We start from the raw sequence: 125,280 nt of genomic DNA on the forward strand, positions 1-125,280 counted from the left end.
CTCAGGTTACAGTAATTAGGTGTATTTAATTAGCCTGAACACCCTTTGGAACCACGGTTTAAACGCATCTTTAAAAAAAGGTTTGATCTGACTACGGCTTCATTCAGACTCACCTCCTGAAGGACGGCTTGTCATGGCGCAGGGAGGGGCCTCAGCCGCACAATTTAGTTTTTCTGACGACTGGAAAACAGTTCATGTTATGCAAAGGTGAGTAATGTTGAGTTCGTGGTTGAAAAAAGTGTGTAAGGGTGTATGTGGGGAATGCTGGGAATGAAATCTGGCACAGATGGAAACAGGAGGAGGAAGAGGGGACATGGATTATGGGGGGGTCTCTGCACAGGCCCAACACTGCAGGTATGGTGCACACTGCCAAAGCACGGCAAAGTCACATTCATACCACCCTGACATGCACACACAAACTTCCAGTGGAAAGGTGGGGAATGTTGCAAGAAGAGATTTCACACACACACATACACATTGAAAATATCATGAACTGCAATTTAAAGTTGAAAAAACATTGGAATTAAATAATGTTTGTATGTATACACACACACACACACACACACTACAATTAAATATCGTTTGAAGTTGAAGATTTTTTTACCTAAATGAAAACAGGGTAGACTAGGTCTAAATATATAAAATATGACCTTTAATATTGCTTGCTTATAAAGCCACAGTTTCCCAGTGTGAGCTCGGCCCAGAATACACTTTTCTGTGTATTCTGGTGGAACATTTTCAGCTTCTCATGTCTCCAAATGCCTGAGAGCAAACAATTGTTTTTGTAATATGACTCTTAAATACACAAAATGCCATGAAATTAGAACATTATATTTTGATTTGGTCTTCTGAAAGGTCACCAAAAATAAAAAGGCTTGTAAACCCAGACATCCAATTCTAAAATATGAAAATATCTCTGTGTACTTATTTACTGTTTCATAATTAGATCAACAAAAACCACATTGGTTATGGGATGTGTTGACCTGCTTTTATTTCATAATGCTACACATAAACAAATATGTGCACACATGCACACGCACATTTGCACACACACACACAGTGCAGTTGGTATGCACTTTCTCTGATTAAAAAGCCTAAAGGATATACTGGTGTTTTATGTGGGTGTTTTTTTTAATTAACTGAAAATTATCGTACTGATATGTTTAATAGAACAGAACAAAAGATTTCCCTCTGATGTCATAGAAAAAGGTAGAATAAATACATTTTCAGAAATGCTCCAATCACGAAAATGTCAATATGTGTCAATAAAGGCAATAAAATAAATATATGGATAACAATAAAGGCACTTCTTATACGTTTAAAAACAAAATTGATGGAATCAACATGGCAGAAATGACTTGATGAATATGAAACGTTAATGTTGTACCACTGTACACATTCTGTTCTGTATTTTTCATGATGATCGTCAAACATTTCACTACAGAGCGACTCTTGAGTAATCAATACTGCAATATTGATAGAATCAGACCCGTGTCCTGCACATCATTTGAGACCTTGGAGCACTGCAGTGATGATCAATATGACTCTCATAAACAAGATTATTGCCAGTGGCAGGAGTATTAGTGTTATATATTTTCACACTCATTTAACTCCGCCTTCTGCTTGGCCACCATGTAACATTAATAAATATTAACTTCTTCATGATCTCCTTATTCAATTATGCTCAAATTCAGAGTCATCCTATGACTAAATTGTGGTTATTAATATAAATGGTAGTGCTACATTAGTAAATGAATCAGGCAAGGTCAGCAATGTAAAGTCTCACCCAGACATGCCAGTCAACCCAACAGAGTAAGTGAGTGAGGACTGGTGCCGGAATAAGGTGCCCTTGAGATCCACATTTCCCCTTCCATGTAAACATTATTCCCTGCCTGAAGTTCCCTCTTTCTGCGGTATAATGTGCCCTGCCAACCCTGAAACATTGATTAACACAATGTGCTGGAAATGTCTGATCCATGGAGGCATCGCCTCACAACATAAATACAGCACTGGCATCAAAAAAACTTTTCAAAAACCCAACAAATGATCAATACAGGTACAAACTTTGTTGAGCAAATAATCTGTTACCTGTTAGTATTTGCAATCCAATTTGATCTGTGACAGACGTGTTTCGGAAATACAGACAAACCAATTCAGCAGCATGTGAGGAGACGTTCTAACAATATGATTGTTCATACGATTTGGTTTGGGGCTTTTTCGGTGCTTTTCCACATACTCTGCTGCCACCATGTGGCCATTCGTGAGAACAGCAGATTGCCCTTCAGCACAAGTTTAATGATTGAACTATCAATGGCGCAATTTTAGCAATATTACAATATACAACAGTATGTTTAGTATATGCTGTCATCCACCGCAGCTTCCAGTTGTTTTCTGGTCATTAAATCATTTAAATGATGTGCAGGAATGGGCACCGTGGTGGTGTGACAAACGGGGGCGATTTCCCAGGATCCAACTGGCACTCGAAGCCTTAAACGAATCTTGGATTGAAGGGAATTGGGTTCACAGAGGCTGCTTATGCACAGGGCTCAGAGTTTTTCTGCTACACCCCTGACTGCATGTGCATGTCTGAGCTTGAGGTGGACTGGGTGCACTATCGCGCCTTCCATCACACTTTCCGTCCACTGTGACCTGTGAGCCATGACTCCATGGTTATGATGAGAAGCTGGAGCTGGCGGATGATGAAGGCAGTGAGTGAGAAACCCAGAGTGTGTGAAGTAATGCTGATATATAAAAAAAAATCACCTTTTAGGGACGTTATGTTGCAAATTCACTCTCTATAGTAATTTTTTTTACCATTTCCACTCTTCATTTGGAACATTTTCATTACGTACAGTATATATTTATGTTCTACTCGTCACACCTTTAACAGATATCATCAAAATAAAAAGAGCACACAGCATTCTCTGCATTGTAGAATAAAGTTCCATGTGGGTTTTCCAAGTCAAAAAGGGGGTTCTCCCATCACAGCAATGTGTTGGGTTTTTATGGTGAGTGTGTGCTTTAGCCAGTACTGAAACATTAAATGCTAAATGAATAGATCAAAGTTAAAAAAAACAAAAGTGTTCGGCCTCATTTAAATACCATTGAAAGTGAAAAGCATTTCGGAAGCCAGATGCTTTGCCAAATTGAACTCCTAGGGCGCTCAGTTTATCTAATTAGCATGACATTTAATCATACTTTGATCCTTTTAAACGATCTGATTCTCCGTTAAGTCAGAGGGTGGTCAGATTTTGTCTATATTTAAAACATTTTCCACGCCATAAACCCAGAAGGCATGTGATAATGTTTCTAAATAATATATATTAATTAGATTTAGTACTTAAAATACTAAGGTTCAATGTTTAGTGTACAATGAACAGTCGCCATTTAAACAATAAACCTGACAATATATTAATAGTGTATATGCTGTATACTGTACTGTACTGTATAATATACTGTAAATATTGTATGTGCAAGGTGTAATAAAAGAAAGTATGTGTCCATAATGTTATTACTGCAGTTTGCATTGAGAGTAACAGTCTTATTGCAGGAGGGCAGAATTTGTCTTTGAATCTTTCAGGTTCTAGCAGGCAGGAAATGTAATTGCCTGGTGGCTGGAGTCCTTCATTATGTGCTTTGTCTTTCTGGGTTATGTAGGGTTCATAATTCAGAAACCATTGGTTTAACTGTATTAGCTCGGTGGATTGTCTCTTAAATGATCTAAAAAACACATTTGTGCTCATTTTTACATCCAATCAGTGAGCAACTGCAAGCAAGGTAACCTTTTCCCTTATGACATTAGGGGACAAATTCCAGATCCGACCGTCTGAGCTGCCGCTCGGTGAAGCAGAATAACCAAAGATATCAAAATTTCTAGCCACTAGAGGACAATAGACAGGCTAGAGGAACTCATATTAATATTAATAATCTCACAGTGACATTTTAATAATTTGGAACCTTTAAATTCACTCTTAAAAAACAGTACATTAGTAATAACACCGATGTAGCATATGTCATATCTAAACTCTGGGGGGTGTATGTGAGCTGGAATTCTCAAATGCACATCTACACGACTCTAGCACCATCTTGCCTAACCTGCTGGTCTGTGGAAAGAAACCGGAGGGAAAAATATGAAGTGAAATTGATTGTCATTATGAAACACAGCACAGCACACTGTGACACAATGAAATGTGTCTTCTGCTTTCAACCCTTGGTGATCAGTGGGCAGGCATGACAGGCGCACGGGGAGCAGTGTGTGGGGACGGTGCTTTGCTCAGTGGCACCTCAGTGCCATCTTGGTTGATCGGGATTCGAACCGGCAACCTTCTGATCACAGGGCCACTTCCATCACCGCTAGGACACCACTGCCCCAAGTTGACCTTGTAAGGAAAATCCTTCATTTATGGGATTCATTAAATATACTGATGACTTCAAACACACATTGTTACAACCAACAACAAGTGGCAAATATATATTTGTCTGTAATAGGTAGGTTCAGCATGCACTATTGCATTGCAAATAATATTAATAGTAGATAATCACGTAGCATTCGTTTTCACTCGTATATTATAATTCTCTGTGGGGCAGTAGGAAGAAAAATGCACGTCTTCACTGCCACATCCGAAACACGAGAAGATCGCGACATCCCAGCTGGTAGGTGGACGCAGGACGTTCCGTCCGCTCGCCAGGCGCTGGCAGGAAACTGCGCGCCGCAGCGCCCTCCGTCGGATCCAACATGGCCGGCGTGCGCGTCGCCCGGCGGGAGGCGCGTCGCTACCTGTAGTGGGATCGAGTGCGCAGCGCCCCGCGGGGCTTTTCCACGGCGAGGTACGGGAGCGCTCGCCGACTTCCTGGTACGGCCCAATGGGAACGCTGCGCTGTGCTCGGGCCGGGAGAGGAGGCTCGGCGGCGTGAGCGGCTCGGGCGCGTCTCGGATCAGGACGAGGTAAAGGTGCGTCCGCTGTTTGTTACGTGGGATGGGGGGGGGGATCACCGTGGAAGTTTGTTTGCTAGCGAAAGGTGTCCGGGGCTCCGAGCCCGATCGTAAGCGGACACCGCCCACCGGCCGCTGATACGGGGCTTGTAAAGAGCCGGGGGAGCCCGCGCAACATTTTGTGCAGAAAACTTTGTCTTGGACAATGTTCCACTAGGCCTACAAAGCTAAACCCACGGACGGCCTCCTGCAGCAGAGTCGATAGAGGCTGCTTGCGCTAGAGCGCTAATCGCGCCTTTCGATTGGTCCGCGACGCGGTGCGCTCATTGGCTGCCGCGCCTGTCAGTCACATGACGTGGGCCGGAGCGGCCAACAATTCCCATGTAATTGATTTAAAGGGGATCAGTTGTAGAATTAAACGCTCTACGGTTGAAAGTTTTGTTTTGCTCGTCGATTCACGACATGCGCGATCTTTTTTTTAGATATAAAGCTGTTCCAGCTTAAATGTTATTTTAGTTCTTGTTCGTGTCCCCGGTGCAGCGCCGGAATGGTAGGTGGCCGTGTGGAGGAATAATGTTACCGATGCAGCCTGTCGGTGCGGGCTAGTGTGTCCCGTCTTCGGTTACACCGTCACCGATCTGCTGCGGATGGTCGAATGCGGCGTCTGGTGTCATAAACTGCGGTAAGAGCTCGGCCTTCTGGTGTAGCTCGACGGAGCTGCGCCGTCCGTCAGCTTCAGTGTGGCTGCGGTGACATTTCTGAGGCGTGGCAGCGCGCCACCCGTCACTGCCGATGGCCCTGCTGCCGCCCGGTCTGTCCTGACAGCTGGGATCTGCTCACACTTTTCATATGGCCGAAGTAATCCAAGCTTTAAAAGGTCCCCCACATTCCCAACCATAATAAATACAGTCTTTCAGCCCAAATATAGCATGTGACTTTCAGCAGGCACTTATTCCTGTTTCTGTGTGTGTGTGTGTGTGTGTGTGTGAGTGTGTGTGTGTGTGTTTTACTGTATTGACCCCGGCATCTATGCAGATTTCACCAAAGTCGTCCTTTTTGAAGCCCAGCTGTCCGGTTGTTGCTTAAACCCGCCCTGCATTTTACTCAAGTGGAGCCCGGTACACTGACATCTGAATCAAGTTGCCCGTACCCAGTTTATACCGCGGCTGTGAGTGTAGCACGGCGTGTCGGTTTTGAAGGATACGTTATGGTTTGCAATTGCTGGACACATAGCAGGTCTGCAACAAGCAACTATTTAAATCCAAAAATTGGTCTGGTTTTGAACCAAATAACAATTTACATTTACATGTTTACAACATTTATTATCCAGAATGACTTACAATCAGTAGTGACAGGGACAGTCCCCCCCTGGAGACACTCAGGGTTTAAGTGTCTTGTTCAGGGACACAATGGTTTTGGCATGTGTTAACCAACTGGAGTTTTCTGTTTTGTATTGATTAGTTGTGTATTATGACACAAGGCCCCCATTACACGTTAAAATGCGGATGTTCATATTTAATCTGCTTTTGCATGCATAAATGTGGATGAAGATGCCAGTCAGTAATAAAATAATATTTATATACTTTTTTTTACATTAATAGTAAATATTTTTTTTTTAGATTATCACTGATAGAGTAAAAATAATTATGGTAAAAAAAATACTCCATTTACATTCATGGCATTTATCAGATGCCCTTATCCAGAGCGACTTACAATCAGTAGTTACAGGGACAGTCCCCCCATGGAGACACTCAGGGTTAAGTGTCTATCTCAGGGACACAATGGTAGTAAGTGGGATTTGAACCTGGGTCTTCTGGTTCATAGGCGAGTGTGTTACCCACTAGGCTACTACCACCCAGTTCCTTTTGTGTGTGCGTATTGTGAGATTCGATGGCATCATTCCTCCCCCACCCCTGCCAGGGTACATCTGCAACATCATCAAATTACCCGTCATTACAATCCTGCCCTGCACGGCATTTCATTCCCGAACAGTCGTGATTACGGTTATTTAGCTGCACCGTCCGGCTCTGGCTGAGGAAGAATACGGCTCCCTGCAGAGACAGAGCACAAATGTTGTGTTGTTGCTTTGTTATGCTCGTCTCAGGCCTTGCAGGGACGCATCGGCCATGACTTCCTCTTGGGGGGGGGGTTGTGCTCAGGGGTGGACAGTTTCTATGGAATAAGCGACCCAAGTAAAAGGCACGGTGCCTATTGTGCGCTTTTGTGTTTGTGTAACGCAATTAAACAACTTTTAAGCGTAAGGAAGGTTTACACCAGTCAGTCTGATTTCAGTGTTCCCACATCATGTGTCATATGGAGTTCTTGATACCTATTCAGGCAAGAGAGCCACCTTAGATGCATGATGTGGATGCGATCATGACACAGTTTCCAAGATTGTGTTTCCAACACGTCACCCTTTCATTCGTACAAGTGCCAAGTACCAGCCTGGTGTCATGTAGGCCACAGTAATGCGAAACTTTCATGCTGAATTTATTTGGGTTCATATTATTTTTTATCGTAATGTTGTCTTCATCCTTTTACCTTATTGCATTGTGTAGGTTTGTAGACAGAGGCGGGACTCGTAGAAAATCCCCTGACATGATATATTGCCTATAATAATGAGATCAATTCTTGATTCTGTTAAACTCCACACTCAGGACAGGTCTCTACAATATGCTCATTATATCTGTATAATAGAAGTCCCTCAAAAGGTGACTTTAAATCGAAAACCACAATCGCACCTTAAGTGTCACAATTTTTGAAGCAATAGAGGAAAAAGTACAAAATCTGTGGTTTAATATCAATTCCTCCCCTTTTTCTACTGTAAAAATAAACTGATGTGTAAAACGAAAATCTGCTGGATTTGGAGTTGATCTATGTATCTCTGATTTCACTCATTTTTGGTTAAAGTTGACTCATCAGCGTTTGCTAAATGAATTATTTGTGACCTCATTCATGTAATACATTCCCTCCCTGTACAGGTCATGAGTACCTCTAGGCGAGCGCCTGTGGAGAACAGCCTCACCTGTCCGTCAGTTCGCCCGGACACCGTCCCGCCCCACACCCTCAGCCTGCCACCATGAGTGAGTACCTTTCTCAAGAACATCCCCCTGCCATTGTATCAAGACCTCTGTGTGTGTGTGTGTGTGTGTGAGAGAGAGAGAGAGAGAGAGAGAGAGACTCTCTGACTGACTGCTAATTCAAATATTTTATAGACTGACCTCTGTTGTCCATCTATGTGCTGTTTTTGTACATGAAATGAAGGAGGGATTTTGGGCGTGTCCCCTGGCCTATCTGGATAGTACGTATCTGATCCCAGAACCCCCCCACTGAACTGAAACACATTCAGAGTGAAGTTTATCAGCTTTTTGCTATCTTTTGGTACATTGAGTACTCTCCATGTGGTTCCTGTTTTCGTATCAGCGCGTCAGATATAGAGAGTGGTGAGAAAACAGTCATGTGTGTATTTATTCTCTCTGGTGTATATACTGTACACTACAGACCAGATGTTTGTTGGTTTAATAAATAAAATAAAAGCATTCACTGAATATAATGTAACAACAGGTTATTTAAGTACTGTAAGTGCAATTTAACCATTCAGGTAACCATTCTTTGCCGTTATCATTGCCAAAGATTCATTTCATCCTTTTAAACAAGTTTGGGAAATTAGTTGAGAATATCTTCAGTACACAATTAGTGTGTAATATCTTCAGTATGTCTCATTGACTGTTTTAGCCAATTCAACGGTCTGCAAACTACAAACCTTTTGTGCAGCAATCAAGTTCCGTTTGAGAAAAATCATCTTAGAAAAATAAGTGGTAGAAGTGGTAGGTAGGGTGGTAGTAGCCTAGTGGGTAACACACTCACCTGTGAACCAGAAGACCCAGGTTCAAATCCCACTTACTACCATTGTGTCCCTGAGCAAGACACTTAACCCTAAGTTGCTCCAGGGGGGGACTGTGCCTGTAACTACTGATAAGGGCGTCTGATAAATGCTGTAACTGTAAATTAGTCGACTCTGAAAGTTGGATGGACTCCTTTAACCCTGACTTCACAATCCACGATGACTGCCCCTCTTCTCTACTACTTATACACCATTCTTTTTTATATACTTCAAATCGAATCAAAATGTATTTATAGAGCACCATTTCAAACAGTTGAAAGCAATGAGAAAAATGTGTCTAGATATGAAGGTTTGAATTGACGGTGCTGACCTAATTTGTAACAGTAAAGTCATCCAAATTTTTTTGAGATAAAATTGCAAAAGCGCAATTTCCTGTTTGAACCAACAATTTCGATTCAGAGTAGCGAAGTAAGAGTGAAGCTTGGAGCCGCACCATTTAAGGATTTAAAAAGCAAGATTACATTTTTACATTTTATTCTGTACACTACTGGAAGCCAATGGAGCGAGGCCAATACTGGGCTGATGGACTCAAATACTCAAATGAGTACCAGAAATTCCCACCTGTAAGTTCTCTGAACATACCTCTACTGTGTTCTTTTTTCTTTTTTTTTTTTAAACAAAATTATGGTATACTTTGTCATGTCTAACGTTAAAACGAACAGGGAATGATTGCTAACGTGGCTCTTTGACTGAAGCAAATGAAAAGCACTGTTAGCAATCGGGGGTTGGCAGGTTAGCTACCTAGTTTGCTAGCTAGTTGTTTTGATCTTTGAGTTTGATTATTATAACCTCCATGTGTTTAACAATAAAAAAATAGCAATAATATTGGCATCAAAATTTTTTGGAAGTGAGTCCGTCCGAGGAGAGTCGGGTGAGTCGTTTGGTTAATTAGCGCCCGTTTGTTAGCAGAAACCCATCACGCCTCTTCCCAGACTACATAGCGGAGTGTAATAAGGGTAATTAACCCCAGATATCAACACACACACACACACACACACACACACACACACACACACACCGTTACCACCTGTATCATAGAGTATTTTTTTTTTGTTGTTGTTTTTTTAGCCATGTGGTAATAAATTCCTGAGCTGGAGCTTCGGCTACTCCTCATTCGCGGCATTGCGCGAGTGGTTGCTGTGGTAACTAGGTGTTTACGCCGCAGTTGCCATGGCTCCTGGGCCCGTGTGAAGCGTTTACTGCGGCTCTGTTGGATTGAGCAGCTGCTGCGGGGCCGGGCTGAGTGATTTAACCAGATTACCTCTCCTAGAGCCCATAAACAAGGGCCCCCGTGGGTCTTGATGTCTGTCTGTATGTATTTTGTTTTTCCGGTTAGTCATGGAAGGCAGACGGGGGCGTCCTCTGCTGCAGTGCCCGTCTCTCCCCGGTTTGAGGTCGGGGTCAGTACAGCGACCAGACGAGACCTTCGATGCTCGACGTCGGTCGCCGTTGCAATAGCAGCAGTACTGGCCCTCCCGGCATTGAGCTGAAAAACAACTACTAACTACTGCAGTAACAGTATCTGTGTCCTGGGGGAAGGGATTCAGGCCCGCTGGGTGTGTGTGTGTGTGTGTGTGCGTGTCTGTGTGCATGTGTGGCAACAGAATACAGTGGAATGTTTTTCCTTAGATGTTGTACATTGTGCCCTCTCGGTCCTCTGTAAAGCATGTGAAGAAATGGGCTTCTGCGACTTTGTGTTAGTTTGTTTGGTGTGTGTGTGTGTTTGTGCATATTGATCTAAGTGTGTTGATATCTGGGGTTAATTACCCTTATTACACTCCGCTCGGTAGTCTGGGAAGAGGCGTTGATGGGTTTCTGCTAATTAACCAAATGACTCACCCGACTCTCCTCGGACGGACTCACTTCCCAAAAATGTTGCGTGTGAGGCGAGGGGGACGGGCAAGACGATAACTTTGATAAATGCAGCTCGCATTTGTCGCCCAGTTGTGATAAGGCCCTGGTCGGTATGAAGTAGAGTAGAACGTTTTTTTTTTCTAAGGGAGGGAGCACAGGCATGGCTAAGTAAGAGATCGTTTATAACAAGGTGTGCAATGAATGATTATTTCTTCATTTTACTTTTACTAAGGTCTCGGTGACTGAATAAATGAGTGGTTTTGATTGTCAGATTTAGGCACTGTTCCGAGTGAATGCGCTGTTAACACCAAATGGGAGATTCACATGCACGACTGGAAATGTACACACATTGTATTATGGGAAAATACTAGTCAGACACATTAGGCTTTGCTTTCCCACTCCGTGCTGAGTTATTCTAAAATACCAGACACGTACACGTCACATACTCTGTCACCTTTACTTATCTCTGGTCTGTGTGAGAGAGAACTGCATGTCCTGTCGCTTTGCTACAGGACATCTGGCTTCCTTGGTCAAAGAATCCAGTCTACGGAGGATTTGTAGTACCAGGCCATTGGACAGAAACACCCATGTTGTGCTTGAAAAGTGACTTGTGATGTAATCGAAATGCTGGCTGTTATATGTAAACAAGAATCACTGTCACTCAGACCGGAGGTCATTATATAAAGTGTCTTCTGGTGGGTGGGGACAAGGGACCATTTCTGTCCATCCGAAGGGAGGGCGGAAGTTATAAGGTCTGGTGTGGGGTCTGTGAAAGTACTAATAGCACTTAGACTATAAGCATGAATCATGAATTTACTTTTGCATTTACGGCATTTACCAGACACATCCAGAGCGACTTCCAATCAGTAGTTACAGGGACAGTCCCCCCCGGAGACACTCAGGGTTAAATGTCTTGCTCAGGGACACAATGGAAGTAAGTGGGGTTTCTGGTTCATAGGCGAGTGTGTTACCAACTTGGCTACTCCCACCCAGGGCAGTGGTGGCCTAGCGGTTAAGGAAGCGGCCCTGTAATCAGAAAGTTGCTGGTTCGAATCCCGAGCCACCATGGTGCCACCGAGGTGCCATTGAGCAGAGCACCGTCCCCATACACTGCTCCCTGGGCATCTGTCACGGCTGCCCACTGCTCACCAAGGGTGATGGTTAAAAGCAGAGGACTCATTTCGTGGTGTCACTGTGTGCTGTGCTGCAGTGTTTCACAATGACAATCACTTCACTTTCACCTTTTTTAAGGACATTTAAAGGACATGGGATTTTTTTTTTTTATCAATTTTGAGCCCTCATACAATTTTGAGCCCAAACCACACACCTCATTGTCCCTTGTGGGGTGTCCACATGGTGACCAGCGAATGGAATGAAATGTCAGCGATATCGAGTGACTTAACAACCTCCCAGTATTCTTACAGAGCAGACGAGCAGGTAGCTGAACCTGAACCCCCACGCGCACGGGAGGAGTGGAATTTGTCTGCATGTTGAAATGATAAGCAGTTGGTCATACATTCAGTATCAGGTTCCTCATTCACGTGTCTGACATTCTAAAAGTGGAAGTGTAGGTGTGTGTGTGTGTGTGTGTGTGTGTGTGTGTAGGTGTTTGAGTGTTAAGACGCTCATTTTTTGAAGGCAGATTAAAGTGAAATATTCAAAACCGGATTATCACACACGACAAAACAGAGAAGCTGACTGGGACGCACACAAGAGTGACAGTCACTGAAAAGTCACTGAACACTGACCTTGCGCTAGCGCTACAGGTTTAACAGGTCAGATTTTATTCTTCCTGTTTTCAGTGTCTCTTTCATTCATTGTTTGGGTTTTAATTTATTGCAGCATTGTCTTCTGACATGATTCGTCCCGGTTAAGCAGCACCAGATAGTTGAGGTTCTGCCTCCCCCAAGTGACTTCATCAAGTCCAGAGAAGTCCATGAAGTCCTCACAAACAGACCATTAAATTGTGCCGTTGTGGCATTTGCTGCAATTTCTGCTGCATTACCACGACTCCACTCTGCAGATATGCGCTTCTGTGCCTGCAGCTTTCTGAATTTTAAAAAAGATGTAATTAGATTTATTTTATTTTGGACATTGTTAAAATGTTAATTAATTTCATTGAATAGTCCTGTCATCGTCATACTGTTTTTTTTTTTTTTTCCCCCAACGTCTGCTGTTATTCATATTAACAGTCCAACAGGAGTAAAGTTAAATGGGTTCCACTTGTCCTGCTCGCACATGTCTTCTGTAGATGCCAGAATTAATTTGGGGAATCTGAAGAAGCTCCGTAAGGGAGGGCACTTGAAAAGCCCACGGGAAATGACGTAATCCCTCAGTGTTATGGCATGTGACACCGCTTGGGTACTTTACTACCCTGTGGGGAGGGGTTATGAGAGGGATGCCTTTGCGCTGATGGCAGTCCAGAGCGTGGTTCATGGGCCGCTTTTTCACGCGTGTCCCGTGATGAGCGCTGCTCAGGCTGTCGGTTGGGTGAGGAATGTGCTGTACGCGCCTGCAGTGGCGCTGCTGCTGTAACCTGTCCCCCAGTGGGATTTTTGTCCTCAGCAAGCATGAGGACAAATGCTTGCTGACCCCCGGCCTCCTTTTCCTTCGTCTGTCTATCCGTCTGTCCGTATGTCCACTCTTCCGCCAGATTGCACAAAGCCACTTTCTTGTCGCCATGGATGCAACACAAGTGTCCTTTGGCACCATGTCACTATGGCAACTAACCTTAGTGTCCCTGGGCTACCACAAGGTCGAGCGAATAACAATATGCTTGTAATACTACAAAATCTGTGAGAACAATTTCATTTTAAAGGGATTTACAAGATTTTTATTTTTAAATTACACAGATGCCATTTTACAGTGTTTTTTATTTACTATTCTTTGACAAAAACATATTGGGATTTTATTCAATAGCAATATTCAACAGTAAAACAACAATAATATTTGCTAGATTGGTCTAGCACCGTATATGGAGTAAGTGAAGTGTTGTAAAATTATGCCAAGACCAATATTTGTGTTTAGAGTAATGCAATCATAACCCTAACGCAGAATTAGTTTCTTGTAGTTGCAGACACCCTCCGGGAGTCTCGGTGACGTCACCATGTCACGGTGTTAACTGGCCTGAGCCCCTTTTGATGTGCAGGAGAGCCTGATCTGGGATCGGAAGTTGTGTAGAGACCTGCTGGGTGGACTCCTGGCATGTCATTCTTGTGTCAGCAGGTCGAATGATGGAAACAGGATGTGCCAGAGGCCAACAGGAAGTGACAGTGCTATGATGTCTGACATTTTTTTTTCCCTTTTGCTCCATTCCATTCTTCCTAGCTGACAATTTGCCAAAGGAGGCGGTTGTGTGGGTGTGTGATGGACTAGTACATGAAATGAAACACTGGAATGTTCTGCATAATCTGTGCCTGTCACCTTAACCTTACATCAATCAAGCGTCCATCAAGTTCAAATTTTTGACTTTGGTTACTGTGGTAGGTTAGTCTTACAATAAGAACAGTCTTATTAAATCATGAAAACTGAAAACATGAAAATTGTCTCTGCATTTATGTCCTCGTTTTTTTTTTCTATGGTGCCCTTCTCACCAAGTGTGTGTGTGTGTGTGTGTGTGTGTGTGTGTGTGTGTGTGTGTGTGTGTCTGCAAGAGTCCTTCATGTGAGACATGGCAATCAAAAGCCCCTATTCATCCTCGTCTGCAGCTAAAATTAGATGCGGCTTCCATTGATTGACAATGAACTGAATTCTGCACCGCTGGGATCAAGAAGTGTAGACGTGTTCTGTCTCTCGTCTCCTCTGTCTTTCTCTCATATCTGTCCATCCCCTCTCCAGCGTTCTCCTCTATGAACTTGTAAAAAAGCTGCTTGAGAAGTCACCGTTTATTAAGGCGTAAAGCTGGGGCCTTGGGGTGGAGGTGAGGAGTGATCTCACTGCTTAGTCCCGAAAAAAGTCAGTAGACACACACACACACACACAAACACAAACACACAAACATTTACAGTTTTGTTTGTCTGTCCATGCGTCTGTCCCCTTCTTTTCCTCAAGATCACATTGACAGAATTTCTTCAAATTTGTCTCAGTTGTTTACTTGGGTTGTGAGACTCTGGTGGTCAAACTCATCAGCCTGATCAGTCAATACGTGGACTCCACTAGATCTCTGAAGGTCTGCTGTGGGGTCTGGTGGCATGCAGTCAGTAGCATTAGCTGGAACTTGCTTCTCCAGCACATCCCACTGATGCTTGATGGGAAAATATTAGAAATAACATGTACACACTTTTCTTTTGGTAAATGCACACGCGAGCACACACACACACACACACACACACACACACACACACACACACACAACTTATGCTCATATGAGATGGAATTCCCTGGGGTCTGTGGGTGTGTGTGTGTGTGTGTGTTTGCATAATCATCAAGGCCACAATTAACTAAACCAGATATACTGAACCCCCAGCGCTACACACACACACTTTCAATAAAGAACACCGCATGGACTGGAGCGTCGGTTAAGAAATACGCTACTGCAGTCTCTCTCCGACGCACACACTCACACGCTCAACACATTCTGCTGGTGCTGCATGGCAGTTAGGGGCTCTGTGGGAAACATCATTAAAATAAAGAATGGGTCTGACTACCGCATGGCCTCTGTCATTACAACGCGCCACTCGCCATCTGTGTGTGTGTGAGAGAGAGAGAGAGAGAGAGAGAGGTTATAACACTGTCTCTGCAAAGTGTTTACCCATTCTGCTCATGTTCCACCACTGAGACCCCTGGAAATTAGAGAGAGAGAGAGAGAGAGAGAGAGAGGGGAAGGGAGGAAAATAGGAGGCGGTGCCAGAGCAGCTAATTTCAAGTTGGAAGATGAAGAAGGAAGTGACCGGATGAAAGAGAGGGACGAGCGAGGGAGCGAAAGGCAGGGAGGAAGAGTCCGGAGTACAGTCGTAATTCTCTGTTATTGATCTAAACTCTGAGGGACAGCACGCGAGAGAGAGAGAGAGAGACCCTGAGAGGAAGACCCGTGGACGGGAAGCTGTCTGCTCCTCGAGATCACACACACACAATGTGTGTGTGTGTGTGTGTGTGTGACGGTAACAGTGCACTTACCCGCTCGGCTGCCAGGATGGATGGATAGAGACCTTGGAAGAGAAGCGTCCTCGCCACGCGGATCGGGAGAAGGATTTTGGCGCAGCCTCCCGGCTGGAAGCCGCCTCACCTGAACTGACAGCTGCCTGAGCACGGCGACAGTTCGAGAGTCCGCTGCGGAATGTTGAGAAGATAAGGTGATAAGAGAGGGGAGCAGAACCTTCGGCGAAGGGGCGAGTGAAAGTGGAGAGGAATGAAGAAGGGGACAAGCCATGACTTGACCTCTGGCCTCTGAAGGCGTGATGCTGGAGCAGGAGGTCAGCAGGATTGAGATGAGGCTGTCACTGGCTGCGAGAGACGAGACCATCCCGCCCACTGCCACGCCCCCTGCCACGCCCCCACCTGAGCATGCAGGTGCTTCAGATAGTCAAGGAACTGGTGTCTCCATCCAGACGTAGAGCAGCCAGTAGATTTGGAGGTGTGTGTGTGTGTGTGCATTTCTTTCCATAACCTTCATTTGACTGGTTTAGGTCATTCGTTCGATGCTGAAATATGTATTCAGTGTAGTTCGTTTGTGAGAGAGAGAGAGCGAGAGAGAGGGACGTGTTCATTTTCAGCTCGTTGTCTTTTTAATGTGCCTTCCTCTGCAAAATCTCCTCAGTCCTATTATGGCAATTTTACACCCATCAGATTGAATGCTGGTTGAGCCGCTCCGTCGCTTGATGTGTGTTTTAAAGGGCTCTGTTGTTGAAATGTATTTTCAGTGTCACTGTCTCAGCCGATAGCTGCTACTGCCCTAACTCTGACCATGTGAGAGCTTTTCTTAAAATGAGAGAAATGAGTTGGTTTTGTTCAGAGCATGTAAAATTATTCAACCTAATGGACTTTATTGAGAACTACAGTGATTTTTTTTTAATTCCAATTAGAAATTTTATGTGTGTGTGTGTGTGTGTGTGTGTGTGTGTGTGTGAGAGAGAGAATATGTTGTAAATGTTAATTGACGATCTTTTCATCCCTTCATGTCTCATTCTCTCTGCCTTTTTTCCCTGTGATTCCTCAGTGTGGTGCATTGGTGTAATTAGCCTCAATATTTGTTTAGTAGGTGTGTGTGTGTGTGTGTGTGTGTGTGTGTGTGTGTGTGTGTGTGTAGGTTAATGAGACATTGCTCGGATGCCTAAAAGCTAATAAATACACCAGACTTAGTTCAGGTCTGCGGCTGTTGCCCGCAGTGTTGTGCTAATTCCACCCTGTACAGTTTTCGACTGGCCAGGTCATTTGGCTACCTGCCTATTCTCTAGTAAATGGAAATAAAACAAGATATCAACCGAACAGAGGAAAGTTTGTGTGAGCTTCTTTGCATTTTCTGGTGTGTTAAGAAAATTATTAATGTTATATAAAAGTTGTTCTGTAGTTTTTCTGTAACAGAATGGCCATTCCAGGAACTGTTAATTGCGAGCCATATTACTGTAGTTCTTTTCCGTGCACCTCTCCCTGAAACAGGAACTCTGGTCAGGTGACACAGCTGCCATTTTCACAGCTGTGGTGTACGTGCCGTGCCTAGAACTACGTCAGATAGACTCGGCTGTGATTTTTACATCCTCGTCGCCCTAAAACAGGACGTCTCTGGTCTTCAATCTCAGACAAATATCAGTCATATTTGTGTGTGTGTGTGTGATTGCTGTCGCATGCAAAAATACTTCTGCAACGCACTGCACCAAGATTTAAAACTGCTGGGATGCACATTATGATAACCATTATTGTGTGTGTGTGTGTGTGTGTGTGTGTGAGTGTGTGTGAGAGAGAGAGAGAGAGAGAGAGCAAGGGATTTTGAAATATTTATGGCTGGGGGTTTGTTCTCTTTTGTGATTCAGTGATATGCTGAATTTTTACAGGAAGGTCGTCTGGCTTTGCCTTTGCAATGGACACATGGTATCCTTTCAAAACCAGTTAGATGCATCAAGATCTTATATCTGTTTAAGCATCACCCTGCATGCTGAGATGTCATTTTTTTAGCCACAGGATTCGTTCTGACCCTTTAAAGCCTTTGAACTGCTGAGATTTGGTATTTGAAGTCCTGCAAAAGTTCTGTCAATTACTTTTATAAAACCAGAAATTCTGACCTTTTTTTGCAAGATTGCTGGTGAGGATCTATCTGTGATTGGTTGACTGTTTGATTGGTTTAATTCATGCAACTCAAAGCACTTAAAAAACATGGTTATCATGGAGAGGATGCACCGATGGTCCAATGCTGAAGTCCAAGCAATTCTAAGGTTGCTGTGGTGGACATTTAACCCAGTTTGTATGATTGTATAGAATAATTTTTTACTTCCTGTGTAGCACTGGACTTCCACTCCAAACGATGCCATTACAAAAGAAATGATGAAGCAAGTTTTCATAAATAGTGTTGTTGGGTCTGACATTCAGTTAATTCGTTGTTCATGGGGAAAGCTAATTATGAGCTTTATGGGTGGTCTTTGCCAGACGACCATCAGAGGTTTTATCACGGCACTTATCACATCAATCACTGGCAGTGCGGTCTAATGGTTCAATAGACGCCTGACAAGGACATTTTCTGAGTCATAGTGAACCAGATGTGCACTGTACATCATGATGTAGCTGGAATGGATGATGCAGTGGGTTTGTCCATTCTGTCTTATGTGGTCCAGATCAGTAGGTGAGTTCGTAACACTAACATTTTTCTATTGGATCGATTTCCTTTCACACAGGGAAACATCCAGGCGAAGCAAAAAGAACTTTCTCTCTGCTGATTGGCCAGATGTATCGCCATGGGAACAACAAAAGTAAATTGATGACATAGACGGCATTGAAAATGACCCATAATTCACTGTTTGGTCCTGATTTAGTTCGGTACATGTTCTCACCAGGCAGACTGCACCAGAGTTTGCGATTTGATTCGAATCGAGACCACCTCCTTTCTGGGTCTCGGTGTGGTTGTTTTTTAATACGCACCGGCGTTTACTGAGTTGACACCGGACGAATCGAACTGCACCACGGGCGGAAACAACGTTGAGTTCGATTCAAGCGCACTTTAGCCTGTAGGTGTGAAAGCATGAAAGTGTTCTTGATTCAACTTCCACAGAAATACCCAGAAATACCAATCTTCACGCCCTGCTAAAACGAGACCACAGTAAATCATTTAAAGTCCCCGGCCTTTAATGTGACCTACAACATAACAAACAATACAATAGAAAAAGTTATACTGAGCTGGCTGCATAAAAAGTTAACACCCTTAAACTAATCCTTTCTAGAAGTGCATTTTGATTGAATTACAGCATTCGTTCTTCTGGTGAGCACCAGTGTGCCTCTGATCTGCAAATGTGGCTGTTTTAGATTTTCTTCTGCTCTGGTTTTATATTAATGTCATTTAATCTTGGTTTGTGCAAATTGCTATTCTGAGCAACCAGAAGATGACCCAAAGCTGAAAATTATAGGGTATGACACAGAAGTCTTAAAAAAAACTCTTGATTCTTATATTGGTTATTTATTTGTTTATTTATTGGAGCATGTGGATGGAGTGGGACTTTTAGAGCTCACCTCTGTCAGGGATTATTCATTTTCAAATGCTTTTCAAATCTAGAGCAGAAATGAAAAGTAAAAAATGAGTGCATACTGTTAAGAACACATTCTTGTGGAGATCCTCGTGGAGAAGAAAGGATTTCAAAGCCCCCAAAATTAATCTACAGAGTGGAGTTATAAATATACAAATAGCTGAAGTCGCACCTCTCATCTTTGCACGTGCACACACACACACACACACACACGCACACATATATACACTGTCTGTGTGATGAGCCTCTTATTCTCAGCATTGGCTCTGTTAAAATGCATGGTGATGTAATTCTGTGTGGAAGCACCACCCCCCCCCCCCCCCCCCCCCCCCCCCCTTATTTAGTTCATACTTGTGCTTTACCACAGCAGTTGAGGGGTTGTTCTTTCCAGACTCTCGACTTTGTATATGTGTGTGGTCACCATTCTGTAAACCATTGTGTGTACTGTGTGTGTGTGTGTGTGTGTGTGTGTGTGTGTGTGTGTGTGTGTGTGTGTATATGTGTGTGTGAATAGACTCTGTTGTTTTGTGTGTTTGCGAGGTTGGTATGTGGTGTGTGTGGGTCTGAAGCTGACGTGTGTGAGATAAACAAACAGACCTATTGTCGGAAGGCTCCTCTACATGTCTGCTTTTATCGGAGGTCCCCCCTCTCTGTCTCGCTTGCTCGCCGTCTGCCCGGTTTGGGTTCTCGGTAAATGATTGGCGCTGGGATGATTCTAACGAAGTTGAGTGATCAGAGCCGGTTGAAAGTTGTCTGAGTGTGTGTGTGTGTGTGTGTGTGTGTGTGTGTGTTTGTTACTCATGCGGACTAGAGTTCAGAGCTGCGCGGGAGGTGGCCGGGGCAGCTGGAAGAGAGGTAGGAACCGAATCCCATCTTCGCAGAACAGGCATTTTAACGGCTTTGTAGAGTTGAACACGTTTTGTTACGCCACTTGCTTCAGGCCCGGCCGTGTTTGCAGCGTCTGTAAGTGTCTGGCTGATGACCCGTGAGGTAATGCTGATGTCAGCCTACCATCATCGTGTTTACGTGTGTACGTGTACGTGTGTGAGGACAAGGTGTGGCTGTAGGGTTGATGTCATGATGCATGTTGAGTCAATACCAGTCAAACGCACCTACTCTGTGGCGGTTATGGAGACTAAGATGGAGCCATTTTGAAGAATCCAATGAAAGAAACATTTTGTATTTGTTGTATCCGCAGAGAGTGAAGTGTGTTTGTATCAGTCACCTCTTTTTAACTTCATGACTGATTTGTTCACTATTGCCGTTATCAAAAACCGCTTCATGACATGCTCATCATTATGAGCAGAGCTCTAGACGGACTTTTTGCACCGGTGCGACTAACTGTTATCTTTTAAAATTTTCAACAGATTTGTATTTAATGACGCAGTTTTACAGGTTCACTTTTTTTCTCCTTTTTAAATCGCTGTGCATATAGGCAATATTGAACAGTCTGTAACATAAAGTTCATTATTTCAATTCTTGAAAATGTGTTGGTGCTTAAAATGCTTCACTGAGCTGACATTTAAACAAGATAAATTAAAGTTGAAATAAATAAACTAATTTAAAAGTGAGAGTGTTTTAAGGGCTTGATCTCAGCCTGATGATCTGTTTGCTGCTGTCCATTGTTGAAAGGCAGCGGGGAGAGGGGACACTTTATTCGCGTTCGCGGGGGGTGATCAGTCAAGTGATGCGTTTCATTTGCCGTTAAAATAGAAGCTCGGTGGAAGATCGGTGGAACAGAGGCTAGCTTCTGGTAATTACGAAAGCAAGGTCTGAGGTGTGGAAAAAAACTTTGACCCCCCAAAAAAATACAAAAGACTCGTAACGAAGTTCATAAAGGTATAATGGCCCACATATATTGGCCACGATAATTTCAGGTCCAGGCTTTTAAAAAGCTGCGCTTGTTGGGCTCGGGTAAAATGTTTTATGGCCCGATAAAGCTCTAATCCGTGGCTACAATGACACTTGTCTGACTGGTCCAGCCTACTCACCTCTCTGTCTGATTGCAGAGTTTCAAACGTACAGGGATATCTGGACCACAGCCAATCAGAGGCAGGCCCCGCCCTTCATGACCTCTGATTGGTTTAGAAAACAACATGTTTCTAATATGGAGTTTTTTTTTTTCTCCCTGAATGGCTGGTCGGCGCGACTGCTCATTTTTTCACACTATTAAGAAATTAGGTTGCATTCTAAAGCCTTGATGAGTGAACGATAAGAATGCGTTCAGCACAAAACCTCTGGACTGTTGGAAAGCGTCCCCATTGTCCAACTTAATGTGGAGGAGAGAAGCCAAGAGTGTGAAATGCTGCCATCACAGCAAAAGCTCCCTGCTTTGGAGACACTCAAATGTTCAACTTTTCCTTGGGTTCCCATTTTATGTTTATTACGTAACCTCAGGTGTGTTATTTCATAGTCCTGCGTCTTCAGTTTTGTTCTATAATGTCAAAATAACGCATGCCCCGTAAATGAGTAGGTGCGTCCAAAATTTCGATTACCGTTGATGCATACGCTACCACAGATCACCTAATGCTTCTTCTCTTTCTTCGCCCTCTCTTCTGGTGGTGAAAAATAAAGGAAATTGTGAGGGGAGAATAAAAGGCAGGCAGGAAATGAATGTCTTCAATCAGGCGTTGCATAAAAGCCATTCTGTCTCTATTAGCAGTGAAGGGCGCAGAGGGGGAGCGACTGAGACGGAAGAAAGAAAGAAAGAAAGAAAGAAAGAAAGAGGGGAGTGAGGCATGGAGGCAGTCGTTCTCGGAGAATGAGAAAAGAACTTGGTCCCCCTTTTAGAGATGAACGTGTGTGTGTCTGTAGTACATCTGTGTAGGAGGTGTAATGATTGTGTTTCATCTGTTAATAGTTTAGATTGAGATTGTCTGCGTATAATGACTTTGAGCCAACAGCCTGCTAATGAGAGCGAGCGAGAGAGACATAGAGACATATATTATGAGTGCTCATAATGTTCATATATAAATGTGAGTTTTAAAAAAGCCTTGACATTTTTGGAATAAACCTGAGTAAAAGGTGTTTATTTCCACTCCCTTCAGGTTTTCTCTGGCTTTTTAGAGATTGTTGTCGCCTAAGGTGCCTGGTCTTGCGGAAAGTTTCCTTTAAAAAATTGCAAGACATGTTGTCATTTTTAGCCGTTGTGTGCTGTGAAATTTTAAAAGATCTTTATCTTTTAAATGTCCACTGTCAAAGTTGAATTAAAAAGTTGAACCTCTGTTGTTACATATTGACACGGTGACCAATAGAAACAAGGCAAGTTGAATGTAGCAATTTAATTCAGCCATATCGTTTACATTTACAGCATTTATCAGACGCCCTTATCCAGAGCGACTTACAATCAGTAGTTACAGGAGACAGGATTAAGTGTCTTGCTCAGGGACACAATGGTAGTAAGTGAACCTGGGTCTTCTGGTTCATAGGCGAGTGTGTTACCCGCTAGGCCACTACCACCCTATCATCTCATCACTAGGAAATGATAGGGTGGTATCTTCTTCAAGAAAACGACATGCTGTCTGTTTAACCATAACATTATTGGACATCACTACACTACTCACAATAGGTTAGGGATATTGTGAGAGACTTAGTGGATTTCATACACACAGTGTTTCACTTTAGACATTTTTAGGATAGGGAGGCAAGTGTATTGGGGCGAGATCATCTAATGATCTCATTGTGTACAGGTGTACCTTATATTGGGGCCAATACCGAGAGACAACCTTTCTTAATGTGGCATCAATTTCAAGATTCTGTGGGTATAAAAAAGCTGGTATTGTCAGTAAGTCATTCGAAGTACATCAATCAAACATGACGTCACTTAACGGACAAGCAGCGTCACCTGGCCATGGCACGCCTTCGGGTCGGTGGCAGGCAGTCAGATGTTGCTCGTGAACTTGGTGTGTCTCATCAGCAGACATGCATAAAGACACAGAACTACTGGCAGAGTTCATGACAGGACTGGAGCCCCACGAGTGACAGACCGCAATGATGACCAGGACCTAAGGACCTATGCACTCAGACATTGTTATGCAACACAGCTACAGGCCTGTTTACGAGATGCGGGGGTACTAGGGTTTCCAGACAAACCATTCTCAACCGACTCCAGCACTTTGGCGCTGAATGCCAGACGACCGTTGCAGGTGACTCCACTGACACCAAAACACTGACGTGAAGGTTTGCAGTGGGCACAAGACAATGAGACCTGGACAATGCAGCAGTGGTCATGCAGAGTGTTGGGTCACCTTGCACAGAAACGATGGTTGTCAGTGTTTCTGGAGAAGGCGAGGTGAGCGATACGCTGAGGTCAACATGGTCCCTAGGGTTTGCTTTGGTGGAGGAGTCAGTGCAATACAGATTTGGTTATTGTGCATAGTTCAGTCACTACACCTTCTTACCTCAGAGACATCATAGAACCCATCATCATCCCCCAATTCTGCCAGCACACCCCAACTTTCTGTTTATGGATGATAATGCTCCACCACATCAGGGCAGAATGGTCACAGTTCAACTTCAGGAAGTTAGAGTGCCTCATATGGTATGGCCAACCTCTAGTTAACTTGTGGAAGAGTGGAACGCATTGCTTCAGAACAACATCATGAGGCTAGTGAGGCGCATGTGACGTCGCTGCCAAGCTGTCATTGCGGCAAATGGTGGCAATAAATATTAAACTAAGGGAAATTGTGTTTTTCATACATTATTAGTAATATCAAAGGGAACATTTACTTATTTCATTAATATACAGAGCAAGTAGGAAAAGCACTCATGTAAATAACAATATCCCTAACTTATTGTGAGTAGTGTGAGAAAGGACGTGAGGTTATTGGCTATGACATGGCAGGCCAGGAGGCCGTCATTTTGATCAAATGCCGCATTTTTTGGTATATGTTCTGAAGCAGAATGGAAATAGAAAACGTGTTGAGAAGTACAAATCAAAAATCCAACGCTCAACTCCATTTTGTGTGTGCGTGAAATTAATCACTGAATTGATTTTATTTGAAATAGATGAATTTGTGAAAGAGGGTAACAGTGAGGAAAACTAGTAAGCAAGGAGGAAAGGTCATACAGAGAGAGAATGCAGAAGCAGCGAGGGAGGGAGGGAGACATCAGAGGGACGGAAAGGGAGATGAAGTGCTGGGATGAGGCGTGAAAGAGGGAGAGAGATGGATTGTGAAGGGTGAATGATTGGAGAGAGGGTGATGGAGTGAGGGATGAGCAGGAGACATGGCTGCAGTTGTAAACTCTGTCGGACGTTTTCTACAGCAATCCACGTTTATGAAAAAAAGAAAATTGCTTTGACTTTTTGAAGCGAAAGTGACTCGTGTGTGTGTGTGTTTGTGTGGGGTCCGCAGTCCTCTGTTCGGGCGTGGCTGCGGTTAACTAACTGATGTTTACAGACTCTGCTGTCAGGGACAGATCACACGCAGGCACGCTCTCAGAAATCTTTTCATGACAGCACCCCCGCAGCTCCCAGGCACAATAGCTTCATTGTGCACTCTTTTACTTTGATAACAGTCAGACACGCAGAAACCAAGACATAAGACCTTCTTCGCCACACACACACACACACACACACACACACACGCACACCTACCCGCAACACAATATGCCTACTTTCCTCCTGAACCCTGATCTGTTCCCCCGTTCTCTCCCTCTCTCAGCTTCTGACACAGAGCAGGATGCAGCAGTGAAGTTGGAACAGGAACGGGCCGAGATCGTGTCCAAATATGACAAGGTGAGCTGACCTGGAATCAGTGTCCCTCCGGACACTTCTGCCGTGTGCGCAGGATGACGTCATTGTCAAATGGTCTCAGTAAGGTCTCTCTGTCTGAAATGCAAGCTGTGCGTGTGTGCGTGCGTGCATGCGTGTCATTCACCCAACCTTATTTGTGAATGAGAGTGTCTTGTGGAAATTTCTAGAAAATTGGCACATGAACTCAAGATTGAGTTGATTTGGGTTAAGGTCACTGATGGACTCTTATAGTGTGGGTGAATAGTTCAATTGGACTTCATTGCAGAGGTATAGAACCGTAAGGAGATCATTCTAGTTTCCTCAATAGCTAAAAGAGAGGAGATTGTCCCTTTAAAATAGTCACCACTTAAGAATCAGGGGTGGTTTATGACACACGTTTATGATACTAGATCCTCATAAACCTACAATCTAAAGTGTTTAAATTAAGCTGTCGCAATTATGTCTAATCAGGATTTGTAATTATGGAGACGCTCTCTGTGACATTTTGGTTAATTGTCTTATGATCTCTGCCCAACAGTGCACACACACAAACATACGCATAAACACTTTAAGTGAAAGTGAAGTGATTGACATTGTGAAACACTGCAGCACAGCACATGCCATTAAGGCCACATTAACAGATCATGTCCAATCGCTCCACTATCTGTCATTAGTGTTTTTTTAACCCTGCCTATAAACATACTGCATATTTTTTTGGCAGAAATAACCTAAAAATCCTTCATGTTAAGTCATAATTGTTGTACAACACCTGCTAGTGGCAGTATGGCATCCCTGCATGACTGCACTGTTGTCACCTTTGCACCATTTTAATCAATATTGGCCAGAAGGAAGAAGACAGATGTCCTTTTTACTTGTATTGTCCTTGTCATTGGCATCCCACGGGAAAACACACCACAAAACCACAAAAAAATTGCTGTTCGGTCATCCACTGTTTTGTGGTTTTATGGGTAACACAACATATGTACTACGTGTGAGTGTTTCTCTCATGATCACAAGGGACGTGAGGTCACCACAGACAGGAAGCACAGCCCAGCACCCCCCGGCAGCGCCTTCATCACTGCACATCAAAGAATTACCACCACACCTTCTGACCCCCCGCTCTCTCATTCTCAGTGGCTGGTGGAGCCCGTGGCTCGGGAACGTTCGGGAACGGGAACTCGGCAGGGATGAAAGGTGTTGGGAGGGGAGAACTGGGTGTGGGGCAGATTCTGACCTTTCCAGCAGTAGGGCGAGGTGCGGCTGTCCAAATATCCTACATCATGTACATTTCCTCGTGAAGCTCACTGGAATGTAGATCAAGGATAATAAATAGAATATCTGTGCTTCGAATTATGAATATCACAATAATTTTCTTTAATAAGTCAATTGACATTCGCATTTGGTTTCCCCATATTCCCCATAGTTCCCCATAACTTTTGCCTAATAATTAAAACAATCTTGTTTATGATGACAAATCTCATCATAGATTGGATCTGGTGGTTAATTTCTTATGAATCAGCATACATACATACATACATTCATACACACATTTTTTGGAATGAATTTGGTGTGTATTTATTGACATACAATGTGGCAGGGCTACAGGTTAATGTATCACTAATTTAAACTGTTAATCATATTTGGCTTTTTGGTATTGGAAAAAACTATTACTGCCCACTGCATTTTAATGGTTTGTGATATTCATAGTAGTGTGAGCTCTTCCAGTGGTAAAATTGGGCCATTTGAAATACCCGTCCCCCCGCCCAGTAATGAGAGCTTATTAAACTCCCTCATTATTAATAGATCAGCTCTGAGTGGTTCAGACAGGGGCAGGGGAGACCTGTGTTGATGTGTCTGTGTGTGTGTGTGTGTGTGTGTGTGTGTGTCTGGTGTGTGTGTTTGCTGGGAAATCCTTCCATCTATAAAAAAAAAAGACTAAATTCCCATTTTAAAAATTAGAACCTTTTAAAATGATTAACTTTGTCCTGTTATTAATTGCCGCCCCCATCCGATGAAAGCTGATTCACAGTTTACATTCAGCACTGTATCCACTGAAAATATGTGTCCTTCTGACCTTTGAACTCATGACAAGTGTGACCGAACAGGTTCCCACCTCAGTGGGACGTTGATGGCAGAACACACACACTAGCATGCACAACTGTTAATACATAACAGTTTATGAAGAATCAGTTTATTTGGTCTGCAACTATTTGTATTGCTAGTGGACTAGTTTCACTATGGTGTGTGTGGCTGTATGTCTTTATTGGTCCCAGATGTGGGCTACTGGTGTATTTCTGTACACTAGTGGCTAGGCTCAGATGAAGTGTGTGGTTTTGTCCAGCGTCTCCAGCTGCAGCTCCAACACTCTGTGCTGCTTGTTTCCTTTATGACTAGGGCTGCACGATTTGGGGAAAAAGACATATTGCGATTATTGAGATCAATATTGCGATTGCGATGTGATAAAGGACACTTGCTTGTATATCAATTAAAAGTCGCATACTAATAGTGAAATGTTTAATTTCAAAGTGAAACATACAAACTACTTATAACAACCTGAAATGCCCAGTGCTTTCAAAATACAATATTCTGCAAAATTAAATAATCACAAAAAATCTTTTACATTACTGTCGAACGACAAACCCTGGTAAGGCTAAACAACTGTTTTGATTATATTTGGCCATTATAAAATCCCGTATTATAGTTCTTACGTTTAACCAAAACGTTGTTTGGAGGCTGACTTGAACACAGGAATGCATAGCTTTGCTAGCTTAGCTAAGGTTAAGATTGGTAAACTGAGGTGAATTTCTTTAGGAAACCTTCAAAGTTTGAGAAAACCGCTAAGGTGCCACTGAGCTGATACTGATCAAGGTCCCGTCCCCACCCACTGCTCCCCGGGTGCCTTTTGTGGCTGCCCACTGCTCACCAAGGTTGATGGGTTATTGTGTCACCGTGTGCTCTGCTGCAGTGTTTCACAATGACAATCACTTCACTTTCACTTTCATGTGCAAAAATGCAGCCACGAACTTCACCATGCTTCACCGTTGCCTGCAGATACTCATTATCGTACCGCTCTACAGGCCTTTGGTTAATAAACTTCCTTGTGCCACAAATATTTCAATTTTTGACTCTTTAGTTCCATGAAGAGCACTGCTAAAAAAAAACGTCTCAGGATAGTTGATGGGTGAAGCTGGGTCCCACTGGTCTCTGCCACTTTTGAGCTGATGGTTCTGCTGGCCATCTTCTGGTTTTGAAGGGAAATACATTTGATGTGTTTCTTGACCGACCAGTGCATCTACTATTCTCAACATTGCCCATTTCTTTTGTGCTTTTTCATAAGCATCTTAAAACCCCAGTCTGTGAAAGACCTTGCTGATGCAGTGTATTGTTGTGTATTATACACCATGTGTGTTGTTGCTGGGCTCCGACTTGTGCAATAAAACCTTGGTAGCAGAGTTTGGCTGCTCCCCACCGAGCTGTTACTGTTTCAGTAAGTGACTGAGTCTCAATTAATACAGTGCGTCCAGAAAGTATTCACAGCATATCAGTATATATCACAGTATATCACAGTGGTATATATACTGATTCAATACATTCAAAATGGATTCAATACATTTTTCCTCAGAATTCTACACACAACTCCCCATAGTGGCAATGTGGGGGAAAAAGTTTTCCTGGTTTTAACACTCCTTGTAGCCATTATAAATTAAAAGTAGATCGCCGTGGGGTAGAGTATAAAGTTAATGTAAATTAAAGATTTAATTTAACATTTAAAGACGAGTAGGGGAGTAAGGAAACCAAAAAATTGTCGGAGCACCTAACTCACACGTCTACTCCATGTGGCTGCTAACCGGAAGTCCGTGGGGGAAAAAGTTTACTTGCAGTTTTGGCAAATTTTAAATAATTGGCAAGGATCTCATGATATGATACGTATCACGATACATGGGTCACCATATGTGACCCAATATCACCAGATTGTGGTATTGTATACTTCGCTGAAAATGTAAAAACAGCTGAAAATCAAGATGGCGTGTAAATGTTTGCAAACTTTACATGTATTTGTTATTTATTTATTTGTTTGTTTGTTTGTTTGTTTGTTTGTTTGTTTGTTTGTTTGTTTGTTCGTTCATTCATTTTTAGGGCAAAGAAGGAGCCACAGTGGAACCATGGGAGGACGCGAACTTTCACCTGTACAAAGTCACTGACCGTTTCGGCTTCCTGCAGTAAGAGCCTACACAGTTCCTCTAGCCCACCCTCAGGGATCTGCAGCACAGACCCCACGACATCTTCATTCCCACTCTCTTTATGGTTTTGAATCTGTGCTATTTTATGATCAAAATTCCACCAAAATATTGTCATCCAAAAATTGAAATAATAGATATTTGAAATAATGTTAACCATTAATCATGTTTTTATTTTTATTTTTTATATATATATAAAAACAGGATGGAATACGAGTTTTAAGTCCACACCAAAATATATCAGGAAATATATGGATGCCAGACACAGGCTGGTGCTGTATGTTACTGGGTTTTCCACAGTCAGCAGCTCCGGAGGAGATTGAGGGTTCGGAGGGCACCATCCCACATGGGGTGAATGGGAGAGTGGGCGGAGCAAGAGGGGGTGTCTGCTACTGTGGAGGAACTGGGCTACAGCTCCGAGAGCAAAAGAGAGAGAGGGAGGAAAAATAGAGAGCTCTTTGACAGGAAACTCGTCCAGCTTCCTGCAGAGGTCAAGAGTCAAGGCTGTCACTCGAGTGAACGATTAGCCCTCACCAGAAGCAAGAGAGGGGAGAGAAAGAGAGAGATGAGGATCTGCACAGAGCAGGGTCATCACTCAAGAGACGCAGGAAGCAGATTTGCAGCGGGGGTCATTAAACAGGACAGGAGGCAGGAAGTGAGATAATCAAACACTCCGTTTTCGTGTGTGTGTGTGTGGGGGGGGGTTCTGGAACAACACTGGTGTAAGTTGTATATCTGGGTCATACAAAGATCTTCAATATAAAAAAAATGCAAATGTTTGTATCATTTCTATATACAGATATCTGAATATAGATCAAATTTAGTTTTATTTGTCCTTTGGATTGAAAGGAGTACATGCTGGTCTGAAGCTTTCTTGATATAAAAATAAATGGATAACTGAACTCTGTATGATGCTCTGTGCAATGGTCTGCTGAGAAACCTTTTGTTATACATTTACATTTACAGCATTTATCAGACGCCCTTATCCAGAGTGACTTACAACTAGTAGTTACAGGGTCAGTCCCCCCTGGAGCAACTTAGGGTTAAGTGTCTTGCTCAGGGACACAATGGTAGTAAGTGGGATTTGAACCTAGGTCTTCTGGTTCATAGGCGAGTGTGTTACCCACTAGGCTACTACCACGATTAAAACATGATTAATGGGTAACATTATTTCAAATTATTTGAATTTGGATGTGTTGTATGACAATATTTTGAACCCGCATTCATATGGGTTGACAAGTACCACCTACCTTTACATAGTTGCTGGCTGTGTTCTGAGTGTTGACATTTGCCTGTAAGGTCCGAGTCAGTGGGCAGAGCTGCCATCCTGGAGGACTAGCGGTTTTAATGCGTTATTTCCTGTTTACGAGACCAGTTGCAAAACTGCGCTTCACCCCTGTAAGCTTGGGCAGGTCAGGGACAGCACATCTCACTTACCCATCATGCCACTGTTTATTTATTTTCATGCACCCACTTCCTGTTTAACACCAGCCTTCCTCTTCTCCAGGCACATGCGAGGAGCCACACACACACACACACACACACACACACACACACACACACACACTCACATTTAAACAAGACCCAGTAGAAACACAATGTTTCTTTTGGAACAGTAGCAAATTGAAAATGAAAACATACATCAACACAATTATCACATGGTCATGAGAACGTGCATTCAGTTTCCCACTGAATCAGCATTCACTGGCCAGAAATGCTGCTCAGTCATTGGCTGTGCATTTTTTTCAGCAAAGGCATAACTAGGCATATACACACAGGCACCAAAATACACCAAATGAGTAGTTATTTCTGTGACCGAATTGTTTCATCAATTCGGTCCTTTTTAACCTTTTTTTCAATACAGTGTGTAGGTGATCACTTTAATCCCATGAGGAAACGTTATTTGAATGTCATTACTGTCAGTGGGAGGATTATAATGCCCCCATTGACATGCAGAGATAAAAATTCCATTTATTAAACATAAAATGAAATGTATTCAGAATCATTTTTGCATTGTTTTTGCATAAAACAGATGTGCTGTATCATTATTTGATTTGGTGATTTGATTAAGAAAATTCGTCAATTGCATTTTGCACATTGAGATGAGTAAAATATCAAAATTTTTTTTTTCTTTCATCATTAGCCACATTATTTTAATTTGCAGAAAATGTAATTTTTCACATCTGGACCCCACTGTAGATGCTTAATTTTTGTATTCTGAAGATGTATCACTTTTACATGTATAGTGTTAGATTCAATATCTTAAAATGACTTGTAATTGTTTTTTCTCCTTCTTTTTTTCAGTGAGGATGAGCTGCCATTAAATGATGCTGCAGAAGAAAAAGTAATATTCCCTTCCCTACTATATAGACAATTATATTCACCCAGTTACTGTGTTTTTATACCAGATTTATATCACTCACATGTGTCTGTGTGTGACATGTCTATATGTGTTTGTCTATAGCACAAGCAGCAGGAGCTGGAAAGAACAACAAAATGGCTGAAGATGCTGAAGAACTGGGACAAATACAAGAACAGTGAGAAGGTGTGTTTGTGTGTTTGTCCATGATTCACGGTGAAAATTAAATTTCTGTCTGTGATAATGAACCACAGAAAGGCACATCGGTCACAGTCAGAAACACACACACAGAGACTTTCAGCTTTCTCACTAATTACACCACCTCTGCCTCTGCTGAAACCTGCTGTCGAATCCCTCAGTGCCCTGCTGTGCCGTTGCATCAAAACACTCACACTAGGAAATATGATAAAGAATAATTACAGGTATCCCCACAGGTGTGTGTGTGTGTGTAAACACACACATATGTTATATATATAATATAATGGTTTACATTTACAGCATTTATCCAGAACATCTTGTTCCTAAATAATTGTGTCAGCCTGTGGGGATAACTGTAATTATTATTTATCATATTTCCTAATGGGGAATAACACAATTGCTGAAATTGTATTCTTGTCTTTGTGAGGTACACACTGATACACACCAGGACGCTTTTCTCCCTACAGTTGGAAGATAACTTCTTATCAGAGTCACTGTCTGAACCTTATTCACATGTGCTTCTGACCAGACCTGTATCATGTGCAAGTTCTTGTGCAGAACAAATACACACATCACTTCACGTTCATTTCACTGTTGTAAAAACATGATTTGTACAATACACCAGTGTTAGAATCATTCATGTGTTTATCCGGTGATTTTTTTATAATATGAATCTTTTAATCTTGGAACAAACACATACAGAAAGCAGAGACAGTAACTGTGACACGCTGGCTTCCCGTCAAGGTCACCTTAATCACCCGGCTACTCTTGCTCATGCAAAACAACCGCAGCATTCAGAAAAGGAATTTACTTATGATATAATCATTTTCCACATCATGGAGCAGTAGAAATGCAGGTCTTAGGGGGTTTCCTAGTCTAGTTATTACGTAACAAAGAAGGACAAAGAAGGTCAAACCAGAATGTCTTTTAAGTGAAGTGAAGTGATTGTCACCACTGGCCACCACTGCCCCACCAACAGCATTCCCGGCCAATGCAGCTATGCTGTTAAGGAAGCGGCCCCATAATCAGAAGGTTGCCGGTTCGAATCCCGATCCGCCAAGGTGCCACTGAGGTGCCACTGAGCAAAGCACCGTCCCCACACACTGCTCCCTGGGCACCTGTCATGGCTGCCCACTGTTCACTCAGGGTGATGGGTTAAATGCAGAGGACAAATTTCACTGTGTGCACCGTGTGCTGTGCTGCTGTGTATCACATGTGACAATCACTTCACTTAAAAGACATTCTGGTTAACTAACAGGGTCATGGGTGCCCAAAGGTTATTAATGTGAGCGGGGAGTGAAAACTAGCTGGTCTGATTCCACAGAAGAGTCGCGCTGACCTTATCGCTGGACGACATGGAAACATGCACAGTAACGTGTAACATGCACAGCTTGCATCCACCTCCTCCACATCCTCCATCTCCACCTCCTCCACATCCTCCATCTCCACCTACTCCACGTCCTCCATCTCCACTAGCCCCACCACTTTCAACACCTTCTCGACCTCCTCTTCCTTATCCAGCACTTTTACCTGCATTGGTTGGGGGGCTTAGCAGGGATTGAGTTTCAGACCTCCCAGCAGGGCTTCATACAAGGAAGATACAACACACGCACACACAGAGAGAGAGAGAAAGCTCAGTCATGTGAAACACTGAAGCAGTGAAGTTTTTTTTTTTTTTTTTTACATTTCATTAAAAGGGGAGAGAACTAAAAAGAGCTGAAAGTATGGGAATGAAGAGATATGGATGTCTGTAATGAGTTTGGACTGGTACTAGACTTTTACCCTTTACTTGAATTGAACTGAATTCCCAGATACCATGATGCCATGTTTTATGTTGTTTGATGGCGGAATTGTTTTCAGAAACTGACATTTGGCATTTTAGGGTTAGCAGGGTCTGTGTTACATTGATGCAGTAACGCATTTATAATGAATTTTTAATGTTACACAGTTATGACACAAATGAAGCTATGAAATGAAGAGCATGTGCTTATGTTTAAGAGTACTTCTGTGTGTGTTTGGAAGCTTCAAAGCTGATCTGTGTGTGTACAGCTGGTGAGGAGGGTGTATAAGGGAATCCCTCTGAAGCTGCGAGGGGAGGTGTGGTGCCTGCTTCTGGACATCCCTAAAATAAAGGAGGAAAAGAAAGACTTTTACGAGGTAAACCCACACACCAACACACTCTACAAAGACATCACTATATAGGAAGATGCATAATTACTATGAGAACATGGTAGCTCTCGCTGTCACACAGACCCGCTGAAGTGCCAACTGCATCCCCAGCCTGTCCAGCCCACAGGAACTCCTGCATTGCAGCGGATTGCAGAAAACTTTCACACTTTCTCTTGCAGCTCACACACATGCGCACATACACACACACACACACACACACAGACACACCTCTGTTCTGCATAATTCAACAGTAGAAGTGTCATTGTGTGTGTGTGTCTATCCTCCTGATGTTATTGCTGAGCTGGAGTCGGACGCGTTAACTCCCTCCCCTCCCTCCTCATCCACACCCCTCTCCTGCAGAAACTGAAGCAGAGAGCCAGAGAAATGTCCCCCGACATCCGACAGATCGATCTGGATGTGAACCGCACCTACAGGGACCACGTCATGTTCAGGAACCGCTACGACGTCAAGTGAGTGCAGAACACACACACACGTCCAGATTATATTCACATAAATCCCCCTCACACCGAGTTTAGACCGTTTCAGGGCTGATTTGAGGTCGCCAACCGAAGTCCTCCATCACAGGCAAATTGATGCCACTGTGGCCACTAGTCTAACATGCCAACTATCTGGTTAATAGTAATAGGATTTTATCACTGATAGCATTCGACTAGTGACATGTGTGTGCATTTCTGTTGTCTCTTAGGTTGAGGTAACACACTCTTTCTTGATCAAGTCTTTTGTTTTTTCAAATGCCGCACCTCTCCTATCAAACTGCCTGTTACACACACACACACACACACACACACACACACACACAGATAGATGTCCAAGGTCCAGTGTGGCGTGAAATGGCTTTGTTACTTTGTCAAGTAAATAGGTCAGGGGCTTCGGGAACCTGTGAACAGTACCTGCACATTTCTGTGTTTTTATGGACCTTCTTTCTGTGTGTGTGTGTGTGTGTGTGTGTGTGTGTGTGTGTGAATGGTTAGGATGATGTATTGGATTCTAAGGACTTTCTGATGTTTCTGTGCCTCCCACTTTCACTCTGTCCTCATTGATCCCTCTGGCATTTCACAGTGTGGAAGTGAAAGAGCTCAGGCCTCCTTTCAGACCAGAATAATGAAGAGAAACTCAGCTGCTGCACAGAGAATGAGAGCAACAGGCTGAATCTCAGACAGAGAGGGACTATAGACTCTATTGACACGGCAAAACCTCACTAAGCATTTAAAGCGTCAATCAAAGCTGTGTGTGTGTATGTGTGTGTGTTTCAGGCAGCAGGCTCTGTTTCACGTCCTGGCGGCCTATTCAGTGTACAACACGGTGAGTCTGTGTTTTAGAGGTCACTCAGAACCCCTACACTCCACCTCTTGCTCACACCCTGACACAGACAGACACAGACACACACACACACACACACATGCACACACACCTGTAAGCACATTAGACATTTAAGAGACAGAAACAGTTTATTTAAAACAACTAAATAATGTGAAAACACAGAAGTTAGTAAACTGAAGCCAATAATGGTTGTCTTGTGTGTGTGTGTGTGTGTGTGTGTGTGTGTGTGTGTGTGTGTCTGTGTGTAGGAGGTGGGGTATTGTCAGGGGATGAGTCAGATCACTGCTTTGTTGCTCATCTACATGAATGAGGAAGATGCATTTTGGGCTCTGGTTAAACTGTTGTCTGGTCAGAAACATGCCATGCATGGTAAGAACACAAGCACAAACACACACACACACACACACACCAATTTTTTTAAATGTGACGTTTACTCAAGAATGGCTAAAAAAGAAAGATAGTTTCTTCATTTATCTGATGTTCTTGTGCAGAACATGGCAGGTTCCATTACAGGTTCAGTCCCTCAGGAACAATGTTGCCTCTCTACGACTCTGACCATCCATAACGATGAATTATAATAACTGTCAGACCCCTTTACGGATGATGAACTCGCTATAGCTAAATTAATGCTTTAATGAAACCGTTATGGTCGAAATCAGTTTAGTACATTCATATCCAAAAACCATTCAACTGATTAACAGCAATAATAAAAACAGTGAAGGAACAGTGAACAGCCAAGCAGATTTTTTTTTATCCCAAAATCCATCTGATGTCTTTCCTGAAAAAGCAACAGGTTGTAAATTAATATTGTATTTACAGGAAATTAATTAATTAATTTTTACAGAATAAAGAATAAAGTGAGGCTTTTTAGATATTTAAAGAATACCCTGCCACTGAAGTGTAGAGTTTCAGTACCTTAAGTGTACTTTGAAGTGTGTTCGGGTAGTTGTGTAGTGCGTGTGTGTAATTGCCAGAGAGTGAAACTGTTCTTTCCGTCTTTAGGCTTTTTTGTGCCAGGTTTTCCAAAACTCATGCGCTTTCAAGAGCACCATGACCGCATCCTGAAGAAGTTGATGCCCAAACTCAAACAGCATCTGGTGAGAGGTCCACACACACAAAACTTTCCTGAAGCCATCATGAATAAAAAATGAAGGGAAACAGCGGTGGGGCCGCAGTTTGATGTGCACAGATTAAAGAGTGGGAAAGAAGGGATTAACGACTGAGAAGAGCAGCAATGGCATCATGTGGACAAACACTTCCATGTTTTAATTACTTAATAAAGGTGTGTGTGTGTTTCATCTGTAGCTACACCATGTCTATAGGTACAGTACTGCTCTAAAGTCCACATAGACCTATGCATTAAATTGTTTATATTGTTAATGTAACAAAACCCCTGTCAAATATTGATCAAATAGTAATTTGCCTCTTTTTACTTAATACAAATTAAACCTGTTTTTATTTTTCAACTAAATTCATTTAATTTGAGATGCTACACGTTTCAGACTTCTAGTAGGTGTTTAAGATAATCTCATTATTGATGCAGACATGGACTGTTCTGCATCGATACAGGGCAGAACGTAATCAATTATATCATAATGTCGTTGCATGGTGATTTTCTGCCAGTGGTCTAAAAATCGGTCTAAAGTTAAAAATGAGTGACCGGCAGTGACTGTGGCTGCCTGATCTGAGTACAGCAATGTTCTGTGTCCGAGTTTGGCCTTGTCTGCAAGTACGTTCGAAATGAACGCCTTCTGAACATCATACGCCTTCACTTGATGCTGTTTAACGCTTGTTGCTGTTTACCGTACTGTTTACGCCAAGAAAACATTGCATGCAGCGTTTCTTTGACCTCTGACCCTATGGCCAGTTTACAATCTCCGGTTCCACAAATTATAGTTACTTTGACTGTTGGAAAGATAACATTTTTAAAAAATATATATTTATCCTTTTGCATGTGCAGGACAGCCAGGAAGTGTATACCAACCTCTACACCATGAAGTGGTTTTTCCAGTGTTTTCTAGACCGAGTGAGTGACCTTGACCACGTCTGGTTCTCTGTGCAATACCAGGCACATGAACTGAAAGGACTAACAAGTTAACACACACAGAGACAGACACGCTTCAAAAACCATACTGAACTTACTGTGTTACTGCATGGACTAACGTGTGTGTGTGTGTGTGTGTGTGTGTGTGTGTGTGTGTGCATATTGTGTTTGTTCTTTAGACTCCATTCACACTGACACTTCGGATCTGGGACATTTATATCCTGGAGGGTGAGAGAGTTCTGACTGCCATGTCCTACACTGTCCTCAAACTTCACAAGAGTAAGACTACTAGTCTCTGTGTGTGTGTGCGTGTGTGTGTGTGTGTGTGTATGCATGTGTGTGTGTCTGTGTTTTGCCTGTTACAATGAAAATACAGAAAAAATCTGAATGTAATGTGTGTTTAGAACACCTGCTGAAGCTCTCTATGGAGGAGCTGGTGGAGTTTCTGCAGGTCACCCTGTCTAAAGACTTCTTCTACGATGACGACGTCGTCATTGAGCAGCTGCAGACATCCATGTCTGAACTGAGACGCTCCAAACTGGAGCTGCCCCCTCCAGGTAGTGTTTACACACACACACACACACACACACACAGACACAGACATTTGATTTTACATCTCCGAGGGCCCTGTGATCCTGACACTGTATCATCGACAATTTGTCACAGCATCTAACAGGATGAAACCTATCCCTAATCTAATCATAGGATGCAAAATGCTAACTTGTTTCTTATATATCTTATTTTCTGTCTCATTGTAAATAAGCATTTTTCATATTAGGAACAGACCAATTTCTCAACTTGTAATACTTGCTCTGTACTCAAATGCATAATTATTGATTGATACAGATAAACACATGCATACACGGACATAGAGAATATTTATTTATTTTCTCATTTTACAATTTCAGACTTTCATCACTTACCATCGTACTGACACATTAACCAACAATGAAATGGAGTGTTAACAATGTTAGATTTTAATACACACAAAGCCCACAGCTGCTGCTGCTGCTGCTGCATTGTTAAACCTGTGTTCTAATCTTCTTGCTTAATCTGCATTCTCTCCTCTCATTGGCGCAGCCAACAAAAGTGTATCTGTGAGTGGGCCTCACATTCCCTCCTACAAAAACAACCGGTGGGCAAATCAACCCCTTACTGCCACACCCGTCAGTCACCCGTCCGCCACCCCATTTCCACCAGCAGCACAACCCGCCCCCCCCCTTCACTGTCTGTCTGATTTGTTCCACAATTTGAACATTCTCTTACAAATTAGTAATAACACTGACGACCGTGTCACTTGAACACAGTTCTTCTTCTTCTTCTTCTTATTGTTGTGTAATTAGACATCAGTTATGCGAGTTATACATGATGCACCTAATCTGCACCTAATTCAGTCAAACTATAGTGAGCAAAATTCGATTTAATAAATTATGATGATCTATAGAGGAATACCTTTAGCTTTCACGCAGTGATCACGTGTGCCTAAGAACTTATTATGTTGTTTATGAATGTGCGCTTCTGTTCTGGGATGTGAGGACCGTGTCATGAATGTGATAATTATGGATAAATAAGTATAATTCTTTGATGTGGGGGGGCACTGAAAGCTCTATTTCTGTCTGTCAGGATAATTAGTCTCCTGGTTTGTGCAGCAGAGGCACCACTTTACACCACTTTACGCTTTAACTCCTTAAAGGCTCCATTCGGAGCACTCAGCTCATCTGAGGCCTCCTGTTACTTTGAGGCAGCGCTGTACTCTCATCCTCTCTCGATGTGCAAAAGGAATCGGCACCTTTTTTCAGCCAGGAGGCCAGGACAGGGCCGTCTATTAAAATTTGGATAAATGTTGGTCATAATGATTAATGATTAATGGAATGGTGTACCTTTTCCTGCAACAATATCATAAACCTCATAAAATAGACTTTTCCTCTAGAATATTCATATAGTATAGAATGCATGGTTTTTACTCCATATTAACCAGAGTTTAAACAGGCATTACAGGTATTTAAAATAGTCATATTAATATGTTTATTACATATTTTACTTCCGTGTTTGGTGTTTGTGAACACATCCTACCTCACCAGCCCGAGCAGGTGCTGAACCCATGAACCACTACCTCCTGTCTGCTTTGCTGTGTGCTAGTGTGAAAGTATTTTACATCTTCCCTTCACACATACAATTGGATCATCGCCATCATCATCATCATCATGTGTGGCCTTTCCTGATTTCTCTCCTGTGGTTCTTATCTCTGATTCTGGCTTTATATATTTTGTACTTTTGTGTGAACATGTTTTAGCAGATATTACAGATATTCTATTAAAGTATATAATATGATTACAGATATAATCACATTAATCAAATAAGTAGTAGTAGGGTGTACAAAAATATGGTGTAGAAGTTACCTGTAGGCGGAAGTAGATTAATAAATTGTTAAAGTTACATTTTTGAACAATTGATGAAAAAATTAGCCAGGATTTAATTTGCATGCCTTTGTATCTAATATCTTTTGGAGACCAAACTTTTATAAATTTATAACATTTATAAGTTATATATATTTTGTTCAGATTCACAAAGGCAAGTAGTGGCGGTAGTAGCCTAGTGGGTAACACACTCGCCTATGAACCAGAAGACCCAGGTTCAAATCCCACTTACTACCATTGTGTCCCTGAGCAAGACACTTAACCCTGAGTTGCTCCACAGTCACTGTCCCTGTAACTTCTGATTTGTAAGTCGCAATGGATAAGGGCGTCTGATTAATGCAATAAATGTAAATGCATTGATCCATGGCATAGTTTGAAAAGAATGCAATTTAAACTTATTTGTAATGCTTTGTACTGTTAAAAGAGTTTACTGGGTTCTCAGGGCAGAGAAGCACAAATGACCTTAAAGGTGAATTTAATGTGGCATGCTCCAGGTATTATAAAACTCCCATGCCACATATCTGTATGTAGCCATGTTATAATCTACAATGCGAGGTACTTATTCAATGTGTGTTTTTGTGTGTGTGTGTTTCTACCATTGTATGATGTATGTCCTGGGTGTAACTTATGTCTGTCTCTCTTTTTCAGTAGGTAGAGCTGTTGCATGAAACCTGTTTTCTCTGCACTCGTTCAGTCATGTCTGTCCACATCTACTCAGCTTGGCCAAGCATCGTTTAGTTCTTTCTCGCTGACTTGCATTTTGTCTCTGCGCAGGTAAAGATGAAGAGTTTCCCAAGATACCTTTGGGTCAGCTGCCCCCTGAGCCTGATGCCAATCACGTGGCTAATGGCCAGACACCAGCTAAGCACGTTGTTGATGGCGTTCCATTTGCCACCAATCCGAAGGCACTGGATGCCAGCAGCGCCTCTGAGCACCAAAAGGACAGCCGCCCCCCCAGCAGAATCCGCAGGGCGTCTCTGGAAAAAACGTTACGGCCCAATGCAAAAAGTATAGAGGAGAAGAGGGATGTGCGCATCTGGGGCTACACTGAAGCAGCCAGCACACGGCAGCCCACCCCCACTCAGAGCGGACAGACCCCTGGACATCCTCAAAACACCACCAGCACTACAGACGGGGTCAACAGAGCCAACGGACAGCGTTATGCCATAGCCAACCACAATTCCAACGCGGCCTCCAGCATGGCCCGTGACCAGGGCTTCCGACCGCTCTGGGTCAAGCCGTCTGACACCAAACTCGAGGCTGCCAAGGCCGCAGCAGAGAAAGAGAGCCAGCTGAGCCGTGCAGCATCCCCCTCCCTGTCCCAAACGGCTCCAGACAATGGACAAGGCTCCCATCGCCGGCCGGCCTCTCGTGGTTTCAGCCCAGGCTCCAACCGGGCGTCCAATGCCTCACAATACGACAACGTCCCCAGCCCCGGAGCTGATGGCTCCGCCTTTCCCGAACTTCTGGAGTTGGAGAGACCCCCAGCCCGAGGATCATCACGACCCTATGGTACCCCTTCTGGGCATCAGGGGAGCCCCACCCGACTGACCAGTGGGGGCGTAAATCTAAGGCCGCCTATGCAGGCAATGCCTCCGACCTTTCACACGCCAGATCACCAGGTTGGTCAGCGTCACTACACTCCCACCAGTGGTCCACACTCCCCCAGCCGACCCACCCTGGTGCCCCTGTACACAGACTTTCCGGCGGACAAGGCTTTCGTAGCCCTCGACTACGGCGAGCAGGCGTACGGTACCACCCACCGCAACAGTCCTACCCCGTCTCCCAAGAAAGACCTGCTGAACCACGCATACCGGCTGCGGTCCTCCCACGAAGCTCCGCTGACGGTCGCTCCCATCAACTACACTCCCCAACTGGACAGTAGTACCTACGGAGGTCACTACCTGAGACAGCCCACGCGGCTGACTGGTACCTCGCCGTACCAACCAGAATACCGCTTTGATGGACGTAGGCAGGCAGAGGAGATCCTTTCGTACTCCACCGAAGGCAGACAAGGGAACAGAGAGGGGGACGTCCCTCGGTCCCCTGGCGGGCTTCCCCGCTCCGCAAGTTTCCAGAGGGCGCAAAAGTCACCCGTGCAAGAGTTTTCATTTCCCCCCGCGCCGGACGTAATGATGAACTACAGAAGCCCCTATCAGGAGCAGCCCAGCAGTCGACAACAGCTCCCCTCGGTGTTTGGGGGGTCACACTACAGGCACGCCCAGGAGGCCTTCGCTATGCAGGAGTCAATGCTGCTTTGAGTCTCGTGAGAGGGAGGAAGTAAAAGAATGAACTCAGAACAATGGCGAGGTGTTGCCATTTCTTGTGCTTTTCATTTTGATGTTTGAAGAATAAGTAACCTTGCACGACTGGAACTGCGTGCACCAGCTTCAGGCATTTTTACTGACCCTGTCTTTAAAATATTTGACTGAAGATTTTATTACTATTATTTTGTTTCTGTTCTTATAATCATTAACAAGAAATGCTAACTATCAGTACAGTTAAAATGTACAGTTAAAAATTGTTAATTTGTTGAGTTTTGAAGCAACTGTATAAAAAGCAAGAGAATGTTTAGATTTTCCTTTTAAAAATTAAATGATTTATTTTTTTTCTCATTTACATAAAAAGAACTAATTAGAACCAAACATACTTTAGAGGTCATTTTGCTCTGTATGCTTGTGAATATATTTTTGAAAAATATATAAAATATAGGCGCATTGAAGAGAATCTTGGAACACTTGAGGGACACTGTTTATATTTCATTTCAGGAAGCTCCATTATAGAGTGAGATGTATTATTTTTTTAATACAACGAAGTTGCATTGTTCCATATGCAGTATATAAAAGTGTATTATTTTTATTTAAACATTTTTACTTCAAACCTACTCCAACATGCACCGTCATACGGCCATGTTCCCATCATTGCAATTTAGAGTGTGCACATTTTGGAATTCCTTTGAAAATGGAATTAGATGTTCATTGGGTCGTAATTTTTACTATTTTTTTTTTCCTTTTTTTAATTTCTCACTCGTACAGACCTAAGCCAATATGTTCTTTCAACAACTTGAACTATGCTGTTGTTGGCACAGACTTGCATCACTGCCAGTGGTGTATCACACTCATGTCTGCATGGCAGATGGCAGGAAGTCACCTTTAGTCTCTCAGAGGCGCGTAATGACTAAGTAACACTGTACTTTTATAACGTTACATTTTACACTGTACACAAACACCACCAAACTGTCATCTCCAACATGTACAACAATATCTTTTTATATGTCTTACTAAAGTGTGATTACATAATACACCTAATTTTTTTTTGCTGCTTGATTATTTATCCACTTTTGTTTTTATTTTGTTACAAGGCTTTTCATTTACCAACCGTATGATTATTGATGATTATTTAAAGAAGCATTCTGAAGTTACTCGTCTTTCTTTCATAATTGACTAAACAAAACATGGCTGCACTCAATCATTCTTCAAACACTTTCACTAATAAAACAGCCCGGGGTGGAAAAACCGTGTGTGTGTGTGTGTGTGTGTGGCCTTTTCTATAAAACTGTATGTATTGTTAGTGAGATCGACATTTAGTCTAAAGTGTCTGTCCCGTGTTCCTCGATTACATTCAGAAAATAGGAGTTTCCTATGAAGTAGGAATTAAAACTTTTTTTATATAAAAAAGGTGGAAAACTGAAGGCGTTATTTACACCCTTTAAGTGTACCCAACAAGATGGATACCAGGCAGAAGAATGGCAAAACGTTGTGATATCACAGAACTAGAGTGAGGCCATACTGTAATGCTCTACTTAAGTTCTATGATTTTATCATATCCGATCATATGCGGTGCAAGAACAACATTATTTAGCCCAAATAACATACAGTACATCTCAATGGGCTTTGATGGGCTCTACAATTTCCCCCACACTTTACCCTTCTGCACACAAGGAAAAACTCCACAAACAAATCTCTAGGAGAGAGAGAAAAAGAACGGAAGAAACCTTGGGAAGGAGTGATACAGAGAGGGACGCCCTTCCAGGGTAAATGGTGTCAGTGCAGGGTTTGTGATAGTTTGTCCAATAACAGCTGTAGAGGTGGAGAAGTCCAAACTGTAGTCCAGTGCCATTGTGTACGTAGTGTAGTAAGTTTGGAATGTTTTAGTAAAGACCGCCCCCTGGCGGACGACAGGAAAAAAACTCAACTTTTCCAGCTCGCTGTGACGAGCCGCGCCGACAGAGGGCGCCGAAGAGCCCCGGGGCTCTCGCTCCGCCCTCCCCTCCCTCGACACGTACCGGAAGCGGGACGCGAGGCGGCATGGCGCAGGGCTCCGTCCGCAGAGTTGGCCGAATGCTGCGGCCCTGGAGCCTCCGTGTCGGCCGGGCTCTCTGCACGCAGGCCGCGCCGCTGACGGTCATGGAGCAGAAGGACGGAGTCAGGTCTTCAAGATGAATGTTGCACAAGTAGAATGGAATAGCGCCAATTAATACGAGAAAGAGCCAAGCAGAGTAGATGTGGACCGAAAAAAACTCCACATGCGTCATACAATGCTAGAAATACACATGCACACATTTAAAAAGTGCCTTGCATTGTTGGTTGTAAAGATGAGTTGGGACCGCCAGTGTTTGTGTGTTCGTATTACATTCGAATTTACGTTCTTGCGTTAGTCTGCTGGTTACGTTTTTTATTGTCTGTTACAAAAACCAGCTGGTCTGATGTTTGATTGCCAATGTACGTTTCAGGAAAATCGTTCTGAGTAACCCCAAAAAGAGGAATGCCCTGTCTTTGGCCATGCTGACGTCACTGCGGGAGGACATCATGGCCGACGTGGACAGTAATGACCCCAGGGTCATCATCATCGGCGGTAGAAACTCGCCGCGTTTCGTCCTGCGTGCTTTCGTTGTATGTGCTTCCTGTCTCACGCTGCGCTTGCGTGTTGTGCGGCGGCAGCGAGAGGACCCGTCTTTTCCTCGGGTCATGATCTGAGAGAGCTGACCTCTGCCCGGGGCCGCGAGTATCACGCCAGAGTGTTCCAGATGTGCACCGAGGTAATGGCCACCGCTGTTAGCGTTATTCCCCGCTCGGGTGCGTTCAACACCTACCCGCGCTCTGCAGGTGATGACCCTGATACAGGACATACCGGTGCCTGTGATCGCCATGGTGAACGGGGTTGCCGCGGCGGCTGGGTGCCAGCTGGTGGCCAGCTGTGACATTGCTGTGGCGAGTGAGAAGTCAACTTTCGCGACCCCCGGGGTGAATGTGGGGCTCTTCTGCTCCACGCCGGGCGTGGCTCTCGGACGAGCCGTGCCAAGGAAGGTACCTTGCAAGCGCTTTATTCCTCTTTCACGATCTGAAAGACCAGTCTTTAGCTAATCTCTCTTGGATCCTGTCCCCGTCCCTGCATTTCCTGTTGTTTTTTTTTTTTTTTCCCAAATATGTGAAACTGTTTACAGCATAACACATAACGCAGGTCACACTCTGTTTTCTGCAGCACGTTCACCGCAGAATTCTTGTTATTGTTAATTATGTTGTTGGTGATCAGGAAAGAATCGTGGTCATTTACCCGACCAAAAAACTAATAATAATACTGCCATGTAATCATTTTTTGCAAGTTCCTCAAACATGCCATGCTCTGGCAGAGTTCAGGTGGACAGTCGCAGTTTATAACAGATATTAATCACCCCCCCGCCCCCTTTTCCAGGTTGCCATGGAGATGCTCTTTACAGGCCATCCGATCTCAGCCCATGATGCTTTGCGGCATGGCCTGGTCAGCAAGGTGGTGAGTGAGGAGCAGCTGGAAAGCGAGACGCTGGCGATGGCGCGGCGCATTTGTGAGACCAGCCGGCCAGTTGTGGCGCTGGGGAAGGCGGCGTTCCAGAGGCAGATGGCACAGAGTCGTGATGCCGCCTACGCCACTGCCACACAGGTCATGGTGGACAACCTGGCCCTTGTCGATGGACAAGAGGGCATCAGGGCCTTCATCGAGAAACGGAAGCCAGCGTGGACAAACGGCACAGACAAAGCCCATCAGTGACTGCGTTTCAACACGCGTCTGTCTTGCCAAATAAATGCCCCCATATGAGTGACACTTATATCTTGATTGACATGGGAAAATAAGCACATAACCACTTTAAACAAATTATGAACGTTTCTGTGGAACTGGTGGATGATAATCATCGGTTGCGAATTGTTTTTGTCAATGAAATTTATGACGAAACATCTTTTTTTTTTTATGTGATGAACTCGAGACGAGACATAAATGCTGGTCGATGTGACGACAACTATAATGAATTGTGTCATTTAATTGCAGGCATCAGAATCATGTAATACTAAATATCGTGTTAAAAATAAAAAAAAAACTAGACTAAAATTTCTTTTCATTTTTAACGAAAATTAACACTTTAATCACATTATTATTTAAGTGTAGAATGAAACACGAGCTTCTCTGCTGGGTCCTAAAGCCCGTCCCAGCAGGCAATCAAAAACAGAAGGGATAATGCAACACAGCCACCATTGAAAAGGCACCCTGGAATCCTTCCTGTTATCCTTGTAACGTAATCTTCCTGAAATCTTGTTGAGCCCATCCATAGGCACTCTGAGCATCACCTCATCACAGTTATCTTCTGTTCCAACGCAGCAACAAATTCACAACTTGTTTGATACAAACAGCGACTACTTGACTGCTGTTCGAGAATGTTGCCCAGATCATCTGAACATGTAGTCTCGGTCTCGGTCATATTTCGTTATCACAGGATGACTGACATATTCTCACATGTATCAAATCTTTTCTTCAAAACGTTCGAGCAATTAATAACGACAACAACATTCATAACACAATTATTCATGAAACACCAGCGTCCCTGAGGTGGCGGTGGGATACGGTGGAATGTCACTCTTCTCTGCCTTCAAAACTTCAGAGCCCTCCGTATAATTAGTCTTCACTTGGGGAATGCTAGTTTTTTTGACACGTCAACAAGCTGAAGTTCCATATTATTTTGTATTTTAAAAAGCCCGGGAAGCAGCGCGTGCAGAATTTGCTCAGTGGCACCTTGGCAGTTCAGGGATTTGAACCGGCAACCTTCCGATTACGGGTCTGTTTCCTTAGCCACTACGCCACCACTGTAAATATACTCACCAGATATTCTTGCCTAAGGCCGACTCTGAATAACCTTGATTTATTAATGAAATGGGTTTGACTAAAAGAAAATGTTGCTTTTGTCTTTTCTACTAGGTGTGTGTAAACCGCTCAAAAAAATCAAGAACACTTCGACAACACAATGTACCTCCAAGTCAATCCCACTTCTGTGAAATCGAACTGTCCACTGAGGAAGCAGCACTGATTGATAATCAATGTCACATGCTGTTGTGCAAATGGAATAGACAACAGGTGGAAATTATAGGCAGTTAGCAAGACGTCCCCAATAAAGGCGTGGTCCTGCAGACCACTTCTCAGTTCCTACGCTTTCTGGCTGATGCTTTGGTCACTTTTGAATGCTGGCGGTGCTTTCGCTCTAGTGGAAGCATGAGACGGAGTCTACAACCCACACAAGCGGCTCAGGTAGTGCAGCTCATCCAGGATGGAACATCAATGCGAGCTGCGGCAAGAAGGTTTGCTGTGTCTCTCAGCGTAGTGTCCAGAGCATGGAGGCGCTACCAGGAGACAAGTACATCAGGAGACGTGGAGGAGGCCGTAGGAGGGCAACAACTCACCAGCAGGACCGATAACTCCGCCTTTGTACAAGGAGGAACAGAAGAAGCTCTGCCAGAGTCTCCAGACTCCATGAGGGCCTGATGTCCCACGGGTGGGGGTTGTGCTTACAGCCCAACAACGTGCAGCACATTTGCCAGAGAACGGCAAGATTTGTAAATTTGCCACCGGCGCTCTGTGCTCCTCACAGATGAAAGCAGGTTCACACTGAGTGCATGTGACAGACTGGCGGCACCGTAGAGTAATGCTGTGGGTGGCATTTGATATCAATTTTTCCTTCCAAATTATTGTTTAAAATGTTTTGTTACCTGTACTGCAGCAAGCCACGAGGGGGCGTCTGCAATATTCACGGTGCTTGTTTCGGGGCTGCGCGATTTTTATCTATTTATTTATTTTGGTCATATTGCGATTGCCATGTGATAAGTGACACTTGCCTATCTATCAATAAAATCACTAATTACGAGATCTTTACTTACTGCATATGCTATATCCCAACACTGCAGCGTAATAAAAATGAATAATAAATAAAGCAACAAGAAATCTCAAGAACATGTACATTTCATGAAAGATCTACTACATGTAGGATATCGGAACTGCTGGATATAAACGGGATGTTTTAGGCGCTGGTAATGATTCATTCCCACGTCGGCTGTCGTCGTGACGTCACACGCACGGCTTGTAAAAGTCTTAATACATGAATACAAACACTAGATGTCGCTCTCAGCAAGCCTCAATACCGCCGCCACATTTGGACGGGGTTCCAAGCTCATTCAACCAACGCTTCTCTAAGTGAAGATGCGGCACTGTTGCGCCGCGCACGGCAAGACATTTACATTTTACATTTACATTTATGGCATTTATCAGACGCCCTTATCCAGAGCGACTTACAATCAGTAGTTACAGGGACAGTCTCCCTGGAGCAATTTAGGGTTAAGTGTCTTGCTCAGGGACACAATGGTAGTAAGCGGGATTCGAACCTGGGTCTTCTGGTTCATAGGCGAGTGTGTTACCCACTAGGCTACTACCACCCTAGACGCAACATTTCATAAGGTTTCATTTTACGAAATTTTGTGTTCGACAAATAACGTTATTCGTGTTACAGACCAGAGCATCTATCTTCTGAAACCTGTATATATTGCAGTTCATGACAAATCTATACAAGTGAAGTAAAGTGATTGTCATTGTGAAACACTGCAGCACAGCACACGGTGACAAAACAAAATGTGTCCTCTGTTTTGAACCATCAATGGTGAGCAGTGGGCAGCCATGACAGGATTTTACCCGCCGAGATTTGCAAAACAAACAAACATTTAATAACATTTCAACATTTAATACATTATATACATTTAATATTTCATTCATTCCGATCTAGAATGTCTTACTTTTGTGTTCCCTTGATGTGGTGACGTGATAACTGGGATGGATGTGCTATGTCATCGAAAACAACATCACGTCATGATTAATTCGAATTGTACGACTCAATCAACTCTTTAGATCACCTGAAATAAACATGTACCTGCATGTGTAATAAATCCATAAATAAACAATTAATTGAACAGCATTAAGTGCCGAGTTCATTAGACATGCAGAGAAAGTGACTCCTGCTCCCCAACCCCTTTTTATATTTACTGAGAAATAAAAGTTATTCCTCGCTGGCCTCTTCAGGAATTAAAGGGCGGGGCCAGCGCGGTGACGCGCGCCGGGAAAACGCCACGCGCCGGGGCGCGCGCACGGAGTCGAGCGAGCGAGCGCGCGGCGAGCGGACGCGGAACCGTATTAATACGAGTTTTTTTTATTATAGAGTCTCAAGAGTTTTAATTTGGAGTCGAAGCGAACACGATGCTGCCCGTTTCCCTGGAGGCGGAAACCTGCCTAGTTATTCTGGACAGGTAAGTGATTTTCCTCTCTTATCGATGATTATAATCTGTAAATTATCAGATATGTTTATTTAAGTAGATATAGGCTATAGTGTATGGTGTAAACCTGTAATTATGCTCGTAATACTTAATTACACTGATAAAGTAACAGCGTGCCTAAATATTAAATCATAAACAGTTCTGTAACTTATAGGACGTTTCGACTCAGTTGAAAAGTCATCATCATCATTCAACTGTTCAAAGAAAATAATGAAACGAGTCTATTTCGACTTCTATAAAAGTTCATATTCCTGAATTACTTTAGGCTTTCTTCAGTCCATCCATTTGTGTCTTTATTAACAGACTTTAAAACCACACGGTCCCATGAAGTGGGACAAGCGAAGATGCGTCCGGCTCGCTGAGAGAGCACAACCGTCTCCGCTCCCTTGACGCCAGAACAATGGATATCCGCCTGCATCCCAACCTCCACCTGCACTACGGGGTGAACGGGGGTCACGAGAGCCCTGCAGGTCCACGTCCACAAGCTTTCGTGAGTGGGACACGCCGGTCACGTGGCGACGCTCCTGTAATTACCGCGCTGCGTTCTGTTTCGGCCCTCCGAAATCCTGTTGCATTCCTCAGACGTGACACACTTTCACAAACATCCACGTCCAGGTGGGGTGGAGAAACCAGTTCAGCCAGAGACTTCAGGTCCGGGGTTTCGTCTGGGTGTGGCCTTACTGGCGCGTGTGTGTAGACTGTGCGTTACTAGGGCTTTGTATCCAGGCGCAGATGGTCGAACTGGTTGTGGATTCTAGATTTCGGAGCGTTCTGCCCTTTCATATACAAAATAAAACATTCACTCTTGTATGGCAGATCATGGTCGGTGACTTTAAGCAGCTGGTGAGTTTTACCCCTTCCCTGTGTGTGTTTACTCTACTTACCTCATACTACGTCCCTGCGCGATCGCTCTCACACAAACACACAGACAGGTCCTTTCAGTGATTTTTCATAAGGCCGTATTGTGCTGAGAGGCGTGTGGTGTAAAGGGGTTTAAAACAGGGCGCTCGTCCAGTCTGACCATGGTAAAATACACACAGGTGCCCACGGGGTTTACCATAGAACTCAGACTGCAGTCCTTCAGCGCGTTCCCTGCTTTCATGCAGCGGTTGAAGAACAGAAGGAAGGAGCAGAATCCAGCTCGTCATGACACACAGGCTTAATGAAAGTGCGTTTGGTCATTCTCAGGCCCCCTCTCAGCCTAAATCGCATTGGCCATCTGTTACGAAGCCTTCCCGCTCTGACCCTGTGTCTGGGCCTTTCACTCAGTCGGCCTGCTTCCCTTTGTCCTCCATGTATAACATGTAACATAAGCTTTCAATGGGACTCAATGTTTACCTGTTTGTTGTACCTCTAGGGATGGAGTAGATTTTTTTTTTTTTTTGAAGACAACGTCTCTTATCGGTCCCCATCTTGGCTGCGTATGATGAACATACCTTTGACTATATTTTAGTGAGGCCGTGGTCAGCAGTCTGAAGTCCTGCAATGCCGAGTTGTAATCTGAGCCCACGTGGGAAGACTCTGGACTGGGGCTACACCCGCTATTAGGTCCCCTTCCCTCCGGCACTGAACCAACAGCCTGATGAAGGGGGGAACAAGCAGCCCAGTGTTCGAGCCACGATGTCAGCGCACAGCGCAGTAGGGCAAAGCGCAAGCCCAGATTTCTTTACCGACTCAGGCAGGGATTCCACAGGAAACCTAAACATGAACATGAACATGAACATGAACATGCATAAATGAGTACAGGAGCACTGGTGGACCGTGCAGACACCTGCAAAACGGAGAAAGAAACCAATCCTCGGAATTCATACGTCTTTTTTTTTTTTTTTCCTTTCTAGGACGGGCTGGACTTTCTGAGCTTGGAGGAGAAGGAATGCCTCCAGTTTTTTGAAGAGACCATCGATTCCCTGGAGGATGACGTGGACAGTGTGGAGGTGCCTGGAGACAGGCGGGCCAACGTCTCCCAGACCCCTGCCCTGACGACAGTGCCACGGCACAGAGACAGTGACATCATTGACCTGGTCACTCCAGCAAGTGACCACAGCACCAAGGAGGCATTTGGACCCATTATGCCAGGTACAAACATTTATACCAATTCCTCAGCTCATGTTAAGGTATAATATGTTGGACACTAGGTTAATCTTTCAGATCAGGGGAGGGTGTCTCTAACCTCACTTTTATAAGATGTCAAATTGCATTCCTCTTAGATTTCCAAAGCATGAAGGTGGCTCCTGAGTCACATTTTGAGATAAAGCCCAAGCGGGACCCTCTGGAGAATATCCCTGCAGAGTATCATGTCCCTGTGACATCTGGACATTCAGCCCCGAGCGAGGACAGTGGCCATCATCACCCGCCGCCTGGCTCCATCCCAACACCTGTCGTCATTGCCCAGAAGATTGCAGAGCACCAGGGTGGTGCAGGAGGGGTTTCCCTCTTGACCTCGATGCATCTCAGCCATCGGCGAAGCATAGACTCCAGCACATCATCGAGTCCCACCTCCAGCCCCACCACTGACCACCCAGTGAAACAGGGCCCTCCCACTTCAGCCAAGCCCAGCCGCCTACCCGAAAACATCAACCTTCTGCTGGGCAACCGCGAGGCGAGTCAGGCCGTTGCCAGGTCTGCCGCGAACGCGCAAGAGATTCGGGCTCAAAGGCTCGCCAGCTCGTCTGGCAACCCCATGGAAGGCGGGGAGCCCGCTTGCGTCAGGAACCTTCCGACCCGCAGCGTTTCTTTCTGTGATCCCACCCCGGCCAGGTCCCGACTGGAGGCCCTCTCCAAGCTCGGGCTGAACAGAGGAGCACATTCCTACAGCCCTAAATCCGGGTCCAGTCCCAAGAACACTCTAGCCTCCAAACCTGTTACTGAAGTTTACAGCCCCGGCGGGAAATCTGCAATCGTTACACCTTTGACCGTATCATCATCATCATCATCATCATCATCATCATCACCATCACTCAGCCCTAACCCTGTTTCTGCAGTCAACCCTGACCACAAACCACCCAGTGTCCCATCAACTACGGCAAGTGCTGACGCCTTTCATTCCGACTTCAACAACTATGGTGGGAAAACCATCGTGGTTAATCCAGCAGCGTCCTCAAGAAGCAACCCCGGCTCCGCACACGGCAGCACTCAGTCTTCTCCTACTGCCGCCGCCCCCGCCAAGCTTGAACCCACCGCCAGCGAGCTGAACAGCTATGGGGGCCGAAGCAAATCCATCATCCCCGCCACTCCTCTTCCAAAAGTGGACCCGTCAGAGAGCCGCGATCTGCCGCCCCCGGCAGCCAGAGCAGAGGCCGCCAGCAGCGAGCTCAACAACTACTGGGGCAAGAGCAAAGTGATCACACCAGGCCGGATGGCTGAGAGAGAGGGCCCGGCCCCACACCCGGAGGCCCGGCCTACACCCGAGCCAGCAATCTCGCGAGATTTCAGAGGCCAGAGCATGACCGTGAGTCCATCAGCGGTCAACCAGCCAGTTGCCCCAAACATTGTGAGGTCGAGGACAGTGTCCCTGCCTTCCACGGCCCCAAAGCCCAGGATGCGACCCGCGCCGCCTTCGCCGGACATGAAACGAAAACCGAAGGCATCGTTCCGTCCGCAGGGCATCACGGTGCAGTTCTCTGGACGAGGAGGAACCGAGTCCCGAAGGGAAGCCCTCCGCAAGCTGGGCCTGCTGAAGGACAATTCCTCTTCCTAACGGCCGCACACAATTTTACATTCACATTATATTTCACTACCAGAAATAAATCTTGCACGAGTAAAGAAGGATTTTTGAAACTTAACCCTGGAAAAAAACAACATCCCAAGACATCTACTGCCCCATCGGCCCAAGGTACTCACCATCCATCTAGTGGGGGACACAGTGCTGGTCCTAGATCATCTTAAATGGCTCATTTTGACTGGGAATGATTTGAGCTCTTGAACTTTTGTTAAAAAGTGTGAGACTGAAGCTAATATATTTGTACTACACTATTTAGGGCATTCCTTCTACATATGATTGAATGGAACAGTGTGAGTGAATGCCGGTAAAGTGCAGCCGTTTCCAGCTCAGCTGCCTGCTGGTGCAGTTTTGAATGTTTGATCGTGGCTAAACTATGAAAATGCCCCCTTCCCCCGAGGTAACACTTCATCACACAGACGGGGGTAGACAGCTGACTGGGCCAGAAGTGACGGGTTTCCTGACCGTTCCCTAAGTGTAAATGCACACGAACATACCTCATGCGATGCCTGGGTGATAAGAGCCGCACAAACAACTTTTGTGCAAAATCTTGGGTGAACTACAGAGAAATTGTCACTTTCCGTCTCACCAGGAGGCTCTTGTTATGTCGCCCAAACCGCAGTGCTGGACAGAAGAATATTTTTAAGCTCGAAGGTGGAGCCGCCTACACAAACCACAAGGATGTTTAAATTGAAACTTTTACTAGTCTGTGGAAAGAGTGGAAAGAAGTCAAAATGTCTGCGCTGGCTTTTTCTTTAGCATGGTCTGCCAGACTGGAGTTAGGCCCAGTTTCTAGTACAACTTCTGTGGTCTCTGAGCGTGAAGCTCCTTTGCGTTTTTTTAACGTACAGTATGCTGCATTTGTTATCTTGGCATGTCCTGTAATTAGCAGTTTTAATACTAGGTCCCTGTGTGTGTGTGTGTGTGTGTGTGTGTGAGAGAGAGAGAAGGAATGACTGTTTAGAATGGTTGTACATGTGTTTGTGAGAGAGAAGAATGACTGTTTAAATGCTTGTATGTGTGTGAATGTGTGTGTGAGAGAAGGAATGACTGTTTAGAATGGTTGTACATGTGTGTGCGAGAGAGAAGAATGACTGTTTAAATGCTTGTATGTGTGTGAATGTGTGTGTGAGAGAAGGAATGACTGTTTAGAATGTGTGTGTGTGTGTGTGTGTGTGTGTGTGTGTGTGTGTGTGTGTGTGTGTGTGTGTGTGTGTGTGTGCGTGCTTGACTGTATAGATGATACATTCATTTTTTTTTTTTCTGAAATGACGACTCCGGTTTTCTGTAGTAAATCTACAGTTCCTCATGAAGTACTCAAAACACACAGGGACACGTATTTCTGCACACAGACCTGCCTGGCATTCCAACACACATCTGCAGACATTCAGCTCATCTTATCAGGCCATCTGCATCACGTCAACCAACAAGGAGGACCAGACAGACAAGCTTTTCAGTCACACTGGTACCAAAATATGAGAAGTTAATGGTTTGGGAAATTTGTTATTACACTAATGTTATTCTATTAATGCTGCTATATAGCATGTTGTGCGTTTCCCATTGAGCTATATGTTCTGCGTATGTAAACAGTGATCTGAAACGTTACACCGTGCCACTTAATAAAAAGCGATACAGTACACCTCTGCTTGCATTGTATATTCATGGTTCCTTGGAAAACAGAGGTCTCTGCAGATAGCCTCGTGTGGGTTGGCAAGATTTCTTTTCTGGCACATAAACTGCAACATTGCCAGACTAAATGCTAACTTCATATTGTTGTGTACACCATTTTGAAAATCCCAGATGATAATTTCTAATGATTAAGGCAGGAAAAAAAATACATATTCTCTCTAGAATAGTTGTATAGTTTACTTGCAACTGATGAAGCCTCAGAACGGTTGGCATCAACATGTGCCTTCCATATATTCTTCATAGTCCATATACCAACCAACTTCAATAAGACCGATTTATTTTTTTTTTTTTACAGAGTGTGTCTATAGTGAGGATATTTGTGGGCGGCGACAGGGCAGGAAGTTGGGAAATGAGGACATCTGGCCCTGTAATTACCACCAGACAAACAGACACACCCAATAAGCCCCACTGTGGCATATAAACAAGAGTATAAATAAAAATGTAAATAGGTCCACGTTACTGGGTCTGACTGGAGGAAGAAGAAAAAATTAAAGAAAAACAGAAGAGTCCAAATATTAAAAGAACCCCAATGCATCAATCAAATGCATACAGGGATATAACAGATAAATATGGACATGATGGTGTCCTTGCTACAAATTTAGACTTGAGATTAAAACAGGATGAAGTTAAAAGGAACTCAAAAGAAAAATGCATAAAAAATAAATAAAGACCACATCAACTAGTCTTGAACTGACACTTTACTGCAATCTTGGCAAAACTTCACTGACACAGAGCTGGTGTTTGAGGCTCATGCAGCTGATAAATACACACTTTTTTTTTGTCAAATTCCTGTTTCACGTGTGCATATGTTTACAACAGAAATAAAACCCACACAAAGGGATCACTGAGCAAGAAACTCTGACTCAAAATTCACATATGAAGCGATTATCAAGTCAAACATAACCTTCAGCAAACTAGACCACGTCAAAAGATTTCAGGCAAAGTTCTGTCTCTGCAAAAGAAGGTAAACATAAAGGGAACGGTCTACAGCCAGGAAATGCTTAGAGAGAAAAAAAATAGGAATAATATATTTCTATGTTCACGTTTCAGATGTCGGTAAGCTGGTTGGTCACCTTCACCCAGTCATTGGCAAGTTCACTAGCTGCTTCAGTGGAATGGGCCCAAGCAAAAGGTGCTCACATAAAAACCCCACGTCTTCAACCGCTGCCGGCCGTAGCGCACAGTCTCGCTGGTAGCCTGGGGCTGGAGGGTCTGCCGGACCCCCGCTCACGCCTTCACAACACAATCTGCTTTGGAATCAGTGCCCGACTTTCAAGTGTGTGTGTGAGCATGTTAAGAAAAGACTGCAGGACGGGGGGGGGGGGGGGGGTCAACAGAACAGTCTCAGCGTCCAGTGATGTCACTTCCTCTTCCTGGGTTAAGCATGTTGTCACAGGCCGACACAAGAGACTGCGAGCACTTTGATCTGTGTGTGTTGTTGTCTGGGTTCGTGTGTGCATGTACAGTTGTGCTGGTGCTGTACAGAAGGGAAGGGGATGCTGACACCCCAGTTTTCTTGCCTCCACGTTGTAAGTCTTTTTTTTTTTTTCTTTTCCTTTTACTTCTTCTCCTCCTCTGTAACTCCTCCGGTTCTTCTCCCGATGCTATGGTGAAGTGGGGGGAGTTTGCATTTTTCACTCAGTCAGCGAGTGGCTGCCTCTCTCCGGCTCAGGGGGACACCAAACCACTGCGCTTTCCCTCTCATTTTTTAAAATTCATCTTTCTCTCTCTCCTTCACTCATTTACCTCGGATCCATTCATCGTCTCCTACGGAATGAAACACAGTGTTACAAACATAATATCACACACGGGTTCAACCTCACACACACACTTGTGGTGACGAACGGACAACCGTCATTGCTGTTAATGATTTTAAAAAGTGCATTCTAAGGATCAACATACCATAAGGACCAAATACCCCATGTGTAATAAGTCACCCATATCGTGGGGAGAAAATTAAGAAAATAGCACCGGTTCTCAATACACCTTTCACCGTGTGCAGCGCATGCTCCCCTTTGGCATAATGTGGGTTTGGGTGAAGATGCACTAACCCTTCACCCTGAAATCAAGATATACAGACTTCAACAGCGTCTCCGCCTCTGGCCAGCCCTATCCTCCTGTCTCCTACTCCAGAGCAGAGAAGAAAGGTAGAAAGTGTGTAGACACACACACACAGCTAGCAATGCAGCATGACTGGACAGACAGAATGTCAAGTATTTCGAGGCACGTGCTTTATGAACACTCCACTTCAGAGACTGCTTCAAAGCTAAAATGTTAACTAATTGGAGGGTCCAAAAAGATTAAAGCAATGTTCCTAAAATTCTCTCATGGAAGTTTTCCTTCCCACAGTCACCTTTGCTTTGCCCACTATAGCACTGTACCTCATTCATGTTAGGTGATTGTTTACATAAAGAAATGCTTTACAATTAAAGACTGGTTGAATTTATGGATAATGGATTTATTAAATAAAGATACTATCATTTTCAAAAAAACATTACATGTATTCATCATGCATCATCTTTCAACCTGCTCACCAGCTACTCCCTGCTGATGATACACCCTCATTCATGCCTTAGAGTGGTTATTAACAGGTGGCAAGATGAAGTCAAATATTACGGGGTATGACTTTGTGGCTTGCTGACGGTACAAATGTGTGTTTACACACTTACACACATGATGTTTATGGGTCCATAGTGTCTTACCTGCCCCCAGTTTTAAAGATGAGGTCAGCATTAGGTGCCCCTTTAGGGTGCTGGTAGCGTGGACGGCGCTCTCGGTTGGTGTTTGCTTGAGCGGGACGCTGTGCCAGGGACTGCATCATTTCTGAGGACAGCAGACACAAAACTAACTATCCTAGTTTATAATTCCATTCCAACATGTGAATAAATGTTCTAACATTATTCACATTTCAGTAACTAAGCTGAAGAAGCAGGAATATTGATGAGCCAGGAGATGCAGTTGGAACAACACACAAAAAAAAATAGTTATATAACATAAATTTAATGAGAAAAAACATTAGATCATGGATGCTTTTACACGTTGTAAGCAAAATCCTCCAGTGCACGTCTGCTTCGACAAGATGGTTCAGGAACTTTCCTGTACTCATGTCCTTCTCACCTTGGTAGTCCTCCTGCTCCTGACGTTCATTGATGTCCAGCGTGAGTTTCTTCATGCGCATACGCTCTTCCTGCTCAGCCTGCTGCTGGTTGTAGTGGTTGGCAGCCAGGTGAGATGACAGAGGAACATTCAAGATCTTGAACTGAAGAAACGGAGAAGATGACAGCAAATGCCTATTAAAACAATGCAAGGAATATACTGAACGTAGGCCGTGTAATATCGCTCATGTGCGTTTGCATGTGAGAGTGTGAGACTGAGAGTGGCAGGGAATTAGACACACTCTGTAGCACAAGCACTAGACCCAGGCCCCAAACCACACATTCCAGTACCATAACACACACAGTCAATATTATTTTTGAGGCATAGTAAGAGTTCAGGAAAGTTAAATAGCTCCCACATAGATGATATGTTTGGTGGTATGTGGTACTTGGCCAATAAATGTTTCTGGTTCTGATAATGAAACCAGGTTCATGGAGAGTCTAGAGCCACAAAAGTGCATTTAAAACGCATCAGTTCAGTGTAATCCAGAACTTGTGTGCCTGTGTACCTGCTGCTTGTTGCCCTTCCTGGTGAGCATTACAAACTGCATGGTGTCTGAGATCTCAGAATCCGCCTCTACAGTAGGAGGTGTGGGGCCCTTCTTCAGCTGGCTCTTCAGCTGCAGGGGTATCGCAACATCCAGCTGGTGTACCTTCACCGACTCACCGCTGCGTTGCTACACACACACAAACAAAAGTTCCAAAATAAATGCTGTTTGTAGTCAGCAGGAAGGAAAAAATGCATAAAATCATAATGGTTTTATCACACATCCAAATGAATGGGAAAGCTTGAGAACCAGCCCAAGTCAGGGGAAAATGGACAGTTTTACTGAGACAGCATTTTCCATGGTGTCCTCCCTCATATCAACATACCCTCATACCCTCATTTAAAAGCATTAACAATTTAAGTAACATAAAAAGCATTAATTCAGGTAGATAAACTGCTACATAGTTTGTTGGCAATTGATGAATGAGTTGTAACATTTCATCAAATCAGCCTCTGGTGTAATACCTGTAGGTTCTCCAACATCATCTTATCCAGAGCCTGGATGAAGTCTTCATCTTCTGCACAGGCCACATGCTTCAGACCACCCCCACGGATGGTTACCTCCTGAGAACAGAGCGTTAACTATAACAGGTCCCTGCACTGGGTAGCCAGACGAACATGTGTGCAGGGTGTGGTCTCACATTGTTCTCCTCATCCGTTTCATTTTCCTTGTTGGAGTCGGTCAGGTAGTCTGTGTTCTCTTCTTCCTCTTCCTCCCTTTCTTCTTCCTCATTCTCAGACCCCTCCTGAACACGCACCAATCAAAAGATAAAAATACATCATCCTTAAATACACCTGAATATGAAATGAACAACAAGAGAATCTACATACAAAAAAAAAAAATCCCACTCAATGTTTCAATTTCGTACCACAGTTCTATGTCTACCTGTACATTTCCATTTAAAGATTAACCAAAAATGGCAGTTCAAAAAGATCTCAATAAACAAATTCACATTAAAATGTTACAGAGTAAAAAAAAAAAACGCAGCCCTGCATTGTTTGGATGCACCTACTCTGTGGTGATATGGAGATTAAGATCAAGGAAGTCGCATACAACTAGTCCAGAATGCTGCTGCTCATCTGCTGACAAAACACCCGGAAGTCTGACCACATCACACAGAATTCGTTATTGTTTGATTTTAATGTATAAATTGCCTTGCCCAGTCCTATTATTCGCTTGGCTGGACTGTATCCTTTAAAGGTTCCGTGGACAAGATGAGGGAGGGGGCTTTAATTAGCTATGCTTTCTTTTTCCCTAGTTTTATTATTTGCGGTACATTTAGACTGAACTACTGTACCTCTGTTTTCTGGTTGCTCTGCCGTTTGCCTGAATAAGTCTAACTCTGCAGTCAGGGTTACTACATGCACAAGACAGTATGAATGCATTAGTCCAGTGTTGTCCATTGGCTTCCAGTTAAATACCGCATTGATGCGCTGTCCCCCATGTTCCCAGTCACTGGTGGGAACAGAGCATTTGCTTATAGAGCCCCGAATCTTTGGAACAACACAGTTCCAATATTTCAATCCTGACTCTCTTTCTGTAGCACTCACCATCCACTCCCATGTGGATGGAGAATCCTGGTGCAGACTTATGACGTGACATTGCTGACCTCCACGGATTTCCTTCTTTGGCCCTTACAAGTCAACTGCTGATTCCATGTGATACCCTAATACAGTGGTTCCCAACCTTTTTTCCCTGAAGCCCCCAACTGCATGTGTCCAAGAAACAGCAGTTTTAGGGTTCTTATTCTCATTGTTTTACACTGCAGGCTATATAGAGTCTATATTAAAGCTATAACCGGCCATCAAATGTTAGACCCAACCAAGCCCAAGCAGACTTGTGCTGTGTGGTGCATTTAAATAAAGGGCAGAAACACTGTGTTTTTACCATTTCCACAGAGGAAAAAAAAAAGAAAAAAAAAAACCTCTTGCAATATTCAGCTTTTTAAAAGGCCGTACAATGTAAACGCTAAATTAAGAGTGAAAGGAAATTTGCCAGTTAAAAATATATTTGCCAGCTACCCGTTTCACCTCGTCCACATCCATTTTCACATCCCTCTCGTAATAATGCAAAACACTTCAAATTCACAAGCGAATCATACATAAAGAATAGGTACTTTAGACCGGAAGTTCGTGTTTGCTGATTAATCTGAGGATTTCCTGGATTTCGCTGAATATGAACACAAGTTAATCCAGTGCTGACTAGAGGAGGATGAGTTCATCTTGCTCACCCTCGGTTTCTCGCAAGGTTTTTTCAGTGATTTTTTCATTGCCACTGTCGCCCTCGCCATTCTCACTAGGGGATTTGAGCACAGCTCCAACGTAAGGAGTTTTGTGCCAATGTACATTGTAAAAAGAGCTGTATAGAAGAATTATTGAATTGATATGTGGTGTGTTTTACTGTAATAACACTTTGTATAGCTAGGTGATTACCTGATCAGGTCACAGAACTGATAGAAGTCATGTTGAAGGTAGTGCAGTAAATTCACATCTAAGTGCTGTTAGTACCCAGTCTGTGACAGCTGGCCGAGCCATTCAGCAAAAAACCAGACCTACTTCTGCCACCACTGTAGCTTCCTGACAACAACTAGGTTTAAATTGGTGGGTGTCCGTACAACAAACCTGTGAGGAAATCTTTGAGGAGAAACAAACCGGATTGACTTTTACTCTAACAGTAAGAATAAGGTCAGAGAAGAAAGACCTACTTCTTCTTCTTGCTCGTTCATCTCACTTTCGTTTCCAGACTGCTCCTCTGTCTCTGCACCCCCTTCTTCATCATCATCATCATCTTCTTCATCCATAGCCTCTGCCTCACCCACAGCACTGGAACATCTGCCATCCTTGTCCAGGCCTGTAGCAGATGGAGAATAATTACACACTTTCACAACAACGTCATTTGTTCTGAGCACACATACAAGAATGTTTATGCTTTGTTTTCTTAACATAATTCTAACCTTATATCCACGCACACACACAAACACCAATCATCACACAGGAGAACCAAAATCTGAATTTAAGAATAACTATGCAAGCTATGGGAAGTGGCACGCATGGACCTAATACCCACTTTTTGGTCAGTCAACAAAAGAAGGGTTAAAACGTGTGTGTACATTCACATGTACACACATGCCATAAAAAGTAACAGGTGGAAAGAGAGAAAGAATGTGGTTTATCACCTCCCTGCATGTGTGTGTGTGGTGCACCTGCTTAAAGAATGCACCTCTTTCTCGTTGGTATGTAGTGTGACAGAAAGATGCAAATGAAGACAATCGGTTTCATGAGCAAGTGTAAACCAGTCAGACTGAGATACAGCTGACTCCCACAGACAGAGGAATGCGGCTCATCAGGGACAACAGAAACAAAAAGACGAACAATGGGACTCATTCATTTCCTCCATGGATTTAAAAAAAAAAAAAGAGACATAACACAGACACACACACACAGAGTGAGGGTCACACACATCGTCCATACAGATTTATACAAATTTACATCCGTTTGAACGATGCCTCTGCCCAGTGATTTCAAATGAGGGAGTTCAAAACCTTCTAGCATATTATCAACAGCAACCTTATTATCAACAGCACTGTGCAGTAACGTACCCAGTTTGATGATGAACTCCCTCTCCAGCTCGGTCACCTGCCTGCTGGCCTCGTCCAGTGAGCTGGACAGCCTCATCTTAGGCCTCAGCAGCTCCAGTGTGTCACTGATCATGTAGTCAATGTCGATGGGAAACGGATGATCTTTAGTCCAAACATCCAGGCTCTTCTTCCACCATATGTACCTCTATACAAACAGAGCAGGGTTGTGAGTTACACAAGTTACATTAGCGGAAGGGCCCATTTAAGTCTTGTCTACAGCCGGTTTGGACCCTTGATGAAGTGCCACATCATTTTAGGTTTGCACCGGGCATCTGCTTTTTACAGTCAAGGCCTTCAGCCAGGAATGGTTCCATGTAATATACATGAACCGCCATTTTAACAAAGACACAAGAGAAGCACTCAAAATGTATTTAAAATATATTAGCTGGAATAAAAACTTGTGTTGTCCTGTATTTGAAAAAATGTAGAAGACTAATTTTGGGGGTTAATAAAAATTTGGAAAAGGGATTATGTATTTCTAGACATCATGGGCGTCCAAGTTTCTAAATTTTTACACATGCCTGAATGCTGACCAAATCATTCCAACTGCCAAAGTCAACCTGGTAAAAAAAAAGGTTGTGGTTCCCAATCCTGTTCCTCAAGGCCCAGTACCCTTAATGTTTTCATTCCAGCATTCCCTTTGTTCTCAGGTTATCCTTAATAAACCAAAAATGTGTGTGGCCTGTTGTAGGCTGGTAACCTGGTTTGCAGATGGCCCATAAAAGGGTGTGGCCTGACCTGGAAGTATATGAGAAAGCAATCCAGTTTCCGCTTGCTGGAGCCACGGTCAAAGTATTGGCCGCAGGTGTCCAGCAGGGTACAGACCAGCCGGATGCGGAAGAGGTGCTCAGGAGGATCTAGTGGGCTGGGGGACCCGTCTGTGTTCACACCAAAGTAAATAAAGGAATACAGGGTGCGGAAGATGACTGCAGACTCCACCATGCGATAGTTGTAGAGTTCACCCAGAAATTTGGCACTACTGATCCGCCGCTGGTTAAACTTGGGCTGGTTCACCTGAGAGAAAAAGAAAATGAAAGAAAAAAAAAAAAGAAAGTCTAAAATTATCCTTAAAAGAAAACTAAGCAACTTCCACTCCAACACACACACACAAAGACACACCTCCATGCCCAGGCGAATGTCCTCTAGGACTCCATCAACTACATGGATGCCCACATCCTCTTGATAAGCCACTAGGCCGGCCAGCAGGTTTGCCACGCAGTGGATGCTGTTGTATTTCACATTCCAGATGTTGACCATGCAGCAGATGAGGTAGCCCTTGATCTCCGGGTCCTGCCATGGCAGCTTCCGCATCTGCCTCAGAACCTGAGAAAGGGATAGATACTTTAAATTAGTTTAAACAGTTAATGATTAAATGCTTTTTCAGCTCATCTAAATAGGACTCCACACTTTACTTATGCCATAACTATTATTGAAACATTCTGATCATCATGTCTACACTGACATTCAAATGAATAGAATATACTGATAAAAATACTTCTATAAAACTTCATTCACAATACATAATTTTTGATAATATTAATAATGATACTATTTAAAAGTTCTTCCACGTAGAGAGCTCAGTTACTCACACGGCAACACTTGGTAAATATGCACATAGCATTAGTCAACTGCCATAATCTATTTTTTACAAAAAAAAAAAAAAAAAAAAAAAAAAGAATTCAGAGAACTTATCATTTACAACTGTTCATATGCATGAGGGTTCTTTGCTAAACAGTCCACTTCCTTGTGCACAAATGTGGATATTAAACAGCTCTGTTAGTAACTATGCTCAGCAATTTAGAGAAGACATTCTTGTTTTTTTTACCATACAAAGCTTTACAAATCAAAGTGAAAAACACTTAAAAGACATTTATTACATGAAAGAAATGTAAACCCTTTCAATGTAAATAGACACTTGGTCTAAGAGCCCCCAGTACCCTTCTAAACAGGTCGACAAACAGTCAATGTTAAGATTTGCTGTGGGGGACCATATGGGGTTAGAACGGTCATCTAAATTCTTTCTGCCAACTGATTCAGTTGACCGATTTGATCATATTGAATGCCACAACTTCACCTTTTCAGTTGTTACTTTGGAGAGGTCTTTGTATAGGAGCTTGCGAATGTACTCCTGCAGAGGAGGCCTTTTCTTCCGCACAGCTTTCTCTATGGGTGGGGGGTTGCAGTAGTAGTACGCATTCTCCACCATAGTGACATAACGGGCGTCTAGGTGCTGAGCTTGCTTTTTACGCATCATTTGTTCCTGGAACACACAAATAGTAGACAAAATCTCAATATTCTCAATATGTCTATTCCCTATGTAATGTTTGTGTATATGTATGGTCAGTTTTTCACTGGTACTTGTGGCTGGAGACATGGTGTATTGCAACAGCAATAAAATCAGTGTACATAAAGTTGATATGTTTTATTGTTTTAAGCAGTTATTATATATAATGATGCTTTTAATTAAACAATGGGAAAAAATAAGCAAAACATCAATGAAATGTCCATTCCATCAGGAGGGGTGTATTAGCAAGGATCTCACGATATGATACGTATAATGATACATGAATCACGATATGATCACGATCATTAGATCATGATATTCTACATATTGCGATAGTCACTTGAAAATGTAAAAACAGAGCTGATATACAACATGCTGTTTACGATCTGTGTGGATCATATTACAATTATAATTCAGCCAAAACAACATAAATCAGAACTGAATTTTGGAATAAATTTGAATAGGAAAAATATTGATATTTGATGTCCCTGTATCGATACAATATTACCACATAAAATATCATTATATATTGGTGTATCGATATTTCCTAACACCCCTATCCATCAGTATCCTTACTCTGAGCTACAATATGTTTGTTATTAATAGCAAGAAAAGCATATCTGTGCTGATCTTTTTCCTTGTCTTTCTGATAAATGGAATGCTTCCTCATTCTAACCTGTTTGTGGTTACTTGACCTTGAGTAGCTGTGTAACTGGGTAAAATGTGTAATTCTGAATTCATGTTTAATTCATAATGTTTGGTGCTTTCCACATTTAACCCACGATTAAAACTGACCAGGAGCACGCTGGTGCGCAGGTGAGAGTCAGGTGACCTGAAGAGGAAACGGCCACATGTCTCCAGCAGGGTGCAGGCCATCTCTATATGATGATGTGTAAAATCTGACAGCAGCATCTGTATAGAGGATGCAAAACCCACATACATATTTTTTATTTAACTGATATGCACCCAAAATAATTAGGGCAAAAGCTGAATAATTAACTTTGGCTTCCAACCTTCAGGCATTGCAGGGTGTCAGTTTTGGAGAACATCTTAAATTTGGCAAGCTCCCCAACAAACCTCACTGTTTTGTTCTTGGTCTCGATGTTGATCTGATCCTTCTTTCTGATCTAAACAGAAGAATTCTCTGGATTAACTCACCTGAGAAACCATAACATTTCTCTTCAATGCAAATCATCCTGCAGACATACATGGAATCTGAAGTCTCCTTTGAGCATGGAGCACAGATCTTCGGCTACATCAGACATGCAAGGGTGCAGTGTTGCCACCAGCCGTGAGTAGAACGGCAACAGGTCCAGTCTGAACAAGAGAAAATGGATTAGCAGCCCAACCTACTGGAGAAGCTGAGCACTTACAAGTGTGTGTATTTATCACATTCCCACCAGGTTTCCATTTTCTCTCCAATTTCAAAATAAAATAAAAAACACACACATACTAATCAAGACTGAAGGCACTTGAATGAAACAGGACTGGTCTGAGGGGTTTGTTAACATGGTTAACACTGAGCACTAAGTCAATATAATTTGAACTGTCTAATTTAGTAGTGTATATGCATGTAGGGAGAAGAAGCACCTTTGTCTGGGCACAGTGAAAAGCGCACGAACCAGCTTCCTGCGGTTAGATTTGGTGTTCATGTTCATACAGAAGTCCATGGCAGCCTGGTGAAAAATAGAAATAAACTGTGTTTGTACAGCATTGGCATGATTCTTGGGTTCCAGTCAGGTGTAGCCCTTTAGGTCTTATTTATATGCAGAATATTATAACAAAATACCACAATTTCTGCAGAATATCAATGCAAACCAGATAGCAGGTATCAAAATTTTTTTTGTTTAAACCTAGAAGTGTGTGGGTGTAACTTGCCTTGTCTATCAGGTCTCTATTCACACAGTTAGGCAGCTGCTGGATGAAAGCATCCACAATGAGTTTAAGGTGTGAGCCAGTGCTGGCCTCTTCATCTTCTTGCTCTGAACACAGACAAACGTTCAAATACAAGTAAAAATTGAACAACTGAAAAACTATATATAATCGGTGTGAAATTTTTCATTATTGCCCATTGAAACAACACTACAACACAACACTGGGGCAGTGGTGGCTTAGCGGGTAAATAAGTGGACTCATAACCGAGGGGTTGCAAGTAAAGGAGTAAACTGGTAGACTGGTCTCATGATTCGATTACGATTATCGATGCATCTGTCAGTCACGCGCAGCTAAAAACGCAGATGATGTTCAAAGGCCGTTCATTTTGAACGTCCATGTGGACGAGGCCAAGCTCCTACCCGGTGCAGCACTGTACACAAATCAGACAGACACAGTCACTACCAGGACTACTTTTAAACTTTTTATTTTTATGCTTCTGCCAAAAATATTATGATATAATTGATTATGTTCTCCACTGAATCTATACAGAATTGTCCACGTCTGCAGGTTCAAATCAGTCAAGGTCCCCACACACTGCTCCGCAGACGCCTTTCATAGCGGCCCAATGCTCACTAAAGGTGATGGGTTACATGCAGACGACGCATTTAAATGCACATTTCGCTGTGTGCACAGTGTGCTGTGCTGCAGTGCTTCACAATGACAAAAACAATCACTCAACCTCCTGAAATAATGTATAAAAATAATGTACATATGATCAATATATTAAAAAACATTTATCTCAAACACTCTGAATTGATATAAAGGTTTGTTTTGTACACTGGCACACATTTCAGCATACCCTGTTCATCCAGGAGTTTCTTGGCAAGTTCTTCACTCTCAGTTTCATCTGCTGCCTCCATTTCCATTGGGTCATCAGTAATGTCCATTGCTTCCAGTTCTAACTCAAGCTCCTCAGTGCTCGGCACCTCTTTACTGTCTTTAGACTCTTTTACCTCTGCAACGGTAACAAGGTATATGATGTTACACTTTAATTAAGCTTTATTTCATAGCATGAAAGATGGATATACTATATATTAATTATAATATGCTGAAATCAGCAAACTCTCTTCCTTAAGGAAACAAATCTGAAAGGTTTTGGTGGCCTTACTGTAACCATCTTATTTTAAATGGGCCTCAATAATCTTCAATAGAATCTAAATGTATGACTTGAATAATAGAACACTGTTATAGGTTTTTTCTGGCTTTTTTTTTTTTTACTCCAATAGGCTGCAGGTACCTTTGCTCTCTTCACGGTCTTTGCACTGGCCGGTCTTCTCACTGTCCTTAAAAAGGATTGCAGGAACAAAGGCCTTCAAATCCACAAGGTTCTCGTAGAAGTTGCGTGCGTCCTCATCCTCCCAGATGCCTTCATCCAGATCGTACTCACCCGGTTTTCCCGGGGTGAATATATCGATGCCAGGGCCATGTTCTGCCAATCACAAACCAGACAGGCATGCCGGTAAACAGACAACAGCAACATTAACCATGTAACATTCAAATCTACCATATATAAACGTGAACTGTTGCATTATGCAGCATGCTTTAACACAAGAAACGGTTTGGCAATTGTAAGAGCATTTGGAGACACGTTCAGTCTTCCTGGATTTCTCTGCTGTGAGTGTGACACAGTGTGTCAACTATTCCGTTCCACAATAAATCAATTGCACTGTACTGCAAACCACTTTAGAATTGATCAAATTGAAAAAGAAGTTACCTTCCTGAATGGTTTTATCTTGAGGCAGCTCAGGCATATTTTCATCCAATAAATCAGCTAATGACTGTGTGTTTGCCAGCAACTTCTGATAGGACGTAGCAAACTCCTCATACTGCTTATGACGGTCCTCACTGAGCTCCCCTTTAGAGTGCAGAATTCTCCTAAATAAAGTAAAATATATTACACAGGCATTAGATTTCATTTGCACAACACAGGAATGCAGCTTAAAACAAAGTTACGACCGCAGCTCACCAAACACTAAGGAGACTCGGGACGCAACTCTATCCAAACACATGGGTGTGTAAACTTAACCACAATACAAAGACATCGGCTGGCTGTCATCTGCACACGGACCCGTACAGAGGGAAGAGTGTTTGGCGTAAGACAATCCATATAGGAACCCTGACAGGTGTGTTTGCTGTATATTTTATACCCGAGGCTGGTTGACTCCACCACCTCACACTGGCTTGCTTTCTCCACCCAAGACATTGTAGTCCCTGCCCCCATCTGAAGGGTCTACAGAAGCCATAGCTGGCCGTCTCAGATGCCAGCTCAAAAATGAACCAAACAATCGATACCCCTGCGCTTTACCACACACACACAAAATAATGTTTAAATGCATATGCATTAATCATATTTATCTTAATTGTGCTACTTTATTTTCAAAATAATTTCAGAACACTACACTGTACAATACACCTTCAAAAACAATCACTTGCCGCTGCTCTTAAATTAATGAATCATTCTAATTCTCTGTAAGTGATGTGTATAGCCAGTGGTTTATTTCTGAAACTAAAGTCTAAACACGGCCCCAGCATTATACTGGAATTGAAAAAAAAAAAATAAAATGTCACCTGTTCTGCCTCTCAATATTCTGAAGTTCTCGATGGTCCTTCTTCAGGTGTTTGGTGAGGGAAGTGAAGTACTCCCTCAGAAGGTTCTGGAAAGGTTGCTGCTTCTCAATATTAATGATTTCGCTGGGGGGGAACGTCAGGCCAAACTTCTCTGCTGCAGTCTTGACCCGGCGAGGAACTAAACCAGCGATGTCATCGCCGCAGTGCTTACAGAAGCTGATCACAACAGAGACGTGTGTGTGTGTTTCGCGGTCGGCTCCAATGATGCTCTTCAGCTGCTCGTAGATGAGTGACAGCCCTTCCTTATCGGTGAAGAGACCCACAATGGTGAGCTCAGCGATGAATCGCAGGTCGGTGCGAAGCTTGCTCACATTTGGGGTCTTCTCCTCCTTGCGCGCCTCAAAATGTTTCTTCCAGGCCTGAAGAAGGAGGGGGGCAAACTCGGTATAGCGCTGATGGAAGAGCGAGCACAAATGCACGGCGCAGCCCACGTCGGAGATCTTCAGCTTGGCCTCCACCACCGAACTGACGGCCTCGCCAATGTACTTGCTGAGGTTGAGGGAGGCGAAGTCGTGGGACAAGGACTCCCTCTGCTGCTCGGTGAGCGTGCGGAGCTTCTTCACAAAAGCAGTGTTCTTTTTGAGGCTGGAGTCCAGTCGGCTGAAGAAGGCTTCCTCAGGACGGGCATCCTGAGCGTTCTGGTTCTTCGCACGCAGGTCCTTCCGACACTGGTGCCGTTCCCATGCTTCCTGGTGGAGCTGCTGAGCTTCCTCCTTCTCCCTGATGGAGAGAAAAAGGACGGAATTGCTTAAAGGGTCTTTATCTAGAAATCATTAATTTGGTGAAATGGAAAAAGCTTCACTGGTACACCACTATCACTGAAGCCTTAGTGCTACTATATCCTATTATTTAATTTTACGCATCTGTACATTGATGTATATCCCAGGACCATAATTGCCGTTTCTGGCTGCTGCAGCCCACTACACTTGTTGAGGCGGGACTTTCGCACACAAACGCAGTGTAAACACGAGGTCAGCTATGGCGAAGAGGCTGTCGGTGCCAAATCCGGACCACTTGCCTGATCAGTTCGCAACAAACCAAGCAAACTCCACGAGGTTCAGCAAGCAAATCAGCAGATTCAAAATGTGGTTTTATTATCATGGTTCCAGTTCATTATGCAAGTGGGCAAAACCTTTTTTGTATTCCAGGTCTCCCCAATGTTTATTTATTTGATAAGATTTTTATGTTGAGGGCAAAAGTGAAGCACTTTTATTTTACAAATGGAAGAATGTGTAATATTGTAAAATAGTTATTTGCATGAAATGCACATAATATTTAGATGCAAATAGTTTGTTGAAAAGTGATTTCATGTGATTTGCCATATTACAGGTTTTTTTTTTACCCCCATCACATAGTTTTTAGGTGAATAAATAGGCTTAAAACGGAAAACATGGCATTCAGATTTCATAGTCAGTCCACCACCTACTAACCAGTGAGCTTTAATAGTTGAAACATTAACAGAAGTGGCTGTGGTGGCCTGGCGGCCCGTAATCAGAAGGTTGCCGGTTCAAATCCTGAACAGCCAAGGTGCCACTGAGCAAAGCACCGCCTCCACACACTGGTCACCAAGGGTCACAAACTACTTAAAGCGAAGATTGTGGCAAAATTGAATTGTAAAATTGAATTAACAGGTTTGACTGACATTGTATGTCTGGAAAAAAATCTATTGATGAGATAACCTGAACAATCAACTGATTCAGGAAGTCAGGTGACCGTACAAGTTTTGTTTCCCCCATAAAGACGACAGATGGCATAAATGCCATTAGGTGTTTTCTTGAGATGCCAATAAAAGAGCTCTTACTTGAGTTGGGCTGCCTCTTCTTCTTTCTGCCTCTTTGCTTCCTCCTCCTGTTGCTTTTTCTCTTCTTCTTCCTGCTGCCGCTTCTCTTCCTCCTCCTTTTTCTTCTGTTCTTCCTCCGCTTTCAGTTTCTCCTCCTCTTTCCTTTTCCGCTCCTTTTCCTCCTTCTTCCTTTTCTCCTCTTCTGCACGTCTCTTCTTCTCCTCTGCAGACTTGCTGCCATCCTTCTTGCTGCTGGGCTTGGGCTCTTCTTTCCCCTTGTCCTTGGAAGAGGTTGGTCGCCTGTCGCCCTCTCGCTCACGATCTTTATCCTTGTTGCTCAAGGCTGATTCCTTCTCGTCACTGTTTACGGACTTCTTGCGTTCAGCAGGCATTCTGAGGAGGAAAAGTAACGAAGAGCTGTCATTATACGTGTTCGACAAAAGTACCCCGTTCGCCCCGCACTTCCTGCAGTCTGTGAAGTTGTATTTTATGAACCGTCGAGCGCTGGAGCTTTCAGGAACGTCTTTATGGCCACGTTTCTGGTCAGCTGCTGGTGTTTACGCCCACGGCGTTTTCAGACTCGCTGTACAGAACATGCAGACCTGGCACGCCAGCCCGCGAACCGCGTCTTGTCGCATCATAACGCAGGACAGACATGCTGGTCGCAGGTAAACGCGGCTGAGTTCCTTCCGAGCTAAGCTAACGTAGCCGCGGGCCGCCATGCAACGAGCGCCGAGGTAAACAAATCGAGGGAGCCCGAGAATATTCGCAGAATCGACATTATCTTTGTCTTTGGGAAAACCTCAGACACATACAGTGTCAGTATAAGTGTCGGCGAAAGAAAATGTTTCTGATATTTACCTTCAATTTGTATTAGTTTTACATGGAGCTTGTTCGGTTTGCTAAACAGTCTTCCCTGTCGCGGAACCGCAGGACCCCGTAATTGAGACGCCGAGCTTTTCGCCTGAACAAAATAAAATAAATTGACCTCGTCTTTGCAAAAAAAAGACGGTGATATGAAATGTAGACATGTTTACAATTCCCCGTCGAAAATTTTCGTCTGTATTTTTAATGTAATGTTAAAATTAGATTAAAAAAATGTTAATGACAGGTGTCTTTTTTCAGGCAATATACTGAAGGGCATTAGGGAGTGTGACAGTAACATCTGCTGGTATGGAAAAGGTAATAAAATAGAATATGTCGAAAATGTGATGTGGATTATTATCGAATTATTTAAGTATATCGGAATTTGTATAACTGTTAAATGAACAAGTATTAATCTGAACCGAAACAGTGTAAGGATAGCTATTCGGTTTCACAGTTGGTGCATCTGATGGGTTTATGCATGTTTATGCATTTATAGCGTTTTGTTGTTAATTGAACTTGACAGTGTATGCTGATGCTACACGCTTTAGATGACATTTTATTTCTCTTTTAATTATTTAACGGACACACAACCTAATAAAACAACTGAATTCAATGCACTTTGTGAAAATTTGACGAAAATCACACCGCGCTTTCCACGCCAATGATCAGTACAGCAGCACGTTATACCAATTAAGATTTTGGGATCGGATGAGGAAAATGAGTCCTGGCTCGACGTGGGCGGAGGAAGAAGAAGAAGAAGTGACGTTCCGTGAACGGCGCGTTAGAGCAGGAATTCGTTTGGACCCTCTTTGCTTGTTTTTTATTTTTATTTTTTATGGGTACGGAAGCCGAGGCTTTTCGGATTGGAAATATGACACATCTGATCGTTATCGGGAGCTGACGGCGTTCCATGGAGCGACGCCCGGCCTCGGCGTGCATAAATTGTACCGAGACATCACGGTGTCCACCCGGGGCTCCGTGGGCTGAGCATTGCCATATATAGACCTCGGGACTGTATTCGAACTTGCGGAGCAGATATGTAAACACGGGGACGTTTCAGCGTCGCCACGCAAGCCGACAACGCAGCAGCGTAAAAAAAAAAAAAAAAGCAAACGAAACGAACCATGTCGTCACCAGAGCAAATCGTGGAGATCGTCATGGACGACAAGACGTACAACGTCAGTAAAAGCAAGCTGATCGAGAAGAGCGACTACTTCCGGGCGCTGTACAGCTCCGGGATGCGCGAGGCGGCCGCGGACTCCGTCCGGCTGCGGGGACTCAGCGGCCCGGGCCTGGAGCTGGTGCTGGACTTCATCAACACCTCCAGGGTGCAGGTGGCCAACGAGACGCTGGAGGACCTGGTGGAGACGGCCTCCTTCCTGCAGGTGACGGCGATCCTGAAGCTGCTGCCGTCGGAGGTGCGCCAGGACAACTGCGTGGAGCTGCACAAGCTCTCCGAGGTGTACGGGACGCAGGAGCTGCGAGGCGAGTGCCTGCGGTTCATGAGCTGCCACTACCACCCGATGCTGCGGCGGCCGGAGTTCAGGGGCCTGCCCGCGGCCCTGCGCGACCGGGTGCGGGACATGCGCATGCAGGGCGCGGCCACCCTGGTGGCGCTCGGCGACACCTGCCTGCGCCCGGCGGTGCCGGACGAGCCCTGCTCCATGGTGCGTTTCGGGGACCTGGGTCGGAGCTGGAGCCCCCTCCGCTGCGCCGTACCCCCCGACATGGTCAACGTGAGGGGCTACGGCTCCGCGGTGCTGGACAACTATCTGTTCGTCGTGGGGGGGTACAGGGTCACCAGTCAGGAGATCTCCGCAGCCCACTGCTACAACCCCTGCAGGAACGAGTGGAACCACGTGGCGCCCCTGAACCAGAAGAGGTAGGGCATCTCCAGCTGGACCTTTCTCTGGTTTATAAAGGACTTGAGAAGTGGACATCATCTAGATGAAATTATCAGCACGTTTATTCCAGAATTCTGACTGGCAACATTGATGGATCTGACATTCTTAAACCATCCCATGCGCACTAAGTATTATTTAATGCTACCAAAATATCCCCTGTAGGATCTATACTGTTCGATTAAAGTTCTATGTTTTTCCAGTTACATGCATAGAAATTATATTATATATTATATTTTTTTTCAGGCTAATACTAAATTTAAAGGGCCCCTGACATGAATATTTATCTTTGTGAGATTATTTAACATTAATATGAGGTCCCCTAGCCTGTCTATGGTCTCACAGTGACTAGATATGTCAATAAGTGTAAAGAGCACCTAAGTCATTCTGCTTCGCCGTTCAGGGTGCAGCAACTATGGACAGACGGATCTGGAATTTGTCCCCTTATGTCTTGATAAAAGCATTGTCAAGGATCCATAACAAGTCCAGTTGCCATTGAAATAACCTTTTTTTTATTTTAGATAACCATGACCTGGATGAGTGGGAACCTTCACAGATATCTGGTTTATAAAGCTCTCCCCGTTTTATTTTCTCAGGTCAAACTTCAAGCTCTTGGCCGTGACTGGTAAGCTGTATGCTGTTGGAGGTCAGTGCCTGGGGACCGTGGAGTGCTACAGCCCCGAGCAGGATTGGTGGACCTGTGTGTCCTCACTGCCTGAGCCCCTGGCAGAGTTCTCAGCCTGCGAGTGTCAGGGAATGATATATGTCATCGGCGGCTATACAGCCAGAGGTCGGTGTGGCCTGTAACCCAGTATGGAGAGCATACATGTGTTATTCACACATTTACTGCATATGCAAGGACATACTGATGAAAGTTGACTTAAATGGCCAGCATTTTTTTTAAATGTCTAGCATTGGTTGGGAATGTTGCCATTTTTGATAGTTGTTTGGTGCACTAAAAAGATATCAGATGGGTAAAATTTTCATTCCGGACATTTTACAATTCATTTTGTAAATGACTCTGGTGGCTGGAAACGTCCCCTTAATGATGGAATATCTGCATGTCGATGGCAACTTTATTAGCCACAACTAGTTTCGAGTGGAATGCGGTGTTTGTTATCCTCTAACATCAGGTCTTCAATGATCTTAGTAGAGCTATGCAGAGGCCCAATCTGGCAACAATGAGCTCAAGCTCTGTCCTCTGTTTACCTGCAGCATATGTCCTCATAACTAAATTTCAGAGGACATCATCTAGATGAATTATCAGCACATTTATTCCAGAATTCTGACTGGCAACATTGATGAATCTGACATTCTTAAACCCATCCCATGCGCACTAGGTCTTATTTAATGCTACCAAAATATCCCCTGTAGAATCTATACTGTTTGATTAAGATTCTATGTTTTTCCAGTTACCTGCATATAAATGATAATATTTTATCATTTCAGGCTAATACTTGTCCCGACATGAAAATTTCACTTTTATTTAACATTAATTCGAGGTCCCCTAGCCTGTCTATGGTCCCACAGTGGCTAGAAATGTTGATAGGTGTAAAGAGTGCCAAGCAGTCATTCTGCTTCACCATTCATGGAGCAGCAATTCTTGACTGTCTGATATGGAATTTTTCCCCTTATGTTGTCATAAGGGGAAAGGTTACGTGACGTCTTATCTGTGCCAAACATTGTTGTTGGTGAATGGTGCTGATGATGTCATTTTTGCGAATGTCCGCTCGCTTCTATAGACCGCTCTCCTCCTCATCCCGTCTCTCTCCTCCTCATTAGCATTTAAAGCTACAGACACATAAGCGGCGCATCCTGGGGAAATCCCATTGTGGGACTGGCTAAACGTAGCTGTAATCCTGCACCATCCTGCTTGATTTAGGAATGATACGTATAGTATTAGAGGACCATTAAGGCCTATATAAAAGCTATATATATATATAAATATAAATTTTAGGGAACCTTTAATACTAATTTTAGAAGGTTAGTCAAGTGACATTAAAAGCTACAGCATGTGACTTTTTCGGCAAATATTCAGTCATTTTTTTTGCATTATGTTTGTCAATGTCTGTTTTTACTTTGTTTCTCAGACAGAAATACCAATGTGCTACGCTACTGCCCAACATCTGATTCGTGGTCTGTGTTTCGCACATGCTCAGTCCACGTTCGCAAGCAACAAATGCTGTCTGTGGAAGACACCATCTACATGGTTGGGGGGTACACCCATGAGCTGGAGCCTGGGCGCCGTAAACCCAGCCAGACCGAAGATACGTTGATGGTACACTCCTATAACGTCACTACAGGCGAGTGGCTGCAACTACGAGAGAACATGTTCAAGTCCGGGCTGAACCTCACGTGCACCCTTCATAACGATGGCATTTACATCATGAGCCGTGGTGTTACCCTTCCCTCCAGCCTGGAGCACCGGGTCTTCCTCAAGTACGACATATTTTTGGATGAATGGGAGGACTTCCGCTTTCCTGCTTTAGGCCAGAACATGCTTCTCTTTTCCCTGTATCTTCCCAAGACATTATGAACAAATCGTAGGCGGAGAGATATGCACAGCCTGGGCCTGCACTCTGGGTTTACTTCATGTTTTGTACTTCTGTTGTACTTCACATGTGTCCAAGTGCTGGCGGCCTAGAATGAACATGTTTGAGAAGCTTGACTTCAGAATACATAGTGCCTTATCCGAAAATTTGTGTAATGAAAGACTGCATGAATTACAGCCAAAAATGCCTTCATTTCAGTCACTAAAGCAGCCTGCTTTTATGATCGCTTGAAACACTATGTGAGTTCACACGGTGTATTCTGTAAAAGAAAGCCTTGGTGTGAGGTCCATGTGGCATACGTACAAATTGTTAAGGCCTTATTATTATTATTATTATCATTATTATTAACAACAACAACATCGATACTTACTAGGATTAGTTGTATTATTATTATTTTCATTATGATGTAATAAATCCTGGATGTAATAAATCCAGAGTTTGAATATACTTTATCATGACATGCACAATATAATAACATTTAAAATGCAGATATGATAAATATTAAACAGCTGTAATTTGGCTCTAGTTCTCAGGCCAATATTTTTTTTACTTTGACTTCTCTGTTGTCATTTTTTGTGTCTGATATGACATTTTGCACAAATGATGTTTAAACATTAAAGCACCCGACCAAAATATTTTTAAGCAGTGTCATTCATAGTGTTTAAGACCAAGTACAATAAAACTGAAACAGAGCTTTAGAACTTATTTTTTTGTTTTGACCTCGAAGGAGAGCAGGTCCAGGTAGCCTTTATGTTTCAGTACTTTATATGAACTAATACTTAAATTATGTTATGTTACCAAGTTTTGTTTTTGTGACATGGACATAATCTTTCACTTGAAAACTGTTTACCTTTACCTTTATATAATAAAAAGAACTTGAGAGAACATTGATTCATGTTTCGGCTCTTGTGCAGTTGCTCAATTTCAATTAATTGCATTCATTTATTCAACAAATCTTATAAAATCTATTGGCCTCTATGTAACCCTTACGAGTACTAAAGGTAAAATTATGAATGGATTCATTTTGGCTTCAAACTAGAATTACCCCCTGTAGTTGTGTGCCTTGGTCAACGAGATCACTTTCAGCCCATGCAGATTTGTTCCAACTCGTGAGGTATCAGCATGCTGAAACATTTCCGAATGACAACCCTTCTGTCTACAGCTAAAAACAATTTTCACAGATAAATTCCTAATGCGCATAGGATTTCAAAAGACAATAGTTCTTGTGGTTTTATATAACAGGACATAATAAGAAGTGGTGGTTTGTGTGCTTGTTTTTGCAACAACTAGAGTAGAGTAGACTAGAGTCAACCATCAATTCAGGTGTCAATATCAGGTGATTTTAAATATTTTTTTTCTTTGAAAAATGCTTTGGACATATTTGTATTAACATACCAGCAAATCTGAATGGACAGAATGACTAAAAGTTAAAAGATTCAAGGTGTCTCTTGATTTTTAAATATCACTATAAATCCCCAATGAATGTCACACACAAAGTATGCGTTGAATTATTTATAAATATAATTATTTATAAATATATTATATATAAATATAAGTAAAAGTCATGTAGCTATGATTGTATTGTGAGTAAATGCTTTATGGCCACTAACCAGCGGGTGGAGCTGTGTCCCGACTTGGAAAGCGTGCTTCTCTACCAGCCTCCCTTTGCTTGGGAGAATTGAGAGCATCTCAGTGCTCAGCAGGGCAGGAACAGATTGGTCAGATGGGCTGGGATGTCCATGTGCTCCTTTATGTTTCCGGTAACGTTTAATTTAAGCTGTTACTCATACTTGACACAGAGGTGTTACTGAGTTTAAAGATAAAACCTCAAGTTCTGAAGACTTACTGGTACACCTCATACAAGGTGTCCAAAGTTCTGGCTAAATGCAGGGCTACTCATACAGAAGAAGGGCGGACAGGAGCATGTCATTGCTCATCAGCTTAGTGACGTGTGTTTTCCACAGACACATGAATTGTGAATTATGTGCTGACTGACACCTTATCGACAATGGCAACCATCTCCCTAATGGAGCCTGACACTTGACCTAGCAGGCGCTCAACTTGCTGGCTGAAGTAAACCTTGAGTAAACACGGCACCACCGTTGTGATTAATAATGCAGAGGCCGGTGCCAGTAATCGCTCCGAATTGTGATTTCGGCTCCCGAGCGGCGCATTAGTCATTAGCGTTGCTGGCTTGAAGGGCAGGCGGGTTTTCCGCCGCCCAGCTTCCACGTTCCCTCTTGCTCTCTAGGAGCCAGACAGGCATAAGATGGATGTTCAAACTGATGATGTGTGCTGACCGATTAGTAAGTGTGTGCATGAGTGTGCGTAAAAAGCTTGACAGAAAGGACGCACTGCTCGGAAGGGCTTCAATGAGAGTGTGAGAGAAAAGGGGAGAGATAAGAGAGAAGAGAGCGAGGGTGGCTCAGAGAAAGGAGGAGAGAGAGCGCGAGAGAGAGAGAGAGAGAGAAAGGGGAGGGGAGAGAGGAGAGACAGTTCGAGTCTGCAGCGGAACAAGGGCAGTCAGAAAGGAAGCGAGAGACAGACTCTACACCAGCACACACTCACAGATCTGCCATCTGCCCACGCGATATGACCACATCAGAGTAGCAAACGCTACCAGCAAACACGGACTACACCTCGACGCCAGAGAAGAAGCTACCAGGCTGAGAAACTCCATCAGGACGTGTGTGAGAGCGTGAGCCTGTAGGACCGCTGCTGCACATCTTCACACCGAGCTGCGAGGAGGCAGGAGCTTCTCTGCTGCAGCTGATCTGTTCCTGTCAGGGCAAAAGATTGTGGCCAATAACACAGCGATTTTGACCATGAGTGAGTCCAAGAAGAGCGATCTGGATATGAGGGACAAAGCCATGTTGCACCAGCAGAGGAGACTGAAGCAAGCCACCCAGTTCACCCACAAGGACTCGGCCGACCTGCTGCCTCTGGACGGACTCAAGAGGCTTGGAACCTCCAAAGACCTGGTAAGCTGGGAATGGACTGCTAAGTGTAGTCTGGCTCAGTATGGCCAGTGGTAAAGGTGTGTGTGTATAACTGTTGGTGGTATGGCTGGAAGTGATAACTGGGGGAAAATAATTTTACACTCTACAGAACATATACCAAAAGGTCTCAAATAGTTCTTGCTGTAAAAAAAAAGCTCACTCTCAGTAGGTGTGTGTATGTGTGTGTGTGCATGTGTTATTTTCACTTCCCTATTACAACACTATATAAAATAGGGAAACTCATTATACATTCTTATAATAAAGAAAATGATTAGTAAAGGTCTATATAGAGTCAGATAGAGGGATAGAAATGACTTTGTGTCACGCTGTACATCAACCGTGGGCCGACAGCTCCTTCTACGCTTGGTGCTGTTTAATAGCAGATTTATTGCCCCTCTTCATCTTGTAACTACGGGCTCGTTTAGATACCAAATTCCTGCTGAATTAGCCTGTTATGTGTGTACATTTGTGTACTGCTTCACAAAATGCATAATTCAGTGAAATTGTCTTGGTGGAAATAACTAATAAAATGAAGAAATAGCCATATGGAAGTAAGAGAGGAGGCTTGCATTTAGCTCATCTAGCTTGCAATGACAACACGTCCTGACCTCAGTTCTTAGATGAAAGAACCAAGCTGCTCCTTATCAGTGTGTTCGTCTGCCACTTTTGTGCAGTTCTTAGAGAAATATAAATTTTAATGTCCACCTTCAGCATTTAAATCTGGCAAACCGTAGTTTGGTGGAGAAGAGAGGCGGTGTCCATCGCAATATGGCTTGTCAGGTCCATAATGTATAATATCAAGCAATACATTTTGGCCTTGAAGAAGGAAAGGCGGCCATTGTTAGATCCTCCCCCACCAACCCTCCACCCTGTAGCAACAGAGCTGCTGTGCACCATCAGAATCAATCAGGCTGCACATACAGACATGACAAATGATGTACCTCTCTACATAGAAAGAATTTCCAACATGTTAACCCAGTGAAAGCAATACATCCACATAAATGCTGCACATTCAAGAACAACATCAATTGAAATGCATCTATTAAATATAAAATCAATCATTTTACTTCTTCCAACAATAGATTGTACCAACTGTACTAATATACCCAGCATGCACATATGCTGATAGACAGCACAAACATTAAACAGTCATAATGAATGTATAAAAAAAAAGGGTCTCTGCAGCTGTGCTATGGAAGACGTGCCCTGCTTTGGGCAGTGCAGGTCACATGCGTTGGTGTGTAACACACCAACAGCTCTGGTTATATAATCACGCTCTCTGCCCCGGGCTCTCTCTCAGACACTGGGTGCCGCACTCAAAGCAGAGCCAGGCAGTGCACGTAGAAAAGAAAAAAAAAAAAAGGACAGGACGAATTCATCCCACCGTCCTAGCACAAAAGGGAGATAGACAGGTCAGAGGATAATAGAGACTAAACTCTTTCTTAGCCTTTTGGTCCAGTCGCCAAACCTCAAAATGGCGAAGGCCCTCATGAGAAAAGTGTGTGTGCAGTTTTGACTCTGCATCTAATTTGCAGAATATGAATCGTGGTGCTGGTCTTTTTAATTCTCTCTTTTTTGCGTGTCGCGGGGAGTGTGAGTCAGTCGTATTTGTAATGGGATGTCCTGTTCGGTGGGAGAGAGATATTATATATTCTGCCCCTCCCTAGAGCACTGAAGGGTCACCTGAGAGCAAGTTTGTTACGTTTCGATAATTAGGCTGCATCAGCGGGTAATTGCATGTCTGAGAGACGATCGGCCGCAGATGAGCACGTTGCTGACTTCATTCCCGTTCTGGGAATGTGTTGTGTTTGTGTTTGTCTGTGCTGATATGCAATCATTTCCAGTTCATTCAGGCTGCATAGTTCTGTCTATCCTTGTTTTCCATCTGCCGAATTTTTGCTTATAGGAGGCCATGGAGATACTTTTTAATAATGATTATTTCTGTGTTTTGCTCTCTCTGGACCAGTTTACTGATGCTTACTGAGTTGCTGATGAATAAAAACTTTTGTACACTACTACATGTTGGTACTAGAGCCTACACCAAGTCTCAACGTCAACATCGATGCAAAATATGCCTATATGAATCAAAGGAGGCAGGGGATGGGTGTAGGATGCCAATGACGTGAAGAGTGTTTCCAAAACCCAGGGCACTGTAAAATCCCAGCTGATGCTTCAGACTGCTGCTGATTCTCTGTGTCATATATGACTATAAAGCATCACCTTCCAAACATATTGGCAAAAAAATATTGCCTAAATCATCTTTTCATGATGCTGGTAACCTGTGGTAAAAATTGCCTCCATCCTGAGTTCATCAGATCAGTTGATTAATGAAACCACATGACTTCATTGTGACTTAAGCAATATATGGTAACACAGATTTTTAACATGATTGCTAAAATATGTTGGTTCAGGAGTAACACCGACACATAGCTTTTAATAAAAGCAATTTAAGAACAATAAACAATTCCATGTATTGGAATGTTAAGAAATTAATGTTTTTCATGCGGATAAATTAGATCTAATTTAGAATGTAACAATAGCCATAATAGTCAAATCATGTGGAAATACTTGAGAATCGAATCGAGTTGAACCAATTAGGAAGAAATGAATAGTGAGATAATTGCTAGATTAATCATTTAACATTTTCGTTTGGGACAGCCCTAATTGGTACATCTCTGTAGCTAATAACTAAGGGAGATGTGCAAATGCTTGAAATTGTGAAAAAAGGAATGTCTTTAATAAATGAAAATGACCAAAACAGTCCATAAACAACTGAAAAATAGCACGCAGCTAACGGGGCTCAGCAATCATTGAATGTCCTCGCCTAATAATCATCCGAGCCTATCTAGTGGCACCTCTGGGTGATCAGGTCCCAACACTCATGTGAAATGGGTGCCACCTGGGTGAGGCAAAGCACGCAGGGGATTCACAAGTTCTTCATTTTTATCGATGCAACACAAATGCTTCCCAACAGGGGTGCAATTGCAGGGCAGAGCAGTGATTATCATAATTATACACAATAAAAAAAAGCCGAAAAGTAATGGACTCTGGAAAAGGAGAGATAGATTCTATGGGCTCATTGCTCCTGTTGCTAGGATTTGGCTGCTGTTAAACCAGAAAGCTGAAACGGAGCCCTGTTATCTGTAGGTAATGCCACACTACGCTCGGCTGCAGCAGAACCTGCGTTGGAGCTGCTGAATTAGGACAAGCGGCTCAGCTAACACAAAACAGGGCTGTCAATTACCAGCGCTGCGCTTCTGCCAATATTGTATCACTCGTTCCGACGGACCACGCAAATGAGTGATGACAGCACACTGAATTATTCATGATGGCTGTCATCTAAGCATGTCGGAAGTGATCACAAGGGTGTCAGACTGTGCTGCTGCCTTTCTTTTTCTTTTAGGATTGTTATGGGAAGATCAGACCGTTATTTTATATATGAATGTACTGCAATGCTGAAATTACAGTCCAGAATACTTCCATTTAATTGTTCTAGTCATGAGGTGTTATCTTGTTTGTATCTGTGAAGCTGCCAGTCGTGTTCACAGTGCTCAGTGTGGCAAAAATCAAACATAGTCTATGTCCCTGAAAATACTACATTTTCAATGAAATGTGGGGGTGTCTTCGTCATGCTGCATCATGTTGTTTCATTCTAAAAACTGAAAAGAAAAGAAAAACATGTTGTAGAACAGAACAGAAATTTCCAACACTATTACATCTTTTTGATGTTTAATACCCTACAGACTGAATATCATATGTGTAAATGTAAAAAATATCATATGTGTAAATGTAAAAAAAAAACTGTAAATTCAAAAGCATCATTTCTGTGTGGTTAACTGGAGCTTCTGGAAATGGATACGGGAAAGTTTAGAGAAGATTACAGAACAATGTGTGGACTTGCTCTTTAATTTTGCTAATTAGTTCTGGGTCACATCAAGACAATGCTGTTGCACCAGTTAAATGTCAAGCTTTTATACAGTAAGCAGACACGTTAGTGGAGTGGCTAAGCTAAGCATTGTGTTTTGGGGTTTATTTTCATGTTTTCATGAATGTTTTGTTTGATAAAGTAGAAGGATTCATGTCATTCATTTCAACCATCCACTTCGTAAACCCATCAATAAAATCAGGGTCAAAGTGATGAAATTTCCATTCACTTATTTTATTTGCTTGTTTTTGTTCAAGCTTTCTTTAGGTGGCAAACACACAAGAGTATTGGGTTTTTTATTTTTTTTGTATTTTTGTATTGTCATGGCTGCCCACTGCTCACTCAGGGTGATGGGTTAAATGCAGAGGACAAATTTCACTGTGTGCACCGTGTGCTGTGCTGCTGTGTATCACATGAGACAATCACTTCACTTTCACTTATATGGTAAAGGGGATGGATTCATACCATTCGTGACAGGGAAAATATGTCAGCACAAAGCCAGGGTCAGTGTGGCATGACTGGTTCACCTAACCTGTCTTTTACCTGTAGTGAGATGCCTGAGAACAGCGCAGAACAATTACAATACAGTTCTACTTTTTTTCTGTTGGTGCTTACTACATAAACACACAAAAAAAGAAGTGTATGCAAATTTCAAATAGTGAGCACCAGTATATCATGAATAGTGAGCAGGAAAAAACGCCATTGTAATTGAAGTTCAAATTCAATAAGAACAAGTACAATACAAGCCAAATTGCTTTGACATAGCATCTCAAAAACATCATGCCTTAATGGCCATTTCGGGCAGGCAGTGTTTAATTCCTACATGAAGAATTTTTTTCTGCAGGTTCCAGATCCACACAAACACTCATACTCAACATATAACATGAATGCACTGTACATACAATACCTACATTTACATGACATACAAACATCAAATATGTCCCTGAGCAAGACACTTAACCCTAAATTGCTCCAGGGGGACTGTCACTGTAACTACTGATTGTAAGTCGCTCTGGATAAGGGCATCTGATAAATGCTGTAAATGTAATATAAATATATATTCCTTGACTCAGTTAATCTGCAATTAAATGTATTTATGAATAAATCCTGAAATGTGGTAACATTAGAAGCCACTAACATTTACATTTTTACATTTATCAGATGCCCTTATCCAGACAGATATTCAATTAGTAGTTACAGGGACAGCCCCCCTGGAGACACTCAGGGTTCATGGGTGATTGTGCCAGCTACTAGACTTCTGCCACCCAAAAATATAACTAGTACTTTCCCGTCTTGGTTACCCCAACAAAACCTTAATCTTATTCACCTTGTGATCTGTGTAAAGTGATGTGCAGTATTTTCTAAAGAGAGCAATTAAAAATCTTTGTTTTATTACTCCCGCTGAACATCAGCATAATGACACAGAGCATTCCCAGGTACTCTAATAATGTGACACACTCATTTAAATAAAATAAAGGAACGCACAATACAATAACGAAACAACAAATGATGGTCCATGGAAGCACAACCAATGAAATTCCAGACAACTTCTTCAGCGGCCAAGGCTCACTGGTGCACATGATAGAAATGTGCCAGATCACACAACACACCACAGCTAAATAGCTGGACCAAAAGCTCCTAGATAGAGGAACATGTAGCCTCAGACTATGAGAGATAATGAGCATTTCTGTCTGCCTGGTGCTTGACTGGTGGAGGAAAACACTGTGTCTGAGCTCAGCGAACCTGTCTAAAAAATAAAAGTTTACCTTGAAAGGCCAAACAGGAGCAACACTTTATGCACTTATAAATTAAAAGTGTTTAATTAAAAAAAATTATTTTGTGTCTTTTGAATCTTTTTTTCCTGTTGGTCATATCTACAGCTGGGCATGTGTGAGTCAGTCACAAGGGGAAGACATGGGTGGTAGTAGCCTAGTGGGTAACACACCTGCCTATGAACCAGAAGACTACTGAAAACTGATTGTAAGTCGCTCTGGATAAGGGCGTCTGGTAAATGCTGTAATTGTAAAAATGTAAATGTAAATGGAAGAAGCATGTGCTATAAGAAGAAGGCAATGGTCTGGTCAATGCATAACTGGGAAACCTGTGTCCATGTGGACGCTTCTTTGAAACAAGATTGTTAAAGACCAAATACACCATTCATGGAAATATTATGCCCTGATGATAGTGGGATAATGTTCAGGAATGGGCTCGGTTTGTGAGTCAAGAATGGAAAACAATGACAGAATGAATCCCATCTAAGTATAAATACGAAGAAAAAGAGTAGCTCTATCTTCAGCCTTTCACACATTTTAAAGGGCAAGATCTCATTTCTGAAACACATCATCAGAATAAATGTCCATTTTGTGTCTGATATGCGGGGTGGGCAGGGTCCAGATTGGACAGACCCTCATCTTTCTTATGTGTCCCTGACACATAAGAGGATGTCATGAATCAGCAGTAGCTCTGGCCTCTGCTGAAATTACATTCTGTGTTCACTGCTGTCAGAATCAATCTGCTGCTGCTACTGCCAGACCAGTGGGCCACAGTGTTTTTTTTTTTTTTTTTTTTAAAACAAAACAATGTATTTTAAATGTTTCTCACTCAGTTGGCTTTCTGTACTGAAAGGAAAGCAAAATTAATCGCTTTCATTCTCACCGATTATTTTCTGTTGTGTAAATTTTTGTTGTATTCCAAACCATGCCTGAGAAGAAAACCTGATCGCTGCAACATTAGAGGTGACACCCTGAGAGTTAATCTCCTTTAATGCACAACAGGAGAACCCTTATATTTGGATGTGCACTCAACACTAATCACATGGTCACCACTTTTTATTTGAAAGAAGTAATTACACTTAATCAAATAGGGTCATTTGGATAGTTTGTTGATGCACTTGATGTCCCAATGCACTCTACATCCTAGTATCACCACACCTGCAGGAACTTTACATGTGACACATATTCAAACTACCTTTCTGTGCAAAAGTACTATCTATATGGGGCAGTTGCCGGTTCGAATCCTGATCCGCCAAGGTTCCACTGAGGTGCCACTGAGTAAAGCACCGTCCCCACACACTGCTCCCCGGGCAGCCTGTCATGGCTGCCCACTGCTCACTCAGGGTGATGGGTTAAATGCAGAGGACAAATTTCACCATGTGCTGTGCTGCTGTGTATCACATGTGACCATCACTTCACTTATAGCAATGGCAACCAAAAACAGACAAAACAATGCAATGCAGGTAAATACTCACATGTTAACACAATCTTCTAGGTTGTAAACTGTTGCAAGAGCCTCAGGTGATATGTGATAAACTATATGGAATTGGTGATGTCATCAATGGGGGATATGGGTAAACAAATGAGTCAAATGTCTGAGTGTGACCCTGTTAATGATTGCAGTGAAACCGGGAGGCTCTGCTTTTGCATGTGAGTGTGTGAGCATTAACTTTTGTGGGTACACTGGTTAAGAGCCAAATAAATACTACCCTAAACCTCGCAAACACTTGAAAGCAACTACACACATGAAGTTAAGAGAGTGGTGCATGTGTAGTGTTTTTGAGTCATGACTAATCTGGTATTATATTTCTATAAGAAAAGATGTGACATTCACACACACACACACACACACACAAACACTTGTTTTACAGCTTTGTAAGGATATAGGGCAACAAAAAGCATCAAATGTCCTGTCTTCCTATCCCATCTCATATATCAGATCTGTAATTATTAACTTCATTAGTTTCAGTAGTGGTCTTAAAATATCTGTTTTTTTTTATTTTCCTTACCTTATTTCTCTAGATGTAATTCCATCTGCCAATTATCAGCCCACGGTAGCATCTCTGTCACCAAATTAGTGTCTGTGACACCTTCTCTCTAGGTGTTGTGACCAAATTTGAATTAGTTGCTGCATATATCAAAATTGTTCATGTAAATTAGAACAATGTAGGTCCTAGAACTGAACTCTACACTACAGACAGTGGCCTATTGTGATGTTGTTCTTCTAATAATTACCTGCTACTTTCTGTCCATAAACCAGTGTTTGTTCCAGTCTTTCTTTCCTGCTTCCCAATCACCTCCCTCTATTGCATTCGCTCCAATTGTGCTGTCAGACTGTCACAGGTTCAGAGATACAGAGATCAGTTGCCGCTCTTGGACTGATGCCCTTCTTTGCAGCTGGTTCTAAAATAACAGTTATTCAAGATAGCTTCTTCTACTCTTTGGTCCCTGACAGCTGCCTAAATTACACACACTCAGACACAGATGAAAGTCAAAGTCTGAGACTGGGGTATTAAGGGGTCATTTAGGTCATTTCAATACAGTTCTGAGAAAATATTCACATGGTACAAGGTTGTCAGAAAGCTCAAAGGCCCTATGTGCAGCCTATGCATATCAACCTGTTGTGTCAATACAGAAATGGTATTTGTGACGGGTTACCAGTCACCAGTCTTTTACATATCTTTCAACTCTGGTTAAAGTACGTGGTTCAAATGTTACCAGTCGAAGAATATAAAGAATGTGATTATTTACAAAAGCAGGTCTGAGAACCAAACGATCAGAAGTAATTTTTCACTTTAGTTCCGTGTATACTTTTTTCTGTCCTGGTGGCCTTCTGTTGACAAAATTTAATTCCAGACAAAACAGCGTCACCCAACAACCCAACAACAAACTCAATCCAACTAAGATAAAACCTAATTTCTGCACAGCTGGTACGCTCACATCGCCCTTTCTTCATCTCATGTGGTTGAACTGATCAGTTTATATATTTGGTTGTCAAAGCAGCTTTCTCCTTATTAGTTAAATGTTCCTGGCAACGGTGATGGCCTGGATTTTGTTTATATGAGCTAGTGGAAAGGCAGTTTATGGTATAAAAAGCTCCAAGAAGTAATATTTTATTTAGGTGAAGCCCTATTCAATTTTAACAGATAATTATAACCACTGATCAGAAATATTAAAACGCTACTCATTTTCAGCGCACTCCTTCATATGCAGCAAATTGGATTAGAAGAAGCTGGGTAATTAAAGTATAATTAAATGCATTTTTGCATGCAAGAGACAAGAGCACGGCCCCTCAAATCTGACCCGCACTTTCAAATTGATTATTGAGCATTATTATTATGATTTGCTACAAAAGTGTTATATGCATAAAGCATCTCAGTACAATACATACATGTTAATCATATGTTAATTTAGAAATTTGAGAAGTGATTAGGCAAAATGGAAGAAGTAACCAATGTTTTTGTTGTGGTGGAAAAAGCATATTTACCTAACTTTACAATAGGTGACAATAGTAACTTTATTAGAGAGACTTTATTAGAGACTAAGAGACTTTATTAGAGACTTGATGGTAAGTGAGGTGAATATATTTATCTGACATCTGTACCCTTTCCCTTCTGTCCAAAGCAACCCCACAGCATTGTGCAGAGGCGTCTCCTCGAGGGCAATATCATGCGGCTGCGTGGCGAAGGCCGGGACCCCTCAGCCAGGGTCCGCTCCCCACTGGCCGACAGCAAAGAAGGTGGCGAGATGGAGGAGAGGAGCGAGAGCACAGCCGACGACTCCACAGAGGAAAGGGAGTCACCTGAGGAGAGTGAGAGAAGCCTGCGCTCTGAGGAGGACAATGACGATGATGAAGAAGAGGATGAGGAGGAGAGAAAGGAGTCCGGAATTAAGGCGGGAACAGATCTGGCTGAGCAGAAGCAAGGCTGCAGTAAAACTGAAGAGGAGAGGCAGAAAAAAGAAGGGATGGAGGAGAGAGTGAAGCCTTCATCTCTCACAGCCCTGATAGTCCAGTGCAAAGTAAGAAGTTGGTTTTGCAGGTCCAATGAAATTGCATCACAAGACCCATATATATACACACACACACATACACACATACTATTTCCTGTTTTAAGTAATGAAAGCTATCATATTACCAAACTGTCCCACAACAGTGAAAATTTTGCATTTCATCAGTATTTCCTATGTGCCCTATGTGAAAAAAGCAGACATTTAGATATATAGGCAAGGTGTCCTTTATCTTCTATGTCCTATGGGTATACAAGGATGCAGGAAAAATGTGGACACAGCTCTATTCTTGTCAGTGCACATGACTGCCTTATATTCTTCATTCCCTGACTTTCATTAGACAAAAAAAATGTATGGTGTTCTGAGTAAATTATAATTCAATTCCTTGCATTATAGTAATTTTGGACTGAGGAGGTGTAAGGATGTCTGAATTTCTGAAGGGGCTGATATTGTTGCAGTCAAATTTTAAAACATTATTTAAAGAATCGTAGAAATATTATATTTTATATATTACATATAATTTTGAAAACTGAGGATTGTCAGAAAGTATATACAGAGTTCTCAACGGTTAATTTATTCATCCTTGAGGCAGCTTTTAGCTAAATATATAAATAAATAAAATATCATTAATGAGAGAACACAAAATACATTTGGGCCAGAATGAGTCATATACTTTTGGTTCAAATATTTAAAAAAAATTTTTTTGCTCTCAGCAGCACAATCCTTTTTGGTCTCATTGTGCAAAAATCCTCTGTAGCCTCTCCATCCTTTCTATGGGCAGAAGAAAACGTTTAGCCAGACTGTCTGCTTCATTACTCAGACTGAGCCAGCACACAGAAAGACAAAAGGCAGGACCTGAAGCCCACCATGAGCGGTGGTGGGAATGAAAAAGAGAGAGTGTATGGATGCACTGAGCTAAACAGTATAAAAACCAAAACAGCCTTGACTGTTTTTTTCACATGGTTATAAATATATAAAATATCTATCATCAACATGCATCACCATGTGAGGGTTTGAACTGTGGTGGAGTACCCCGGGTACTTAGGGTACCCAGATAAATTGCTTATTTTATTAGTAACACACTTTTTGTGGAATATTTATGTTGTGAGGACCTATTTTAAAGTAAATAACCATGAAATCTGGTATTCAGTTTTTTTGGTGAATGTAATTCTATTAAACAATGTATTAAAGTATTTAATTATTCCAAACACTTCAGCAGTGGTCCCAAATTATATTGCCCTATTGGTTTAGGATTTGGATGCTTGAGTTGACCTTAAACTGACAGTTTTGTGTGCATTACATATTGTGTACACATTTTTATTCATCTGACCACCTGTTTAATGTAATGTGGAAGTTACCTTGTGTGCTAAGCTACTTTGCTCAGATGGCATGTCATTTACACATTCACAATTGGGCAGGTCCATATGCCTTTACAGCGTGGAGTTACACATTTTCAATTTGTTCATGCCTATTTATTTTTATCTGAAAAATGCTGATATAGTAATGAATGAAAAACACACAAATCCCAAGCCAAGTAAGATTTAAAGCATCAAGCATTTTTATAGTTTTGTTTCCTTTTCGCTATTCCCATGCCTGTAGAATATTTATAACTACAATGTTTTAACGTCCAGCCTCATCAGGGTAAACCATTCATTAGCTACAAATGACTGCACATTGAATCCCAGTGAACCCTAAATTCCTTGATAATGGCCTCAGAATTAGAGCAGAAAGGAACAGTAGTCGTCTCCTCTCAGTGAACCAATACGGCATGATTGAGGAAGGTAAAAATAGACCCCCAATTAAGGCAATTAGGGATGGGGGGGGGGGGGGGGGGTTGCATGAGTAAGGCCAATATTCACACAAAAACCCCAATCCCCAGAGAACCAAGCAGGTGCAGTTCAAAACCATAAACCATAAGAGAGATGTGTAGTATTTCCAGAAAATCAGTGATGTGAAAGACATATTTTCTGTGTGTTTATTCCACACAATGGACATCCCAGCAAATAAGTAAATAAGCCATGTACTGATACAGATGCTAATCAGAAAGCTATCAGGCAAAGAGCTTGATGGTTCATTAAATGGAGCACGTATCAGACTGTTGGAGCCCATGCACGGTTTTTCATGTAGAGATGGGGGAAAAAAGTGATAAACAGCTTTCGAATCACTCTAACAAGTGCACACACAGACAAGGGAGTTTTCTACTGGGTCTACTTGCTCTGTGGTTTGTGCCTGCTTTGATTTCTGCTTTGATACCACAGATTGGAGCTATATTTAATATTCCCGGGTTGACAAATGGAGTTGCAAATGAGAGAGAAAGGGATGCTTTAGATGTGAGAAATGACAGAGAGATCTATGCTAGGCTGTGAAAGGAGGCACCACCGCGATGCACCTGAATACAGTGAAGGGTCAGAAACAGGCACCAAAAATGACATTTATAGGTCCAATTTATTTTGATGGTGGAGAAAGCACACTTTTTGAAGGTTGTCCTAACTCCCTTAATTATTCAGATGTGTCTTCTGAATGGCATGACATCACACTTTAAAGTGCCATAAGTGTATTTATCTGCTAATGGGACCTGCTTGTGCACAAAATGAAAATGCATGAGCAATATCATGCATAGGAGCACATCAGTTCCACCTAAATACATCCTGTATGCATGTAGGAAAATTTAGATACAATGTTATTTTGTCTAGGATCTTTTGAATTGATGTATAAATGACGAGAATGTGATTTTGCCTCTGGGATGAATAGAAGTATTTTTCTAGCTTTCAAAAAAAAAAAGTCCTTCAACTGCACAGGCAGAATATTCATAGCCTGGCCTGAGGTAGCAAAATCCATTCCACCCTAAAATGCGACACTTTAATAATGTTAAACAAGTTGCCAGTGAGATTTTATAGTTCAAAAGCAAGGTTGGGCCTTGTGTGCAGAGTCTGAGTGCTCTCCCTGTGTTGGCATGAGTTTCCTCTGGGTTTTCAGGTTTCCGCCTGTCCAAAGGCAATCTATACTAGGTGAATTGGAGTCTATGAATTGCCCGTAGGTGTGAGTGTTTGACTGAATGGTGTATAAAACTCTGCAAAGCTTTATGCCCATGAGAGCGAGAGGAAAAGTGGACATGCAACTTATTATGATATTCTTTCAGATAACAGGAAAATGCTCCAAAAGAGCAAACATTTTACTGTATTGTCAGCTGTAATTGGTTTACATATTTACATATTGGTTTTCATAACAGACACAAGCTGATAAAGCAGGATGCATCTATTTTTTTAAATAGTTAAAGTAATATACTTTTTTACGATCACAACACACCAAAGTTAATCTCAGTCCTGCAGTTGACCTGAAATAAACACACTATTGTTTCTTTACAGTCTTCAGATGCAAATAATTCTTTACATTCATAACATTTCCTGGAACAGCCATGTATGAGAGGAAGCAGCATCTGACAACTGTTGTGGTTTTTATTTTCTTCTGCCCACGCTCATTCACACGTAGGAAGCAAGAGGCATCTAATGGGCCTAGCATGCAACAACAAAACTTTCCACTACAAAAAGCGCTGAGAGTTGCCTCAAAAGCAATGAGGTTTCTGCAGACTTTACATTCATGTTGTCAATTTGGTAAAAGTGTATCACTTTAAAAATGTGATAAGGTTTCAAATTGCTAACAACTAAAAACCACACATGTCTCCATGTTAAAATTCAACCAAAATGCAATATCTAAAGCCAGTGGTTTGACCCACTCTTATGTAGTTATAAAGGATTCATTCTAGGCAAAAATACAATTCAGATAATTATACACTATTGAAAACACAAAAATGCACCACAGAGCCATAGCCGTGCTTTGTGACAAAGTAAACAAATATTTTTTTACATTTCTGTTCATTCGTAATGTTTTTATTCTCTTCTCCATTACCAAGGTCATGAGTCTGAATCCGGGCTCTCACTGTGTGAGCGGGGAGCTTCTAGGCTCTCTTCGTGTAGCTGCAGTTTTCCTCCAGGAGCTCCATTGTCCTCCTGCAGCCCAAAGGCACGCACACTATAGGTGGATTGGCGACTCTAAATTGCCCATTGGCATGAGTGTGTGAGTGCCTGTTGTGTGAATAGTGTGTGTCCCTGCCTCGCACCCTGACCCTCGGGATGGGCTCCGACAGCTGCTGGAAATGGTCCCCGGTTCCCAGTGGCCAAGACACACAAAAAAATATTCATAGGTGTTATTCTTTAACACTGGGATATTAGGCAAGTTCCTGATGGTGAGAGAACAGTGCTGACCTGTCAGGAGGTAATTCAACCACAATGACCTAATTAGTTAAAAAGTAGCCCTTGTACTTCTGACTGTGCTAATGCCTAATCCTGCCGTGATGCCTTCAGGATATCAGTTGTGTGATTAATGGCAAGTCAGGTCACTTTGTTGTTTAGCACACTTAAAAACAACACATGCAGATATAGATTAGATGGACTAACAACACAAGTGCATTCTATACATGAATAGCTCGATTAAATGAATAAAAAACAAGTATTAAAAAGTATAGCCAGAATGCCAGTAACAATTTTAACAGTAGCAGCATTTTTCAGACGCCCTTATCCAGAGAGACTTACAATCAGTAGTGACAGGGACAGTCCCCCTGGGGGCACTCAGGGTTAAGTGTCTTTTATAGGAGAGTCTGTTACCCACTAGGCTACTACAATTAAGACTAAACTAAAGAGTCGATTTGACAAAAAAACCATGAGGCAGTCCTAGACTGGGCTGAAGACAATGATCTCTATTTACAAAGTGCTATAATAGGCATAGAGAGTGGGATTTGTTTGTTGAAGTGTTAAAGTAAGGTCAAGTATATCCACAGGATTTACAGAAGTAAATATACAAAAACACCAAAAACGCGACGGCATCCTCTTCATGGCCTCTCATGCGTCCTACTTCTCCATTCCGGACAAGTTAAACCCCCTCCTGTCAATTCATCACATGCAGAACGTGATTGTCTCAGCCCCAATCTAAACATGCACAAAACCTACTAACACTAAACACGCAGGAACATTATTAAGAATTCTCAAGAATTCTGATTAATGAAGAACTGAATGAATTTTACCGATTTGTAAGACTGGGCTGGATCACCTTTGATTTGATATTAAAATAAGAAAAATCCAAAATACACATACATGTATTTTCATAAAGGGGCAGTGGTTTCACTTTTAGAAAACCGGGCAGAAAATCTCGGGGGACGAGAGCAGCCGAACCTTCCGGGCGCACGCTGAGTGGGTTAATGCCGGAGCGAGGAGTGGTTCATTACTGTCTGTCTGCTAGCATCTGCTGGCGGAGTGCAGCGAGTGGCACACAGCCACGGACACGGACCCTCCTGCCGAGGCTAAATCAATACCAATTGGCCAACAGTTCAAAGAGGGCCCGGTAAAAATAACTGCAAATAATGAGGCCCGTGATAATGGTCAACTCACACATTTGCAGGCAAGGGCTCGGGACGTCGATGTGGACACTCTCCAGTGCAAATTACTCTGTAGTTCGGGCCATTTAGGAACAGGAGGCTTGACAGTGCCGTCAGGCTCCATTTGAGCCAATGATGCTCTCTGGGAAAAAAGTAAACTCCCCGCGGGTCTCGACAAACGGCTTTTCCAGGCTGAGCCTCCTATAGCAAGGTGAGAAAAACACCCTCCCTCTAATTATAGGCATTAAGATGAAGCGTCAGGGGACTAGCGAGCACACTGTGCCTTTTTCAGCAGAGGCCTCGTTTGTGTGTGAATCTCCCTTAATGTGTACAGCAGAAAGCACACGAATGAGTGTGGACCTGTGGTGCATTGTGAGGATTGTTGTGCACATGTGTGTAGTAGCTGCTGGGCGCTAAGCTGTTGGTGTTGACGTGTCCTAACAGTGTCGCGATGCTGAGATGAAGGTGTCGATCAACACGGGTTGCCAGCACAACCACGTTTCACGCTCATGCTGCCGGCGGCTGGGGTGAGTTCTCTTTCCATCGGCGTGTCCTTCATTTATATATATGAACAGTTACAAGTAGGAGGCAAGTCTGCATTCCAATGTGAAACTTAATTTACCTTTGTCATTGCAAAGCGTGTGTGGGGTTTCTCAGCATTTCATCATAAATGAGTGTTTGTGTGTGTGTGTGTGTGTGTGTGTGTGTGTGTGATGGCAGACTGAAACCTGCTTTGGAGGTTTCCAGCATTGGGCAAACAAAAGGACAGAGCCAGAGGCTGGACACCCCAGTTGGCAGCTTGGTGGAAGGGCTACAGCTGCAAATGGGCAAGGAGAGGGTGCAGTGCTCTGCACGGGTCACAGGTAAAGTGCAAAACACACAAACAGTCAAAGAATTGCAACAGCAAGGTCAATTGATACTTTTTTGCTCTGTATTAAAGTCATCTGAATGTGAGATCAAAATATTGAAACATAGAAAGCTGTCAGTGTGTGAGTGAATTGTATGTCCTGTGCCCAGTGTCCTGATATAGGACTGATATATTGTGTGTCCTAGTTTAGAGTTTTATGATATTCTAGTTGTCAGGGGCATATTGATATTAATAAATTTGTTCCTGTATGGGTTGAATGACACATGTTCAAGGCGTAGAATCAAAAGAGGATGCAATATAATTTACATTGTGATGTCTGATTGCAACAAATGGGTTTAATTCGCGATTAGCCTTTTCCACTGTTGGAAATTGTTATTCAGTTCGCTATCCTGTCCTTTACAACAGCTACAAAATGCACAACATACATAGTCCATATCCAATTCAGGCCATATCTAATTGTTTGTGCATGGACTGAATTCTCTTCTGCACATTAGTTTTGCTCCATGGCCTTTCCCTTGTTTTACCCCCCCTCCTGAATCATCTGTCTTTTCTGCTTTCACAGACGACGATGTGTTTGAGCTGTGCCTGGGCCTACAGACTCTGCTGGAACTCAAAGTAAGCCTGCTTGCCCTCGATCACGTCTCCTCCCCCTCGCATAAATATTCACAGCTGAAATCCCCCCATTCTGAGACTTAAATTCACCTAATCACATCCATGTTTAATCTGCATTTATCATGAGATGGAGAACCACAGGCAGCGTAAGACCATTATTGGGCTCTTGCTGGTAAAAGTCAAACAGTGAATCCATATTCTCACTTATCAGGCTTGTTCTGATATTTTAATATGATTCTAATTGGCTTTAACCTTTGGGAGCTGCAGGCGAGACACGCTAGAATTAAGATCATCCTCGTACGACGGAAGAGGGAAATTTCATTTGGACACTTCCCTGGGGGAAACCCTTTACAGGAACATCTGAATACTCGGGGCAAACATGAATCAGAGTCCCTTAAAATAATATACTGATGTTGTCTGCGTTACCCCTCAGAATACTGCCTGTTTGTAGTCAGCAATCGTGGCTGCAGCAGAGAGGGGGAAATTGCTCTTTTGCAGGAGTGAGGCTAAATAACAACAACAACACAATGCTCGACAACGTTGGTTGGGTCAGTGCATTACAATAGGAGCCTGCAACGTAGCTTCACACGTACGGGGTTGTGAGTTCAAATCTGGGTTCAGACCTGGTAATCTGGCCTACACTAGGTGAATTGGCGAATTTTCCATGGGTGTGAGGGAATGGCGAGAGAATGGACTAGGCGGTTACAGAAAGTGAGTGAGGGAGAATGCATTACAATAATCACTACAACAGTCATCACCAGCAAAGTTATAGCAAATGTGCAATGAGCATATCTGAGCATGTCGCTACTCCATCAAGCCTGCCATTTCTTAGCTGTTCTCATGATTTGAAAGGGAATTGACTACTGTAGGCTTCTGACCTCTCTGGGGATTCTGGAGGTGACTTGTGTGTGTGTGTGTGTGTGCGTGCTCCCATAGAGAATACTTAATTTATCACTTGACATAGTCACATAGTCCCTAAAGAGGTCATTTGGAGGATGTTTTAATGGCTTAGTGGTCACGTGACAAATGTGTGCCTGCTTGTAAGTGAATGTACAATGTCAGCACTGTGTTCACTGGAGCAGCAGAAGCAGACGCTGACTTCACTGCCATTGGGGTTTCAGGTGGTTATTAAGTTGACATCAATGTAGCCTTGAAAAGACAATAATTAATTGGTAGGTTCTCTTTCACAGACACTGACCTTTACCTGTGTGGTGTACGTGAAGCTAGCTGTGATTGATGTACAAATAAAATGATATTGCAAAAACAGTTACCGTATTGACCTGAATACAACAAGTTTTATCTTCTCAAAATACATCCAAATAAGTGGCTTACATTCAAGCTATGTAAATAGTCTTGAACATTGGGGGTTATCTATGTGTAGAGCTTGGAATTCAATGGGAATACATAAAGCACACACAATTTTTTGCATTATTATGAGGAATGAATGCAAAAGGAAACGAATGAGAAAGGGCTGGCCAGCCATTCACACCTATGTGGCACAACTAGACTAAGCAAATAATTTCTGAGGATAACACCATTAAAATACAGCTTTGGTGATTTTCTATGGTAAAGGGGACAGTTAATGTTTAAATATTCCAGTTTAAAATATCGTTATAGCACTGTGATGACTTGCACTCTGATCTTTTGGTTTTATGTGGGGGTGCTGATGGGCTAATGTGTACTCAAAGGCTGCCCATGCAGCAAATACGTCCATCAGCCCGGTTTGGCAAGTGGTTATAAATACACATCCACACACATCCTCAAATGAGCTTGGTAGACAGTAGCACAAAGGAAGCAAAAGAAAGCAGAGAATGAAGATTACATTCACCAGGCACACATCTCTAAAACCAATGATTTTACAATAGGCAACAAGAAATTACAATGAACCACCGTAAACGGCATGTAAATCTCAATATTGCAATGTCACATGAGTCTGTCGCATGCAAGAGCAAACACGTTAAAAAATTACAGAACAAGCACTTTTGTATGTGCTTGATTAAACATAATGCCACATTAAGATACACGTTCAAAGTGACTGTATGTAGGAACTAATAAGTCTAGTGATTTAAACTGAACTGGTTCTAAACCAGTTAAAATGTAATGGCACATATTCAGTTCTTAACAGGCTGTACATATCTGCTTCAAACTGTGGTTCTGACTGGCTGATGTTCCTTCATCCCTCAGTGTTGTGTGGATCTAGGCTCCCGGGTTCTCAGACTCCAGGGATCTGGGGAGGAGTTGCCTTTTCTGGAGACATCTGCCTACAGTCAGTGCCATCACGACAACAACAAGAACCTGTGACCACCTACATCACTTTCTCCCGACACCCAACACCTCTCATAATGCCCATCATAAGTGGCTGGAGACAGGAGACTGTCTCTCCTTATGTTGCTGGACCAATCTTACAGCAGCACTGTAGAGTCACCACAGTCAGAGACAACAATAGACACCCTTTCTTCTTTCCTTCTTTCATTCTTTCTCTCTCCATTGTGGTATTCTGTGCTTTCATGAATGGTGTTTTGGGGAGAAGCTCATTTCTGTCAGGTCTTAACAAATGAGTTTTAGAAACATTTGATTACATGAAACTACTGGAAAATGGGCACTGATCACTTATATAAATTAAAAACAAAAAGCTGAAGTATTTAGTGATACGTACATTTTTGAAGAAAAAAAAATATTCTTTGAATTTGTTATTAGAGATTTATATGGGCGGATGAAGGCCTTGGTTTTTAGATACATGACTCACTCGGACCATATTTTAAAAATGCAATTTTTTTAATCTAAAACTTTACAAGCAAACTGCCCTAAACCAAAAGGGATTTATGAGCAATGAATTAGCTCGAAGCGTGATCGTTATCTGAGGTACGTATCGTCAGTTAAGGATTAGCATGCTTCCGGACCCCTATTTGTGGCTTAGGACTAAATGTTTATTAATGCTCAGAAGCATACCTCAGTGTGTGTAATCGGGAAAGTGGTGAGACATTCCATCTGCATGGTTTTTGTAGATCTTTCTATGTTGGGGTTTGTGTGGACATTTCCATTTCCAGAGTGCATGAGGACAAGTGGGACTGACAGTGATGTTTTTTCTTTTCTTTTCCTGTGGTTAATGTTTCACATGGGGCTCACTAATCTTCATCCAAAATTTCTGTCCTGGCTGGCATCCCTCAGTTAGCTGGAGGAAAGGAATTCATGACTCTAGCACTGGGCTTCGCACTTTGTCCTAGCTTCGTTTTTGTTCTAGCGATTTCTCAGTTCCAGTTCCAAGTCACAAACACATAGTTTGACAGTTCATGTAATTCATCTATGATTTCCCCCCCATCATGTTCTGTAACGTTCACAGACAAAAAAAGAGTTGAAATGTGCCACAGAAAGGGATGCTTGATTCTCCCAGTTGCTTGTGTGGAGAAGGGCCTTTGGTCATGTTGGATGGGGTGGAAAATCGATGACGGACACCGTGCTCTGGTGTAGATAGCATCTGGATTTGTCTGTCTCCAGGGCCTATGTCACAGCAGCCATCTGACCGTCTCTTTGCTGAAGGTCACTCGTGCATAGATTTGCATTTGTTTGATTCGTACTAGAGCCCTTTGTATTTTGACTGATGGAAAATTGATAAATGAAAGAAGTTTATTTTTTGGTGTAATTTTTTTTCTGAACAGTATTTTCTCTGCTATTAAAATTCTGTATTCTGGCTACGTCTGTCTCTTCTTGAATTAATTGTGTGAGACATTTTTTTTTTCTTTAAAGGAATGCCAAAGCAAATGGCAGATTATGTTCCCTAATATTTATTTCCATAAAAGGACAAGTTGTAGTTGTCCTTCTTTAGCCTTGGATTCTTGCCTTAACAAATAAATAAAAGTATAAACCAGTGAATACTAATGGGAATAATAAGTCAAATAAATGACAACTTTCCAGCCATTCTGATTATGGCAATAGCATTATATCGTGTCCATCCTTCCATAAGCACATAATAACAATACATTTTCTCAAATGGTTAATAGCTATTCAACTTTGACACGCCTGTTTTTGTGTGGAAACGTTTACTATTAAAAGCTGGGGAGATATTTCCACATCTTAGCTCTATCCTCCTCTGTACTCGCAAAATGATTACTGTTCCTTTTCCAAAAAATGGTTGCCAGCAGATAGCAGAAGAAGTGAACAGGATTTTAATAATTGACATGAAGAGCAATGATTTTTATTAAACTAATTTTAATGAGAACCTGCAATAAATAAATCAAGTACCAGGTCAGTGCACTTTTTAGACATATGACTTTGCAACTCCGGTTGTGGCCTCTGACAGTGAACATCATCCATTCTTGACTATATATAGGATATTAGATTATGAGGATTTTGACCAAAGGTCATTTGCATTGCACGGTGACTCATGAACATTATGCCTGCACTCTTGTACATATTAGGCAAATCAGGATGGTGGGCAGCTTCAATTATTACCAATCTACACTTAATTGTGTGTTTTAAATACAAACGGCTGTTAAAATGGCTGGAAGAGATTTGTGACTGAAGTAATATAATGGAAGTCTGGTTTTAATTGTAAGAACTAAAAAATACATTAAGGAACAAGTCAACATTTAAATTTACGGCATTTATCAGACGCCCTTATCCAGAGCAACTTACAGTCAGTAGTTACAGGGACAGTCCCCCTGGAGATACTCAGGGTTAAGTGTCTTGCTCAAAGACACAATGGTTGAAAGTGGATTTTGAACCTGGGAACCTGGAACCTGTGTTCTTTTGGCAAGGTAAGTGTGTTACAAACTAGGCTACGGCCTCCATTTGCAATCATAAGCAAGCGCAAGTCTTTGGCTTATTTTTACTAGTTAATCCTTTGACTCCCCACTTCAGTGCTGATATTTTTACATTTTTTACAGCATTTATCAGACGCCCTTGTCCAGAGAGACTTACAATCAGTAGTTACAGGGACAGTCCCCCTGGAGACAGGGTTAAGTGTCTTGCTCAGGGACACGATGGTAGTAAGCGGGATCGTCCTCCTAAACACCGAAAAGACCCTGTTACCAGTGTGACTGAAGTCCACCAGGTCATCCGGAGACGAGAGGGAGGAGTGCAGAGCTCTTGCGTCTCCAGCCGCAGGACACCGGTGCTCATATCTTGTAGAACCCCCCGCATGGTGGTAATGAAGGCTTGATCTCAGTGTTACACCAGCTAAGCGACTATCAAAAATATATCACATATCGAATAAGATTCCCTTAGGACAGCTGAAGCTGAAGCCATCTCTGATTTCCACGATCCGAAAGATCAAAGCCAGGAGAATGGAGGTGGTTTTTCCAGCATCTATTGCACTGTGGGAGAACACTCTTTTCATCTCAACGGATTGTTGAGTTGTGCCCCCCCCGGCCTGTTTCATCTCTCTTTCATCATCACTATGGGGATGCCCTCCTGCCTTCTTCATGCTGTTAGCTTTTCGTCATCACACTTCCAGTACGTCAGTCCAGACTGCTTCGGAGGGAAAGGAGGACGAATTGTCTGTTCTTTGCCTCCCATACACACACACACACACACACACACACACACACAGCCTGTTTTAGCTGCTGTTGTCCTGGCATGTAGAAAAAGGCCTGTAGACATTTTTTCCAAGTCAATTCACAAGAAAATCTCACTCATACTACACACGTTCCTCCACTGTTATTAAATACACGCACACACGCTTCACCATTAACAAACTGTAATATTTGATGCAGCTCCTAGCTTCACACACATGCTCATGCATTTGAACTATTTTCAGATGTTTTAGGTTCTTAGCAGATTCTGTCAACCACCATCAAATTGTTTTCTCCTAGGGCACATCGCATCGCTCCTGACTGCTTGTGTGTGTTCCGAGTCTCCTTGGTAGAGCATTTGGAGAGGTAATACAGTCTCCCCCCATTAGACACCCGCACACCGCTCCTGTGACAGACACCTCTCATCCACACACACCACAGCAAACCCGTGATGATGGCATCAGTCGTGCTACCACACAGAGTTGCTGAAAACTGACCTTGGCCTATTTCCAAGGATGGACGCCTTCATGTTTCACCTCACATATGGAGATTTCCTTTAGGAAAACAAACATTTGTAGATCCATCTTATTGCATTGGCAGTATAGGCAACACACACACTTCAAAGGTGAAGCTTTTAGGTGATGCACACACATCTGAGTGAAGCTTTTTTATTGGTGGGGGCTCACTTTTATTGGCTGGGGCTCACAATTAGTCACTTAAGTTTTTTATTTTACAATTATTCCTTCATCAGGAAATATTTCATCCCACCCCTGTTCACACCATGTCCACTTTTACCTTCTAGCGACAGAGCATCAGAACAGCCAATTTCTTGTCCCTTCCATTTTAAACAAATCCCACTGACAGACAATGTAGATCTTTGGGATCTTTGCTGTCATATTATCTTATTAAGAATACACCAAAGTACCAGAGCTGGCCCAAGGCATAAGCAAACTAAGCAGCTGCCCCGGCAGCAGGGGGACCACAAGAGTGCTAGAAATATTTTTATATTTCATGGATAAGTAATAATCATACAAAACAAAAATTGGGGTCACCAATTAAATGTTTATTTCCAATAAGCATCAGCCCATAATTCAGAATTCCCTTTGCTGAAGATGCTCACTCTGTTCACTTTACACCTAGGTGCTAAAAATACTACTCCAAAAGATGATGACTATGTTCATGACTCTGGGAAGTGGTGTTATTTCCAGGGAAATGTGAGAGAACCCACCATCAAAATTAAGGAGCTTAACAGGACATTGCAAACAACAGTCATTACCTGAAGGATCATTTGCATAAAAATGGAACCTGTACACTTTAGTCTAAACCTGTGTTTGTGACTCTTGGCAGGAGATGGATTGGACGTTCATGACACTCATAATGTGCAAGAGCTGGCATTTAATGCATTCTTTGTATTCATGGGTCTCTAGTCCAGTAGAGTGGTGGCTTGTGCTATTATGACAGTTAATCTCACGCTGTGGGAGATTTGCAATTCATATGCAGTTCAGCATTCAGCATCATGAAGCCTTTTATCTCTGCCAGTGGTGCCTAAAGCTCCTCTCGATCACTGATTTGTCATGCTTATGAGGATATATGTGATTGTACGCTTCTGTCGTTTGACACATTGGGGTGGTAGTAGCCTAGCGAGTAAGACACTCGGCTATGAACCAGAATGCCACAAAGTCACAGGTTCAAACCCTACTTCCTACCATTTTGTCCCTGAGCGAGACACTTAACTCTGAGTGTCACCAGGGGGACTCTGGAGAAGGTCGTCTGATAAATGCTGCAAATGTAAATGTTAATGTAAATGATTACACAAAAGAGAAATGATTCTTTCCAGTCTCTGTTACAAATTGAGATAATATCAAAATATAACTAAAACAACACAAGGAACAACATGAGCTTCACCAAAGCAGGCGGGGCTGAGGCCACAGGTGCCGGTGTCAGATAAGAAGCCCCTCGCTATGGTGTTGATGAAAGCTGATGCTTATTAAAACAGCCACTCGGGTCGCTCCCAAGCCGTCATCCGGAGGGGTGGGCTGGTGGGTGTGGGCGAGGGAGGATTTAGACATTTAGTTCATCATCTACTATGCTCAGAAAAGAGCAGAGAGGGTAATGAACGTAAGGAATCTCTGTGTCCAGTGGTGTGCCACTCAGCATCAGACAATGTGACAACCTTATACACAAATAGCAAAAATGAAAGTAAAATGTGATATATAGTATCATATTAAGAAATAAATACACCAAAGTACCAGAGCTGGCCCAAGGCATAAGCAAAGTAAGCAGCTGCCGTGGGAGTGCTTGAAATATTTTTGGTGCATGTATAAGTAATAATCATACAAAACAAAAATTAAATATTAGGATAATATGTTAATAAACTGATTTTTAATAATTTAATACATTTACATTTATGGCATTTGGCAGACACCCTTATCCAGAGCGACTTACAACGTGCTTTCAAGTTACCATCGATGAAGAGATCAATTCCGGTTCACTAGGACCCCAACTATGAATACATCTATTTAATTCACTCTGTTGTAGATTCTGTACACAAAGTTCGACAACAAGAAAATTACAATTTAATCTAAATATTCTTTAAAGAGGAAGGTCTTGAGCTGTCGTTTGAAGGTGCTCAGTGACTGAGCTGTTCTGACCTCGAGGGGAAGTTCATTCCACCACCGAGGGGCCAAGACAGAGAAGAGTCTAGATGAATGTTTTCCTTTTACCTTCAGAGATGGAGGGACCAGGCGAGCAGTACTGGAGGCCGAGCAGAACTGGGGTCATGACCTGTAACTCCCATGAAAATCTGTTTGCAAACTGTAAGGGAGAAATAGTAATTATGGGTAAAAAAAACACAGACATTACATAGTTAATGTACTGGCCCAAATACTGCTGGTCATCATTCTGACCTGAAAGGAATGCACAATCAATTAAGCATGGACAAGTTAATATGGTCAGCGCTGAGGTTGGTGGTGGAAAATTGGTTTAACTGGGGCCACAAGCCCCAAATCAAATTCTGCTAAAGACCCCTTAAAACCTCAGGCCAGCACTGATAAGCACTGTACAAAAGCAATTTGACTGATGTCCCTTTTAACGAGGTTCTGAATAGTATAACCCCTCTCAGCTCCTGAAAACTGGGTTTCTTCTTATGCAATTAACCTTGATCTCCATGTATAGTGTGCACGCACACACATGCACACACTGACACACACACGCAGCAAGAGAGAGAGCAGGTTTTCTGCCCTTCAGGGGAACTGTGCTTCATGCTGTCAGTTGCCATAGATGCAGGCCCAGCTGAGTCTGGGTTATTTTGCAAAAACAAAAAAAAAACACTTTGCAGTGCACACTGTACATAACACAGGAGCACATCGCACACATTTAAATGTGCACAAATCACAAAAAGAGGACAAACAAGGATAAAAGCAGAACAGATTTGCTTTTTCATGCAAGCACACACGCACACACACAATTCTATGCACACATGCTTCTTGGTCAGTTTTTTTAAAGGGTAATTTCCCATGACGGTTATTTCCCAGGGTCATGAGTCTGTTGCTTCTATACAGTTGTCTCAAAAATCAGAGAATTATTTGCCATTTTTGCTCATGTCCGTATTGGCCTGGACAGAATTCTTTGGTGCAAAAACCCTTTCACTCTTTATGGCGGCATTGTGTTTAAATAAAACTGGATGTAAAAAGAAAAAACATAATTGTATGTTAGAACAGGGCACCCACTCACACCCAATTCTCATCCCATTGTTAAAATCAGGTCACTCCAATTTTTACTTTTAATGAATCACCCAGAGATTTCTCATGCAGTCGATACTCATAGATAATCATAGTGAAATTGATTCCTTTTATTGAACAAACAGATGACAAACTATAATATTTTGCTATACCTGGTTATATTTATAGAAATCTGGAATGTTTCAAGCAGTTCAGCACATTTTCCACTGTGTCCACATTCTTCCACCTGTTCTTGTTTATAGCTACATGGTGTCTGAAAGGAGCTTGCTGACAGCATGTTTCATATATTCCAGGGAAAAGTGTGCAGCTGAACAAGAAGGCTGGGTCATTGGTGGCCTAGCGGTTAAGGATGCGGCCTCTATAATCAGAAGGTTGCCAGTTCGAATCCTGATCTTCCAAGGTGCCACTGAGCAAAGCACTGTCCCTACACACTGCTCCCTGGGTGCCTGTCATGGCTGCTCAATGCTCAATCAGGGTGATGGATTAAATGCAGAGGACAAATTTCACTGTGTGCACCATGTGTGACAATCACTTCATTTTCACTTCACCCGTAATCAGAATTTACACCCAAAGCCCATCAGTGATTTTTAGTTTTGTTAGGTTGTCTGTCAGAAATGTAAAAGCTTGTGAAACATCTGGTTTTGCACTTTGCAATTATGATGAACTGGCCTAGTGGTGTCCCAAACAATCTGATCCTGGGAAACATAGCTCTAAATACACACATACACACACACACACACACACACACACACACACACACACACACCTCTTAACACACATTCCATTCAGAACAACATCACATGTGGACGACCAGGTCCTGGGAACCAGCTACCCACCCTATCCAAATAAGCATACCCCCCCTTCCCATCTCTCACCCCACGTTTACCCAATTCCAGCTTGACCATTCATGGAGATAAAAACACCAGATGGACATGTGGGGGTTGAGTTACTCGTGACGTATAAGGAGAAGAAATTGTCCCTTCTTGCGTTTACTTCAAACCTGTATGTACATTTCTATTCTTTCTTCAGCACAGAGGTCTAATGGAGAGTGTTTCTGATCCTGGCTTCCTGCATGCCTGTCTGGGTATGCTGGAATAATAGCTAATGATTTGATTGCCGTGTGGTTATGTAATGGCCGGTTATAATGTACTGGAAATGTTGATGGCAGATTTGATCTGACCGCAGCTGCAGCCCCGCCTTGGTGGAAGCCGTATGCTAAACAAAGGGTGAAAAAGTCACATTTAGCAGCAGCCAGCCCCCCACCCTCCACCCGACTGCCAACACACTGCAGTGTTAATCCAAGGGCACAGTGCAGAAGAATACACATGCTGAATACACCTGAGCCCACACACACACTGCTCCTGAGACCCTGTCCCCATTACTAATGTATGAAAGCATTGCTGAGCCTGTGACAGACAGACAGGAGATCCTCCCATGGGGACCAATCACAAAGCAGCATGAGGGATGTACAATTCCATAGTGTAAGTTTCATAACTTCTCCATGTGCATGAATTTTTTGACTGATGTGGATATTTTGTTAAAACAGTTTGTTTTATACAACATTTAAACATGACAGAACGTTCGTTGTTTATTACCGGGGTGATAGTAGCCTAGGGGTAACATACTTGCCTATGAACCAGAAGACCCGGGTTCAAGTCCCGCTTACTACCATTGTGTCCCTGAGCAAGACACTTAACCCTAAGTTGCTCCGGGGGGGGGACTGTCCCTGTAACTACTGATTGTAAGTCGCTCTGGATAAGGGTGTCCGATAAATGTAAAATGAAAATTACCAAAAATGCAGAATTAGGGGATTCTATGTGTACCTATTTAATGCAAAATATTATTTGTTGGTATTATCATATTGCTAGTTTTAATGGCACATGCATTTATACCACAGCCGAAGTGAATACTAGATTCTGATTGGCTCATAGGTGTGCGGGTAGTCTTACTTTCTGAAAACACTACATTTTAAATCAAACATAGCTAACCTGAGAAACCTGTCTAGATCTAGAATATTGTATTTGATAATAGTAATCAAAAGATGCAAGACAAATGTTCAGCTAAAAATCAAATCTGTTTTATTATATTTGGCAAAAGTGGGATAATTCTTTGGAATGATGCTCAGCCCCATGAGCAAGAATAAAAAGTAATGCAAAAAGAGCTAAGCAGAGACTGATAAACATAGATGTCGAAAGCCTCTCAATCTCAAAATGGGAATTAGTAAATCACAGACTGACATCAATCATCCCACTTACAAACCACACACACCCCTACACACAAAGATGGTAGCACAGTAATGATCTGTAACTGGTTTGTGTGTATTTGTACAATTTCATTGATGAGACTATTTACAGATGACAGGAAGCCAAAAAGTAAGAGATCATGTGGTCTCAGGTGGGTTCTTCTGCGAGTGTCCATATAGCACATCACCAATCAGCTCCTTCACTGCCTTAGTGTCACTGGGATCTGTAAAATACACACCAGACATGTCACACACACACACACACACACACAAACACAAACACACAAAATCACTTCAGAATTGTATGAGAGCAGACGGCAGGTCCTCCAAAAGATCACTTGGTATTACTGTATCTGAAGAATGAGGACACACACACAATAAATAATGAATTTATTTTAGAGCACAGGGTAGTGTCTCGTCCAGGACTGCACTGCTACTCACTCATGCCGAAATCCCACAGAAAGAAAATCTTTACAAACACAGCTCGCAATATCCAGCAGAACACGAGTATTAATTATCACAGCACCGCCGCTATTCGCTGACACTCCCAGCGCACGCTCAGAAGGCAGGCAGCCACACCGAGCTCTGACTCATGGCACCCCGCTGATGGAGAAACGGGCGGAGACTGTTATTTATTTATCTGCTGTGTGTCATGGGTGACTGGCTCACTGTAGGAACAACATGGTGGCTCATCTTTTTGTCTCATTCTCAAACTTTTTGACACTCACAGTTTTTTGCCACGTTTTCAGAAACCCCTAGTGGTTGGCCTAGCGGGTGAAGAAACGGACCTGTTATCAGAAGGGTTACCCCCACACGCTGCTCCCCGGGCACCCGTCATGGCTGCCCACTGCTCACCAAGGGTGATGGGTTAAAAGCAGAGGACATATTTTGCTGTGTGAAATGTGCGCTGTGCTTCACAATGACAAACACTTCACTTTCACTGTAGCTAAAACCTATGCTTTTCTCCCAGTACTGGTCCCAGTAAAGTGCCATGTTTCCCAGGATCAGTACTGGGAAATGCTGGTGCAGATTAGCAAATTCAGTCTGGCTGCCGTCATGTACAGTTTGTGTTTAGGATCTGCATCGGAGGTTGCGCTACACTGCTGTGCCCCACATCTGTTAAGCAATGGTCAATTTCTGAACACTTAACTGAACACGATTGAAGAATGTTGCAGGTGTCAGGATAGTACTAACATTAGATTAGTCACAATGTACATTTTGGTCAGTTCTACCTTCCATGCGCTAATTTTTCCCCTCGGTCTCAGGGTCTCCTTCTCTCCCCCCGCCCCGCCCACTCTCAGCTGGTACAGCAGCTGTGCTCTGTGATGGGGAGGTTGGTAACAGCAGAGCTCTGAGAATCACGTTAGGACTGAACTGACGAGGGGCTTCAATTATTAACAGAGACCCCGGGACTCCTGACTGGGTTTTCAGCTGCCCGAGGTTCTGAGAAAGTGTGTGTGTGTGTGTGTGTGTGTGTGTGTTCTTGTAATTAAACAGTTCTGTATGGATTAAAAACATACGCATACAAACATCACAGCTCCTCTTCCGAACACTTCTACCAGTGTCAAGTACCACCTGTGCCTCTCTCTCACACTCTCACACACACACACACACACACACACACACAGACCCCACACTCATCTCTGGCTGTTATAAGGACTGAAGGCAGCATATGGAGCTCAGCAACGTTGAAATAATGAGATAGGAAATCAGGTTACATCAAGACGTAGGGAATATATTCTGTACCCTTTCTCCTGTCTGCAGTTGTTTTCGGCGGCCTGTATTCATTTTAGTTTTAGAAAAGATCGCTTTGTCTTTCTCTCCCAGCCATCTGCTCACCCATCACAAGTATCCTGAAATCGAATTAATCTGCAATGATCTGCCGTTATTGCGTATTGTGGGAGTGATATCATCTGTGCGACTGGATGGGAGATACAGGAAACAGAAACCATGATCTATAACACCTCAGTTAAACAAGAGGAACTACCGTCTCGTCTCATTTTGACCAGCATTTATGTCTCGTCTTAATCGCTTCAAAAAAGTTCGTAGACTTACTCAATTGATTCACTGTAAACAAGTCTATTGCCACTTAACAGCATTTTAGATTTTATAAAATACAAGTGCACACTGACCAACTCCAAGCTGCTGCAGCAGATCCCGGTATTGCTGTCGCTCCTCCAGAACCCTCAGCAGGTTGGTCGGCTCCATCCTCTCCAACTCCACCCGCCAGTAAACGTAGATCTTATTGTTGAAACTGACATAGACCAGACAAGGGCTGTTCTTGCCCTCCTTACAGGTGTACTGGCCTGTGGTCACATGGACAGACACGCACACAAAGGCACAAATGGACAAAAATTGATTCAGTGCATTTGTACACGAGCAATTATGTAACGTTGACGTTAAACTGCTCATTAATCAGCCGATATCAAACATGCACTCAAACAGCAGGGTGTGAAGGCAAATTTGGAACAGTGGACACGGGGTGTCTGGCAGCTCGCTCTCCTTCAGAGAGGTGCGGCGGGAGCCTGAAATGCAGCATGTGAGCTGTGAATAGTGATGAGCTCATCACAGCAGTGTGTCAGAGCCTGAGGTAGTGTGGAGGAAATCATAGTCACCCGTCACCACAACACTCTACAGCAGCACCACCATCCATGCACACTGTTCGCCAATCGTGTATTGACCACAGAAATTATTTAATCAAATCTTTTTTCAGCAGATAAGAAAATAACATTATCTAATTATGCTATCAGACCATAAATGAATATATTAGTCAGCATGTAAACTCCACAATTAATAAATATGGATGCAAACACAAACCTATATTGTATATACTGCATGTGTCTGTCAGCTTGTATGCCATTTATTTTTGTGGGCTAGAGAATGAAAAGAAACCACACTACCATCTTGTGGTAGTAGTAGGTTATTACTTCAGAGGAAGTTATTTAAATGCAAACTGACCCACTGAGGACGCACATGTCAGTGTATTTCTTGGTGCCAGTCCAATGCCAGGGTAAGGTTTGAGTCAGAAAGGGCATCCTGTCTAAAATCCTATGCCAATTCGGGGCAGTGGTGGCCTAGCGGTTAAGGAACTGCTCCCAGGGCGCCTGCCATTTCTGCCCACTGCTCACCAAGGGTGTTGGTTAAAAGCAGAGGACACATTTCGTTGTGCAGTGTATCACTGCAGTGTATCACTTCACTTTCAACTGATCCACTGTGGCGACCCCTAACTGGAGCAGATGAAGGTACATGACTGACTGACACATGCTTACATTCCCCAACATATTGTCCAACCTGCACAGAAGGCGTTGACGTTCTCATCGAACTGGAAACGCACTACCATTCGATTGTGGTCAATGATGTACGTTTGACCGTCCCAAGCACAGGCCACAACCTCCTCACGCCCATCGCCCTGAGAGCAGAATACAGTTTTCTAATCAGTGGAGGGACTAATAGTCAAACACACACACACACACACACACACACACACACACACACAAACTTACAGTAACATCCAGCTTCTGCAGAGAAAATAACTGGTGGTCCACCTGCACGGACCACAGCAACTTTTCTGAACTGTCCATTAGCTTCAGTGTACCTGAAACACACACACACACACACACACTACTTAGGCTATATCTGACGCAAACTCCGACCACCAAGACTAGACACTGCAACGAAATTGGGATGTTTTATAAGAGTGAGAAGGAAAGTTTGTAGGAGTGATCATGTCTAGTGCCTACACTACCAGTCAAACTTTTGGATGCACACATTCATTTATAGGTAATTTTTTACATTATAAAACAAGACTGAAGATGCGTAATAAACCTGTAATTAACATTTGATTCTCTCCAAACCAGGGAGCTTTGTTTCTGCAAAGCCGTTTATTACCGGGGACTTGGGGCACAAACATCTAATAAACCAAGATGACAGAACGAAAAAAATAGTCGACATCATCTAACACTTCTAAAACTGACTTCACTTGCTGACTTCAACAGCCCAACCTGTAACAGGTGCCACAGCAAGCACATATTTTAATGCTGTCGCAGACTGGCCTAGACGCACAGCAAATGCAAACACACACTCTCTCAGAGGGTCCCTCATTAGAATTGGAAATTATCTCGGCGAGAAGGAAGTGAGACGTCAGTTTCCCTCTCTGCATGATCTGCGTGCGCGCACACACACACACACACACACACACACACACACACACACACACACACACACACACACACACACACACACACACACACACACCTCCCTCCAATTCCAGCTGACACTTCCTTTAATGACATGAGGAAAAGTGTTGCAGGACCACCTGAGGTCCCATTTCTCTGCCTTCCTGTCTTCCCTTAATATGAGCTGACTGCCAGACTAAAGCTACACAGGATACAGAAATCCGAGATAACTGGAAAAAGATCCCCTAATTGAGCGTTGGACAGACGACTGATTTATGCTGAAACATTTTGTTATATCTAAAAACTGGGGGACAAAATTATATAAGTTAAATATCAGGTATTTTGCAAGATTTGTGGCACAAAAGTATCAATAATCAGAAATGATCAATAATCTACCTATTTTTTTTCCATGTGAAAATATGGGAAATCTGTTGTCCTTCAATGTGCAGTACAGTGGCAAGAATTCAGACTATATTTACTACTTACCATCTAAAGTACACAGCGCAAAGAGGCCGCATTTAGAGGAGTCATCTTTGGCACCTGAAATACAAAAATATTACCACACATATAATATACTACCTAGATTAAGTATAAATTCTACTAATACAGCTCTAACTTTCCATAAAGTTAGAGCTGGCGGTGGGGGCTGACCCTGTCACTACTGATTTTAAGTCGCTCTAAATAAGGATGTCTGGTAAATCCTGTAAATGCATGTGAATCAGGGGTAAAGCTTAATTGTGTTGGTGTCTCAACCAATAATATCTAACCTCTGCTGATGCTGCCGATCAAGTGCGTGGAGACATTTTTGTTGTGGATGCGTCCACTGGTCAGGTGTAGAACAACGTCTCTACAAACGCCCTCCCTACGACAAACAAAAAAATACAAAAAGCTGTGTGCTGTCCAGGCTAGGAATCACAGGCTAAGTGGGGTCAGAGGGATTTGAGCATCTCGCCTCACCCTGCTGGGTTGTCCTGCCCACTACTGCCAACACTCTCTTGGGTCCAGGAGCACAGCAGGATGGCGTAGCCACAACCAGGCTGAGAAACCATGAGTTCCGGCAATCCCTCGGGACCTGGGTTCACAGACAGACTGTCCACCTACAGGAGACAGGGGCAGGGCTGTCGGCAATTTTCTGTGAGAATGATCGCTGAGGTTCCAAAAAAAAGACTGAGGTCTTCCATGTGTGCACCTGCCCTTCGAGCAGCCATTTCTTTAACAGCACTAGCTGGCCAGAGCTCTGGTCGGATGGGTCGGACGGCTCCTCCCAGCGGAATGCACGCACCACCCGGTCAGTGTAGCCTACCACCAGCTCACAACGGCCATCTCCATCTAGTTTAACATACACATGCAGAGCATGACTAGAATCACTTAAAGGTCCCCTATCATGAAAATTTCACTTTGTGAGATTATTTGACATTAATACAAGTTCCCCTAGCCTGTCTTTGGTCCTGCAGTGGCTAGAAATGGTACCAGCGTAAAGCATGCTTTGGCCATTCTGCTTCGTCGGCAGCTCAGGCGGTCGGATCTGGAATTTGCCGCTTATGTAGTCATAAGAAGAAAGGTTACCTCCCGTTTCTCATGCTCTGTCCGGCCAGAGAATTTCCCACCCCTCCCCTAAAAAAGGCCGCGCTCCTACTCATGGCTGTGCTCCTACTCTTCCTGCCTCTCTTCCTCATTAGCATTTAAAGCGATATACACCGAAATCACATCGTGGGGACTGCTAAATTCTGTACCACGGCTGAATTTCGTAAAGAGACTGCAGATATAGTATCAGGGGACCACTAAGACTGATGTAAAAGGGGACCTTTAAAAAGTGTGCACGTTGTATGGTAATAACTCGGTAAAAACACAGACCAATATCACTGATGAGGATGACTTTGGTGTTGGCAGGGATGTGCTGAGTGAAGCAGGGCTTCTGCTCATCCCACAGCAGCCCATCCTGCTGGCTGGAGGAATCCCCTTTCCCACCTGCACCAGTGAGGTCAAAGGCATGAAACCAGCCCTCTGCCCCAACCGCCACCACAAAATTCTGGCAGATGAGAGAAAAACCTCTATGTGAAGTCGTGATTTATTATTTTTTTTCCACTCTTTAATGTTTTTTTTTTTTTTTTACATTCCCACTCATACTCACTTTTCCTTTATTGCAGATGTCCCCCACACCTACGCATGTCAACTGAAATTAACATAGTTAAAATAATACATTTCAATCTATAAACATTCCGGTGGGTTTTTTTCCTGTATATTTGCATCACTCACCATCCCAACACAGGTCCTTGTTATCCAGGGTTTGGAGTCATCGTTCTTGTAGACAAACAGTTTCCCACTTGTGTCGCCTACGACAAGCTCATTCAGCTGGAGAAATGGTCATAACAGTTTTATGGATTTGTTCTAGGTGTGATGATCAGCAAGTACAATATCAGCAAATACGATAGCTAAAGTCATGTGTTCACTTGATGGAGCCATATTCTGAAGCAGGTTATATATAAATCCCAACCTGGACACAGAAGCAGTGTGTGGGGATAACCCTTCTGATAACAGGTCTGTTTCTTCACCTGCTAGGCCTACTAGGGGTTTCTGAAACAGAAGCTTTAGAGACCGGCTGCCTGTCATGGCTTCCCACTGCTCACCAAGGGTGATGGTAAAAAGCAAATGAAACATTTCGTTGTGTCACCGTGTGCTGTGCTGCAGTGTTTCAAAATGACAATCACATCACTTTCATTAATAAGCAGCACTTGACGCAAGTGGAATGATTTCTGACAAAACATTTAATAATAAAAAAAAACATCCTTGATCTTTCTTATAAATCTGGCCTGCATTACAGCAATTTAGGTTTTTAGTGTTAAGCATTTCATTTTTAAAGGACCGGAGCGGCTCCGAGATAATTAGCTGAGCTGAGATAATTACGAGGCATGGTTTGCAAAACTGCGAGCCTTTACCGAGTCGTTGTCGGCGTCTCCTAAACATATGGCGTGCGGGAAAAGAGCTCCTGTAAAGTCCAGACTGACGCGCTGGACGTAGCTGAGGGACCGCATCGGCGCTCACGCACGTTCGGCGGCCCGGCGTGAGCCGTAGCCGATGCACACAGATCCAGGAAACGTCTTCGGCGCAGACGCCTACGGCTTCGGGGACGAAAAAGTCGTAGTCTTGCCTGGAAAATGTTCCAAAACGCGTCCAGCAACTGACATGCGCTGCCCTGGTGTAAACAAACGCGCATCGGTTCTTCTTCTGGAAGACCTGAGGAGGCGACCCGCAACGTACAAGGGGCGCTACTGCCACCTGCTGGCTGTAAAGAAGAACGTGCACAATTTCCAAGGTCTGCATGCTCTGATCAAAATAATTTTTATGCAGGAACGTAAAACATGTAAAAAAAAAAAAAAACATCTATGTAAACACACATGCAAGACATGCTACCACTCGTTCTGCCATGGACTCAACGCAGTCCTTGATTACATCAGGTTCTGCTCAGACAACATCAACAGGGACAGATGCATTAGGACTTATCAACAGGAAGCCCTGGATGACGAGGGAGGTCCTTAGCCTGCTGAAAGCCAGGAATACTGCTTAGAGCCAAGCTGAAGAGAGGCATCCGAGAGGCCAAGGTACAGAGTACAGCAAGAGGATAGAGGACCACCTGAGGAGCAACAACACCAGGCACATCACCAGATACAAATCCAGCAACTCCTCAGCCACCTGTGGTAACGCTTCTCAGGCAGAGGAGGTGAATATCTTCTGAAGAACGTGAACCCGAGGAACGCGGTGTGGCTGGTCAAGTGCTGACAGACTGTGAGGATCAACTGGCTGGAATGTCTCACTCCACTGTCCCATCCTGCCTCAAGTCTTCCACCATTGTTCCACTGCCAATCCACCACGAACAGTCTGAATGACTGCCGCCCAGTGGCACTCACACCTGTCATCATGAAGTGCTTCGAGAAACTGGTCATATTATTGCCTGCCTGCCAGCAGACCTGGACCCATTTCAGATTGCCTACAAAGCAAAAGGATCAACTGAGGACGCTGCAGCCACAGCCCTCCAGGCCGCCCTGACCCACCAGGAACAGCAGGGAGCCACGCTAGACTGTTCTTATTGAACTTCAGCTCTGCGTTTAATACCATCCTCTCATAACGACTGGTAGATCTGGGACTTCCTACCGCTGGATACTGGACTTTCTGTCAGGTCGCTCCCAGAGGCTCAGGCCGGGTCCCCACACCTCCATGGCTCACAGCCTCAGCACCGGGGCGCCTCAGGGGTGCAGGCTCAGCCCGCTGCTCTATACCCTCTACACGTATGGCTGTGTCCCCTCACAGCCAAAGGCTGCGGCTCCCCATAAACACTATTAGCCACCTACATGGAGAAACCTTGTGGGCGCATTCACACACACGGGTGTGCACTCAGGGCTAAATATAAGGGTTCACACAGGTGCACAAACCCGTACTCATAGACACGTTGTCTGGAGCAGCTGAACGTGCGTTTTATTCCTCTGTCCCCATGTCTGTCGTGATTTTAGCATGTTAGATAAGAAAAAGAAAAATATAACAATTGATAAAAAATGTAAAAAATAAATAATACACATTCATGAGTCAGCTGATGTGTGATGTGATGTGCCAGTTGTTTCAGTGGTGTATTGAGTCTTTTATGGACAATTTCAGTGGTGGGCCTTTATTTTCAAGACCTCAGCAATTTGCCCTGGCATGCTATCAATCAACTTCTGGGATAAATCCTTACTGATGGCGACCCAAGTTCCTGTGTTTGGATGAGTGTATTCATAGGGTGAGGCAAAGCAGGGAAAAGTTTGATGTAGATAAGAAGGCAGATGACTGGTGAATACTGGAGGTGACTCTATCACATGTAAGATGTACAATTGATTGCCGTTGTTAGAACTGTTTATGATTCAATTCAATTCAAATGTTTATAATTAATTATGTGTTTTTTCATTCCCTTAGTTGGGATTATCACGTGGTGGCATTGTAAAAAAATAATATTAATATTAATAATAATATATATAAGCCTTCCACTGCAGGCTTATAAGCAAAAGTAACCTCTTGTTATGTCTTACGTCTTAGGTTTGAGGTAGTGAGTCTTGTGGATAGTAAAATTTCAAACTACTGAAAAGTCCTCATGTCAAGATCTGTAAGCAGAGAGTCCAGTGTCTGTTTTTGACAACTTTCAGACAGACGCCGGGACCTTGGATTAAAATTTCCATCCGGCCTTCTGTTTGGTGGAGCTGCTGCTGTAACACCAGAGGGCAGTGTTATTACACTTTAGGTTGGATGTGGTGCTAATGAACTTCTGAGCAGAGAGATAAATGTGGACTTCATCAAGACAGATGTCTCAGTGTACTCAGATTGTGCAAAATAAAGAGAAGAAAGGATTTACTTTATTTTTTTGCCTGATTAATAACTAACATTTTATGACTTCTAGAGTCAGCTTCATTTGTCTGAATTTTGCCAGCACATTCAGAATACATTTAATTTATTTTCCTGTCTGACTTGCGGGCTGCAATGATAATACATTTGGAGGATGTTCTCATCCTTTTAGCAAGGAGACCTGTTTAGGTGCACTAGTTCTTCTGAGACATTTCCGACAGGTTTGGAGAAATGATCATGCTAAACTGGTTCTGACTTGTTTACCTTCAATCTATGACGCATTATCCCTGGTTGATTTAAATTAAAGTTGAATAAGTATGCAAATCCTCCTTTTGAATAGGCCTGTTCCAGTATTCCATACCGTAAGTGAATTCCCCCTGACGGTGGCAGTTCCCTATAGGGCATGATTACACTGTCCCTGGATGCCACACAGCATGTAATGAACATCATTACGCTGTGTTTCTCTTCACAGATCATGATTGCTGGATGGCTGCTCTGGACACTGTCATTAGGATACAATCGCTCGTTCATCATCGGATATGAGTGTGAGAGAGGGGGAGAGTGTGTGTTGGATCTCACACAGAAGTTCTGTTCTTGGTCTGATTCGTTTTGCCAGATGGGAGCTGTGACATTTGAAAACCCACCCCATTTTTTTTAAAGAAGTTGAGGGATCTGTCTATTATATAAGTCTATTAGAGGGTTAATGACTTTCTGAGCACTTGGCCACTTCCTCAAAGTTTGTAAAGGACACTCTCAGCTCAAGGCATAGTGGGTTGATTCAACGGTCAAAGCAAAAAAAGTCCAGTGTGTTGTCCCTGTACTGACCTACGAGCAGCATGAGATCTTATGAACTCTCATCTTTTGGGAGTCTGGACAGTGTGACCATTGGAGCTACTACTGTGCCTCCCTGTGAAGTGCAGCAGTATATTTAATGTACACTGTGGTAATGTTTGCTGTCAATCACTGTTTATGAGCAAGATCCTCATTGATCTCTGTCCATTTTTTAAAATCTCTTCTATTTCTGCACCAGCCATTCCATGCATATTACTAATTGAATTGCAACGCAGTTGAATCAAATTTCACCTGACAGTAAAACTTTATCCTGATACTGTTTAATCATAGGCATAAACCTTAAAAACAGCTATTTGTTTCAGCAAATACATTTTAATGACTTTTAGAATATATGCACTCTCATTAATTGAGAAATTAGTCACTATTAAACTGCCCATTGTGTGTATGCACTGTCATAGTGATTGCATCTGTGTATGTATATATGACTGGATTTTGACAAGAAATACATGACATACTCTTCAGAATTCAGAATGATCAGAATTAAGTGAGATTATTCTGTTCAAACCCCACCATGTGTCAGCAATTATTCCAGTTATTGGGAGGACCAGAAACACAAGGGACATTTTTTACCCTTTGGAGGCCATTAGAGATGCTTACAATGGATTCTGAAAGAAGGCTTCAGCTTTGTCCTGAATAACTTTACAAGCATGTCTGTGGGTTTGTAAAGGGCGCTACCTTCATTGGCAAACAATTATCTTCATTAAAAGTGCCTTTCAATCGGCCTGAGCACAATGGCCTTAGCTTGCTGCGTCGAGAATGACATCAAAGCGCAAGGTTCTAGGCTTATGGTTTGAATGTGGAAAGGGCCAAGCATGCAGAGATGAAGAGCAGTGGTTTGATTTATGGCTCAACTGATTGATAGATCAGCTGATTGAAGGACTGAAGTACGGAATTGTGCATCAGGCTCCACATGTGTGCCGACTCCCAGAATCCACAGGGGTGCTGAGGAATCCACCCCCGGCCTTCCACTGCCATTGTCGACACTTTCTTACACAGGGAGAGATGAAGAGAGAGCGACAGAAAGGAGGGGTACATGGAGGATGGTGAGGAGGAGGGGGGTGAGGGCAGGAAGAGTAGAATGAAACTTTTGGAGGCTTTCAGAGGGACTTCTCTGAAGGGTAGTGAAAGGGGAGCAAGGCCGCGCAGGCCGCCACATGGACGGTTCTCACTGGGCATAAAGGACGGCTTTCTGCGCCACTTAACCTCCACACAGCCCGGCAGGAGCACACACGCTCATACACGCACACACACACACACACAGGCACACTCAGCCACCACAAGGAATTGCATATCCAGCAATGGCAGCCCCCTGTCCCATTTTTCCCCTGAAAAAAATCTCTTTCTCACTTTCGTCTCCACACGTGGCTCTGACAGCTTCTCTCCCAGGATCACGTCTGAAAGAGAGCGAGAGAGAAAAGCACAGCCAGTCCGAATGAATATCTCCACATGACAGTGGAGAAAGAAACTGAAGGGCCTCGGACACCAAGTTGTGTCTATATTGTCTGCCATCTGAGAGCTTATGTGGTCGAACAATAGCGCAAATAAGTCATTAGAGCTTTATTCACATCAAGCATGTGCGTTCAAAAAGCAATTTCCTGCTAACCAGGGATTTTTTTTTCTTAATTAACAAAAATGCAGTTGGCAAACTTTTAATCAACCAGACCACAGGCAATATTTAACATTGCAGCCAACTGACTGAAGAAAATACTGCTCTGGTGAAGGTGGAGTTAAGAAGAGTGACATCGGGGTCAACTGGGGCTGCAACGGTACTCAGAAAAAAAACGATAAATGTGTACAGCCCAGCACTGTACTATGCGCCCTCATGGGCCGTGGAATTTTGTTTTTGCAATACATTTTGAAATTGGTCCAGAAATGCGCAGTGATTGGACATGAACTGGTGGGGTGGGCAGGTTTTACACTCTGTGGTGCTTGCAGTGGAGATCCTGGACCACATGTTGGGCCTGCTGGACGAGAGCCCCTCACCGTGAGTTAGTGTCCAATCACTGTTGTACCTCCACACTGTCGTAACTGGAGCCAAGATGTAAGTGACGCAGAGAGAAGGAGGCAAAATGTGATGAGAAACACGCCATTTATAAACTTCCGGTACCTTACTATGCCCGGTTGAATGCCCAAAATGAAACAATATAGGTGTAAAAAGTAAAATAACACAGCTTGTCTTAAAGGTGCATTTCACATCTGTTAGAAAAAGCAGCAAAATGACAGCTGTCTTTCGAAAATGCTTTTGAACAAACCTACCATGGCACTTCAGTTTACATGTACCAAAAAACGTAACAAAACCATGGCCCAAAAAATAAGGTACGGACCGTAACATGGGATACCGGTGACACCGCACCCCTAGTGTCAACGTGGCAAGACTTTAGGCTTTGTGACATCAAACTCCAAAGCCGTGGGAGCCTCAGGCCTGCACGCTTTCTGAGGTTTCCTTCATTAACACATCTGATTGAACCCATCTGGTGAGGTCCACCAGGACCTCTAGGAGTTTGACACCGGTGGCGTGTGGCTGACTTGAGGAACAGTGAGCAATCTGGGATTGACCTGAAAAAGTGGAGAGGTGCCAGGTGACCTGAGATCTCATTGGTAATACCAAAGATCCCTGCGAGACCACGCCCACTGCTGGCTATTCTCAAAACCACTTAAGACACTTCCAGTTTTGTGTCACAGTCAGGTTACCTGCCACAAGTCTGGACTGCACCATTCCTGCTTTTCCTGCTTTAGCAATCCCTATTTCCCAGGTGACTGACAAGCCTCACAGTCATTTATCAGAAACCATCATTTGTGTCAGCTTGTCTTCTTTTACAGGAATAAGCAACACAAAAACAGAGCATCTACCTTCAATTTTTATAGAACTGTTGGCTAGCGCTTTTGAAAGTGAAAGCGAAGCGATTGTCATTGTGAAACACTGCAGCACAGCACACAGTGCACACAACGAAATGTGTCCTCTGCTTTTAACCATCACCTGAGCCATGTACTGGGACAGTACTTTGCTCAGAGGCACCTCGGAATTCGAACCGGCAACCTTCAAGGCCTGACCAACAGATGCAGCCCCAGATCAGAACACAGGCCTGTTTTTTATTATTTTTTTTATTACAATCACTAACTGTTTAGTACCAGATATTATTCTTGTTGCATAATCTGTGTAGAATATTCAATTTGACTGAACATCGTGGTTGTTTAAGAAGGTATTCACAGTTTCAGTTAAGTTTTTGTGATGTCATCTGAAATAAGTGTATGCCATGTAGGCAAGTATATGAGTGCACACACACACACACACACACACACACACACACACACACACACACACACACACACACACACATGCACATACACAGAGTGTTTTCTTCAGAACTGAAGTTCTCTCCGTCCGGTGTCTGTTGGCTGATGTATTCATCAGCTCCATTGTGATCTCTCCCACACAGTGCTTTCATGGAGCTTAAGAGCCTGTGTTTACTCAATGTTCACACACACACACACACACACAGAAAGCACAGCGTTTGTACTCTCAGAATCTAGAGTCTTGGTCCTGCGATGCACCGACTGCTTCTGTTTTCGGTTTTCAATTATCACCAGTATGTAATCACAGATAAATTTGCAAATACAGATCTGTCATTGAGCAAATACATGTGGCCCACAACCACGTCACTGGACTGTTTACACATGTCAGGTCACTGTGCCTTCTGCGCACACACACACTTTACTCAACACCAACAAATAACTTGACTGTGGCTGTCCCGAGGTCCCTGTGAGGCTTCGCTGAAACACAAAAACTCTGTCATGGAACTAGCCAATCAGGAACGTTCATCCAGCAGGGGACAAAACTCACCCAGCTCCCCGACTCCACCCGTCCCCCTTCCCTTTCTGGTTTCCCCAGACAACCTCCTCCGTATCCTCGGCAGCGGCCCCTCCCTTCAAAGGCCAAACCTCTCCTAATCCCCCCCAGCTCCTCTCCCTCTGTTTCCGTGGCGACGGCTCAGACGAGCAGGTGACGCATTGACAGGGAGCAGATGGTTCCCCGTGGAGGTAAGCATGGTTTAACAATACCGCTGTATTCATCATAAAGCCTCTCTCTCCCTCTCTCTCTCTCTTTCTCTCTCTCACATACACATACACAGTCTCGCCCCCAGCCCCTCTTTTTAAGATTCTTCCGTATGAAAACTGCACAGAACGTGATAGAGGGAGGGAATAAAAAGTTGAGAAGTGCACCTTTACACTTCTCGTCCAACATTGGACCTCAAGAAACAAAGACATTTACAGGAAACTGATGGATTGGGAGGATAGGACAGCAAGAAAAGTATAAAAAAAATCATCACACACGCACGCACTTTCTCTGATTGACTTTCTCTCCATGTCTTTTTAAGTCTGCAGGTGTCTCTGTATGTTTTCTCTGCACTCGATAACTTACTCTTATTAAGACAACCCCCCCCAACACACACTGTTAAAGATGGGCCACAGACACCCCTCTTTCTTTAGCCTAACTCCAGAATAATCCAGCAACAATGCCGTCTTTCCAAAGCGCTGCACAGCCATTTGCCTGGGGCCCAACTTGTTTGGGCCGAGGACAGTGAGAGGGCATGGGGCGGGGGGTGGGGTCTAATACATGTAGAACATTGCATCCAGGTTTTTCGAACAAGTGGCAGAGAAAGTGTTGGGGACAATGGGGGCCACTCCAGTGGACTCGGGAGCAGAGAGCTTCCCCAACACACCTGGAGTTTGCTGCGGGGGGAGGGGAGGCACACACACAAACACACTCACACATCTCAACACTGCGCCTACCTATCAATACAGTGAGCCGTCAAAAGAGTGTGGCGGTGGGGCTGGGGGGGGGGGGGGGGGGGGGGGGGGGGGGCTGCGGGATGAATTCAAGCCTTGGCTGTGATAAAGACACACAGCGAGGAGTCATTCAGGAGCCCCCAAACCATAATGGAGTCACTAATAGGCACCCATTCAACATGGAAAGTGGTTTCTAAAAAAAAAAAGGGGAGTGAGAAAAAGTTTTTTATTTTTTTTTGGTGGAAGCAACAATAAGTATGCACGCTTCCTTCAAATGTAAATGTCAAATGTATGCAACCCCCCTCCCTCCCAACTTTCTTTCTTTTCTTCTTTCAAGAAGAAGCATTAGAAGAAGAAAAGCAGAAGGGGGGGTCTCTATACAGAATAAAAGTTTTTTTTTTTACTTGATTCAAAATGAATAGCCCCAATGTCCCCAAAAATGTAAATTCATAGTTTACACATTTTTGTTAAGAAACGACAACATAGTACAACTATGTCTTTATGTCAAATATCACTTTCTGTGACCATTATTATTTAAAAGTATATTCTTATTGTTATTATTAATTCGATTGAAATATAATCCATATAAAACATGTAAAACAAGTAGATAAGCAGACATTAGTGCTATTACAGATGATGTGCATCTAGAGTGTTTGCATATGTCTAACGCATATCTTCAGCATTTATAAAAAAAATCTTTGTCTTGGAGAGGAGGATACCTCTCTCACCCAGAAGATATACTTTGATAGTTTAGAATTATAATTTGTTTATTAAAAAATTAAAAACTATTTATTTTAAAATTGAACTAACTGATGTAATTGACAGCTCTCATGTACCCTTCATCCTAATTCTGCCCTCACTCCTGTCTGTATGTCACACAGGCAAAGTACAGTGCAAGCATTGTTGCCATATATTTGTGTCAAAACATATTCAAAATGTGTTCAAAATGCTGATACCATCTGATAAATAAACTACTGCAACTGCTTAGTACTCTCAATTTTTTTTCAATACAATTTATTGACAACTTTTCTCATAAGGTAAAAACCTCTGAGCACACAGTCCTGTCTCCTCCCTTTCCCCTTTCGCTTGCTTTGCTCATAATATCACTTGGTCGTGATGCCATCAGCTCACATTACAAAAGGGATCTCTGTTACAATTGCCTTGGGATCACGTCCGCCACCAAACTAAAAATACAGATGGATTACGTGCTTTCATTCAAGAATATGGATTGGCATATCTAGTCAATCTTATATTCACATACATTAAAAAGCTATGGTATCTATGATGAAATGAAGTGTGTGTGTGTGTATATATGCTTACATCGCAAAGATAAAGACCTTACTCATCATGGCCCTGACTCCCGGTGTGAGAAGTGACCCCACACTAAATCAGCACTGACCATATTGTAGAGCGTAGTCTTTTAGAAAAGAATGAAACGGAGACCATATTGAGCCGCATGTCACCACGCTGGACCTGACAGATTGATGGGTAAATTACGGCACTTTTTCAACGGGGGGCTTCCCAGCCAGAGGTCTAGAGTCCAAAATATGTCCAGGGGCTAGAGTTAGGTTTCTGCCCAAGGACCCTGTCCCCCTGCTGGGGAGAGCCTGGTCTGGATCAGCTTCTTTTGTTTCTGTGCTCTGTGCCCAACAGAGCTCGGTGGAAAGGGCACATTTCTTTCTCCCGGGGCAATGGGCATGTCCTTTCATTGATTTGTGTGTGTGCGTTTGTGTGTGTGTTTGCATTGGCCTGCAATGCTGAGCACATTTACTGTGTACTCAGACAATGGGAGGGCAATGGGTTTATCAGTGGTAAAGAGCCGTAATGAAAAACAACAAAAAAACAAATGTTGAGACGTCAAATTGCCAAACAAACAGCCATGACTTATTCCAGGCCCGGTCTCAGCTAGAATGCATTTCCCAGCAGTGTCTTAGCAACTGGCTTTGTGGCATCTGGATTTCCCAGGGTGCATGGCAGAGGCTCCTACAGAGGCTGAAGGAGGGGAGCGATAGTCACGCTCCTGAACAATTGAGCCTGGGCAGGGAGCAAAGCCTGAAATTCTTACTTCGAGGGAGAACTTCATCCAAAATCTATTCATTAGAGACAGAGGACAAGGTGCTGGTAGTCTCTGTGGATCTTTCTGGATCCGTGTGTGGGTGTGTGTACTGTTACCAAAGCCCTCAGGTTAATATTCTACCACCCTGCTCTTACCCTCCTAAAGACCGAAATGCAAGCTGAAAAACACACTCTCCCTAATGAGAGCAGATTTGAGTTGGTGATACAAGCTCTCTCTCTCACACACACACACACACACACACACACACACACACACACACACACACACACATTCACACTAATGAGGCCTGATTTAAGGAACTGATAGGCTCCATTGTTTCCCTGCAGCTTGTCTGTATATCCCCCTGTAATGTCATTACGGGGAGCAGATTCATGCATGTAACAGGCCAGAACCTGATCCACTCTTCTTGGCCGCAGTGGCGCTGAAAGAACCTCTGTCCAGCTGTTCCTGCTGTCTTTGTATTTGAGTGTGTGTGTCTGTGACTGTGTGTGGTGAGAGAGAGTGACGGTACCTGTTGTTTGAAGGAGCCATTGAACAAACTGACCCACTGGGCAGCAGGGAGAAAAAAGACCGAAGCACCACTGGAACATGGTGCTATATATATATACAGTATATGCATATTTATTAATTATTGATTTATTTTCCTGATTATAAAACGTTTGAGTTACAAAACTGAGAGCCCTGTTGAGGCCATCAGTACAGTGAATTTACAAAAAATGAAGTAACATTCAGTTTTCGTTATTTTTCACTGGCTCAAC

General features: G+C 43.1%; 7 protein-coding genes across 13 annotated transcripts; 5 read left to right on the forward strand and 2 right to left on the reverse strand.

Annotated features, from left to right (window-relative positions):
* Positions 1–4,699: 4,699 nt before the first annotated feature.
* On the forward strand, positions 4,700–43,369 carry usp6nl (USP6 N-terminal like). Of its 5 annotated transcripts, none has more exons than XM_028954302.1 (15): positions 4,700–4,951; positions 7,915–8,016; positions 25,018–25,091; positions 29,226–29,308; positions 31,631–31,670; positions 31,791–31,871; positions 33,933–34,040; positions 34,413–34,522; positions 35,327–35,375; positions 35,642–35,762; positions 36,396–36,490; positions 37,354–37,419; positions 37,617–37,716; positions 37,842–37,994; positions 40,629–43,369. In XM_028954302.1, the coding sequence occupies exons 2-15, from the start codon at positions 8,013–8,015 to the stop codon at positions 42,113–42,115; spliced, it is 2,571 nt and encodes an 856-aa protein (XP_028810135.1). In that variant the 5' UTR covers positions 4,700–4,951; positions 7,915–8,012; the 3' UTR covers positions 42,116–43,369. The 5 variants fall into 5 exon arrangements, with proteins under 5 accessions (XP_028810135.1, XP_028810136.1, XP_028810137.1 ...); XM_028954303.1 differs by having other exon boundaries at positions 4,700–4,945; XM_028954304.1 differs by lacking the exon at positions 4,700–4,951 and adding an exon at positions 5,369–5,615.
* A 769-nt stretch (positions 43,370–44,138) lies between these two features.
* Positions 44,139–46,232, forward strand: echdc3 (enoyl CoA hydratase domain containing 3). The gene is made up of 5 exons (XM_028954305.1): positions 44,139–44,283; positions 44,587–44,708; positions 44,795–44,892; positions 44,960–45,160; positions 45,546–46,232. Exons 1-5 carry the CDS (start codon positions 44,162–44,164, stop codon positions 45,876–45,878), a joined length of 876 nt encoding a protein of 291 aa, XP_028810138.1. The 5' UTR covers positions 44,139–44,161; the 3' UTR covers positions 45,879–46,232.
* Positions 46,233–49,297: 3,065 nt separating this feature from the next.
* Positions 49,298–54,382, forward strand: proser2 (proline and serine rich 2). Of its 2 annotated transcripts, none has more exons than XM_028954788.1 (4): positions 49,298–49,441; positions 49,772–49,994; positions 51,307–51,544; positions 51,676–54,382. In XM_028954788.1, exons 2-4 carry the CDS (start codon positions 49,869–49,871, stop codon positions 53,163–53,165), a joined length of 1,854 nt encoding a protein of 617 aa, XP_028810621.1. In that variant the 5' UTR covers positions 49,298–49,441; positions 49,772–49,868; the 3' UTR covers positions 53,166–54,382. The 2 variants fall into 2 exon arrangements, with proteins under 2 accessions (XP_028810621.1, XP_028810622.1); XM_028954789.1 differs by having other exon boundaries at positions 49,772–49,958.
* A 1,173-nt stretch (positions 54,383–55,555) lies between these two features.
* On the reverse strand, positions 55,556–71,800 carry upf2 (UPF2 regulator of nonsense mediated mRNA decay). Its single transcript, XM_028954787.1, has 22 exons — positions 71,704–71,800; positions 70,864–71,235; positions 69,003–69,782; positions 68,149–68,309; positions 67,672–67,863; positions 67,234–67,389; positions 66,378–66,481; positions 66,090–66,175; positions 65,708–65,816; positions 65,513–65,626; positions 65,295–65,411; positions 64,290–64,475; positions 63,335–63,538; positions 62,954–63,229; positions 62,177–62,360; positions 61,283–61,428; positions 59,219–59,323; positions 59,043–59,141; positions 58,540–58,707; positions 57,993–58,134; positions 57,578–57,698; positions 55,556–56,642 (listed from the first exon to the last, which is right to left on the reverse strand). The coding sequence occupies exons 2-22, from the start codon at positions 71,232–71,234 to the stop codon at positions 56,633–56,635; spliced, it is 3,831 nt and encodes a 1,276-aa protein (XP_028810620.1). The 5' UTR covers position 71,235; positions 71,704–71,800; the 3' UTR covers positions 55,556–56,632.
* Positions 71,801–72,004: 204 nt separating this feature from the next.
* Positions 72,005–77,042, forward strand: klhl42 (kelch-like family, member 42). The gene is made up of 3 exons (XM_028954903.1): positions 72,005–73,591; positions 74,207–74,400; positions 75,701–77,042. Exons 1-3 carry the CDS (start codon positions 72,834–72,836, stop codon positions 76,144–76,146), a joined length of 1,398 nt encoding a protein of 465 aa, XP_028810736.1. The 5' UTR covers positions 72,005–72,833; the 3' UTR covers positions 76,147–77,042.
* Positions 77,043–78,618: 1,576 nt separating this feature from the next.
* Positions 78,619–99,466, forward strand: nrip2 (nuclear receptor interacting protein 2). The gene is made up of 6 exons (XM_028955448.1): positions 78,619–79,143; positions 88,483–88,878; positions 94,739–94,821; positions 95,015–95,157; positions 95,725–95,777; positions 97,959–99,466. Exons 1-6 carry the CDS (start codon positions 78,988–78,990, stop codon positions 98,073–98,075), a joined length of 948 nt encoding a protein of 315 aa, XP_028811281.1. The 5' UTR covers positions 78,619–78,987; the 3' UTR covers positions 98,076–99,466.
* A 7,613-nt stretch (positions 99,467–107,079) lies between these two features.
* On the reverse strand, positions 107,080–114,696 carry itfg2 (integrin alpha FG-GAP repeat containing 2). Of its 2 annotated transcripts, XM_028954642.1 has the most exons (12): positions 114,378–114,696; positions 113,698–113,793; positions 113,573–113,614; positions 113,296–113,470; positions 112,631–112,770; positions 112,399–112,538; positions 112,209–112,303; positions 111,928–111,981; positions 110,770–110,861; positions 110,558–110,675; positions 109,399–109,572; positions 107,080–107,490 (listed from the first exon to the last, which is right to left on the reverse strand). In XM_028954642.1, exons 1-12 carry the CDS (start codon positions 114,471–114,473, stop codon positions 107,405–107,407), a joined length of 1,308 nt encoding a protein of 435 aa, XP_028810475.1. In that variant the 5' UTR covers positions 114,474–114,696; the 3' UTR covers positions 107,080–107,404. The 2 variants fall into 2 exon arrangements, 1 of the variants encoding a protein (XP_028810475.1); XR_003742543.1 differs by lacking the exon at positions 110,558–110,675.
* Between the last annotated feature and the right edge of the window lie 10,584 nt (positions 114,697–125,280).

Source organism: Denticeps clupeoides, chromosome 15 (genome assembly GCF_900700375.1).
Source record: "Denticeps clupeoides chromosome 15, fDenClu1.1, whole genome shotgun sequence".
Taxonomy (NCBI): domain Eukaryota; kingdom Metazoa; phylum Chordata; class Actinopteri; order Clupeiformes; family Denticipitidae; genus Denticeps; species Denticeps clupeoides.

Coding starts and splice junctions, on each gene's coding strand:
- usp6nl (XM_028954300.1), top strand. CDS start 16,194: ATGCAGGTGCTTCAGATAGTCAAGGAACTGGTGTCTCCATCCAGACGT. Junction 31,872..33,932: donor AATACAAGAACAGTGAGAAG/GTGTGTTTGTGT, acceptor GTGTGTGTACAG/CTGGTGAGGAGGGTGTATAA. Junction 34,523..35,326: donor AGGAACCGCTACGACGTCAA/GTGAGTGCAGAA, acceptor TGTGTGTTTCAG/GCAGCAGGCTCTGTTTCACG.
- echdc3 (XM_028954305.1), top strand. CDS start 44,162: ATGGCGCAGGGCTCCGTCCGCAGAGTTGGCCGAATGCTGCGGCCCTGG. Junction 44,284..44,586: donor GAGCAGAAGGACGGAGTCAG/GTCTTCAAGATG, acceptor TGTACGTTTCAG/GAAAATCGTTCTGAGTAACC. Junction 44,893..44,959: donor TGTTCCAGATGTGCACCGAG/GTAATGGCCACC, acceptor CGCGCTCTGCAG/GTGATGACCCTGATACAGGA.
- proser2 (XM_028954788.1), top strand. CDS start 49,869: ATGGATATCCGCCTGCATCCCAACCTCCACCTGCACTACGGGGTGAAC. Junction 49,995..51,306: donor GGTCACGTGGCGACGCTCCT/GTAATTACCGCG, acceptor TTTCCTTTCTAG/GACGGGCTGGACTTTCTGAG. Junction 51,545..51,675: donor ATTTGGACCCATTATGCCAG/GTACAAACATTT, acceptor CATTCCTCTTAG/ATTTCCAAAGCATGAAGGTG.
- upf2 (XM_028954787.1), bottom strand. CDS start 71,234: ATGCCTGCTGAACGCAAGAAGTCCGTAAACAGTGACGAGAAGGAATCA. Junction 66,176..66,377: donor ATAGAGACCTGATAGACAAG/GCAAGTTACACC, acceptor ATTTTTCACCAG/GCTGCCATGGACTTCTGTAT. Junction 65,627..65,707: donor AAGGAGACTTCAGATTCCAT/GTATGTCTGCAG, acceptor TCTTCTGTTTAG/ATCAGAAAGAAGGATCAGAT.
- klhl42 (XM_028954903.1), top strand. CDS start 72,834: ATGTCGTCACCAGAGCAAATCGTGGAGATCGTCATGGACGACAAGACG. Junction 73,592..74,206: donor GCGCCCCTGAACCAGAAGAG/GTAGGGCATCTC, acceptor TTATTTTCTCAG/GTCAAACTTCAAGCTCTTGG. Junction 74,401..75,700: donor CGGCGGCTATACAGCCAGAG/GTCGGTGTGGCC, acceptor TTTGTTTCTCAG/ACAGAAATACCAATGTGCTA.
- nrip2 (XM_028955448.1), top strand. CDS start 78,988: ATGAGTGAGTCCAAGAAGAGCGATCTGGATATGAGGGACAAAGCCATG. Junction 79,144..88,482: donor TTGGAACCTCCAAAGACCTG/GTAAGCTGGGAA, acceptor TTCTGTCCAAAG/CAACCCCACAGCATTGTGCA. Junction 95,778..97,958: donor AGACTCTGCTGGAACTCAAA/GTAAGCCTGCTT, acceptor TTCATCCCTCAG/TGTTGTGTGGATCTAGGCTC.
- itfg2 (XM_028954642.1), bottom strand. CDS start 114,473: ATGCGGTCCCTCAGCTACGTCCAGCGCGTCAGTCTGGACTTTACAGGA. Junction 113,794..114,377: donor GAGACGCCGACAACGACTCG/GTAAAGGCTCGC, acceptor CCATTTCTCCAG/CTGAATGAGCTTGTCGTAGG. Junction 113,471..113,572: donor ACATCTGCAATAAAGGAAAA/GTGAGTATGAGT, acceptor CTCATCTGCCAG/AATTTTGTGGTGGCGGTTGG.